Raw genomic sequence first — 141030 nt, 5'->3', positions numbered from 1 at the left:
TATGAATAAATATATTTCCTTACCCATGGATAGGAATTTTAAAACATGTTCTGACTTAGAATGAATTTTTTTCCCTTCTAAATTTATCTGAAATAATAATTTGAAAAAAAAAATCAACAGTCAAAAGGCTGCACTGTAAGTAAAGTGCCCTCTCTTTTTCTGTAGTATCATTTTGGTTCTTTAGGTTTCATTTGTCTGTGCTCTTTAAGTGTAACGTGCTATACTACATATGATAAATACTACATCGTTTAAGGAAAATGCTTTTTAAGTATTTTTTGTTTCCAGCCGTGCACCACAGACCAGCTGTAGGGCTCAGCAGAGCAGAGGCACAAGTAAGAAGACCTCCACTCTGATTTTAACAAAGAATGGGATGTCCTGATCAGCACAGCAGGTAAAGACCCAGGAGTGTATGAAAGAAAGCTAATTAGCTGAACAAACCTGCTGGCAATTAGAGAAAGAGCAGGACTTCCCCATCCTGGGGCAGTAAATCCTATATAAGCCCGGGTACTGCGGTAGCTGCTGTAATACTGGTGATGTCTGGGTGATAGCAAGGTGTGCTTTCCACAAGGTATGTGGAGTTTTTTTATCTGGGAAGAAGGGTATGTAGGGTAGGAAGGTATTGTTTGCTTGTTTGTGTTATTTTGAGGGCAGAAATACTCTGCTCTGGGTGCTGCTGGTGTTCAGGGACCTGTGTTTGGAGGGGACGTCCTGCTGCGCAGATGCGATGCCCTGGGATGAGGCTGCAGGCAGATGCAGGTGTGTGGAGCCCTGGGTGACCAAGGGACAGCCGTTCCCTGTCCCCTAGAGAAGATGATTCCATTGAGTGCCTTCATCAGACAGAGGCTGGTTTATGCTTCTCAAAGGGAAGCTCTCCTGTTGCAGCTGGGATGGTTTTGGAGCTAACACTGTAAGCCAAGTGGAGAATCTCTAAAAATCACAAGAGCCTCTAGCCTGGGGCTTGGCTGTCTTCAGAAGTAAAAGTAGGAAGGAGAAATGGATGTGTTGAGTTCTGGTCTGGGGTTTTTATTTCCTCTTTCTCCTAAAATGAGATAGCTTTCAGGTGGCCTTGCTGTAGAAGTGAGAGGTGAGGCAACTTCTCTGCAGGAGTGGTAGTTAATAAGAAGAGGTGAGGGCTCAAATGAGTCTGGTGTGGGTCATGCTCTGTGGCTGGGGACAGGGGGTGGTGGACACCAGGGTACAGGTTTATAGCTTCCTTCCTGACCTCCAGGGGGATATTGGTTTAGGGGAAAGCTCTCAAATGCTTCTGAAGAAGCCCTTGGTGAGCAGAGCACTTGGCATGATGAACAGGAGTGGAAGATACTGCCTGCTCTATAAAAATAAGTCCTTCGTTGCAAATTTCTTGCAGAGTGACTTGAAATATGTGAAACTTTAATTCTGTAAAGTTTTTGTTCTGTGCTTCAACTCTGCTTTTAGCCAAGGGTTTGTCACCTCCGATCTTGTCTGCCCAGGCTCCATCATGTGCGGCACAGCCCTGCACATGGGGCGCAGATGGAGGGCAAAGGCTTGGGAGATGCTGGGGACCAGCTGAGTAGGCTGGAGCTCACCTCCCAGCACAGGGTGACTTGCTTGTAGCAGCAATATGAGGAGGAGACTGTTGATCAAACATTTCTGGAAGACCAGATTTGTGTGCACTTTGCTGAGTGACTCGCAGAAATAGCCCAGGCTGCCATCCCTCCCGGGGAGCGGCTGCGGCCGGCGATCGCGCCGTCGCCTTATCTTTCCCCCAAACATCAGAGAACCAATCTTGCTCCTGAGGCCAGGACCTGACAGCCTTGTACATTAGCACTTTTTTAAAGTGATGTCCACTTTTGAAATAGTACCTGTCCCAAGAGTGGTCACTTCATTTGACAAACGCCAGTGATGACAGCTGGACGCCACTTTACAAACTCCAGCCTTCTGCTCGCCCTCACTCCAGCCCTGCTAGCAGTTCACCCGCCCCAGGAGAGGCAAGGGAGGAGAGCTGTGTTCCCCTTTGCCTTGTCGAGATATTTGTACCTAGTGCCCTCTCAGAGCCCACAGCTGTGGGCCGAGGTCTGTTTCGACCTTAGATGTGGGCTGTTCTCCCTGGACACGTGCCCAGAGCCCACCAGCAGCATGGTGCATGGAGCATCACCAAACAGGGCAGCTGAAGGCAATGAGCAGGTAGATTGGGATTTTCCCAAAAGGACGGTGGGGTTTTGTCACCCTCTAATGTCTGCCTAGTGCAAGGAGTGAAGCGAGGTTGAGAAACTAGTTGTCTCCTCACTATGCGGGAAGTTTTTGGCTGAAAACTTCTGGCTAAGGCTCCTGGATTCTTTAACTGTGCCAGTGCTTGGCTCAAAATCTGTTCCTAGATGTGTTTTTTTGCCCCGGAGAGACCTTGTTCAAAGGGACTTGACTTCATGGGGTTGCTCTAGGCAGTGCGCTGAATAACTGAGACAGCCTGGGCAAGAGGAGATGGGGCTGGAGCTCCTGGTGGCCATGCAGCTGAGCAGAGGAGGTAGAAAAAAATTCACTCCCTGCTCTGCTAAGCCTGAGCAAGAGCCCTCGGGCTGTTGCTGGAGCATTACTGGGCTGTACAAGTCACCCCTAAAACCTGCACTGCAACAACATTATTGAAGTAACAAAAGAAGAAAGCTGGGAAACACCAGAATTTGGGTTGCTTGATAATTTTTCTGCTCTTTATTTAAATAGGAGGCTAAATGCACCATTTCCTTGGATTGAGGTTCCCTGCTGAGGATTTATCTGACAAATACCCGATGGTGCCTGAGGGAGGTTTTTATTGCATTTACTGTGCATGGGTTACCTGCAGCACCTATGTGAGGGGTTGCGGGGAGCAGCCGAGATACGCTGTCAGCCTGCCTGTGCTTTCGGATGCCCATCCGCTGCTGAAATGGCAGTGGGCTGGAAAACTTAAATCACAGCCCTGTAATTCAATGGGAATAATCTGTGGGTAGGAGCGGAGGGAGCACCTGGGTAGGCTGGGCACCAGCTGTGCTTATCGGGGTCTTCACTCTACTGTGGTTCAGGGAAGCTTTTCCTTTTTTTTTTTTTTTTTTTTTTTTTTTTGCTCAGCAGGATTTCCTAGAGAGCAGCGTGCACATGTGGGCAGCACAGTGAATACGTGTTGAATGCTGCGCTCTGGGAAATACCAGCTTTGCTGCCCACGCCCATTGTGCTTCGGTCTAATGCATCTTGCATGCATCAGTGCATTTGGATCACTGCTGCCAGCAATGCTGCGATTCATGGGCAGTGCCCAGGTGGACATTTGAGACCTCAGAGCAGCCAGTGAGACATCCAGAAATCCCTGAGCCTGCTAAACTGTTCACGCAGAGGCAGAGAAAATGTATTTAGGAAACTTGGGCATAGCTGAACTCTTATCCTGCTGGAAAATGCTCCAAGTGCTCTTCAGGTATCTTCTTGGTCACTATCTCTGCTCTCTAGGTTAATGTGTGTTAGCTTTGTTCCTTAACTCTGTGGGTCTTCATCATATGGTCTCACCTCCCTCTGTGCTTCCACATGCCACCTCCTCTGCCAGCACTCTCTCCCTACCCTTAATGTAGATCCTGTCAGACAGGGAAGGCCTGGGTAGACCAGCTTCGTGGAGAGCTGGTACATTGCAGAAGGATGGTTGTCTCTGCTTGTAAATGGCATGGGGAAATGCTCCAGGTTCATTCATGCCTCTAGTAAATGGGGAGTCTCAGCAACTTGTTACCAGCTCATCAGGTTTTTGGCAATTGTGGGGTGTGGGGTGGAGATCAGAATAATTCTTTTCCTCCCTTGACTGGCTCTTAGATGTTTTCCTCAATCACCAACTTGTCTTCTCCTGGCCATCCCTCCAAGACATCTCTTGATGTCCACCCCTCAATGGGGGTGACCCTCCCATGCAGCTGCAATCTGTCCCCTCATATGTCTACCTCCACCTCTACAACTCCACCGAGACCCAAGTTATGATGTGAAACTTGGACACGTATGGACAACTGGCACAGCCCAAGCTGAGCCTGCAATTTCCTGGCTCATAAAAACATGAGCTTCCTTCAGGCCCAGGTCTCCGCCAGGTCATACTGATCTGAGTCCCACACCTCCTCCCCAAGGCCCCCCCAACCCCAAAATATTTCGTGACACCAGCTATGAGCTAGGTTTTTTTTTATTGCTCCATATGTTGGAGACACATGGAAAAATGAATAGGAGAAATCCCCTTAGCAAGGGAGTGAAAAGCCACCGAGTTTACAGGGTGTTGCAAATAATCTGAGGCAAAACAAATGTTTAAGGCTGACTTGACTGCCAATTTTGAGTACATTGTTTTAAATCCGGAAAAACAGGCCAAGGGGCAGTTGTTAATGGGCCAGTAATTTTCTTCCTTTCTGGACACCCCAGAGCAACAAATATCAAATATTCCTTGGGAAAGAAATCGAGTGTGGGGGCCTTTTTATTTAACATATCAAAAGGCATCATTGATTTGCCCTCATAGAGCACTGGCTCCTTCCAGCAAGGGACTTTTACAAGCAATAACCTGTTTGCAAAGAAAAGCAACGAAGCTACACAGCCAAGCTTGCGGCTTATTGTTGGTGCTGACTTTTATAAGACACTGTGGGGGCTTACAACAGCCGTGCTTTTTGTAAACCAGTCCATTAAACAACGCAACCCGAGCTAAAGAGCAGTGAGGGACGGAGCCTCCAGGGACCTTGCTGAGCCGACCCTCTGCTTCTGTAATAAACTCAGCAGCATCCCACTTATGGCTCAGGCAGCGAAGAGCCTATACAGACAGGCTAATGTATTGCTGCAGAGAAGGTTGAGTATGAAAAGACCCAGGATGGGATTTTTCCAGAGTGTTTGGTTGTTGCTACAAGGTCAGTTGGCCCAAATGCTGCTGGTCTGTGTGGTTTTATTGATGGTGGTGCTTCAAGGCTTCTGGGATCCCTGTTTCCCTTTCCAAGAGCTGGTGTGATCTTGTAGGTATTGCATTGGTCTGCAGCCCAGGAGAAGTGGCTGTGTGCTGGGCAACAGTCCCCACCGTACCAGGGCACCATGGATTGCTTGTTGTAGCTTTGTGTTCCCATCCCTTGGTGGGCACGGGGTGGCTCTGGGCACTCCACACAACTCTGCATTAGGATTCTCCAGCTGCCATACAGGCACAGAAGAATTTCCTGGAAAGTAACTCAGAGCCAGCATGAATTTTGATGATAAATTATTTCTCTCCTGGGCTGCAAGAGAAGGAAGGACCTGTTGCTTTTCATTATTAAATGCAGGACTTGCGCTCCTCTGTGCTGTTTGCATGCAGTGAGTCTGGTGGCACAGGGGCTCAGGCAGCAATGGTCGGGATCTCTGATGGCACAGGGGAGGTTTCTGGATGCCCACTTGAGCAGCATAGGTGAGAGCAGGGGCTAGCACAATTATGCCATATGGCTTGGATTAAAAGTTCAGTTCTGGGAATACAGTCTGAAATTCCCAAGCCAAAAGTCTCCATAGTCTTGTTAGGACTGAGGAGACTGAGAGACACTGAAACTTGCTGCTGTGTCAGTGTGTCTTGTAGGAGTCAGCAGCTCCTGAGCAGAAGGGGAAGGAGACAGGAAGGGTGTTTCATGTATCGTTTGTAATTGGCACTACTGAGCATGTTGTTGAGCTCAGCCTCCTCTCCCCCTCACTGTCCACAAGCCCCTGATGCAGTGGGCAGTGATGGTCCTGAGTGCAGCCCTGCCAGGGATCGTGTGGGTCCTGTTCCCTGGCTTGAACTCCTCTGAAATCCCATCGTTCTCAAGCACTCCTGTTGGTCCTGGTACAGTCTCCACCTGGGCTCCTCGTTCTGCCTGAGTGGGCTTTGGTTGCAAGGCAAAGCCTCCAACTCTTTAGAAGAGCAGCAGCTTCTGTGGGAAAGGTGCAGCTCTGTGGGGCACTGATGGGAGGTGTGTTCATGGGCGGGAAAGGGGAACCACCTTCCTTGGGGGGGGGCTGTCACAGAAAGGGGGTGTGCTTGTTATCTGGCCAGGAATCACAGTCAGCAGCCTGAGGCTCCTCTGTGGCCAGTCTCTGCAGACCCTGATGGCACATGCTTGGGGACATCACCTGACAGATGTCCCAAGTAGAAGAGGACAGCCAGCCCTTCTTTGAAATTTGCAAATCTTTCTGAGCTCTCAGTACCTGTGGGTTGTGGCAGAGTGTTCTCCAACTGGATTACAGGTCTAATGGGAAAAAAAAATCTCCATTTCCTGTTTAAAATCTGCCACCCGACCAGCACCTTGATGTCCTTTTCTTGCACTGTGAGAAAGGGTGAGTGGGTGCCCTGTCTACCCTGGCTGCCCACACCATCACTGGACATGGGGCTGCTAGGGGTGAATGAAGAGCAGGAGCAGCTCAGGGTGAACATACGACACCCTGAAACCTGGAGACCCAAGGAGAGTTTTGCTTCCCCATTTGAATGCTGAGCTGCAAAACCGAGCTTGGTGGTTGTGAGGTGGGAAATAACCATCCAGCATCTCTGCCCCTTCTGCTTTCCCTTGCTCATCCATCTTTGATATAGACAAAGGGGAGAAGAAGAGATTAACCACTTGCTTTTCACAGCAGCCAGGAGAAGCTGTTGATGGGCAAAGCCCCAACAAGCACAGCCCCCAGCTGTCCTGGCTGTGCGTGAAGGGCACAGTTGCTTGCTGCCTTATTCCCTTTCTGAATCTGTTGGTGTTTTCTCAAGAAAAAAACATTCAGAGCACTTAAATTCTTCCCTCAGCTCCAGCCCTTCCCCTGCTGCATGCAGGGCTCAGAGATCACCCAACTGTGGCAAAACTCATGGTGGAATTGAAGTGGGGAGTGGAAAAAAGAAACAAACAAATAATTTTTACATTAGATTTAATCTGACTGAACTCCACTGATGTCCTTTCTCTGCAACAGCTGCTCTTGGTCCTCAGCTGCTATCACTTGCTCTGGTCTGAGCAGAACTGAGCAGCATTGTGCTGGCTGAGGAGGCTGTAGGCAGCAAGGAAAGACCTGTGCCTGCTTGTCCTTCACCGAGTGCTTTTAGTATTTCACTTTGAGCTTGAGGCTTTTACTTGTTGGCAGGTCTTCTACTGCCTGCCAGGGTTGGGGGAGGAAAAGGGGTCACTAGAAAATGCTTGAGGCTTGCTGTAGGTCTGTGGGTTGACACGGAGGTTGGCACTGGTTGCAGTTTTCACCAATATTTTCAGTGGGGAAGAAATACAGACCTGGCAATCTGGGAATACTGTGGCAGTACCAGGCTCTCTGGCATATTGTTTTAGCAAACTGAATTTTACCTTGAATCAGAACTGCACACCTCTTTTGTATTTGCAGAATAGCCTGTCATTTGTCTGGTTTGGAGCAATCTTTCCTTTTAATTTTTTTTTAATCTTTGATTTTAAGGTTCTTGTTCAAATCAAATTAATTACTTTGCAGTAAAATACCTTGATGAGTCCATGCTTTAAAGAAATTTCCGATTTATTTACTTGCAAAACCAAGGTGTTCTGTTCTGAATTGGCATAATACTACTCAAACCCCCTCTGTACTAATTCAGTTGAACATTTTCTTGTGCAGATACCTACTGTTGCACTCTGTAGCCAGAAAGACTATACTTATGAGTTTTAAAGCAATTTTTTCTACTAATTTTTGATTTTAAAAGTTTGGGTTGCAGATCTCTGGGTAGACGAAAACTTTAAGGACATGATTCCAGTTCACGAAGGGGCTCAGGACTGGGACTGCGAGGGCTGATCCTGTTGTACTGTGCTGAGCATCGCAGCAGCCCGTGGTCCAGCGCCCGTCACTGGGGGCGGGGGGAAATGCTTCAGCCAGGGGGTTTCCATGGAAATGGGAAGATGCTGGTTCTGAGATATGGTCCCAGGGATGAGGCGGCAAGGCTGGAGCACCCCAGAGGGGCCGGGGGGACCCCTCGGGCAGGCTGCCCGCTCAGGAAGGCCGCCAGCCCTGCGGGGGGACTGTCGGGGGCTCCGGGCGCAGGGTGCGGGTGACATCTTGTGGCGACGGCTCCGCGCCGGGGCTGTGCAGTGACGGGGCCACAATAGCGGAGGCTGCGCGGCCATTCCAGCTCAAATCCCGGAGCCTGGGATGTGGCAGAGCTCCTCGGGTCCCTCGGGCTGCAGTCTTGCCCTCAGGCTTTGCCGTTGGCTCCTTCCCAAAGCGCCTGCACACACACAAACAGCTCAGGCTTGGCCAGGGCGGGAGGATGAAGCTGATGCCAAGGCAGCCCTGGTGTCTCTCAGGAAGCTAAAATCCTCTTTTCCCTTTTGCCAGCTAGCATCTGTGCCAGTGAGTGAAAATTTCAGCCATCCTAATAAGCACATACGTGGCCAGGCTTTCCTAGGTTTGTGCCTCGATGGGGTGCTTGGTTTAGTCTCACTGCAAAGTATCACAGAATCATCTAGATTGGAGAAGACCTTGATGATCATCCAGTCCAACCATGAACCTCACACTGACCATTCCCAACTCCACCAGATCCCTCAGTGCTGGGTCAGCCCGACTCTTCAACCCCCCCAGGGATGGGGACTCCCCCCCTGCCCTGGGCAGCCCATTCCAACGCCCCACAGCCCCTTCTGCACAGAAATCCTTCCTCAGAGCCAGCCTGACCCTGCCCTGGGCAGCTTGAGGCCATTCCCTCGTGGCCTGGGGCTGGTTCCTTGGCTCAAGAGAATCATCACCCCCTCTCTGCACCCTCCTGGCAGGGAGTTGCAGAGGGCCAGGAGGTCTCCCCTCAGCCTCCTCTTCTCCAGACTAAACCCCCCAGTTCCCTCAGCCGCTCCCCAGCAGACCTGTGCTCCAGACCCTGCCCCAGCTCCGTTGCCCTTCTCTGGACACGCTCGAGTCATTCAATGGCCTTTTTGGAGTGAGGGGCCCAAAACTGAACACAGTTAATCAAGGTGAGGCCTCACCAGTGCCGAGTACAGGGGTAAAATCCCTTCCCTGTCCCTGCTGGCCACGCTAGTGCTGACACAAGCCAGGATATACCTGGCTAGACAATACCAGTGCCCTTCAGGGTGGACCTTGTCCCACCTAAGGGACTAAAACTCAGTGGAGGTCTGTAATCAAATGTGAATTCACTGCTGTGAGGTGCCATAGCAGGCAGAAATATCAGTAAATGGACTGGAAACCTTCAGGAAGAAGGGGGCTGTCTATGAGGGGATGTTAAACACTGCGGTTTGGAGATAACTTCAGAAATCCAAGATCACTGACCACCAGCAGCTGAGGCAGGAGTAACTCCACGCATATGTTGCTTCCTTGTCTGAGTGCCCGATGCTTGCTGGTGTGAGGAGGAGGATGCTGAGCCAGCTGGGTATTTGGACTGGCCCCTTGTTGCTGGTTTTTATGGCCTTTGTGTCCTTTGGGAAACTGTTTCAGTCCAGATGTTGAGCTATAACATTGGGGCAGAGCTCCAAAAATTAATCACACTCCAAACTGCTGTCAGTGCCTGTCCTTGTGCTCTGGCATGCAGAGGAGGGACTAGCACCCTAATTTCTTGGGAGATGGGGAAGGTTTAAAAGTACCCAGGCTCTTTAGGGCTTTGTTCTCAGTGCTTATTCCGTGGAGGTAAAGGTTAATCCCCAGGCAGGGGTGATGGCTGGGACTGTGCTACTGCTGAGCAGCTCAGAGATTTTCTTATTCCCCTTGAGCATGGTTTGTTCCCTGGCTACCAGCACCTTCCTGCCACCAACCCAGTCCCCATGAGTGACAGGGAGCTGGCGTGGGAGCAGCCTTGACCTTTGCCGCCTTCAATGCCCAGAGTGTCCCAGGTGTGTCTGTGCCTCCAGGCACCCATGGCTGCAGAGCAGCTCCAGCAGCGAGCAAGGAATAAAGTGACCCTGGGGGTTTTGGTACCTGTAGGTCACTGGGCACCTGCTCTTTGCCTCAGACATCCATTCCCTGACTGTTAGCAGCATGAAGCAGGGGCTATTTCCTGCTCTCTGTGTATTTTTGGTGGTACAAAGTCCCTGGTTTGAGTCCCCATGGCTTTATGGGGTAGGACCTTCTTGGGTCATACAGCTCCAAGTGGAAGCAGGACTCAGTGCAGCTGGGATTTTCTATATGATGGGGGAGCTGTAGGTACTTCAATGGTGTAATTAATCAAGTGGATTTTGTAGTGCTATAGGGAAGGAGACATGGGGTGAGCCCCTATTTTGGGAGTCATGGCTCTCCTCTCCCCTCATGGACCCATGTGGAGGGCAGGCACTTCCCACAGTGACTTTTGAGAGCACCTCTTTGGGTGGTTGAGTTGAAGGCGGATTAATGAGTCAAGAAGGTCTCCCGCTTCCTCCTGAATGGAAAGGTTTAACTCTACCCTGCCTCAGCCACCATTTTTCTGGTCGGGTGGGCAGGAAGCTTAAAATGCCACTTTGGTTGGCAGAAAGATGGGGGCCAGGGGAAGGGTGAAGAAAAAAGCTTTTACTTCCAAAAATAACTCTGGAACAAAATGAACAGGTTAGAGGGCAAGCAGGGAAATGGAGAAGTACCTTCCCCAGGGGCCAGCACTGAAGTTTGCATCCTCTGAGTACCTGAGGAAGGAAAGCTCAGCTGTATTAAAGACCGTCCACTGCTGCCAGGGCTAAAACAAGCTGTGGCACAGTGAGCACAGGCACGTGTGAGAGCAGCTGGCTGAGCATGGCACAGAGCGTCTTCCTCCCTGTCAGCTGCTTGTAGTCAAGCCCATCTCTAACCATTTTTTTGCCTCTCTGAAGTCAGAGCTGGGATACAGTGGGGCATGGCACGGCCAGACAGGGCATCAGTGACATCAGTGTTGGCTGTTTCTGCTGGTGGGATCTCTCAATGCCTGAGCCCCTGTTTTTTGCAGGGTGATGCTGCTGCTGCTTCCCAATCCCAGGACTGCCATGACTGTGACACAGGATAGGAGGGAGGTCTGAGGGGCTCAAGCAATGAGAGATTCTCTCTCTGAGAGAAACAGAGCCCTTACTCATGCATGTGCTGGTCTGTGCCCAGGCATAGAGCTGTCTCTCTTGGAGATGAATGTGGGACAGGATGGGATTGCCCAGAGGGTGGAAATGTTTGTGGTGTTTCACCAGGCCCTGTCTGCACTGGAGGGGAGATGAGCAGAGAGGGAGAAAGGGATCAACTGTGCATGAATCCAAGCAGAGACATGAGGACATCTGACATCCCCTTAGCTGGGGACTGACCTCCAGCTCCCCTTTACAGAGCAGGACTTGGTTCAAACAGAGCACGGTGCTGGGGCCACGTCTCTGCTGGTCATGGGGGAGCTCTGGCTGGAAGTGTTACAGGTGGTGGAAGGATGAGCTTGCTGTTCTGCTGGCTTTTTTTGTTTGTTGGTTTTTCCTCACTTGATCTAAACACCATTTCCCACCCTCACACCAAGCTCAGGATTTCTTTAAGAAGCCCTTCCCTCCAGCCTGGCACTGTGCTGGTCAGAAGGAGCAGCTGTGCCAGCAGCAATCCCCAAGTCATGAGACCCAGAAGCTGGCAAAGCCCTCAAGCACCAGGACATAGGGAAATCCTGTACCAAGGTGAAAAAAAAATCAGAATAACACCCCAAAGGGTGTCTCCTGGACAAGAGCAGGCCAGTATCCCCGCAGGGTACTGTGGCATCACCGCCCAGCACCCATCCCTGCCCCATGTGAAGGGCTCGTCTGTGTTTCCCAGTGCCTGATGCTGCAAAAGCCACCTCCTATGCACAGGGCCTTTCCCCAAAAAAAAAGGGATTTACAAAAGAAGAAGGTGCAGAGGGTATTTCCTAGAGCAAGTGTTGGGTGGGCATTTTATCGCTGGTGGTGGCCAGCGTGCCAGGAACTACTGTTATTTCTTCCCTTCTCGAAGCTGGGAGATGATAAACACTGGGGTCTGCCTCCATTCAGCTGCGATCCATCAAAGCAGGGGGGGCACTCACACCAGAGAGCGGGTGAAGGGAGGTCAGTGATTGTGTAAACAGGCACTTTAGAGTTCACCCCGAGCTGGTATTACTGTAATTCATTAGAGGTGTCAGCTCTCTTTGTAGTTCCTCGCTCAGAGAGTCCCTGGCCTGGCAACTTCTAACATCCAGCTTTGCCAGCAGAAAAATAAACTGCACAAGATGTCCTTGCAGGAGGTAAAGCTGCAGTTGCAGCATCACCTTGCAAAAAAAAGTGAGATTTAGCATCTCTGCATGTTTTCAGGCCAGGCTTTGTCGTGGTAACAAAGGCTCCTCCTCCACTGGGGCACCTGGTGTTGAAGAAGTCCTGTTTGCTCCTGCCAAACTGATGTTAAGTGAGATGCAATGTGGTGCCAGACCACAGTGGTCGGGCAGAGCCCACCCACTGCTGAAATTACAGCATCTGTGTAGGAAAAAGAGTGTGAGGGCACTGAATGCACTGCCATTTTCTGCAGCCAGGATGCAGATTTGCTTTGGGGAACCCCTAAGCCCCACTAGCATGAGGCTGGGGAGCACGGGAGGCTGGTGCCTCTCCCCGCACACCGGGACCCGTGGGCTGATACACCTGTGTGGAACATCCTTTCCAGCTCGAATCAAACTGCTTGTACCAAACCCCCACCAAATAGATCTCTGTTCTGCCCAGAGTGGTGTGGGGTTCGGGGAGCCTGCGCTGTCCTCCTCAGCCCACCTGGCTGCTGTGGTCTGTGTGAAGCTCAGTACCGCTTGTCAGCATCTGGGGATGGAGCAGGGAGCCTGCCAAGACCGTGTGCCAGAGGAGGAGGAGGGCTGCAGCACTCTCCCCCATTGGAACAGCTTGTTCCCATCTCCTCACCAGCTTGCTCTGCTGTAACACTTCACCAGACTTAAAAGGGCACTAAAATTCCCCCTCCCAGTGGCGGGGAAGTCAGGCACGGTATATAAACTGCCAGAGGTGTCCAGTGAGCAGTTCATGCGGTGGTAAACACCCGGGAGGCTGAAGCACTGTGGAGGGCAGCCCTGGGGCTGCAGCAGCTTGGATGGGCACCCTGACATGGTTGTGGTGATGCTGAAGACAAAGCTGCAGGGGAAGGAGGGAGTGAAGGGTGTTTTATTCTGCCCAGGGGGCATTAACACCTCCCAGGCAGGATGAAACTGTTCCTTCCAACCAAAATACTGTGCTCAGTAAAGCAGAGGAAAGGACTCTGCAGATGGAAGTGTTGGATGGCTCCTGCAATGGCTTCTGTGTGTTGCCAGACCTGGGAGATGCAGCGTGCTCTCCTAAGAAGAGTTATGGCCTCAGCTGTGTGATGGCAGGAGATGAACTGAAGATTGTGAGTCCTCTGCAGGCAGGGCTGTGCCGTGCTGCGCTCTCCAGTTTGGTGGTGGTGCTCAGAGTGACCCTGGCACAGGGGTGGGTGGGAGCATCCTGGTCAAATCGAAGGTTGCCTCCCAGTGCCAGGGGCAATGATGTGAAAACAACAGGCAAATAAATGCAGATAATTAAAATCTGCTTCCAGATCTGGGGGCCTGGTGAATCCCTCTGAGGAAACAAACCTGCTCATCATCAGCCTGTAGGTGACATGAAAGCTGGGTTTTCTGGTGTTCTCAGCATAAAAGGCTTGGGACAAACTTTCCTGTTTGTAAGGAACGGTTGAGATGCTCATCATGTGAGCAGTTGTGGCTGTACAAAAAGCATACATGGGGTGAAATCCTTGGCAAAAACCATGAGATTTTGCATCTCTGCAAAGACCAACAGGTCAGAAGCTGCAGCATAGAAGCTGGTGCGGGGAGACAAACTAACAATAATCCTCTCGTAAAATTCCCATGTTTCTCTTTTATTTAATGCTTCAGATTTGCATATTTTCAGGCCAGGCTGTGTTTCACTAACAAAGGCTCCTCCTCCACTGGGGCACCTGCTGTTGAAGTCCTATTTGCTCCCACCAAACCCATGCTAAGCGAGCAGCAGGGTGGTGCCTGACCATGCTGGTCTGGCCCAAGAAGACAGAGCGCACCCACTGCAGAAATTACAGAATTTGCTTGGAAAAAAGCATGAGGGCACTGAATGAGCTTTGGGTTTTGTGAGAATGTTTGACACAAGCCTCCTGAGATGCGAGTGTTTGGTGCATCTTGCCCAGGCTGCTAGAGCAAGGCTGACTGCCTAGGGAAGGGACATGTGCTTCAGATGGGGTGGGAGGAAGAAATGACCCTGGGATGCAGCGGAGCTGACAGCACTTATGGTCTTCTCATCAAGCTCTGATGCTCTGCTTGGTAAGGAGGGTGAGCAGCGGGGCCAGGACAGCCTGCAGCACAGCACCTTGTTTGGCCTTTAATACTACAAACAAATGACTATTAACCCAGGTGACAATTTCCATTTCTCCCTGATCTGCCACCTCAATGCCACAACCTAATCTAATCCCATCTCTCCGCTTACTGAACTCATTACTGTGGTATCAGAGAGCCGCGTTCCCAAATAAATCCAACCTTTCCTGCCCCATTGAGGGGGGGTGTATGTGCTCGTGGGGGAAACACGTCTGTGATAGGCCCACTTCTGATGCCTTCATGCTGGAACAAGAAAACAAGTGTCGGCTCCCAGCTCTGTAGTCACTAATAAACCATCTGGCATTGCTTATTTTAATTGCATTGTGCTCTGATGGAGGGTCGGCAAGGAGAGAGGGTGCCCTACATTCTTGCATGCAGCATTTGGTCAGGGATAATTGTGCTGTGCAAGCGGCAGGATCCCAGCACCGAGGCCTTTGATTCCCAGCCAAGGGAGGCAGGTGCTTTCAATATTCGCCCTGCTAAGCCTCTCTGATAGGGAAAAGTGTTTGCAAGATGCATATGGTGGAGGAGAGGCCATGGAGGGAGTTCAGCCTGGGTAGGTAGCAAGCCCTTGGTCTGAGATGCCTCACAGCCCCATGCTGCAGCAGTCCCTCATCATGTCTTGCCCTTCCTGTGCTGCCTGTCGATGTGTTTGCTGTGTGCAGCTCTCCTGAGGGGTCAGCAGTGGCCTGTCACCCTGTGCTGCCTTGGAGCAACTTGAGCGGTGCCCAATGCTTTTCCCTCCCTTCCCACAGCTCCTTGTCCCTTGCTGCTGCCTCTCCACTCTCCTAAATCCTCCCTCCATCCGTGCCCAGGCACTGGCTCCGGTTTGCCTCTTTGGGATGGGATGGGGCAGCTGCATCCCTGCACTGGGGGCTGTTTCTGCAGCTTAGGAAGTCTCCGGCCACCTCCATAACCCACATAAAAATGAGCATCTTGGCATGGTCCTTGGGTTGCTCCCAGTGCTGGAATAAAAATAGGCCTGGGATGGAAAGGGGAGGCTGTGACTGCATCCCTGGCTGTGTCACCAGGCTTTTCCCTTTCTGCTCTTCAGTCTTCATTCTGAGACCCAGGATGCTGTGCAGGCAAGGCTGTAGACAGAGGCTGTGGGTCTTCGGTTTGTTACCAGGTGGGAAAAAACCACTTTGTGGTCTGTGGGATATTTTGTCAGGTAAATCCTTCAGGCTGGGACTTGTATGATGTGACTCTGTCCCTGGACATGTGTCAGTGCTGATCAGGCCATCCCTCCTGCCTTACTGGGATCTTACTTATCTTGCAAATCTTACCCAGGGGTCTTCAGCTTCACTCACTCTTTGGGGAGACTTGGCACCCCCCAGCCCCACATTGTGCTGACGCCAGCAGAGAGAATAATGTGGGTCTGGCATGGGGAATTGCATGAGGCACGGCACTGACTTGTCGCGTCAGTGCAGGACTGGGGCTGGGCTCTTACTCCCTGCCTACCACCCGTCCTGGTCTGGAGTGGGACATCTCAGTCATCCCTGCTTGACGAGGCAGCCCCTTCACATGCCTTCAGCTGGCTGTGGAGACAGTCAGCAGCATCACAGCACAAAGCGTCACTACTTTGGAGTAAGCTGGGAGCCTAACCCTTGAGCTGCTGGTCTGTTCCCATTGCTCTTTGCCTCCCAGTCCCTGTCCCCCACCCCTTCCTCTGTGCCAGACCCATCAGTTCTTACGACCAAAATCCTCTATCCACACAAAAAAGGCTCATCCCTGGTGGATGCCCAGCCTGGTGCACAAGCAGACATTTTCATGTCTTTATTTTCCCAGGGTTTGCTGATAAATCCTGTCTCCATAACCCCGGTCTTGATTGACTCATTATCAGGCAACGTGCAGCGAGGAAGCGACCTGTGACCCTGCCTGGGGAGATGGGTGACCCTGCTGGAATAACCCTTATCGGTCCTTTTTAAAAGCTTCCCTTTTTAACATAACAGAGGAGCCTCGGCCAAGCCATGCAATACCTAAATAGCAATGGGGTGGAGGAAGACGTGTGGGGGAGTGAAGACAAGGGGCTGCAGGAAGCATGAGGAACATGGGGTGGGATTATTTCTGCTAGCAGAGTGTGAGGGTGTTTGCTGAGGCTGAGAAGAGCCTTTGCTTGGGTGAAAACATCAACCTGGTTCCCATCAGAAGAGGTGAGCATTGTGGTGGAGCGGGACTGGCCGTGGCTTGGGGGAGCTGAGCTTGCCCCCACCCCACACCTTGCCTGAGTCCACCTGCTCCATGCAGATGGGCTTCCCAGCTTCCCACTGGGGTTATCAGGAGAAAGACTGCCAGGAGATAAGAGTGTCCATGGGGGAAGGTGACATCAGGCAGGCTTAGTTTTGGGGCCAAGCCCACAAATCAAGCTGTCCCGTGTGCCTGGGATGGAGGGGATGCTGTGAGCTGTGTCCTTGTTGTCCCCAAACTCTGGGTATCTATCAGGAGAGGGGTAATTTGTCTTCCTTTTTCCTCCCACCTGTTTTTATAGCAAGTGACCTTTCAACCCTCACCTCATCTTTATGGAGGTGATAAAAGTGTTAGGGTGTCGCTGACCTGCTTTCCCTTTGGCATCCCCTCCTGGGGGGGTGCAGGGGCCATGGGATTTGGCACGTGCCAGGCAGGCAGGACAGCAATGAGCTGGCAGGATCACTCACCATGTGGGAGCAGGGATGGGACTGTGAAGGGCGAAGGAGGAGGTGGAAATCCCATTGCTTGCCTTGTTGAAGAGAGGATAACGCCTTGCTTGGGACAGAGTCCTCCAGGGGAGATGGGACGACCCTCCTGCCCCTCACCCTGTGTCAGGGCATGGATCGCTCCCTTCAGTGGGCTGAGGGCCGGCCTGCCTGTGTGGGTCGTTGATCCGACCCCCCCAGCTCCCTGGCAGGGATTAGTGGGGATGGGTTTTTGCCAAGTCCTGGCTGTCACTGTGTTCCCACCTTTGATCAGGAGTCGGCATTCCTGAAGTGCTCCATCTCCCACATGTTGCACTGATCAAAGGCAGCTGTTGCCTGGACCCTCCCCTGAGTCCATTTACACACATACAAAAATACAGAAATACAAAGAAAACTGAAGGAGGTGGAAGGGGTGATGGATGGAGGAGAGACCAGGCAAGGGGCAGCAGCAGGCAAAATCCCTCTCCCTGGTTTCCTCACAGAGGGTCCCGTCCACAACCATTGGAAAGGCTGGTGGGGAGTCTAGGGGATGAAAGAGAGATGCCGAAGGTTGGCTCGGCGCACCCTGGGAAGGAGTGGCTGTGCCTGACAAGATCATGAAGTGGATCCTCCTGGAAAATATGCTGGGGCACATGGAAAATAAGGAGGTAACTCGTGACAGGCAGCATGTCTTCATTAAGGGCAAATCATGCCTAATAAGTTTAGTGGTCATCTACAACAGGGTTACAGTGCGGGTGGATAAGGCAAGTGCAACCAGTGTCATCTGCCTGGACTTGCACAAAGCATTTGACACTGTCCCGCATGATATCCTTGTCTCTAAATTGGAGAGACGTGGATGTGACGGATGGAGCACTCGGTGGATCAGGAATTGGCTGGATGGTCACACCCAAAGAATTGCGGTCAACAGCTCGATGTCCAAGTGGAGAGCAGTGACGAGTGGTGTCCTCAGGGGTCAGTATTGGGACTGGCACTGTTTAACATCTGTGTTGGTGACACGGACAGAGGGACTAAGTGCACCATCAGCAAGTTTGCTGACAACACCGAGCTGTGTGGTGCAGTTGACACGCTGGAGGGAAGGGATTTGTCATCCAGAGGGACCTGGACAGGCTGGAGAGGTGGGCCCATGCAAACATCATGAAGTTCAACAAGGCCAAGTGCAGGGTCCTGCCCATGGGTCGGGGCAATCCCAAGCACAAATCCAGGCTGGGCGAGGAGTGGAGTGAGAGCAGCCCTGCGGAGAAGGGCTTGGGGGTATTGGTGGATAGAAAACTGCCTGTGAGCCAGCAACGTGCACTCACAGCCCAGAAAGCCAACCGTGTCCTGGGCTGCATCAAGAGGAGTGTGGGCAGCAGATTGAGGGAGGGGATTCTCCCCCTCTACTCTGCTCTCATGAGACCCCCCTTGCAGTGCTGTGTCCAGCTCTGGGGCTCCTTATGTAAGGAGGACATGGGCCTGCTTGAGCAGGTCCAGAGGAGGCCATGAAAATGATCGCAGGGCTGGAGCCCCTCTCCTTTGAGGACAGGCTGAGAGACTGGGGGTGTTGAGCCTGGAAAAGAGCAGGCTCCGGGGAGACCTTATAGCGGCCTTCCAGTACTTAAAGGGGCTACGGAAAAGCTGGGGAGGGACTCTTGATCAGGGGTGCAGGGATAGGACAAGGGATAACAGTTTTAAACTGAAAGAGGGGAGATTTAAATTAGATATAAGGAAGAAATTCCTTACTGTGAGAGTGGTGAGGCCCTGGCACAGGCTGCCCAGAGCAGCTGTGGCTGCCCCCTCCCTGGCAGTGTTCCAGGCCAGGTTGGACGGGGCTGTGAGCAACCTGGGCAAGTGGAAGGAGTCCCTGCCCAGGGCAGGGGGTTGGGACTAGGTGATCTTTAAGGTCCCCTACAACCCAAACCATTCTATGATTCTGTGAGCTGGACCTTATCCATCACCTAGAGGAAACAATGTCATTGGTGGGTGACAGCAATTGCCTGGACCAGATGCAGTTGTGGCAGAGCAGATCCAATATCTCCCATGGGTTTGGTGAGGTCAGGAAGGAAACTGGATGAACCTTTCTTTTAAGGCCACTCTGATCTCAGCAGTTTGTGTGTGCTCATGCCAAGGTCCACAGAGTTTCCTCTGGGGGACTGCGGATGGCTCTGCTAGGGAGAGATGTTGCTAGAGATGTGTGGGCTAGTGATGATGTTCCTCACCAGCCCACGGGCAGAGCAATGCCATGAGGGGTTTGACCTCATGGATCATCTCCTCTGGCTCTGTCAGCCACAAGCATCAGCTGCTTCAAAGGGAAAGGAAGGAGGTCTGAGACCTGTGCTGGTGGTGGCTTCTCTCCAGGGCAAGTGTGGTCCCATTAATTGTGTTTTGGCAGATGATTTATTGTCTGTGCACAAGATTTCCCTCCGCTCCCCAGCTCCTGTAATGCAAAGGACTTGGGCTATCTACGTTTCCAAGCCCTTTCTAAATCCTGCATGACAAGCCTAGCTGGCATCAGCAGCTCATTTGTGCTTGCAGATGGGAAAAATTTCTCCTGCCCTTCCTCATCCTCACAACCATCTGCTTGTTACTCAGCATTACAGTTTCACTTTAAGGCTTTGAAAAGACACAATCTCCACCCAAAAACTGCAGACACAAAGAGGGAGAAGAGCAGGACCATGGGACACCATAGCTGAGGTGGCAGGTTCAGGTAAGGGTTTTTCTGGTTGAAAGAGAAATCCTGCTGCTCACAGTGACACTGCAGCAATCACATCCCCCAGGCAAGGATGAAAGCTTCCTCTCCCTCTAGCAGAGGGTCCAGCAGACTCGGCTGGACAGAGTCCCAGCTGCCAAAGGACGAAGTCTGTCAGGAGAGCAGTTTGTTCTCCTGCTCCTCCCTTGGCCCCACCTTGTGTGGCACATGGGGCAACAGGTGTATCAGGCACTGCATTTCCAAGCACCAGTTACATCATTAAAGGCAGCCTTTTATTTCCTTTCTCCAGGACTGGGCAGGACAATTTGCTCATACAAGGAGGGTCCATCCATCTCTGCTCCCGAAAGCTAATGTCTCCAGCAGCAAAAACGAGGAGATTCAGGTAGTGTTTTCAGTGGTGGTGTTAATATAACATTACCCACGTAAAGTAGAGTGCCTTGTGCAGTGAGTGTTCCTGGGTCACATTCATCCCTGTCCTCAGTGGTATCTGTGGGTTAATTAATCAGGTGAAGAAGGTCCTCAGCTGGGTTACAGCTCTCTGCAGTAATTCCCCAGAGTTGAATTTTGCTCATTATCCACATCTAGAAGAAAAGGGAGGGTTTCAAGTTCTCAGTATCAAGGAAACTAAGCACCTCTTGTGCTTTCTGCCATGGAGGGGTGTGGGTATGCTAAGAACACCCCTAACAATACCCAAACGTGCTCAGCAGCATCCCACAAGCACAAGAACACCTGCCTGGCAAGGCTGCACGGGGGGATGCTGTCCCAGCAAGGGTGACCCTGGCTCCAATGGATCTTACCTTTCCTGTTCACCTTCACAAGCGTCCAGTGGTGGCCGAGTTGCTCCTGATCAGACAGGCATGAAAGGCTCCTTGGGGCTGTGCTCATCCTTCTTGGGCAGGGCTGGCAGTGTCTGCATCTAGCCCAGGGCAGTCAGGGGCAGGCTGGCTCGTCACCACAGCAGCTGTCCCAGCTCAGGGTCACAGCTCTGCCTGCCTGAGATGGCAGGAGTGACGGGCTGTGCTGTGGCACCTGGGGAAATTGGAGACAAATCTCTGGTGCCCCTTTGGACACCATGGGGGCTATAGACCAAGAGAAGCATCTCTCCAAATACTGCAGCACCTTTGCATCTGACCTCTCTCTTATCATACCTAGGAATAGAAAGGATCTGCAGCAGCTTCTTTCTTTCTCTCCTTCTCAACAGCACTTTACCCCTAGTGTAGTCACCTCCTGGAGCACAATATCAGGGACCCTTTGCCCCTCCACCCACACCTGCCTATTCCCACTGAGAGATGCCCCTGACACCGCAGTCCCTTGCCCTAACCCTGTTTTCCAAAGTTCAGCTGCTTGGCTGCAGGCAGCCCATAATACCATTTTACAGCAAGGTGACCCCTGCTCTTTGGCGCTGTGCAACCCCCTGTCCGGCTGGCCGATGAGCCAGCCACCTAACGCGTTGTGACAGGTCGACTGGATGGAGCTCGCGGAGGGCCCACGTTTTCCTCTGCCTCTCAGTGGTGGGGGTGACAGAGCTGGGTCCAGGCGGGGGGGGATTTGGAGGAGTGAGGTGAAGGGACGGTCATCGCCCAGACCCTGTCAACCAGCCCATCTGACACCCCAACATGGATTTAACTGGAGGAACAGGAGGGCAGAAATGGTGTTCTCTCTGGACAGCACCCTGGCTGTGGGTTGATGTTGTGTCACCTTTGCCAGGCACGTCACCTCCCAGTTACCCTTTGCCTCTCGTTGCTCTAAGTTTAAGAAACAAAACCTGGGCACAGTTGCTTTTCCTTTCACTTCCCCACCCAGCTCCCAGCGTGGCTGTCTGCATTCATTCCATCCACTGCTGGGGACACCTGACCAGGAGCCGGTCCAGCACCGCTGAGGGGACAGTTGGTGGCACATGGACAGGAGTATCTCACACTGGCATCATCAAGGACAATAGTTTCCACAGGGAAAAGAAAAACAATAAGCAATTTATTCAGTCTCTTCCCCAGTCTCTGCTTTGGAGCACAGGCTGTTTGACCCGCACCCAGTGAACCATCCAAGCTGGCTGTACAGTACCCAGTCTATCCCCTACCCATGCTGTGTGCCAGCAGCAGAAGGGTTAAGAATGATCTTCACGATAGATATTCAAGCACTGGGCGCTGCTTTCCAAAACCTCCTTTGAGCCTTCTCATAACAGGGCCTCAGTTTCCCTCTTGTCTGTCCAGGGCTGGGATCTCTGATCAGAGACAACCCTGTCTTGGGGAAGGACTTTCCACAGTGCAGCACTCTTATCTCACTGATGCCCCCAAAATCTCCGTTTTTTCAGAAAAAGGATGTTGTTCCTGCCTCATATTTGTAAACTTATAATCTTGACTCACCCTGGGGAGCAGAAACCACAAAGGAAATAAAATCTAAAGTCAGTATTTGTAAAGCTTGTGCTTCTGTATTAAATCTTTGCATCTGGAGAGGGCTAAAATATGTTTTCAAAGAAGTGAGATTAACAAAGCTGACCATCTCTGTGGACTTTGCAAAAGCCATATCCCCACATGAACCCTGAGGCTTCTTTACTGGAATCAAGAATCAGATTATGTACGTGGCCCAGAGCCTGGCTCAGTTAAGCATCTCTTTCCCAAGCTTCAGTGGAGAGCTGGCTCTTTCTGATCCCAGAATCCCTCAGAGGACACAGCCTCAGCAGCTGAGTGCTGGGGCCAAACTCTCACCTAGGGAAAATCAACCCCAGTTGCAGGAGAGGCTAGTAGGATGGAAATTGCTGTCCCAGGTGAATTTGTGGCTGGAGGTGAGGACCCACCAGGACGGCTGGGGTACACCTCTGTCTTAGCAGTGCCTGGTTAGGAGGCAGGGCCAGGCAAGGACAGTGCTGCCTGGCCAGTGTGGGCAGGAGCTGGGCACTGCTGCCGGTTGCGAGCAGCAGGTGAGGAGGAGATGGGAAGGGAGAGGAGGGGGGCGACAAGGGCAAGGTCTGGATGTGTTAGTGATGGTGTGAGTCTAGCCCTGTCAGTGCCAGCCTTCATCCCAAGTGACAGGCCTGACAGCCTGGCCAAGGACAAGGCAGGAGCAGAGGGCAAGGGGGGGAGGGAGCTGGGTCCCTGGTACTGTGACACCTCACAGAGACCCCTTTGAAGGGCCAGGTGAACGGGAGCAGGAGCATCTCCTCCTGGGTACCCCCAGTCAGGGCTGTGGGGTGAGAGGGGTTTGTGCTGTGCATTTTGCCTCGGAGCAGGGCACCAGACAGCAATCCCGGCAGCATCCCACCTTCTCTTGTTTCCTGTGCACTGAGTCTGCCCTCAGTTCTCTTTCCCTGGAAAATGCAAGTGTTTCCCTTGCTGCTTACTTGGACGGGAGAGTGTAGGCTGGGCTCTCCAGTTAATAAGCCTACATCCCAGTCCCACAAGGACATGGGGATATAGCAGCGGTGCAACTGGATTGAGGACTGACTCCCCCAAATAGCCTGTTGCCACCCGTCCCTGCTGCTTTAAGCCTTTGGGAGGGGCACGGCCAGCTGGATCAACTACAGAGGGGTGTCAGGAGATGGGGCCCCTGGCCATGCTGTTTGGGGGGTGGAAGATGTCTGTGCCAGGGTGGCTTGGGCTGGGCAGAGGCAGCCTCCACCCCTGGAGTAAATCAGGTGTGGGGCCAAACTGGGGTGAAAAACTAGCGAGGACTGTGCTGAAGCCGCAAGCTGTCCTGAGCATCTTCCTCTGGGAATAAAGGTGTAATCTGGCCAGATTTCAGGGACAGCTCACTGTCCCTTGTGCAAGACAGGCAGAGCTGGTCTGAAGGGCTGTGAGCAAGAGGGGATGCTTGAAGAATAGTCCTGCTTACCCAAAATATGCTCACCCCTCCAGCAATGGATACTCAGGTAGGAGAGGACCCTCAGTGTTTAATGACCCTCAAGGGGTTTTTCTTCCATGATTTTTGGCCTCTCTTACCCGTGGGAGTTTCTGCAACACAACATGCCCTGGCTGTGCCGGTATTTGTCTGTCCCTCGGGAAGAGGACGGGCTTGCTCTGTCCCGTTACCCTTTCCTCCTTGCTCCTGCCGCGTGGGTTTCAGGAGGGAGAGCGGGGCGGCGGGGCTCGCTGCGGCTTCCCCCCGCGATACCCCCGACACTCCCCGCGGGAGTTCTGCTCCCGTGGCCGCCGCCGTGCCCGGCTCGGGGCTGCTCAGCTCGGAGCCGCCGCCGGGAGCGGGCAGCGGCGGGCGCGGAGCTCCCTCCTCCGGCCCCGCGGAGCAGCGCGGCCGGGCCGGGGGCTGCAGCCGCGGAGCAACCCGGGGTGGGCGGCGGGGAGGGGACGGCAGCACCGAGGGGTTCTGACAGCGGCCGGGAAGGGGCTGCCGGGGCCACGGGGCGACCCCCGGGGAGGCGCTGCCGGCTCTCCCCGCACGGGGCCGGCTCCCGCGTCCCCCCCCGCGGCTAAGGCCCCGCCTCCGGGCCCCGCCTCCCGCGCCTGCGCGCTGCAGCCCCTCGCCCACGTGACTGGGCGGGAAGATGGCGGCGCCCGCGGGCCGGCGTGTGCGGTGCTGAGCGCCGCGGGGTCTTGTGCTGTGGCGCCCGGTTTTGGTCGCTGTCCGGTTTCTGTCGCCGCCATGTCGCGGCTTATCGTGAAGAACCTCCCCAATGGGGTGAGCCCGCCGCGCGTCTGCGGTGTCTGCGGGGCGGAGGCGGCCTTCCGGGCCTGGGGACGGGTCTGAGGGGACACCCCGCGGGGACGCGGGCTCCTGGGCAGGGAGAGGCCTCGGGGCGGTGAGGACGGGGGCGAGCGGGGAGATTCCATGGGAGAGAGGGGCCTCTGTTCGGGGTGGGGGGAGGAGGGTGTCTTGTGCGAGAGCAGGGGTTCCAAAGGGGGAAGTGGGCCTTGGGGGTATGATGGTGGGGGCCCTCGGGCAGGGAGTGCCGCAGGAGAGGTCAGGGAGATGCCCTGGGTGGGAGGAGGCGGACTGTGGGGCATGGGCTGGGGCGGCCCCCCAGGGAAGGGCAGCTGGTAGCCCTTCAGGGTCGGGGAGCAGAGCTGTTCGTGGCCGCTGTCCTCCCCTCACTGTCGGGGAGCTGGGTGCAGGTGCGCACCGTGCTGCTCTGCTGCCATCCAGGTCCCCCGTGGAGTCCCACCGTGCCTGTGGTTGAACTGGGGGCTTGATTGTGGCAAGTCAGTGCTGCGGGGCCTCTGCTCCCTGAGAGCTGGGTGCGCCCTTTACCTGCAGGGGTCTTGCACACAGAGACCTGTACATGTACTGGATTTGTGGGGGACGTTAAGGGGTTTGGTGGCTGATGTGTGGGGGTTTTATAGTGTTGCCAACAATACAGTGTGGTTCCTACAGCACTTTGGAAACCCTTTGATAGAAAAAATTCTGTTTTGGTCTTGTCTGTGAAGTGTCTCTCTAATTGTATTACATTGCTGATTTGCCTTCCTGTTGCCCTTCCTCGTTTCCCAGATGAAGGAAGATCGCTTTCGGAAGCTGTTTGCCGCCTTTGGCACACTGACCGACTGTTGCTTGAAGTTCACCAAGGATGGCAAGTTCCGGAAATTTGGCTTCATTGGCTACAAGTCTGAAGATGAAGCTCAAACAGCACTGAACCATTTCAACAGAAGTTTCATAGACACTTCCAGAGTCACAGTGAGTTGATCTTTAAAAATATCTTCTTCTGAGTCTCAAGCAAGATTGTCATTGGAGGTTTTGGTGGTCTTAGGGGTGAACAGCTAGGGGCCAAGAAAGCCTAAATATTAATTCTTCTGCAGCAAACCAGCAAAGATTATACAGATGGGCTGTCTCCAGGCCCTAGCAGTGATTTCAGTGCTGGTTGGAACAACAGTGTCAGGTTTTGAGCTGTTTCATATGAAGTCATTCATCTTGCTGTTCCAGACAAGGATGACTCATGATAAACAGGACAGCTTATTTGTCTGTACTTAAATAAGCACAACAAACTGTTCCCCATGTTGAATGAACATGTAGCAGCTCTGCTTCTAAAATGAACATCTGTATGGAGTTGTGTGTTCTTCTGCACACACATCTTCCATCCCATCAGGGTTATAGAAACATTCTTGAGTGTGGTTTATCCAGCAGTTACAGAACCAGACTGCTGAATATATGTTTAATTAAAGATCTGATTGATTCTTTTCAGGTTGAATTATGCAAGTCTTTTGGTGACCCTTCAAAACCCAAAGCATGGAGTAAACACTCCCAGACTGCCCCTGCCTCAGAAAAACAGACCAAGAAACCTGTGGCAAGTGCAGCTCCTACGGGCACAAAGAAAGTGAGTCTTGTTTGTTTCCTTGAGCCTCTGATGTATTTCAGTGACTTGGCAGAGAGAAGGGTAGTCTGGTGTGTGGAGAGGGGGACAGAGTAGCTGTGACAACGCATGTTGGAGTCCTGGTTCTGGTATTTTCCGCCTTAGGATCTGTCTTCCCTGTACCATAGGGTTACCTGAGAAATTATTTTGGCTGTGCTTCTAACAAGCCTTTCTAAAAATGTGCTGGTTTTTGTTTGTTTGTTTGGTTTTTCTGTAGGGTAAAAAGAAGAAAGATCCAACAGAAAACTTAAAGGAGGTGAGTTGAGGCTGAATTGCAATCCCTATGTTCTTGCTAGCTTGTATTAAGAGCAAGGCTGAATAGCTCTTTTCCATACTGCTTTCCATGTTAATTCAGGCAAGGTGTATGATTTAACTAACTCCATGGCAGTATGATTGTACTGTAACAAACCATTGGGCCCATGTGAACCTCATGAAGTTCAGCAAGGCCAAGTGCAGGGTCCTGCCCATGGGTCGGGGCAATCCCAAGCACAAATCCAGGCTGGGCGAGGAGTGGAGTGAGAGCAGCCCTGCGGAGAAGGGCTTGGGGGTATTGGTGGATAGAAAACTGCCTGTGAGCCAGCAACGTGCGCTCGCAGCCCAGAAAGCCAACCGTGTCCTGGGCTGCATCAAGAGGAGTGTGGGCAGCAGATTGAGGGAGGGGATTCTCCCCCTCTACTCTGCTCTCATGAGACCCCCCTTGCAGTGCTGTGTCCAGCTCTGGGGCTCCTTATGTAAGGAGGACATGGGCCTGCTTGAGCAGGTCCAGAGGAGGCCATGAAAATGATCGCAGGGCTGGAGCCCCTCTCCTTTGAGGACAGGCTGAGAGACTGGGGGTGTTGAGCCTGGAAAAGAGCAGGCTCCGGGGAGACCTTATAGTGGCCTTCCAGTACTTAAAGGGGCTACGGAAAAGCTGGGGAGGGACTCTTGATCAGGGGTGCAGGGATAGGACAAGGGATAACGGTTTTAAACTGAAAGAGGGGAGATTTAAATTAGATATAAGGAAGAAATTCCTTACTGTGAGAGTGATGAGACACTGGCACAGGGTGCCCAGAGCAGCTGTGGCTGCCCCCTCCCTGGCAGTGTTCCAGGCCAGGTTGCTTTGGACAACCTGGTCTAGTGGAAGGTGTCCCTGCCCAGGGCAGGGAGGTGGAACTAGGTGGTCTTTAAGGTGCCTTTCAGCCCAAACCATTTGATGATTCTGTAATGGTTTTAACAACCCTAACATTTGTCAGCTACTCCTATGTGACCACGCACTGCATTCTGTTTCAACAGTTCTGTTTTTAACCACATGCAAGTTTTGTCACGTTTAACTTCTCTGGTTTTTTCCTTTTTTAATGATTTTTTTTTTTTCTGCAAATTGCTTTCTAAATATCAAATACAAAACAGAAAGAGCAGGGCTGAGAGGTTTTGAAAAGACTTTAGTCAATTTAAGTGCTCACCTTGTCAGTGCAAAATGGACTCCCTTTTAATGGATTTTTTTTACATTGCTGGAAGTGAGATGATATCTTTGAATTCAAACTTGCTACTAGCTCTCCTGTGTGTGTCTTCACAGCTTGTCTGCTTGGTTTCTTTTTCAACAGCTGGAAGAAGATAAAACATTCCAGGAGTTCTTGATGGTTCACCAGAAGCGGTCTCAGGTGGCCACCTGGGCTAATGACACTTTGGCAGAGGAACCAAAGAAGGGAAAATCAAAGACAGCAGATGATTATCTCAACTTTGATTCAGATGAGTCTGGGGCGCTGAGTGAGGAGGAGGAGGAGGACAGGAATGAACCCTCTGAAGATGAGAAGGAAACTAAAGGTACCGTTACCCTTTGCTTGTCTTTGTCTCGGTGAACATGAGAGCAGCTCTGCTGATGGAGTCCTGCCTCCAAATGGAGTCAGTGTGATTGGGAAGGTGATTTCTCACGCATGAGGCTCATTCTGTGTGCTGTGGATGTATAGTTGTTTTCCCAGGTTTGGGGAAATGTGGGAAATGCAATTTCTGACATGAAGGGGATGGCATTTGTGCTTTCCCCTGGGTCCTTAAGTCAATGTCTAGGGAAGAGTAACAGGGCAAACATCTGCATCTTTCCCTTAAATGCTTTCCTAGCCTGCAGCTGCTTTCATCTCCAGGATTTCCAAGCTGGTTGTCATTCCTGCTTATTTAGTAACCCGCAGCTGATGTCTGTGAACTTGTGTGGTCTGCCTTTGATGCATACTTGTGGAAACGTTGGTGTGTCCTTGGGCCCTATCAGAGTTGATGGGAAGGGGCAGAGTTCAGTATCTAGGCTCCTGAAAGGAAGTGGAGTAGTGTGTTAACTTAGAAGACTGAGAAATCTGGCTTCAATCTGTATGTCTTCTTAGAATCCAGTGTCCCTGTGCCAGTGATTAATGTGGTTTTGGAGCTTTTCTCCTCCCTCATGGTGTTTTCTTATGCTGTTTTGTTGGAATGAATGTCAGTTTCCCTGCTGCTCCTCATCTCTCTTTGGGTAACTAAAATGGGAGGGGTGTTTTGGAGAAACAGCTTCCTCTGTCCTTTAGCCTGCAAAACTAAACAGGATGATTGTGAAAACCTTTCCTGGAGTCTGCTTATTTAGTTAAAATTGCAACAAAATACTTTGCCATGGAGTTCCTCAAGCTCCTTTCTTATTTGTTTTACGTGTAAACTGTTGCTCTGAAAAACAGTGGTCCAGACTGTCAGTCTGGAAGTGCTGAGATAAGATTGCTCAGGTATTCTCAAGCCTTTCCTTCCCATGGAAAGGGTAGAGGAGAGGAAGGTGATTCTCATGATTGTGTCAGTTGTCAGTTTTTACCTGGCTTGGGGGAGAGCAGCAGCATCTGTATGCAAAACTTCTCTGATCTCTCTGACAGCAAAGAAAGGAGGGAAGAAGGCAGCTACCAGCAAAGACCTCTCGGATATGGATTATCTGAAATCTAAAGTGGTGAAGGATTCTTCTTCCTCATCCAGTACAGAGGAAGAAACGGATAGTGAGGAGGTGGAAGAGGAAAGTGAGAATGAGGAAGATTCAGGCACTGCAAAAACCATCAGCACCCACACAGATAAAGGGGGGAAGCCAAAAGCCCAGCAAACACAGCAAGAGACACCAGCGGAGAAGAAGAAAAAAGGATCCACACTGGAGGTATAGCTAAATTAGACTTTTATCTTATCTAAAGCAGGAGCTTCATGGGATAATATGTGTCTTGTCAGTCACTCCAGGAATGAGCTGAAAACTTCATGTCTGTGGGACCCCCAGGGTACCAGCTTTCTTGGCTCACTGGGCAGGAGCCATTAAAAAAGTTTGCTGGATCTCCTCAGTGCCAATTGAATTCCTGAAGATGGGGCTTCCAAACAAGTGCTGCTAGTGCCCTTTTCAGCTTTTCTGTTTTTCCTGTGTCAGTCTCTGCAGGAAACACTGTTCTGCAGAACTCAGTTTTTAGTGACTGGGTTTGACTACCCCAGCCAAACCTTTCACCCTCATCTGGCACCTCCTGCCTGGGCTGATGCAGTTGTGAGAATCACTTGATATTCTTTCCCACTCTTCAGCCTCCCAGCTTGTTGGACAAGACCTGCTTGTTATGCTCTGACTTTCACTGTTTTTCACTCAGCCTCTTTTCTTTTTTTTCCCCCAATCCTTCTGTCCAGAACAAAGGCAGCATGGCAGAAGCCAGCAAACCGTACACAGTGGAACTTCGTGGTGTCCCCTTGAATGTCACTGAGGTAAGCTTTGTTACAGAGCCTGGGAATGGAGGCTCAAGGGTGTTTTCAATCTGTAACTTGGTGTGATCTTTGCAGAGGCTTCTATCTTCACTTATGTAGATGTTTTGAGGGTTGTATGGCAGTCAGGGAAACTTTTGAACTGGCTTTGTGCACAGATGTTGTGTGTTGCATGTGGTGTTTTTTATAGTGTATATAAAAAACCTAAATGTGAAACCTGCTGCTTCCTGTATATGAGAACTTATTAAAAAAATTATCATTCTTCCTGCAGCAAAAGATTCGTGAATTCTTCTTGCCTCTGAAGCCAGTGGCAATCCGGATAAGAAAAAATGCCCAGGGGAAAAGTACAGGTAATGTCAATATGTGGAAGGGGGGGTTGGATCTGTGAGTTAGAGGACCTCTCAATCACACCTCTGCTCTTTTCACCTGCAATCCCAAATTGCTGGCCTGTGTCCCGATTCTTACAGACCTTTCTGTGACTTTGCAGCTCACCTGCCCTAGTTGCTGTCCATAGGATGATGCCATGGGCAGAGTAATGTTGGCTGGGCTCCTTTAGGAGTAGCAACAGGAGCCTTTTCTTTGATCTGCCTCCAGAACTTTCCTAAACATCCCAAACCATGCCAAGGAAAGGCCTCTTCCTCTGGGATAGCTGCAGTGGCACCCAGGGACTCTGCTGACCTGTGTGTATCAGCTGCAGAGCGGTCTTTAGCTAAGGTAGGTCTGACAGGCTGTGGCTGCTGGAGGTCCCCATCAAAGAGTGTGGAGCAGGTCCGCAGAGCTGGCAAGGAACTTTGCTATATGCTGGTTTTCTTTCATAGCCTAACAGCAGATAAACCTTTTATTTGCTTTTGGAGACACCTGTGAAAGCCTACTTCAGCTGTTAAGTTTGGCTTCTTGGGTTTGTATGTAGAGAATAAGCTTTTAAAAGGCAGCCTTCCAGTGTGACATGGCCATTTTCAGGCTGGGTTGTAACTTTAATGGGAACTGAATGCTTTATCTATAGGAATCTATATTAAAGAAAGCCCAATTCACCCTTAATTAGCCAATTAGTGGTTGCATGTTCCCCACATGATGCTCAGTTGAACCTTTCCTTCCTCCAAGGTTATATCTTTGTTGACTTGAAGAGTGAAGCAGAAGTGCAAAGGGCCTTGAAGCGAAAAAAAGAATACATAGGTAAGGGCTGTTTGTTCCTTCTTGTTGTGGCTGATGTTGATGGCAGGGTGCTCAGCTGCTGAAGTGTCCACTGCGGAACTGTCTCCTGTTATTTTAGTTTTTCCCAGGCAGATGGTGGGGGTGGTTTCTTCTGCTCAGCTGACGCGGGATAAGCCAGGTGCTGTGTCAGGAGCAGGATAGAATTGGCAAGTGACAGAGCTGTGCATGTTGCTTTTTGGCCCTCATTTTTTTGTCATGTGCTTGAAGTGTATCTTTTTTTTGTCATGCTTTCGGTGTAAAAATGACATTGTTAAAATCTGATTGGGATAATGCAGGGATGCGTACAAATGATTCTGTAAGCTTGTGTTTGAAACCTGTTCTCAGCTTGGCCCTTAGTGTAACTACTAAAATTATATCTGCAAAATTTCTATGCAGAATGGGAATTACCTACTTGGAAGCCTGTGGACTAGGTTGGCACAGGCAGAAAGGCTGGAGCTCTCTGAAAGAGAGAGAGAGACTGTAAGTTGTCTAGCAAATGTTATCCTCGTTTCTATGAAGACTGATCTCTTGCAGGCCCCATCCACCCTTTTTGGGTTTTGTAATAAATTGGGCAGAGTTCTGCTCAAAGCTTGTGGAATTGTAATTGCTTGTGTTACTGTTGTAAGTCCAGGCTCTTTGCATGTTGATATTGATTGCCCATGGCCTTGGGAAGCATCTAATGTGCCTCTGTGTGTGTTTGTGGATTAGGTGGACGATGCATTGAGGTATTCCGATGCACGAATACCTCCAAAGAAACTGTTACAGCAAAACCTGATAACCAGACATGGCAAAGAAGGAAGAGGGATGATGAAGAAGAGGAGGACTTGTCTGAATCTGGGAGACTCTTTGTCAGGAATCTTCCCTTCACTAGCACTGAGGAGGACTTGGAGAAGATCTTTTCCAAGTACGGTATGTATTTGCTGTTGGACTGGGACTTGCAGAGCTACATCTTTCCTTTGTGCACACAGAGGTTTTCATGCTGGGTGTGGATGGACAAAGCTCTGTGTCCCACACCTCTTGAATACGGACTGACTCCTGTCATCTTTTTTGTCTGGTGTGGTAGCATGTGGCTGCTCGGCTTGGCAACTGGTGCTGGCTCTGTGCTGCTTTGCTCGCAGCACATACTGCTGTGTGCGTTTGCCCTCAGCCCTCTCGTCTCATCTCTGGTGCAACGGTAAAAGCTCTTGCCAGTCAGTCTAGCCTCTGAGTCCTAGTGGGATGGGGAGAAGGAGAATATAACCAAAAGCACCTGCTGCATGAAATACCAATCACCCAGGAGATTTCTAGATACTGTAGGTTAAGAGGTGAATCTCTGAGATACGCCCCAAATTCACGTTCATGTTTGAAATGTCAGCTGGAAGCTTGAAGATTTCCTTTTCTGGCTCAAAATTAAACAAATTTAAGGTTGTCTTGGCATTAGAGTGTCCTTAGGGGGGAGAGAGTTAGGTTGTGGAAGTTTTTGTTCCCGATGGAAGGTAAATGCAGCTGTTCAGAGCTTGCCTGGTTTGTGTCACGTGTCAAAGTCCTGTGAGCTGCCACATGGTGCACAACTGGACTTGGGGTGCTTTTGCTGGGCCCTCCTTGTCGGTCTTCAGCCAGCAGGTCCTCACCCAGGCTGGTGCCTCACCACACACCCTCTGTGATACCCAGAGCCGCTCTGCCCTCCCTGGCTCCCCTCCTCCTGGCTTTGGCCAGGAGGTGCCAGTTCAGAGTGTGTGATGGCTGTGCAAGGACATCTGTCACGGTAAAACCTTGCCTTTTGCAGGACCCCTCTCGGACATCCATTTCCCTATAGACAGACTGACCAAGAAACCCAAAGGATTTGCTTTTGTCACCTATATGATTCCTGAGCACGCAGTGAAGGCCTATGCAGAAATGGATGGGCAAGTGTTCCAGGTACAGTGACTGATGGTTTTCTTGTGCTGTTGGACTGCAGCTGGTGGGAATGTTTGTTAGTAACATGGCCAAGTGTTTGCACCTGTGATTTGCTGAAAAGGTTGAGTCCCTCCACCCTTCCTGTATGGCAACACAGTTGCTTTTGGAAGAGTAGCCTGGTTTGAACAGCCTTGCAGGTACCAAAATCTGAGCTAGAGGTGGAGAAGGAGATCTGAGTCTCAGTCTCTCACATTGTGTGGCAACACTGACTTGCAGTAATGTCTTCTAGGCTGATTGACTAGGAAAGGTGCCAGAAAATTTCCTCCACTCTGCTTAGTTCATGAACTTTTCTGGGTTACTGCAGAGCTGCTGGACCACTTCTTCCTTTCTTCTAGGGTAGAATGATGCATCTTTTACCATCCACAATCAAAAAGGAAAAAATTGAAGATGTAGATGCAGAAGAATCTTCCTCCTACAAAAAGCAGAAAGAGGCCAAGGACAAAGCCAACAGTGCCAGGTACAGAGGTGTCTTGTAGTGGGGCAAGACACCACAACTTGCCAAATTCCTAAGTGGCAGGAATGCATGTGGGGTCTTTGCAGGGACTGTATAGATTACCACAGTCAATAAAGCATTTGCTGTGCAATTCCATTTCCTTTATCTCTTACCTACTTGATTTTTCTGTCCAAGTAGCTCTAGTAGTTTGGTGAGCAGCAGAAATTGAGAGAAATGAGGTTTTTAATGGCTTTGTGTTTGAGTTTATTTCTCTGGTGTCTAATAAAAGTTAGTCTGATGCTGTAATTCTTTAGGGTAGTAGTTTCAGATAAGTTGAGTCTTTCTCCTCTACTTGTACACATGGATTTATAAAACTTGTAGGAACTTTATCTTTCCATGTGACAAGTTAATTTGCAAGAAGTGGCTGCTACTTTCTAACTTGAAGGGAAAGGAATGCAACCTTGCTTGCATGGGCTTTGTGCTTTTAGGAAACCAGCTGAAAAAACATCTGTTCCTCTGAGCCAACATCTGAACTTCGAGCTGTAACCACAGAACCGTGACCAGTGACCTCTAGGGAAGTAGAGCTGAGCTGCCTGCACTGCTGTCTTTCTGTTCACTCTCCAGTCATGTTTCCTTCGTCCTGTCCCTTCTCTAGGGATGTTCCACCCTTCTTTCCTTCTAACTTTACGCTGGCTGCTAATGGTGACATTCAAAGCTGGTTTTTTTCAGAACCATTGAATAGTGAGACACCAGTGGGTGAAGGGACCGTGTGCCTCTGAACTTGGCTCTTCTTTCTGTTTCCAGCTCTCACAACTGGAATACATTGTTTGTGGGGACAAACGCTGTGGCTGATGCCATTGCTCAGAAGTACAACGCTTCCAAAAGCCAAGTGCTGGATCATGTGAGTTAGGTTATTGATCAGCTGAGGTGGGAGATCACTTTCCTATCTGTTGTCTCATGCCCAGGGTCTTCCTGGTCCTTTTGTGCAGCAAAAGCCTCTGTGCATCAACAAGCACCATGCAGGCTGAGAGATCTGTGGGATCTGAGCCTAACAATCCCTTTGTCATTGGAAGACAAAGTGAAACTCCCAGCCCTCCTTCTCACTCTGCTTTTCTGTGGCTGAATTTTGCATTTCTGCATAACTAGAAGTTGATGGGAATTTACATCCTAAAGCTCAGATCCTTTCTGGAAACTTCATTTTGTCTTGGGCAGCATTCTGACTCCCAGCAGCAAAGCTTCCAGCAGCTTCACAGGAGCTGGAGCATTTTACCTTCAATCTCTCTGCCAGATTCCCCTTGCATCTGCTTCTTAGAGTAGCAGGAACAACCAGTGACTGACATTCTTGCCTGCAGGAGAGTAAAGACAGTGTGGCAGTGAGAGTCGCTCTGGGAGAAACAGAGCTGGTCCAGGAAATTCGCCAGTTCCTCATCGAAAATGGAGTCAGCCTGGATTCCTTCAGTCAGGTGAGATGCCCAGCTGGAGGCAGCAGTGTGGGCCTACCTCTTCTGTATGATGGCTTAGTCCTAGTGCCCTCAGATCTCTTTGACATTAATAATTACATCCTTAGCATCTTGCAGGATTGAACCCTTATATGAATTAGGAAATGTTCTCTCTGTTTGAAAATGCAGCCGTTCTCAGGATGGTTGATCACAGTATGACGGCTTATAGTGTGACAGTCAGCTTGGTGGAAGCAGAGGAGGAGTCCTGTGTCCCCACCAGGGTGGATCTGGAGCTGAAACCTCCATACACGAGCATTTTTGGAACAGGGAGGTTGTACCGGGGCATGGATCTTACAGGAAGTGTTTTCTAAATGTCTGTTGGCCCTCTTGGATCCTGGGGAGTGGTGATGTGGAGTGAGAGCATAGTGTGTTGGATCTGACATCTTCAGTTAGTAAGATACTGGGTTTTGCTTTTTTTTAAGTTCCATGTCCCTTTTCTTCCCCCACCAAATGTGGCAGGCTGCTGGTGAGCGGAGTAAAACAGTGATACTGGTGAAGAACCTCCCAGCCAGCACGAGCGTAGTGGAGCTGGAGGATGTCTTCGGCAAACACGGCAGCCTGGGCCGGGTGCTGCTGCCAAAAGGAGGCATCACGGCCATTGTGGAGTTCCTGGAGCCAACTGAGGCCAAGCAAGCATTCACCAAGCTGGCGTACTCCAGGGTGAGCGTGGCGAGGGGTAGGCAGCTGCCTGGAGAGTGTGGATCTTGGCTAGTTGTGAAGCTGCAGAAAGGAGTACTTGCTACAAATGTGAGGGGTGGAGGACTTGGGGGAAGTGAGTTATCCCAGAGCCACTGTTGTTACTCTCTGTCCCTTGGATTTAGGGAGATTCCTGGTGCATCCTTGTGTGGCAGTGGCTGTCAACCTGCAGAGTAAGACTGGAGGAGGGGGCTGTGACATATCTAGAAAAGCCTCGGTGGCCTGGAGGGGGTTTCTTTTACGTTTTTCAGTACAGGAGAACAGCACATGGTAGACTGTGTCCTGTGTGAGGCTGGACTCTCCTTCAGTGAAAGAATGTTTAGCCAGCTGAAAAAGTTGCTCAGCTTTTCCACTACTGTTTTCCATTACAGAGTGAGAGGAAAATAAATCTGAGAGCAGAGCGTTTTCTTCAGGCCTTGACCTCCACTCTTTGTTTGTCTCCTGTGTTCTCTTTACAGTTCCATTCTGTGCCATTGTATCTGGAATGGGCTCCAATGGGTGTCTTCTTCGGCCCAGCCGCTCAGAAAAAAAGCCCTGAGGCTCCAGAAGAGGAGGGCAAAGAGAGGCTTGTGCCTGGTAAGAACTTTGACTTTGGGACAGAGGTATCTCTGGTTGTTTCGCCACTCCTTTCTGTGTAAAGAAGCAGTGCTGATATTTCTGACCCTTTGGGGATGGAACCAGCCTCACGAAGTCGTCTGCATGGCCCTTATTGTCACCCACTCTGTGCTGGTTTAGTTGATCATGTCACACAAGTGCTGTGCTCCTCCCTGCCCTGCTCGCCTCCACGATGAGATGTGGGCAGAGAGGTGCTGCTCGTAGTGCTCAGGTCCAGTTTGAGCTGGGCTAACATGAGCTCTGGGAAGAGATTTTTGGTCCAGTCTGGTTTTGGCAGCAGCTGTCAGGAGAGCAAGAGCTGTTCTCTCTCATCTGGACCTCATCCTCTGAGCGTCTGTGCACGGACACAGTCCCTGGCCCTGAGCAGCCAAGCAAGCTGCAACAACAGGACCTCTGGGCAGCAGTGGATGGAGACGCTGACTTGCCACTGACAGGCTGTGTGTCCCTGTACATATTTCTCTGCTCTTGTGCCAAGTCCCACTGTCTGCTTTGGGTGATTTCCCACTGTAAGGACGTATCTTCCCTCCCTGAGTATACCCTCTTTCTCCCCATCCGAGGGGGTATAAAAATAAAATCTTGCTTGTATATTTAAAACATTTCAAGATACTTTTAAAAAAGAAAAAGAAGAGGCTGGAGGAGCATGGCCTTATGAAGGGTTTTTTTGCTAGAAGCTATTTCAGGACTCTCAGATTTTGGGAGGGAGAAGAAAAACTGACGAAAGCCTCTTCCTGGGCTGCCATGCTGCGCCTGGGTCACAGGGGAAGGCTGGAGCCAGGGGAAGGTGGGGGACCACTTGCATCTCCCTGTAACTGAGACCCTTACTTGGAGATAAAGGGCTTTAAGTGCAGGAGCTCCTGGAAGGCTGCTTGGGGCTGATAATGGTCCTTGCTGCCAGCCTCTGGATCTGGGAGAGGGAAGGGAGGGGATGCCCAGTGAACGCCTCACTCACAAAGGGCACTTGTGGCCGTGTCGTGTTGTGCCATCCACAGATGGAGGCATCTCTTCATCCTGCCCCTGTATTGCTGAATCTTTTCCCTTATCTTTCCCCAGAAAACCTCCTTCAAAGGCGATGGGTTTTTTCGGTGCCTTGTTGACAAATACCCTGCTGGCTGGAGTGAGGAGGGACCTGACCTAAAAGGCTTGGTCTCCATCATGCTGGGGCCAGGGAGGGCAGCCAGGTGGAGCTGTGTGGGGAAAGATAGCTCTTGGGATGGAGAACCTGGCCCAATGCAGGTGCTCCTCCTGTGGAGTGAGAGAAATAAGCCTAGAAGAATTACTGTGGGGGATGTTAATGCAAAGGGAGAGGAGTAGTTTGCCCCTTCTGGGTGCAGCCTTAGCTGTGCTGTAGGGGATTAAGCTGCTCAAAAAGACAAGTGGTCTAGTAAGGAAAGGAGTTGATGAGTAAATGGATATGAGAGAAAGAGAGAGTGCATGCTTGTGTGTGTTCACTGATGTCTAATAAGGGCCTAGTTCCACTGCAGCCCCCACTTCAGTGCAGGATCCAACAGATCTCTCCCCACCTTCCTGCACATGTGAAAGTTCAGTAGCTTTGAGGCTTCTTGGTCACATTAAGTACAGTAAAAATTATTAAGCCATTTTAGAAGTTGGGAAGAGAGGGAAATGAGTGGATCGATATATGGATGGAGAATGTGAAAATGCTGTTGCCAAAGCCTCCCTCCTTGAAAAGACCCAACTGCAAATACCAGCAGATTTGCCCATTGATCAACTCTACAGTACCCAGGCTTCTGTTAACTTCCCAGCTGTGGGCAGGCCCTCGCAGCTCCACCATGGGGCTTGCATGCCCCAGAGGAAGCTGTTGCACCAGCTGCTGAATTGCAGCTTGATTATTTGGTTTTCTTTTTACAGGTTTGTCTATAGAATCCCAAAGCAGGATTTGTGCCATATAGCACGTGTTGTGGTTGACCCGAGTGAGGTTCATGAGTCATGGAGTATAAACTCTGGAAGTGTTAATGCTATAGTGAAGCCCTTTAAGACCACAGCCTCTGCTGGGTGCAGTTCTTTGTTGCCTTTCAGTATGTGTTTGGGTTTAAGAGACCATATTACTTCATATGCTGGTGGGGAAGTTTTCATTTCACATCCTGTGGATACATATTGGCAAGAGATGAGGTTTCAGAGCAACGTAGAAGGATGCTTAAGTTTGGGGCCGCTTGCCTACTTCAGCAGGTGTCTGGCTGGGTTTGGTGTGAGGGTGTCTGAGTGCTGGGGAAGCAGGTTTTTGGAGTTTCTATACCCAAGTTTTCATGGGGACATGTTCATATACTGTGTGGTGAGCTTGCTTCACTGTCTCTGTCTACCCACAAAGAGCCAATAGAGAAGTGGCCTGTTCCTGCTGGAGTAGTAACCATTAACTGGGGTAGTGGGAAGCTCCCCGCAAGTTTGGCTTTGTTAATCTTACAAACTTGGGTTTATTCTTTTTGTTTCAGGTGAAGCTGTAAAGGGCTCGGAGGAAACAGCAACACAGGAAGAAGAGGAGGAAGAAGAGGAGGAGGAGGAGGAGGAAGAAGAAAGCATTCCTGGGTGTACCTTGTTCATCAAAAACCTGAACTTTGCTACCACAGAAGACACACTGAAGGAGGTGAGACATAAGCGAGGAGAGGGGACTGGGTTTTGCTTAGCATGGTCTGCTCAGATGGATCAGGAGAGTGTGTGGTTGAGGACCAGACTGAGATGCCTGAGGGAGTAAAGCCCCCACGCCCAGCATGGGCTAGAAGAAAGGGCTCTACGCTGCTGCAGAAGGCAAGGGGCAAGCTGCTCTCCACCTGTTGTGCTGAGGATAAGGTGGTTAGAGGAGTTACACTGCAGCCAGTATGACCTAATTGGAGATGAGGGAGCACTGGATTGGACTGGGAATCTCCCCTTTGGGGGTTCTGGCGTCAATTAAGACAAATGTATCTGAAACTGTTTTGTTGGGGTTTAATTCCACCTTGGGACAGGTGGAGGCAGTAGGAAATCTTTTAAGAGTCTTCATTTCCCATGCTTCCTGTAATGCTTCTCCTTGGGACAAGCACTTTTGCAGCTGTGATGCTGCTTTGTGTGTTAAGGCAATAAATAAATAAATGATGGTTTCGCCAAAATGTGCTTTTCATCTAATCTTCTACCAAGGTTGAGCTGTCTGTGCTGCTTTACTTCAGCAAAGCACTTGGGAGACATTGTAGCATTTCTAAAGCTGTATGGGATGTCGATAGCAAAATAGAGAAAAGCAACTGGGAGTTCTCGTCTCTCCCACTTTTTGTAGCCATGTGAAATGCCACATCTCATGGCCCAAGCATACTGGTGTGATGTCAGTCCGTCCTGGTAGCTCCTCTACCTTGGGACTGTACAATGTAGAGACCCTGCTCCAGCTGGGTCTGCAGACAAATGTCAATGCTCAGAGGAGGACTGGGACTTGTCCTGTCGTCTTTTCCTGCCTTCTGACTGCAGATTTACAAGGGAGTTGAATAGACGGTTTGCAGCTCCTGTTACCCTTCAGCCCCGCCTGCATGTCTCTGGAAAGTGCTGTGTGCTAGGGGCATCACAGGAGTCACCCACCCCTAAGTCCCTGCCTGGCTGAGGGCATCTTGTAACCCACAGTGTTCCTCCAGAGCCATCCCAGATCTCTGCACTGTTTCTATAGTGGTGGAGGATTTGGGGGAATGTGTGTATTGATTTCTTTAAAAGTCTGTGTGTGTGTGTATTTGTACAGAAATAATTTTGTAAGAAAAGACACAGCTGCTCTGACTGCTTGTCAGGTGGGTGCTAGGGGGAGGTGGGCCTGTGAGCTCCTGGATCTGCAAGAGGGTCACATTGTCACTCAAGTTGAGTTGCAAGCCTGTGACAAAGGGAACTGAATCACGTGTCCAAATTCCTTGCAGACATTCTCCAAAGTGGGAGCTGTGAAGAGCTGCACAATATCCAAGAAGAAAGACAAAGCAGGTACTCTAGATGTTGCTGTTCAATTCCTTCCCTCGGCTGGTTGCTGAGGGCTCAGGTGTGGCATTGCTTTAGCATTCATCTGGCTGAGCATTTGTGTTCTTGTTGGCGAATTCCTTAATATTTCGAGAAGTGTGCCTGTTTGAAATGGCTGAAAGCAGCAACCAAAAATACCCCGGGGGTTCAGTCTAGAAGGTTAAGCTCAATTGTGGGATTTGTGGAGATGCGGCCTTCTCTTGAGATCTTGAGATAGAGAAGGCAACTCCTTCAGGATCACAGAAGAGAGTGGGATGCAAGTTGAAAGGAACCAGTGCCCCGTGATGATTAAACCTGCACACGACATGTTTTATCTGCAATAACGGCCAGGATCTTCAAGGATGCCTGGCTGAGTACTGTGCTGAGTGGGCTTCGTTTGCCTTCTGCCTGCCAGCTTTGAACCCAGCGGGCTGTGGTGACGAGTGGTTATGCCTGTTGCATTGTCTGTGCTCGCTTTCTGGGTGGCTGGTCAGGGAAGAGTTTGCTTAAGACAAGCACTGGCTAGATGGGCTGTGTCTTTGTTCTGGATTTTAAGGTAGGGAGTTGCACAGCTTTATGGGATTTTGCCTTAACAGGGCTCCTCTTGCATGGGATACTTGAAAACTTGGATCCACTAAAAGAAAAGTTAAGCAAATTCTTCAGTACTGCTTGCATGTCTGGCTGTAGTTGTGCACATGACCGGACAGTAACCCTTGAGTGTGGACTGATCTCATACCACCTACCAAAGCGATCCCCGCCTGTCACTGTGGGGTCATCTCTACAGTCTGCTAACACTGAGGTTATGAAGTTGGAAACTGAGGGTTATGTTTTGGCTTGTGGATTTTTCCTTGCCTCACTCAGCCTCGATTATGGCTCTTGTACCGGTCAGTGTGTTCCTCTGAAGCATGGTGTGACCGTAGGTGCTGCAAACCTTTGCTGTCTGGGAAGCGGAATAGATGTCTCCTCCTTTAGCGTGGAACCAGCAGCTGCCTGCCCAGGTTTATAGAAGTGCTTGCTCCTTTTGTGCCTTGCAGACCTCAAAGGCATTTTGTCTCTTAAATGAAACACAGGGCTTGAACTTTGTGATGATGGGAAATACAGCACGTGGCAGTCCAAACTGAAACCGATCTCAAATGCTCGGCTCCCAGCAGCGGTCTGTAACTGACTGCTTGTCAAGTGTTGGCCAAAATGAATTTCTGAAGGGGTCGCAGGTTAGCAGTGTCTCCTCTGGGGACCAAACTTCAACCTGCATATCGTTATCCTGCAACAAAAGTCACACCCATCTCTGGGTAGCTGACAATTTTTCCAAATGAAGGTCTCATTTCAGTCATGAGGAAAAGGTCCTGCCTATAAACAAATGTTTGTGTATCTGTAATGGGATCGCTTACCCTGACTATGACTGGCAGTTTTTTGTAGGGCTTAGTGTTTTATTTAAGGAGGTTGCACTGAAATGATGCAAAGCAAAAAATCTGTTTTACATGCAACATCAGTTACCTCGTCTGACATCAGCACCAAAACAAGCTGTTCTAGAGAAGTGTCTTGCTCAAAACAAGTCAGGAAGGGGTGCTCGTGAGAAGCATCAGTGCTGGGGCATGGGCAGGCTGGCCCTTTGCCTGGGGTATTAGTTTCTGTCCCCCCAGTTTTAGCAATCGACACTTGCTCCCAATTTGTTTTTAATCTTCTACTTAATATCACCACTGTTTCCTACTAATTTAATGAGTTACCCTTTCTCTTCTGACAGGCACTTTGCTTTCAATGGGCTTTGGATTTGTGGAGTACAAGAAGCCAGAGAGTGCCCAGAAAGCCCTGCGCCGGCTCCAGGTAAGCTTAAGCATTGTTGGTCTGGATTTCTGTCCAGTGATGGTGGGCAAAGGCTTGGATGAACTGTGAAGTTCAAAATGTAGTGGAGAATGTCAGTGCTATGAGTTACACTCTGCAAATGGAGAAACCTCTAAAACGGGCCACGTTTGTAAGGGAAGGGTATGTAAGAGGAGACCACCTCATGCAAAAGAGTTTTTCCTAGTGCTGATGATATGGAGGTGGCAGAAAATGTGCAATGATGGAAATTTAATGAGTTTATTCTGCAGGGTGCTCTTTGCAGAGGTGACAGAGACCCAGACCCCAACTCACAATGAGAACAAATTATTGCTTAGTATTTAGTGCTTCAGAGAGTTCAGCTCTGCCCTCTGTGACTCTGCCATTGCTTCACGGTCTTCAAGCCTCCTGCCTTCTCCATGACGTATGCCACAGGGTGTGACTGAACTCTGAAGGAATAAATAATTCTCTGCTCCTAGAAAAACATACAGGTGTTTGGTCCACACTGCCTGGGTGGTGTGGGCCAGACTGCTGGAGCGATCCCTTTCTAGGCAGATGTGAAGGAATTGCTCTGTGTAATCTGGGCATGTTCAGTGACCACAATCCATGAGTCCCACCTTCAACAAGTGGTCGTTTCACATTCCACAGCCTAGGTAGTCTTGGGGTAGATGTGTGTTCTTTATCCTTTTGAAAGGCAGAATCCTGGGGAAGAGACAAAGCAGGAAAATGGATATTTTGTGGAGGGAGTGGGCAGCAGAGCTCCAGGTTCTTGACGTAGAGCTTTTGCATGTTGTATGTCCTGTCAGGAATGATTAGGCAAGAGGCTGCTTGTTTTCGGTGCTGAACTGTAGGAGGTTCTTGGAGGCGCAGTAAGCAAGAGACTGATTCCTGCTGATGGCCAGTAAGACATCCTTGGCTCATTCCAGAAAAAATAAGACAGTCCTTGCCTTGAAGAGTTTGCAATCTAGAGGTAGAGGAAACCATAGCCCAAAGTAGTGAAATTACTTGTCTTTACCAGTTCAGTTGCAGAGCCAAGGCTGATGGACAGCTAGATCAGGGATGTTGGCTGCTGTTTCAGTCAGTCAAGCTGTCTCCAACCTCATATCAGAAACTTTGCCTCACATGAATGGTGTTCAACAGAGAAAAACATTGGCAGGGAGAAGGGAAAGAGCAAGATGTGAAATGCTGTGCTTGTATCATGGAAGCTTGGAAGCTGTTGTGACTTTGATTTTGTTATTTAACTTTTTTTTCTGTTGTTGTTTCTTTGTTTTAACTTCTAGGGCTGCTCTGTAGATGGCCATAAGCTGGAAGTGAAAATTTCAGAGAGAGCTGTCAGGTAAAGCTTATGTCTGACCTCTGTAACATGGTTACATTTAAGCTGCAGTAATGCTTGGTAGGTTCTTCACTTCTTACCTGGCATCTCTGCATCATAAGGGCTGTGATCAGTCGTGCTCTGACTGTTGAACACATCAGTCTTTGTTGTGCTTTACTCAGAGTCACTTTAGTCAGTCTTACTTGAAGAAAGAAATGATATTTCATGCAAAGATATTCACTCACTAAATGACATATCTCCAGTTAAAATCCCTAAGCAGCATGCAGTAGTGGGACCCCAAAGTGAGAACCAGGCACTTGAGTTTTCTTCCACATTCAAGGAAAAGGCTCCTCTAAAACCTCTGCTTTGGTGACCGTTTGGTCAGCATTGCAAAACCAACTGATAGCCCACATTTCATGTTCTTGAAGACAGATATTTGCTGGGTAATGAAATCTTTTACCCTAGTTCATCAGGGAGAACAGGAGCTTAACAATAATTTTCTGCTGCTGATTCTGATCAAATCAAGACAAATACAGGTTTCTTTCTTGCTTGAAAAAAAATTGGGATTTCACTTCTTTTGGGCAGTCAGGTGCAGAGGGGATGGTTACTTGTGGGTGGAATTTACTAGGAGTCTGAGTCCTGCTTTTTAGGGTTTCCCTTCTAGTTTTTATTCAGTACAGAGTCTTCTAAGTACAGAGTTGAAAATTAATCCAGATGTTTGAAGGTGAATGTTGGCACCTAAAAACTGTCCTTTAGACACTTTGGAAACCCTACTGGAGGATGTATCTCTTAAATGTCAAAAGTTGTTTGAAAATTTGATCCCTGGGGACCAGAAGCAATCTGAAACTCCCTGTCTGCACTTTGTATTTCAGTTCTTTAATAAACCACTTTCATCCATTTTGAATCTTAAAGTCCCTTCAGTAGGTATCCAACCTACAATGCGGAGTGCTTTGCTTTATGAAATAAGCTGCTGTGTTTTGTAGTAGGCAAATTCTTATCTTGCCCAAATGCAATATAATTCTGAAGTTAAATAATAATCTATTAAAAAAATCTATTTGCTGTTTTCTGAGCCACCAAGGAAAAGAATCAAAATTAGCTGACATTAAGCTATCAAATAGTATGTTCTCCTGACGGTTGAATGGAGAAGAATTGATGTCAAAACAAAAGTTAGTGGCAAATGTGAGTCCGGGTCTGCTGCCTGCAACTGAGGTTGCAATTAGCAAGCTGGAAACTTTGATTTTCAGATTTAGGGTTTAAATAAATTCATTCCTTCTCAGTGTACTGTATGACATTTCCATTGTCACCAGTAAGATGCCAACGAAGATGTTGATGTGAGTGAGCTGGCTATGTTTTCTGCATTCCTGATTTTGAAGGAGCCAGAATGCAATGGGGTGTTTTGCTGCACAGTGGTCCTTAACCTGCCCTTTCTGTTGACTTCACAGGCCCGCTGTGAAATCATCACGAAAGAAACAAACTGTAAAGAAGCAGAAGACTTCCAAGATCTTGGTCCGAAACATCCCGTTCCAGGCCACAGTCAGGGAAATCAGGGAACTCTTCAGGTAGGGAAGCGCTTTCTGTCAGGTCTGTGGAGTGCTCCAGGCTGGAGCTGATAGGATTTTCATACGGGATCTTGCTATCCTACAATTTTTGTTTTCTTTGTGGAAGTAAACAAGCCTTTTACCGAATGTAAATACAAATGGCTTGTCAGGTTATACCACTATTCTGCTGGTGAGACAGAGATCACATAAGCAGCGTTTTGGCTGGAGCCACTGTGAGCTGTCAGACCTGGTGGCCCATCACCCTGTAGCAGACATCCGTGGAGCCTGGACATCTCCTGCCTGTTGCATAAATGACATAGTGTTGGATATTTTTTTTCCTCTTGCCTGAAAGGCATGCAGTAGCTTTCCTGATGCTTGGCACACCTGGCTGGGGAGGAGCACTGAGAGCAGCTGCAGACAGCTGGTGTGAAAGGTTTTAGCTGGGGCTGGCTCCCTCCTCCATTTGTCTTGCCCACATGACGGTGTAGCTCCTTCACATCATGGAGGGAGAGCTTGCATCTTGCTTTCCCTTCCACGAGTCTTTTGCTGTGTGCACCTCACTTAGTCAGTGGTGTGTTGCCCTGTAATGTCTGTAAGGATGTATGCCTGTGCTGCCTGTAATACCCTCTCTGGCAAGAAATACCTCATCAGCCGTGAGACCTGCCTGGGATAGTGCTGAGCGTTGAACAGGGATTTTAGGATGCCAGCCCACATTCTCCTGTGTGCTGGCTGGTCTCTGTTTTCTCTGTATCCTCTGCCTTTTGTGCGGTGACTTGTTAAGCCTTGTGATGCATCCCAGAAAAGAGGTGAAACTTTGTAAAATACAACATCTTTTCTGCTCCCAGGATGAGAACCTTTTGTTTATTGACCCAGATCATGGTCCCTGCTCTGCTGCTGGCTTGCAGAAGGTATTTGGGGCAATAGGTGTCCAGCTCTGCCCATCTGCAAAGTAAGGGTGATAACTCACATCTGCAGAGCACCGTGAAGTAACGTGTTAGGAGGTGGCTCTTCTGTGCAGGTCTGTCGAAGCAGAAGGCAGGCGCTTTCATCTGGTCAGGGCTGTGGCGTTTCTTTCCAAAGGGACTGAGTTGAGGAATCGCTTAACCCTTGGAAACCTCTCAGACCTTGCAGTGAAAACTGCCTTGTGAGGAGCTGCAGGGCAGTGATTTGTTTGTTGTGGAGGAAACCACACATTTCCCTCTGTACAGTGAATTCTAGGTACTTTATTAGTGTGTGATGTTCTCCTGGCTTGACCACAGGTAAGGACAGTAATTCCCGCATGGCTGGTGGGCTCTTCCCTTGCCAGGTGTAAGGTGGCGAGGAAAGCTGTATGTTGCAACACTGTTTTGGGGTGGGCTGTGGGGTTTTAACTGAAGGTAGGCTGTGACTTGGCTTTTGGACACATGTTGCTGGAAGGGTGAAGGTAGGCACAATGTAAGAATCCCTCTAAGAAGAGCAAAAGGTTTTTCTTGCCCGTGCTGCGCAGCTTGGATGCTTTCACCTCAGTGCTGCCCTGAGAGGCCCTACTGAAACAGGGCAAAAAATCTTGGACTTCCAAGTCACTGTGCCGAGTGTTCTTAGCACGTGGGGCACTGCTACTTCAAAACCTGACGCTGTGTGGCTACAGACATGACCTTTGTAAAGCTGGAGCAAACAAACCCAGGGAGATCTATTTGCCTTCTAGGGTCCTGGGTTAAGCTCAGGGAGCTGGGAGGCTTACGTATATCACAAGGACAGACAAGTGCAGCAGAGACTGGGGGGGTTTTTGGTATGTTTTTTCCTCCTGTCTTGTCTAGCACCTCAGTGCTGTGGAGAGGAAGGCTAGAGCAGCAGTCTGATTAATATTGCAAGGAACATGCAGCTTCTAACTGCGTGCGCTGTTGACAGCACTCTGGGAGCGATGCGTGAACATCCGTTTCATTTACCTATGATATTCAGTGATGTGATTTTTTTTTTTTTTTAAATTTTTTTTTTATCCTCAAAACAAAAGCCAAAGGCTTGGTGGGGGACGCACAATCCTCCCTCCACCCCTGCCATCCCTCCTTCCCTTCAGAGTGGCTAAAACCAGGCGCGACAGAGCGCTACTAAACACTTCATCCTCCTAGATTGCTTTTTTTGTGGTTTTAAATCAGATGCCTTTGCTCTGGAGCTTTTAGCTCTTTCTGCATTTAGGAACCTGTCTTATTTGTATTTCGTTATTTATTTATTTGAAATCGGGAACAATCGCTGGGCAGCAGAGGCGGCACGGACAGCAGGGCTGCAGGGGGCACTCTTAGCCTGCCCAGGAAAGGATGGCTGGGGACCACCGCGCCGGGGACAGCCAGCCTGGGGACCACCGGGCCACGCCGCCGGGCACTGCCGTGCAGAGCAGCCGCCCCGGGCCCAAGGAGGTGGGAGGCTTTGCAGGGCGAGCGGCTCCTCTATTGTTTCACATGCTCAAAAGCCACTTTCTAGCCCTGCAGCTGATGATGTCTCCCAACATGCTTCCTTCTGTGCTTGGCTTTTTTTTTCTTTTCTCAATTGCCTGGGCAGGAGAAAAATTAATAAATAAATATACACACACACACTCTGTGTGTGTGTGTATATATATATATATGTGTATATATATATATATATTAGTGTGTGTATATATTACCCCAGACAAATACATACATTATCCAAATACATATTTCCAGATATTTATATATTACCCCAAACAAATATTTCCATGTTTTGAGCTTTGTCGAGGAGCTCTCTCTTGCTTTTTAAAATGGATATGCAGTAGGTGTTAATGACACTGGAACAGCAAAACAAGGGAGTTGGGTGTTTTGAATAGTGAATTTCGAAAGCTGTTGTGCCCATCCTGCTCAGCACTGGCAGTTCAGAAAATCCTGCCCTGGTTGTCTTTATGCTTTTTAATATCATTCTTTATGGATCCGTCTCTTCAGTGCTTAGACTTGCCCTGCACCATCGTTCCTGTTCTCCCACAGCCGAAGGCAGACTGTGGCTGTCTTGTGTGTTCCCTCCCTTGCTCTTGCCCTTCCCCAGCTGCTTCAAGCGATCTGTGCAAACCACGGGGAAGGGCTCTGTGCCATCCTGCGGGCTGGACCTCGCTGTGGTTTGGAAGTGGTTGGTGACATGCGTGCTTCCCCTCGTGTGACAGCACGTGTCCTCTGCAGCACGAGCACCAGCAGGTTTGGGGAGCCACCTTCCCCAGGAGTTTTTTCCTGCCCATCCCCAGTGGCAAGGTGGATCCCTGGGAGGAAGGAGGCCTGGCAGTCCCTTGGGAAAGGTCTGTGAGTGAGTGTAAAATTCAAATAGATTTTTTTTCCCCAAGCTCATAGTTTTCAGGAGATTCAAAGCAAATTTGTGCAATTTTGGAGTTGAGGGACGTTGAGTTCTAATTCTCAGGCTGGAGAAAGGTGGTGCTTAATTTTCCCTGTACAGGAGTCATGAATGCTCTGGTTAACAGCTGACGTCTCCCACCTGCAAAATAAATGTCTTGTTGCAGGGCTTCAGGAGCCTTAGGTGCTGCACGCCTTCCACAGCAGACCCGATGGCTTCGCTGGGGTGTGCAGCACTGGTTCAGAGCATGTCCTGCCATCTTCTGCTGGAGGTGTTGGCCTCCCTTGCACTGTCAAGGGATTATTTTTTTTTTTTGAGACCCAATAGGTGTTATTTTCTTCAGAGGGAGAAATGCTTTTCAATTATAGGGGCTGCTTTTGGGCTAGGTGTGAAGATTTAGCTTTTGTAGGTGTGGGGTTTTTTTCCCCCATTTTTCTTTTTTATTAGATTCTACTCTTATCTTTCCTACCTGGAAAAATGACAAAAGACAAATGGTCCTTAGTTCTTTCTAAAGAGCCATAGTTAGGGGAGGAGAGACAAAGGGATTGATATCCCATGAAGGCTGCTAATTTTTGCTACCAAATTGGGGAGCTTTTATGGCAAGACTTTTTTTCAAAAGGAACTCTAGATGTGGTAAACTGAATTGGAGATCTGTGAAAGGCCACATTTTCACAGATTGGAGCTCTGGCAATTTCTGAAAATTAGGCTCCTTTAAAATCTATCACATTAGATCCATGCAGCCTTCATTGGAAGTGCCAATTAACTATTTGTTTCACAGCATTCTCTTCCATCCTCCTTCCACAACTTTCATGAATATTAAAAATAAGGCTCTTCTGCAGTTGGCGTATAATGTTTAAAGGAGGTGTTTTATTTTCCCCAAAGGGGGAATGGTTAGAAAAATACTTCTTAAAAGATTTCTACTTAATCAAATGCAACCTGAGGAATAGATACTGTTGAGAGTCTGCCTAGAGTTTGACATAACTGATGCTTGTACCACTGAAGGATGCAGTTATCAGCGTTGCATCTCAAGTAGCATGTTTTGGGGCTTGCATTGTTTCCTCTGCTTTGCAAAAAATATCTGAGAACTTATCCTTGGGTCTGTATCTATAAATTCTCCTAAAATTGCAATGACTGTCACTTCTAGCCCTCCCTCACCAATTAGTTGGGGTAGATGCCAACCCTCAAAATTCAGAGTGAGACCAGGTGCCAGCACTGGGAGTGTGGAAGGTGTTTTATTGTCTGGCTATCCCTTGCCTTTCACCTGTAGGAACTGCAGTCAAACACATTGCGTAAAGCTGTTAAATCACAAAATTATTATCAGTTGAGAGACTGGACTTTAGTTTCACTAAAGAAGCAGCTAGCAGAAAAGGCGATTGAAAGGTATGCGAGAGCACAGAACAGGTTATCGAGTGCATTTATCTCCGTATTCTGGCTTTCCTATGAAGAAAGTAATGCTGCTTCTTGTGAAGACCTTGGGGGGTGGGTGTCTCTTTCAATTTTAACTCCTTTGCTGACTATTTTCTCTGTCTTGACAAAGACATGGCATTTATTGCATCTGGCAAAACAAGTGCCTGGGACTGATTAGGAGAAAACAGATCTATTCCCTGTGATAGAGGGTAAAAGTGAAGAAAGCCAGTGGGACAAGACTTTGGAGTCATGTCTCTTCTAGAAAAAGAAAAATCTCTGAAGAAAGGTACGGTGGCTAAACTGGCAGAGATTTTTTTTTTTTTTTTTTAAAGGCAGTCTTTATGAAGTTAATTTTATAAGATGATGCCTTTCACTTCTTCTGACCTATTATAATAAAGTGTAGTTACCAGAATGGGCTTTTCATTTCCCATTATAAAGGACACGGTGGTATAATGAATCCGTCTGCCAGACATGCTTGCTGTTCACACCTTTCTCCCAGTAATGGAGTCTACATGACTGAAGACAATTTCTCCTTCCTGGAGTAACATTGCCCTGTTGAAGCTGTGGAAGTCTTTGCTACTGAAAGGCAGATGAGGAAAAAAATTATTCCCTTCATAAACATGTGAGTTTGTTAAGCAAGTGCTGGGTAGCATTAATTAAAATATTCAGCGCAAACAGCCCTAGGATGCACAGTGCTACAGGCATCGCTTGTTGAACAGTCTAATGTCAGATTACTCTCCAAGTGATGCTTTTGCTTTTAAAACCCTAGATGTTGTGCTAGAAATGTTTCAAAATCCATAGCGGCTTCCTCTTAGCTGCTTAAAGCTTTTCTGTCTGTACTGTCTCCCTGCAGTTAGGTGTCCCATGAATGTGGAGGGAGCTGCAGAAGCCACAGTGAGCACCTCCTTGTGCTGTAAGGGTCTGATGGAGGTAGGGCAGGAGCTGCACAGCGGCAGCAGGGGGAGATGAAGCTGGTGGGTGGGATGTTTGGGAGAAGCCCCAGGAGCTGCTGAGCTGGAGGTCTGGTCTGGTGTGGAGACAGTGGGATGGGCTCAGTGATTCCCTGGTCTGTCTGTTCCTTCTGCCATTCTACCACATCAGCACATCTGTCCTAGGTCAGATGTCTCCTTCTGGCTGAATCACTTCCTTAGTTGGCAGCGATGGTCTCCAGTGTGTCTTGCACCCATCCTTGAAAAGCCAAAGTGCAGATTTTTTTCCACTGGTCAACAACTGGAAGCATCCCCCAGCACCCTACAGAGTCTAGGTAAGGGCATGTGCATGGCAAACACAACTGTGATTCACAGGACTATAAAACTTTAAAACTTCCTATTTATTATGCTCTTAGCCCTTTACTACCAAAACAAAATTAAATTGACATACATAAAATATTAATAACATTATTTGAGGGGCAGGGGGAGACAGGGCAGAGTTGCTGGATGCACAGGCATTGGGCACACTGGGCTATCGTGCTGATGCAAGGATGTGGAGCAGATCATCACCCCTTCCTCGTGGTAGAAACCACTGCTGGGTTCATGCCCGGTTCAGCTGGGTTATATCCACAAATGAAGCTGCATTTTTGAGTTATTTTATCATGATGGTCCAACTCTCAATCTGCAGCTAGATCCAGTCTGAAGGACGCAGAGAAGGGGGTAGCTGTTGAGGCGATGAGCAGAGCCTTTCAGCTAAGCACCCCTTGTCCTACCTGTGTGTAGTTACTGGTTTAAAGCTAATAGTTTCAGCTCCCTTCTTGGTGAATACAGAGATGTTCCCCAGAGCAGCATATCACCCCTTCTCCCCAGGAAGCTACTTGTGCTGAGGGAAGAGCCTCTTGATCTTCCACAGTCTGGTGTCTGTGGCCTAGCAAAGTCCCTTGTTGCTTGGTGTGGAGTCAGATGAACAAAATCCTGTACTGGAGCAGTCTGCAGATGGGAGGAGAAAGGCTGGCCCAGTCTGGGTACTTTGCTCAATTCTTTGCTCGTGTTACTCAGGCTGGTATTGATCGCTCACTTAACGACCTTTGTGGATTGGGGCTTAGGTGCCACAGAGAACAGACAACTCCTGAGAAGGACAAGTGTATTAAAACAAATCCTCAGATTCTTTGGTAGCGGGGCTATGCCTTGCCAGAAGGTATATTTGCAGAACTGAGCTGCCAGCTCCTCTGCAACACTCACACCTTTGCTTGTCTCAGGGTACCGTGCTTGCAAGCCTGTGCACAAAGAGATGCTCAAAAATGAGTTTTGTACAAGAAGAAAGAACCCAGGGAAGCAGCTAGCATTGGTGGGTGCACCCAGCTGTCAGGCCAGTGTTGGATCCCAACTTTCTGGCTTCCTCGTGAATTGGGATGTTGGTGCCAGTACGTGGAAGGACCATGGAATGTGTATCTTGCGGAGAGGCACGTGTTCAGGTGGAAACCTGTCAAAAACAGTTTTAGAAGCAAGAACTGGAACACGTCTCACTACACATTTGAGCACTGACAGTAATAATGATGCCTCCGAGTTTGGTTTGGTATTGAGTGGGATCACCGTATCGTAACAAGTGATAGGACAAGAGGTGATGGCCTCAAGTTGTGCCAGGAAAGGTTTAGTCTGGGTATTTGGAAGTATTTCTTTCCAGAAGGGGTTGTTGAGCATTGGAATGGGCTGCCCAGGGCAGCGGGGGAGTCCCTATCCCTGGCGGGGTTGAAGAGTTGGGTTGACCCAGCGCTGAGGGATCTGGGGGAGTTGGGAACAGTCAGTGTGAGGTTCATGGTTGGGCTGGAGGAGCTTCAAGGTCTTTTCCAACTGAAATGATTCTGTGTTCTTCAGGAAATAAATGAGCGATTTAAAAAGCGACCCATCCTTCTTAGAGATCTCCAAAGCCACCCCCAGGCTCCTGCTCCAGACCATTGAGTGCCCTGAGGTTACAGGCACTCCATGGTGTGAATGTGCTCTGGTGTCTTCAGCGTAGGGGTGGCTTCCCATGCCAATGGTACTTTTGCCCTATTTTGGGCTATCCCTGGGGATAATAATGCCTGGTTCCCATTTTTAAAGGTGGCTTCCCAAAACCATGGTGCAAACCCACGCCTGTAGCACTGCAGGGCTGCATGCAGGTAAGCTGGTTCGAGGCCACCTCCTCAGGAGATGTAAATGCAAGCTGCTTCCAGTGATGCCGGCAGATGATGTGGCGCTTCGCGTTAATGCTGGATTTCAGCTCTAATTAGAATGCAAAGTCTGTGCATTGGGCTGCTGCGCGTCTGAGGAGGAGCGTGTCTGGCATGGGGGGCTGCAGGATGCTGCTCTGGATTGAAGCTTTCCACACTGGTGCAGCTCTGCCCCTTTCACCCACCGGCTGAATAGGCCCTGTCTGCCCACATAATTTGAAGGCACTTGCAAAAATGCATCTTTCAGATGTGTTTTTTCTTTGATGTGCTTGGTTGATTGCTCCCTTCTTCCTGGCTGAGGAGCTCTGCCCCACTGGTGGCTTTTAGTGGGTTTTTTGATTTGCAAGGGGAAGATGGAGTTTCTTCAGTTACACTTTCCCCTGCCCTCCAGTATCCCTGGCAGTATCTCTTCCCTGCAGCCTTCCAGCAGACTTGGGGCTGGTGTTTGCAACAGGTCCTGGCTGCAGAGCTGTTGTGTTGGCTCCTGTGATCCCACCACATAACCTGGCTCTCCTCCCATCCCTGGTCCCTGTTATTGCCCCATTTTCCCCCTTTGCTGGGGGCTGTTGGCAGATTAAAGTCTTGCCCCTTAGGCTGGACCACCCCATGCCATCCGCTCTTCTCACGCCTTTGGATTGCGTGGGGCCTTGTTCTCCTGCACAATCTGGCCCAGCCTGGTTTAGCACAGGGGATTTACTAATCTCTGTGTGCTCCTGTGCCCAAACTGTGGGTGCCTGGGAGTGGCGTGCAGGGTGTGGGTGCTTTTCTGGACAGAAACTTGCTGGTATGTCCACCAGCCTCATGAGCTTTGGTTGAGAACACGGGGATCTGCTGGGCTGGTTTATTTCTCTATCTCAAAAAGCATAAGTTAAACTTTTTTTTTTTTTTGGTCCTTCTTCAAGCATTTTCCTTATGTGCTGGAAACCCAAACACAGCAACATTGGGTTGATATTCAGAGACCAGAAATGTAACTGGCCATTTTAATTTGACTGTCCAAAATGAGCCATGGGGTGGGGGAGAGTGAAATAGGTTTTCAGAGCTGTTTTTCAGTTTGAATCATAAAGGTGTTTAACATAGATAAGGAAATGTTTAACTCTGTGTTATCTTGGCAGGGTTGCTTTAAAAGGTGGCTCTTCCCAAGAGCACAAGGAAGATTTTTTTCAGCACATCTCTTTCCCTGTCTTGAATATTCATTGCAATACTTGATTTTTATATTTTTTTCCCCTCTTCTGCATTCCACGTACTCCATACCCACAGGTCCCCTTTTCTGCTTGCCCAGAAGCTCTGCTGAGGAGTTTTTGGCCGCCTGTTTTTGCGCAGTCCAGTTGTCCAATGCAAATGAAGGGAGTTTCTAGGCTCCTGCTGAAGCATCTCTCACCAGGGCACCAAGTCGAACATCCCAATGGAACTTAATTAGTTTTATGCACAGACTCTGTTGCTCATCAGTGGAGAGGGGCTCGGGGAGATGGAGAGAGATGAGGAAGGGGTTGCTTTTGAAATGTCTTATTCAAATGTAACTCTGGGATTTTGCTTTGGGGCTTTTGCCATTTTTCTGTGCTGAGTGGGACCTGCACACATGCATGTATACATGTGGGCTTTCTCTCAGTAGGAAGCAAAAACCAGTAGGAGCTGCTGTCTCCTGTACAAAACCCACTCAGTACTATTAGTATTATATGGTCTCCTTTTGTCTGAATTGTTAAGCGTATGCATGTGTCTATATATAAAGGAAGGAAAAAGGTATTAATTTTTTGCCTTATGTTGTAGCCAGTTCTTGTTCATTTTCAAAATTGTCCCTTGGCCGCTGGCGCTACTTTGGGGGCTGGCAACTGGGGTATTGCAGAATCTACAATGCTGAAATGACACTGGACTAAGACTTGTGTCTTAGCCTTTAAGTCAAGGAGCAATCAAGATGATTATTTTCTTGATCTTACAAATTCTTCTCTCTGTTGCATTCCTTAACTAGAGTTCTTGCACAGTGACATTGACCCATCCACCTTCCTGTCTTTTGCTAGCATAGACGTGTGGGTATTTTTCAGTCTCACTTTATAAGAAGGTCCTGAACAAGCCTCTAATGAATCACAGTTTTCTCCTCAGGATGACATTGTGTCCTTTATTTCCATCTCTGTTTGCATTATTATTTTTTTAACCTCAAGCCTGCTACAGCATTTCTACCTCTTCCAATCCAGTGGATTTTAAGCCTTGGGATATGGTTACAATTAAGGACCTTTCACTGCACAGCCTCTTACCTCCCCGGGGCAGAACCCCTGCCAAAGGCATTTGAACCGTGTTGGCTTCTGCAGCTGGTGGCACCGTGAGCGTTTCTGTCTGTGCTGCTGAAGAAACGAAACTAAGATGGATTGGGCTGACCATCTGTCTTCTCACCTCTCTTTCCTCATCCCCCGGCAGTATCCTGACCACTTCCAGGCATCTGGCAGAGGAGAGGAGATCTTTACTTAATTGCACCAAGTTCTCAAATTTTTGGAGGAAGCTCCCAAGGCTTCTTTTCCCAGGAAGGTGGTGTTACGGGATTGACTCTTATTAGAGAGCTGCCCTTGAAGATGGGACATTTTTTTCTGATGAAGTTCTCAGAACCAGGGAAACTGACCCTGGGAAAGTCATCTCCCTTGTTCTGCTTCTCACAGACCCACTTGTTAGTGGGGGGACTTCCCATCAGTGGTCTGTGCACATCAAGCTGTCCCCCTCATGGGTGGCCGCCTGGGACTCACCTGAGGGTGTTTCAAGGACAGGCTTAGTCCCCCTTCATCACCCCCCCCCCCCTTTTTTTTTTTTTTTTTTTGTTTGGCATCTCCTTGTGGAGCCTTGCTTGGAAAGGCAGCAATGATAGTTTTCCAAGCCCAGGAGCGCTGATCTCAGCACCTCAGCAGGCTGGACCTGAACGCCAGCAGCACTGTTGGGATTTGTGCCAAAACCTGCCCTGCAAATCCAGTTGCCAGGTGGGCGGCGTGACCCCTCTTTGGTTCTTTTTAAGCCACGTCTTCCCACCCTTTGGTCCCACTGCTGTGCTAGCAGCCGAAGGGTTAAAAGAGTTCGGGGCGCGAGGGGGTGGATACGAGGTATTTCAGATGCTCATTACTCACTGCCAACTTCCCCCAAAATCATATTAATTTCACGCTGTCACGCAGGACTGCGCTGTCTCTCTCGTCAGCATCCAGGAGGGTGACGGGGATGGGGGGAGTGCGGGTCCCTCCTCCACACCACGGCTTCGATTTGGAAAGCTCATTGGTGGCCTCTTGCCTTGCCGCGGTACCGACCCGGCGGGACTGGGCTGGGGCTGCCCACCTTGCAGGGGGATCTGGGGAGCGGGGGGTGCTTCGCCATGCGCTGGCTCCTGATGATCATTTTCCACCCCGCTGCTTGTGCAAAAACCCCATGAAATTAGGTCTGCTGCAGCGGGGAAGTCTCCAGGAGGGAAGGAGGGAGGGAGGGGAGCTGCCACCCTGCCCTGCCCTACCTGTGGGCAGCCAGGATGCTGCTTAAAAGTTGGTCTTTAACCAGTTGCCTCCCTTTCCTTTTTTAAATGCAAGTGAGTGCAGCCTGGCTCTGACTGCAGCGATCACTTCCCCAGCTGCCATTGCCTCCCCTCTCGTTTCTCCCCCTTTTTGGCTGTTTGCTCACTGCGTCTGCCAGAGCTGTCACCTCTGTAGGGACTTCTCACTGTCACACAAGGTAGGGCTGGGACTCTGACAGCTCCCACGCAGGCTCAGCGCTCCCGAGCCTGTCCCGCCTGGCAGCTCGCTCCTCCTGGAAGGCTCTCTGGCAGCAGGGTTTCTGCTCTGTCCCCAGCAATTTTTGTTATTCTTATCCCTAGAAGGTGTCTCAGCCTTTTACCACGTGTGCTTTTGTTGGGGTTTTTTTTGTGGGTTGGGGCTGAAAGAATCATCTTTTCCCCTTTTCTCTCATTTTATACCCTATGGCCCTACTTGGCAAAATGCAGCTGCAGCACCTCTGGTCTCCCTGTGTTCGCAGAGCCAAGAAGAAAACAGCATGTTCTGAGGCACACACAGCTCTCTCCCCACAGCAGAGAGCTGATGGCCCGTGCTATGTGAGACTAAAAAGCTTTGCAGTAAACCTTGGAAGGGGAGTTACCTGTCTGTGTGGAAAGCAGGGACCTGTGGCCCCCAAGGGACCCGTGGCTCTCATGCCTGCAGAGCCCTGGACCCTTGGGAGGGGAGGATGAGAGCGGCAAATCCTGTGCCAGCAGCAGCACCAGCCTCTGGTGCCCCCAGCTGAGTGCTGGGCATTATCAGGGCTTTCTAATGCTTATGAAACATTAGAGAATCTATGAATCCAGGCATTATTCCATTTCTTAAATCAACTCTGCTTGTGCTTTTTTGACTCTGAGGTCCCTTCTTCCTCAAAAAGACCATCCTCTGATGTGTAAACCAAAAGCAGGCTCATCCTATGTAGACACATCCCTTGGGGACATTGGCGTCTCCACAGTGCAGTTCCCCCACCTTTGTATTGACCTTACGAGCAGCGAGTGCTGACAGGAAAGCTCTTAGAACCTCCTTTTGCACCACACCTAGCAGCGGGCTGTCATCTGGCACATTGCATGTGGCCAGCCCGTGGTGATGCTTCTTAGCATCAGCTTTTACTCTTTCCCGTGTAGGGGATCTTCCACTTGAAGCAAAGATGTTGCTTCTGGGAGGTACGTGGGAAGTTGTGGCTGTTCAGAGGCAGACAGGTGCTCGTGGGAGGTGGTTTCCTGAGCCCTGTTACTTGATATCAGTGCAAGAATCAGAGGAAAGCTTGTAACTTGGCAAGTGCCTCTATTCAAGCAAAGCATCTCTTTGGGAGTCGTTACCTGCTCCCATCTCATTTAATCCTTCAACTCCAATATGGGCATGGCAGCTTGTGTACCAGCTCGGAGAGCTGTACCTATCTCTTTTGCCTCTATAGATTAGGATCTTCTGTTGAAAGCCCCTGGCTGGAAGCCTCACAGCATGGAGAAAGAGGTCCCTGCTCTGTCTCCAGCTCTCTGTAAGCCAGGTGTCCCTGCCCAGGCAGCCAGCAGTCAAAAGCTATTGGAAATACACTCTCTGCAGAGGGCAAACTCCAGCCATTTTGGCATCCAGTCAGCCTTGGCAGGTTATTTTAAGGTGTGTCATTGCCTCTCTCTCTTTTTCCCCCTCCCGGCATCCTTGCGTGCATTACAGCTCATTTGGGTCAGCTGGTGCAAGCATTGCTGGTGGATGAAGAACATGATTTCTCTTCCTTTTTTTGTAGCCCCTCATTTCTACCTCGCATTCACCTTCTCAGCAAGCCTGTGGCTGCCACGCTGCATTGACAGCATCTGTCAACAAGGTACAAGCGTCTGCTCTTGCCTGCATTTGATTGTGAACACCCAGGGCGTTGTGATGAGTCTTCCTGAAGGTTTGAGGGGGACAGCAGGAGGGGGAGAGCTTGCACCTCACTGCACAGATGCCCCACTCGGCATTCAGTGCTGCCTCTGAACTGCCCTGCCTAGCTCTGCCTTCTTTAGCATCATCAAAGTCCATTTGTTAAATTAGCATGGTTGCATTGGCCGTTTCACAACTGCTGGCGTTTGCATACTGATACAGGGAGACACTGGACGGGGATAGTGTGGGTAGGCATGTCCCCACCTCTGGGACATCTCCCTCCTGCGAGGAGGGGGTGAGTGCCCAGTGGTGGCTCACTCTGTGCCTTGCAAAGGTCCGTCCCCATGGGGAGCATCTCCCTCTGCCGCAGTGGTGGAGAGTGTGGACTTAAGCTTCCCTACGCGTGGCCACGCACACTCCTGGTTGTTCAACTCAATCGCACTGTTACTGCACTACAGCCCTGCTGCACGTATAATGCCCTTCTATGCTAAGACATAAATAAGGAAATAACACCCCAAACCCAACCAGCAGTTACTTCCACTGCAGTTTTCTTTGCCCAGGAAGTCCCACAGTTGTGGATTAGCTGGGCTTGGCGACTTCCACCCTTGGCTCTACCGTTTTTTGTGGTGTGGCAAATCTCTCCTCTTCCCCTAGACGTTGCAAGGGTGGAGTACGACAAACTTTCTACAGAAACAAACATCATTGTTGAATCCCATGATAGCTCAGATAATGCTTGCACCATGCAATCGCTCCCTGTCTTGTCATCTTCCAAAGGTTTTCCAGGTGACCTGTAAAGATGTGTCTCACTGCATAAAGTAGCCTTGGAGCTTTAGAAGGCGTTTTAGTTGTTGCAGGTTGGGAAAGGGTGACCAAAGGACAGGGCACACCAGGAGCAAGAAGAGAGCAGACATCGTAGCTTGGGTAGCAGCTGCACCACCGATTTTGGGGACAGGACAGACAAGTCGGACTATTATTGGAGTAAATACAGTAGGTCTAGAAATACTGTTTTTACAGTAAAATGAGAGAATCTAATGTTTTGCTGTTAGTTGTGTCTCTGGAGAGGATGGTGCTGGTCAGGGGAGCATGGTAGCGTGGTAGCTCCCAGCCTGCCTTGCCAGCAAGCTGATTGTGTGCCTGTTTTTAATGCTTTGTCTTGTTCTGATCCCTGGCAGACTTCAGATGTGGTCGGGCTGGGCTCTTCAGGGACTAGCCTGCACTCAGGAGATCTCACCATCCTTATTGTATTAGAGTCACCACAACAGCAGCACTTCACTCAAGCTCCAACATTCTTAATGCATTTGCATGCATTTGATCTTCCCTGCGTGTTTCTCTGTTCTTCTGATGAAAATAATTAATCTGGTTATTTTTCTAAGTCATCCTGCAGCTTTACGGGGACAAGACTTAAATAAGGATTCTCTTTAAAGCAGAGCTATGTTAAAATAGCTGTCTGCCTATAAATATCTCATTGCTTCTATATTTATTCTCTTCCAGCTCAGTGCAGGAGGTTCTACAGTTAAATCTGAGATGGACTTTTTTTTTTTTTGACTGTTGATGTAGCTGGTATCTTAACAGTAATGCTGCTTTCTCCAAAGGATGCCCTAGGTACACCTTTGGGAGCCCATGAGGCATGGCTAAATCTCCCTTCTGTGTTTACTGCTTTGCTAGTTGTACAAATTTCCTCTTGTCTTTGAAACGAGCTGACTCATAAAAATCCTAGAGGAGCAGAGATTTGTACCAGGCCCTCCTGTGAGCACTATTTTTAGCATAACTTATTTTTGACCAGAGCTGCACTCTGATCAGGATTTTCAAAAGAGCCCAGGAGAGATAAATCCCCAAATCTCAGCGCTGTTGGAGCTGCGGGTTCCTTTGAAATCCCGATTACTGCAGTGACTTGGTGGCTCCTAAGCCCTGGTCCTGCAAGGTGCTGCATGCGGGGAGAATTGTGGCTTACGAGCGCAAGCTCTGCGAAAGGCTTTGCAAGCGTTGGAGGCTCTCATTGAAGTCCGTGCAGGGATTGAGATTTCATGAGGTTTGGGATATAAGGGTCACGACTGGTCGTTTGCACATCTCAGTGAGAGCCACTGTGGGAAGGGGTATCAGAAGCTGTAGTTTGGTCCTGGCATGGTCCTTGGAGATGGGTGTGATGTGAGGCTGGGGAGTGCACAAGAGAAGTCCTCTTTCAGTTGTCCTGATAGAGCTGGTCCTTTCTCCACTATACTTGAATGTCTTTTGTCTCCCCCATTTAAAAAAAAAAAAAATAATTACAGTGGCATCGAGAAGAAAGCTGTTGGTTAGGTGAAATCACATAATTTAAGAGTGAACAGAATCTTGGCAGAGCTGACACATGGTAGCAGAGGGGAGAAGAGCCCTGTAGTGACCAGGGCTGGGAGCAGAGCTCACCTCTCTGTAAGATGGCAAAAGAGGAGAGAGCAGCAGCAAAACCTAAATTATATTAGAGTGGAATTTGCAGCCTAGGTTTTGAATGACCTCTTCAGTCACACGTGTCCAACAGCAGTTATCTTTAAGTCTTCTGCATCACCAGTTCACACTCTTTGGGACCAGCAGACAACTTTGAAACCCCCAGCTCTCTTTCAGAGTTTGGTGCAAGTCCAACATCACTGTTTAAACCTGGGACATCCTAAAGCTTATGGTGTTCCCCGTGCCAGCTCGGCATCTTCCCCTGTGCCTTGGGAACTGGCTTGGAAGTTTTGAGCATTGAGATGTAAGGTTTCAGAAGGAAGTCTGTTCATGCTTTAGCTAAATGGTGAATCATCTTCGTCTTTAAAGAATGAAAATAAATTTGGATAATATGCAGGTATCTCCTCCGGGAGCTGTCAGCAGGCTCAGCAAGTCCTGAGTACTTTTCCTTGATCTCCTCAACTCTAAAATAGAAGTATAACAATAGGTAGGTTGAAAAAAATTCCACACCCTATGTTAGACCCGATGGCACACGCTCCTCCATCAGCAAGGGCCAGGAAAGAAAGGCAGGATAGACATGACTCTGCTTGTGCAGTACCCTGCGGGCAGGCACAGGTTAGAAGGGACCTGCTGAGGAGCTGAGATCTCACTTTACATTCGGACCAGGAGAAAGATGGGAGCAAATCAGGAGATGACTGAGTCTGTCCCTCTGGCCGAAAGGCGTGCAGAGGCTGCTGGGTGATTTTCTGCACGTTAGCATCTCCTGCCGATGGCTGGTGCTCATCCCCCTGGTGCTCCCCACCTTTCCTTTTGCCATACTGCCCCGTTAAATTCAGGCGTGGGAGCCAGCTCTGTAGGGCTAAATTACTGTGACGGTCGTACCATAGCAACTGTACCTGTCTGCCTCTGCCAGCTGCAAGCTGGGAAGCTGTTGAAAAATAATCATCGTTTGGGAGGAGCAGGGGGCCAAGAAGCTGTGAAGGGAGGCTGCAAGACAATGCGTTGCCGCTTCCACTGGCACGGCAAATCTCTGCCGACCAGGGAAGGGAAAGGCCCCTTTTAACATTAGCCTTTAAAGCAAATCTCTTTAAGGAACTGAATCTCTCGCACGACGTTAAACCTCGCAAAGTAGGATTAAATGCAGCAAAATTAAGAAACCAAACCTGGTTGCAGCACCTGTTTAAAAATGACTTAAGTGGAAGGATATTAAAATTTTAAGACCTGCCGCTGTGCTGGTGATGGAGGATTTAAAAAATAATAATTACTGTTGTTTTTTTTTCTTTTTGCTAGGTTTTCAGAATTGGTTTCTTTCTGTTTAGCATGCAGCCTAATTGCGTAATTACACGATAGACTGGAGTAGAATTTAGTGCATGTAATACCAGTTATAAAGAAGAGCCCTAATTATGTATATCTTCTCAGGTAAATAATACATCAGGGGCATGGAGTGGCCTAATTACTGTTCTGAAAACCTGCCTAATGACTAATTTACTTGGAATTTTAGAAAGCTTTTGATAAGGTCCCTCATAAGCAACTGTTAAGGAAAATAAATCGAGAAGGGGTAAAATGTTTTGCTACATTTTTAAACAAGCCATTTAAGCAACAGGAAACAGCCACTGCCTTCTGGTCTTGCATCTTGAGGAGAAGGAAGGTCCTGTGGCTGCCTGTTGGTCTGGGGCCAAAGCTGTTGTGTTTCTGATTCTGCTTCACCAGGAGCTCCAAGGGAGGCTGCTGCTGACTGAGCCATCCACAAAAAATGGGACTTAATATTAGCAGGAGCCTTGTGGGTAAATTCACGGGTCATTGGAAGAAGCGCATCTATGTCTATATAGTCTCTGACACAGTATTTGTGATACTGAGCATCTGAATATCTTTTGAAGATCTGGTCCAAAATTTGGTAAATCTAAAAAGAGAGAGACTTTGCTTAGTTTTCCACACAAAATTGGGATCAAGGGCAATCCAAAAGCTAGACTGGCTTCTCCAGAACTGGTTTCTAGGTGGATCTTGTGAGCTTCATCCGTGTGCTGGAGCTGGGACCAGTGCTGTCTTTAATCTGGGGAGCGTTGGGGGCACATCAGCGAGACACCACAGTGAAACTTAAATCAACAGCATGGATAAATGAGTGAACGGGTGGTCCCCGGTGAGAGGTGGGCACCGAGCTGACAAGGAGGGGTAGAAGATGCGAAGACTTGCAGGTAAGAGAGAGGAGAGTCCCAGCAAAACCTTTAGCTGGGACAGAGGAACCTTGAAACAGTGGGATGATGGAGGAGAGGTTGGTGAGGACTGCCCCGTGCTCTGCCCTGCTGCCTCTCGACATCTCCTGGCACAGGCAGATTTGGCAGCTTGGGCGGGCTCGCCACCACTGCCCCCTCCCTTCACAGCCCCTCTGCTTTGGTTTTGGATCTTTTCTGCGGGAAAGCACAGCCATGTATTTCCAACTGGAGGAGCCGAAGAGATGTGGGGGGAGCAGCAAGAAGGAATTAGCACTAAAGGGTCCTCTGCCAAGCAGCCACAGCGGAGATAAAGCGAGAGGATCTTTGTGCCTAGCCGGCGACATGCTAATTGGCTTTCCTTCCTAGCAAACTTTGCAAATGATGCTCTTTAAGTCGTCGGCAAGATAAACAGTTGCTGTGGCAGGTGTGCCGAAAGCACCGTCTGGATGTAATTAGACGTGTTCGCAAGAGAGCATCCCGGAGACATCAAATGGTGCTGTTCACGCCGGGTGCATCCCGGGGGGTTCGTCCTGCTCCCCCCTCCCCTGCCACGGGCTGGGCTGCTTTTGGAAATCGTTGGTTGCTTCCAGCCAAATTCGGGATGGGGAGGGTGGGGGGGTGGTGAGGTGGGAATCTGGCTGGTGTTGATTTCCTACAAGTCTAGTGGAAATCAAGCCCGACAAAAAGGGAAAGGTGTTATTTGTGCTGCTGTGGCAGAAAGATGGAAAATTCCTCCCTATGACACATTAGAGAGTCTCCACATGGGACAGGGAGGGGACAGCCACCCAGGCTGGATACCCTGTGTCCCACCACTGTGACCCACAGAGCATCGTGCTGCTTGTGTGCCTTTCTCTGGCTCCCATTCTTCCATCAAAGAGAAGTCCCTCAGTGACTTCTCTTTCATGCAAGGCCAGGTCACACTTTTGCAGGATTTCCAGCTTTTCTGCTGCTTTTGCCATGGAGCTCTTGCTTTCTTTCTTGTACCAAAGATGCTCACGTTCATGTTGCACAGGGATTTTTTTTAAATCACGAGTCCCTCTGTTGCCTTCATGGATTGATGATCAAAGCCTTGTATGTCTGCATGAGGTTGGTAGATAGCAGCTGTGGCTTTGCAGGCAGTGAGCTGAAAAAATGGGAGAGATTTAGCTTCGCAGGGTCACCTGTATGGGGAAACTGAGGCTGAAAAGGAGCCCGAGGTCCCTGCTTTGCTCCCCAACATCGCTGCCAGCTGCTCAGCTCCTTAGCAGTAGCTTGAGGGCTGCAGCATCTCTTGGTGCTCACTCCTGCCTCATCAGGACCTGATGGTCATCACTGATCCCAGAGAGCCTCCTGGGTTGAAAATGTTGTTCCCGATTTTTGTGGATGGAGGATGCTCCCGATAGGAAGCCTTGTTTCAGGGAGACCCGTTTCCTGGGGAAACTTGGGGTTTCTTTAAGACCTGGGAGTCTCTCTGCTTCACTGTGTTGTTTCACTGCCCCATCAAGGAGTTTGTTAAAGCTTCCAGGGGATGAGTTGCAGATGTTTTGGGGGGAGTATGAAGCTGCGTACTGTCGGGGATGAGGTTGCAGCACCCTGGGAAGGCAGCTGTCTGAGGGGCCTGTGTGACCCTGTCCTGCCGTTACCCAACAGTGCAGGAGAGAGACAAGTGAGAAGCACCTGTATCCAGCTGAAAATGGCAGTTGATCACTCTTGATCCCATAGGAGCTGAGGATTCCTAAATATTCTTAAATAGCTCAGAAACCTTGTTGTGGTGAGACTTCCCACAACCCCAGCCCCAAGCAGGCAGGGGTCTGTTTTGTTCAGGTGGTGTGGAGGAGGTACCCCACTGCATCCATGAGGGCAGCATGGCCAGCACCTCCTGCCTGGAAATGCAGTGCCAAGAAGAACAATTTGTGGTGAAAGGCTGTGGCTGAGCTCGGACACGTGCCATCGGTGCTCGACTTCCCTCGGTACAGGTGGCCAAGAGGGGAACCTGGCTTCAGACCTGCTGTGGGAGGCTTCCCCAGAAAACTGGCCTCAGGAAGGGGCCCGTCGCGTGGAAACAGCTGAGCTCAGAGAAGACAGCAGTGCTTCTCCCAGCAGCACGAGGCTGGCACAGAAGACCAGGAACTGCCTAATGCGAAATTCAGTTCTGCTGCAGCAAACAGATCCAAGAGGCCTCCAAACTCAGATGATGCTCCTGGGCAAAGAGGAGAGGAAGCTGGAAAAACCGATGATCCATGTAGTAAAGAACAAGAGGCAGCTGTGGCTGTCCACCTCCTGTGTACTTTTCACAGGGGTTTTGAAGGTGATTTGATTATCCAGCAGGACTCTCCGGTGCAGGTGAGGAGCTGCTGTGGGAAGGAAGGAGCTTGCAGTGGGGCCAGGGCAGGCAGGGACCCGCTTTTCTGCATCGCTGCAGCCGTGGGCTGGGGGTGTGCTGGGACACCTGGGCTGCTCCAAAGTCTCTGTCTCTGCCGGAGATGGAGGCAGCGGCAGTTTGTACTTGATTCAGCGTGTCAGGAGGCTTTGCTCCTGCCTTGCCCTCCTGCACATTCATTTGCTAATTTTCAGAGGTTACCGAGGAGACGTTATTGATGATGATGATGATGATAATGGTAATAGGGGAGATAGGTGGCAGATTAATTCCTGAACTCTCTAACAGGATTTAAGGTAACAAGAGAGGAGGGCTTTCTTCCTCCTTCTCTCCTTTCCCTTCCTCCTTTCAGATATTTCCTGTGCTGGGGATAACAACACCAAGGAGTGTTAAATTGGCTCTGAATGTCCACCCCTGGCTGTCCACATTCTTGTAACGATTTCATTAGCTTGAATTATCCACGTTATTTTCTTGTAATGGGATTAGCTGTACTGGAGTCGGCTGAAGTCCTGGAGTGGGAGGCGGGAGGGACCTTCCGCTGCGTATTTCATTAACTCTCTCATGCAGGGGGTGGAACTGGCCACGGCTCAGCCCAGGGGCAAAACCATTTGCCAGGGTCCTGCGTTCCTAAAGGAGGAAGAAAGAAAAAGGACCATTATTATTTTTTTTTTTCCCCCCTATAATCAGCAAATCGGCGCAGAAGCAGAGACTGACAGGGAGGTAATTTGTTGGGGGAGGGAAGGTCCTATTTGGGGGCGAGGGGGGAAAAAAATAATAAAATGAAGACCATTGCAAAGCGATTGAGTGAATTCTGCTGGGCTGACGTGTGGCTGCAGCCTGCTGCTGGGGAAGAGGCTGTGTAATAAGGAAGGGAAGGAGTTCTGTCTCTTTTGGACTTGGTGTCCCCTGCCCAGAGCCATTTCTGATGAGCGGTTATGCTGCCTGGCTCATTTGCTTGAGCTCTGTCCCAGGGCTGCTGGCAGTCGCAAGGCAGGATTTAGGCAATGTCAGGGCTTGGGGATGAGAAGGCAGTGAGAGAAGAGGACAGAGGAGGAGGTGGTGGCAGTAGTTGGCAACCCTCAAGAAGGTTGCTAGAGATTTTCATGTCCAACTTTCCAACATGGGTATTGCTAGTTTATTTGTCTTGAAGGGATATAAACCAAAGAGAGGGATTTAGGACTGCCCCATGCAGTGGGATACCTGTACATGTTTGGAGAGACCTAAGGGTAATTTTTTTTGTTTTCCAAGAAGATCTGCACTTCTGGTAATGGACAGCAGTTGGTCTTTCCAACCATGTGCCTGGATTCATGATACCAGTTCTGCTTTCCCCTACAGAACTTGGTAACCAAAGAGTCTTTGATCAGCTCGTAGCTGAGGGCGCACCGAGATCAAGCATAGTAAACACATCTTTGTGTTTGGGACTTGAAAATAACAATTAAGGCTGGACAGGTCTTGGCCTTTGCCAAGTTGCTTGCAGTTTAAATGCAGTTTGAGATGGAGGGGATATTTCCCAGCTGGAGCACTGTTCAACCTCATTTTGGGGTACCTGTCCCATGAACAAGTGTGTACATGCGACCATCATGGCTGCCTGGGGCAGCAGTGGAGCCAAACTTAGACACTGGGGTCCAAACAGTGGTGGGGAGAGACTTGGAAGCAGTGGGCAGAAATTCAAACAAAACCCAATGGGAAAAGAGCTGTGAAAAGAGGTGGTGGAGTCAGTGGCAGAAGATGGTGCTGGCACTCACGTGCCTGGTGATACAGGGGTAGAAGCGCAGAGGATTTGGGGCTGTGCCTGTAGCAGGAGAGTGGTGGTGGGAGGGAGCTGCAGGGTGGGAACTTGTGTGTTGTGCTGACAGAGGAGGAAAGAGGGTTTCTGGAGACCACCTGTATCCCCATTCTCCTCTGTCCTCCAGCTGCTCGGCTGTGTTAATGAAGGAAGTGCAAGCACCTTCTAGTAAACAGGCAAAGCCAAGTGAGCAGTATGTTGTCTACCGAGCTAGAGTGTGCTCTGTTTAATAGCAATATAATGTCCTATAATTAGCAGGCAAAGGACTTGCCTCCCAGCTGGCCTGTGCCAGAAGGATATAATTACAATCCCAAGGAGTGATGTTCCTCTGACCTGCAGACAGCTTGTAGCCTACATCTTACAGCATGGAGGAGAAATCTACTTCTCTTCCCTCTCTTCAGCCAGGGAGGCGAAGGGATGGCTGCGGCACCACTGGAAGACCTGCTAAAGCCTTGGGAGAGCAGCTCATACCCGGCAATACCATGTAGAAGTACTGGATCCCTTGGGGGTGGGAGGGAGGGGATGTCCCTTCTGACATCTCTGGAAACATTGTGTGTTTCTGCTGAGCTTGAGCTGGGTGACTTGTCGAGGGAAAGGTTGTGGCTGTCTTTATTCTTCAGCTGCGTGGATCATTGCTCAGCCAGGACGAGTGCAGGCTTTTACTAGTTTCCCAGTAAATCTGGATCAGCTTGAAACAAAGGTTCTCATTTAGGAAATACCTTAGTTGCAGCATTTGTTCAGGGCTGTCACCCTTTCCAGCCCATGGTGGGAAAAGGTGCCAAGCCTGGGCAAGTGAGCACAGGCATGAGGATGGGTTTTGCCAGCCTGGTGGGCAGGCTGCCTGCGGGGAGCACAGGCAGAGGGAACCTGGGAGAGCCACGTCCTCCAGACCCATCCTGCACCTCTGTGTGTGCTCTACCCTCCCCTCTGAGCCCTGATCCCCACTCGGGTTTTCAGACAGTGGCTGTTAGGACACCATTTTTCGTGACTATATGGGGAAGGGAGCTGGGAAGCAACAGAGCAGCTGTGTGTGTGGCAAGTTGCTGGGGGCTTTGCAAACCTGCCACCTTCATGGCAAAGTTCTTGCTCTTTGCTTTTGCCCTCCCCAGAACTGCCTCTGGTAATTGTGAGCAGCTTTAGAGGGACATTGTTTATACGAGATGTTTGGTTTTGCTGCACATCTTGGCTGCACTTGTTATAGATGAAGTCTCAGCCTGGTGTGGTGCCACCAAGAACTGTGGGGGTGTCCTGCCAGAAATCCAGTCCCAGGCCAAACACGTGGGTCTGGTAGAGACAGGACTTGCCAGAAAGGAGGTTACAATCTTCTGCAACGTTAAGCTGGGCTGCCTGTGAACAAGTCAATATCTCAAGAAGGAAAGGGCTTTGCTCCCACAACTGCCAGGTCCTTCAGTGCTTGTGCCATGGCTCAGTCCTGGCACTGGTGCAGGGCCTTGGGAGCACTGGGAGAAGACATGGATGCTGGTGGGTAGAAATCCAGAAACGGCTTGGGTTTCACCTCACGATAACTCCAGGGACTTCCCTGTAAACCGTTGTGCTCGGGGCGAGGAGCCTGACAGGGTGCTGTGCCCTGTGCCAGCAGTGGGGTTTGGTGCCAGCGCTTTCTGATCTCTGTCCAGTTTGCCACAGAGAGAGGACAGAGACCTCAGCTCCAAGAGGAACCCCCATCCTGGGACACATGCTGCATTTTCACGCCGTTTGCACCCTCAGAGCAGTGTGCTGGAAGGGGAAGGAGGTGGCAGCGTCACCAGTTGCTGTGAGCCCCCCTGCCTCCGCAGCCATCCCCACCCCTGGGGAATCACGTGTTTTAAAGCAGCTCAGTGGGATCTTACGGACGAGCTGCAGTTTAGCAGCCTGTATAAAAGCTGTTTTCTTCCCTCCCTTGTCACTTTGCTTGGGTTTTGCCTGGGCGATGAGCTGCATCCCTTTTTCTTCCGTCGGTTCCTGCTCCTGTGGCGCTCCTGTGGCAGCCGTGGTATGATCCCTGCACGGCCGTCCCGCAGCTGGAAGGCTGCAGCCGTTGGGGGAGCAGACACAGTGGCCCCTGGCTTCCCCGGGTACTGGGAGCCTGGCACTGCGGGGGGTAATTGGGTTGCCTCCGCCTCTGCCTCTCTCCCCCCAAATCCGGAGGAAATAATTGGAAAAGAGAGGTGTGAGTCTGTGCCTGGCGCTGGAGAGGAGAACATTAAAGGCCCGAGCTCTCCACTTCATTCGCAGCTCCCGGGATGGTAATTGCTGTGTTGTGGTTTCTAATTAGCGCCACAGTGGGGGGTAGGGTGTTTTACTCTGCAGCCCCAGTGGGGTCAGCCCTGTCTCTGCTGTGCCCCTCGGCTTTCCTCACCCTCCCGCTTCGCCTGCTCTCTGCTGGGATCCGCGCTGCAGCATCCTCCAACAGACCCATCTCTCTGGCAGCCACTGGTGGGTACCACTGTCCTTCCTGCACCCATCTGCCAGGGGAGGTGCTTGTGGCCACCCCTGCTCTGGATTGGGTCTCCACCACCTCCCCACATCTCCCAGCAGAGCTCTGAGCTGGGGAGGAAGGAAGAGCCAGTTTCTCCCATCTCTGCCCAGGCTGCAGTGGGTCACCACAGCTTCCCCGGGGTCTGTAGCCCCCCTGCTCCTGCTGGGCACCTCCTGCAAGTTGGGTGTCGGTGTCAAAGGGAGACACGTGGTGTTTTAGTGCACAGAGTTGTCTGAAACCTCCTCTCTTTTGGCAAATATTCTGCTCATACTCCTTTGGCAAATATCCTGCTCCCCCCAGGCAATGCCCATGATGTTTTTTCCACGGAGTGATAATTGAAGCAAGTGCTTCCCTGCCCATGCCTGCCACTGGCTGTCTTTCCTAGCTGGATGGTCATCTCCTTGGGCCAGAAACTCTCTCCTTACCTCTCCCTTAACCCAGCTGTAGCATCTGAGATCCTACAGAGATTCTGCAAGTGAGAGGGGCCTCCTGGGGCCCCACCACCTGCACCCCCTTGCAGGAGGACCCTCCTGCCACTGGAAACCACGTGGCGCTCCTGCTGCTCCCGGAGTTGAGCATCCCCGCCAGCCAAGGCGGCTCCCTCGCCTCCGCTTGGGTTTGTTTGTTTGTTTGCATAGCACCAGCTTGAAGGGGGCAGGAGGGAGAGAGGGAGGGAAAGTGCCGAGGAGGAGACGTGCGGATTCATTTTGAGGCTTCATAATGGTACATTTACACACCACGTTGCCTAAGGAAATTGGGTAGATGAATGCCTGGTCATGCTGCCAGTGCACCAGGTTAACTCCCAGGATTTAGCTTATATCATTTCACGAGAGCGTTTATGGCCTTTACTGTGTTTATTCCCAGGTGCTCTTTGGCACTGCTGCATCCCAGGCTCCTTTTGTGTATGCACGCGTGTGTGTAGATTTTCAAATAAAATAACACATCTATTCAGACCTGGTCCACATTAAATATTTATTGCCTGCAGTTTGTGCATATGTGTTTGATAAATGGACATAAGGGGAGGGGAGTAGAAGGGGAAGCAGGAGCTCCGATGCAGAGAAAGCGTTGTCTTTGTCCTGGAATTTCTCCAGGGGATGGCAGTGGAGAGGGGTGTCTAGCAAGCACTGCCTTTGGGTCTGTTTTCAGGCTTTTTGGACAAGGTGCAGGCTGGTGGGATGGCTGTGTGCTTTGGTGCTCAAGCAACAGGTTTCTTCTCCAGGGACAGGCATGTCCCATCGAGGTTTCCGCTGGGCTGTGGCTGGGCACAGATGGTGCCAACCCTATCCCGTGCTCTTAGGCTAAGCAAGAACCTCCTTATTTCCCCATCCCTGACTTTCCATCCCATTGGCACACAAAAACTTGCCTGAAAAGCTGCTGGATCTAGGGGTTGTTGTGCAGCACTTGGGTCTGCTGAATTCACCTGTTTACCCTTGTACATTCAGCCAGCTTAAATAAAACCAGTTTATTCTAGCTCATCAAAGAGGTGGAGTAGCTGGCTGCAGAATGGGAAATGCAGGCACCCAAGTGAAGTGTTAGAGCGAGGAACTCCAGTCTTTAAAATGATGCCCAGCATCCATGGAGCAGAGGGATGATGCCTTTGTGAAGGCCCATGCCTGCAACAGGCTCTGGGGATGGAGGAGCTATTTCTGTGCACTCTAGCCCCTCTTCAGAGGTGCAAATAAATCTGTTTTGATGGTGGTTTGGAGCAGCCCTGCCTCCTGCTAACCTGGAGATGCTCTTTGCCCACTCTGAGCAGGGCATGGTACAAAGGCTGGGTCCTTGTCTTCTGCAGGTCTCCTGAAGGGAGGAGAAGCATAGCACTTATATTAAAGAAGTTTTTTGCTTTGTTAAGGTTTGTGACCGGAAAGGATGAGCTTTGAAATCCAAGCTGAGTTTTCAGCTGTTACTAGGTGCTTTAGACATGGGGCTTACAGGGAAGCAAAGTGGCCTCTGGACACTGCTCGCCCTAGTCCTCAGTGCTGGCAAGCCTGCACTGTGGGTCTGCAACTGATAGTGCTGAGGTTTGTGAGAAAATGATGGTTCTTCCCTTGATCTCACGGTGTCTTTGCTTTTTCCTCTCTAATTCACAGCACCTTTGGAGAGCTGAAGACTGTCCGGCTGCCCAAGAAAATGGCAGGAACAGGATCCCACCGGGGCTTTGGGTTTGTGGATTTCCTCACCAAGCAGGATGCCAAGGTGAGAGGTAGTTCTCCCCCTCTGGCACCCTCCCAGCCTGCTCTCAGAGCAGAAGGTGGGGAAGGGAGCCTGGAGGTTCTGTCCCACTGAGGCTTAGCCCAGATTTGGGACAGGCTGTTACCATTCACCAGCAAAGCTGCACTGAGGTTAAAACCCCCATGTGGGCAACCACTGGAGGTTACATGACTGAAACCAGAAGCTAAGCAGTAATGGGCATAAGTTTGGTGCAACTGATAAAATGGCTAATAGTTCTTTTAAGGTAGAAGGATGGGGCTTATTTTTCAGGTTTGTGAGAAGCAAGGTGAGAAGGGATAGTTTTGATCCAACATTAACACATCAGGAAAGCTTGACTACATACCCCACCTCCACCACTGCCTTGGTTTTAGGGGAATTTTGGATGTTGTAACTCTTTACTGACTTAAAACTGTGCAAGGCCCATGTTCATCCGTATTCCGTGTGTTTTGAGACCCCCTGTGAGCAGCCTTACCCTGGCATTTTTCAGGTAGTGAGTGTAACAGAAGAGTAGTAGTTGTGAATTGGTCAAAAGGATGGGCAAGCAGAGAGAAAGGTCTGTGTGTGCTTTGCCTTGCTGAACACAAGAACAAAGATCAAGTTCTGTAAGACAGTTGTTGTCTTGGGCAGGGCTGGCCGAGGTTGCTTTCTCAGAGTGGTCTGTGCTGGCTATCTGACAGCAGTATGGAAAATACCAGCAGCAGGCAGCTGTGCCCAGGAAACACCTTTCTCAGCACCAAGAACTGGGCTCCTAAAGGCTGCAGGTTGAAAGCACATTCTGCTTTAATCAAAAAATGCAAGCCCCATCATTCCAATATCTTGACAGTTTTGCTGTCTGTATGCACTTTATGCTGCAAAATATTCTGCAGCATTTTAAGCTGGGATAGATTGCTGTTCAAAATGCTCTAGTGTATTTTTTTTGAAAGCTTTCCTATATATTTATGTCCCATATTTGCAGAAGAAACAAGAGGGTTGTAGCCTGTCTGATAGTATTCTGCTCTTACCCTTTGCCGGAGGTTCAGGAGCAGGATGGACCAGGCATGGTCTCTTATCCACTGGGCAGAAGAGGGTCCTTGGCCCCACTGCAAGCTCCTGCACAGGCACTCCCACCACCAGGGTTTCATCCCTGCTGCTGGCTCCTGGCGAGTTGCACAGTATCTGGAAGAGGAGTGGTTGTGGCCAAGGGATGTTACTGCTGAGGGGAAAGGACCACATGGCTCCACAGACTCCCTGAGACTCCGAATTTTCAAGACCATGAGCAGAGGTGAAGGAAGGAGGAGGGGGGGAGCAAGTGTAGCCTGTGTTTATGTTTTTAGACAGGATTCATTGATCCAGGGTCACAAGGGACTATTAGATCATCTGTTCCAGTCTGACCTCCAGTATAACACAGTACATAGAGTTTCTTTGTTAGTCCTGTATTGATCCTAATTCAAACTCTTTCTGCTCAGCATTCCTCCTCCCCTTGGGGGCCAGCTTGCTGGGCAGCGTGGGGTGCAGCGAGCCCCCCAGGAGCGTGGTTCCTCTCCCTGCATGGTGACCCTCTGGCTCTGCTCAAACCCTGGCTCTGGGCAGCTTTGCTTTAACCTCTGCTTCACAACTGAGTCATTCAGGCTTTGTTCCCATTTTTTGAATTAATGTTTTCCAAAGGAAACTTTAAGCACTTGATGGAAAGGTGCATACAGGGACCTGGCTGGTTCTTTACTGCTGTTCAGCCACCAGTTTGGGGGTGAGTGAGACAGCACCTGCTTTTCTGCTTGATTTCTGGAAAAAACAGGGCACAGGCTCAGGGTCTGCCTTCCATCCCTCTTCAGCCCCTTGGGGACCTGGTGGCTGATTCCAGCTGCACTGAACAAACAGAGTTTGCAGCAGGAGGAAACCCATCTATCACTGGTGGGCAGCCAGCTGGAGGGGAGAGAGCTGGGCAGGGTGCTAGCTTGGGGCACTGCTCCCAAAGCTCGCAGAGGCTGCAGGAGGTGAGCGTGTGGGGAGCGAGATGCTCTGCGGAAGATTGCTCAGAGGGGGTTTCTTCTTTTCCAGCAAACCAGCTCTTCTTCCTTCTTTTTTTTTTTTTTTTTTTTCTGCCCTCATCTCTTTGAGGGATTTAATTGTCTCACAAGTGCCACATCAAGTACACTCTATTGGCCGTCTGGAAAAGGATGCGCTGTGTATTGATGAATAGGATCCTGAATATTGTAAACATGGACATAATTGGCTTAGAGTTTATTGCTAAGTGAAATGAGAGAGGAGGGGAGTGGGCCTGGAGACCTCTGAGCTGAATAGCTGTGACTATCAATGACGTTTTTTGCTCAAAGTGGTAATCTGGAAATTGCTTATAAGCGTCTTATAAAACATGATGTTTTTGTAATAGAATGGTTAGGGTGGCTTTGTTGGGCATTTAAAGCCTGTGACCTCCCATGTTTGTCTTTTTCTCTGAGCAATCGCAGCCACTGTGGGAGTGCATGCAGAGATTTTCCAAAGCCAGGACAGAGATGTGAGGCTCCCCCTCCAAACTCCCCAGTGCTGTGCCTGCAGACCCATCCTGCTGGGCTGGGCTGTGTCCCCTTGGCTTCCCCTGAGGCTCTGTCACCCGCTCAAGGAGACCCAGCCCTGACCAAAGGTGCTGTCATGGGAGGGGTGAGCACCTTGGTGGTGCTGTCATGGGGGTCGCCTTGCCTGCAGGGGAGTGATGTTCAGGCAGGGCACGGGATGCTGCTGGTGGTAGCATCTTCTCTCCATCATCTGCTCGTCCTCCAGAGCCCCAGTCTCACGCCTGGCTTTCCCACGGTGACGTCTGCAGCTGGGGCTGTCTCTTGGGTCGTTTGACGGCTCCCAGGGTGATGGATGGACCTTGACTGGGAGTGTTACACCATCATCAGATGAAATTAGCAGCCCTCTCTCTTCTATGTTGCGAGAATTTAACAGATCACAGCACGCACACGTGTGAAGCCAGGAAATGGGGAGGAACCCATGTCAAAGCAACGGGAGAGACAAAGTAATATTCTCAAAGAGGGTTTGTATGCCTGCTGATCAAACCTTTGGTTTTAGATTTCCAGCGCCAGCTGACTACTAGCTGGAAGTGCATGGAAGTTAGGGGATGAGAAGGGGAACTTTGATCCGCTGGCAATAACAAATTAACTCCTGTTAAGGAAGCAGTAACCATTTGACGTGGTTCCTGACATTCCCTGTGCAGAATTGTTGTGGGATTGTTTTTATTTTTGAACTATTAACTGGAAGCCAAGTTTCCACTTTTCTCCCCTGTTGATATAAAAATACATCTGGTCTCCAAATAGAAATTGCCCATTCGGGAAAGACAGTCAACCCTTTAAAAATGCACACACACGGAAGGAAAAATCCTTGTGTGCAGCTGGCATCACAGAGAACATCCTCAGTTGGGACCGTTTCTTGCGAGGAAGGGAAATTTATCAATCTCCTAATGTTGTTGACCCTTTGTCCCTCTAATGACTCCAGCCCGGAGGCTCTTCAGCTTGAGTATTTAATAGGGCAAGGGGGAATCTATAGGCAGGGCAGCACTGTCCTCCAAATTAATACGGCATTTAGGGATGGAGCCGTAGCACTCAGGGATGACAGACACAGTGGTCCAGTCTCTTGATCTCTGCCTTTCCAATGCCCCAGCGCAGCAGGCTCTGCTCCAAAGCAGTGTCTGTCTTCTCCTGGCAGCCTGGGCTTCATGTGAGTTTATCAGCCACCCCTTAATTTTTAAATTCCCTTTCTGAATCCCACAAACATTTTTAAGCTGCTGTTCCAGCTTCTCCCCTTCCTTTCTCTGCTTTTCCCTGCTCTGTTTGCTTCTCCGTCCCACCGCCTGGGCTCTAGCCCTGCCCAAGCTGTACTCAGCTAGCGATGAAATCCTGCCTCACTGAGCCGTGACGTTAAGCTCAAACCAAACTCTACAAAATCATACTCAGGAGGGTTCAGAAATGACATTTTAAGCATACTTGCATTTTCTAGGGGGAGAAGGCCATAGGGTTTTCATGCAACCCCTAAAGAATTTGGAAAGCAGAAGAGACCTGCGAGGAGGTTTGCCAGGGCTTTTCAGCTTTCGGTGTTGCCTGACAGCGGATGTATTACCAAATGCAGCAGCTTTAATGAAATCCTTTTTTGGCATTTAAGGATACCGAGCCTTGTGTGGTGGAGGCTCCTCTTTTCTTAAAGGTGCAGGATGACGTGAAGCCATGGTAATTAGAGGTCTTTTCCAGTGACTTTCTCTTGGGTGAGCAGACACCACACCTCTCTTTATCCTTAGTTTGGATATGACTAAACAAACCTCTGGTCATTCAATGCTTTGGTCTTCGAAGGAGGTGTCCTAGGAAAGCAGACACTCGGGTGGAGGAGCTGCACCCTGAGAACAGCTCCTGCCTCCAGCCCTATGTTCTTTGAAAGCCAGTCTGTTTGTCTTCGTTTCATATTTCTCATGTAATGAAAATATATATTTTTCTTACCTATCTTTTCATTTGGAAGAACAGCAGTGGCAAATTTCCTCCTCTCGCTGGAAGATTTCCAGCAATGCGGATATATGGGGATGCAATTTCTCCCCTTCATCCCTTTGTCTTTTAAATCATCGGTGGTCTCTCTTTTTTTCCCCTGGAAAAGTCTTAATTCCCCTCAGAGCAACGAAGAGCTAAGTTTTGTTTTTTAGCCCATTTCCAAAGGAAATGACAATCACGTGTATTTCACCTGAAATGCACGGCTTCTCTTCTGCAGCCCCTGCTCCAGGAGCCCATCTGGAAGACGGGGCCGTGGCAAGCAGAGATCCCAGCACACCCTTTCCTGTATGGGCTGGAGCAGTGGTGGATCCCTGTGATCTCACCTAGGGATCCTGAGCTTTTCTTCATCCTGGGTGAAAAACAGCTCATTTTAGGAGTGTGTTTGGCTGGAAAGGTCCAATGGCACCAGGCTGCTGGCAGATGCGTCTCTCCCAGTGGGTTTCTCTCATGCAACACAACTTGATGGCAGCATCTGCCTTCCCTCTTGCTCCATGACCTTTCCCAGTGCTGCCTGCAGAACTAGAGGATGCCTCATCCTGGATTGGGCTGGAAGTGATCCTGCAATGAGGACATGGCAAAGCAGGTGGCTTGGAGGATGAGCGCCCACCAAGCACCACACGTCGCACCATGATGGTGGACACGTTCGGCGTGGTCTGCCCTCCCCCATGACCTGCCGAGGAGTACAGCGAGGTTGCTGGGGCTGTATACAGTCTTCCAACCTTCCTCTTCCTTGTGCTGCGGGAAGTGAGAAATTAAAAAGTATAAATTGACAAATGAGACCCAGCGATTAGAGCTGCAGTTGTTTGCCAGGCTTTGGAAATGGCTCTTTGTGCCAACGTAAACAGCCATCACAACTCCCTACTGCCACCTCCCCCCGAGTGTTTATTTAAGCCAACACATTGCTCTGCTAATTGGATACCATTCCAAGTGAAAATAGGCCTTTAAAACAACAGCAGCAGCAAATAAAAACAGCTGTAGCTGCAAAAACACCAGCCAGACTTGCAGCCCTTCGGAGGGGAGTGTGCCCCCCAAAAAGGAGGCACACTGCCCTGCTGGGGTCAGCCCCAGGAGCTGGTAAAGCTGGGAAGGTGGGGAGTCTCAGCGATGCTACAGAACAGGTGGAGCTGGTGCTCCTTGTTTCTTTTTTTTTATAACGAATGAGAATTATATGAGTGAAAGAGAGTCAGAAGGAGGGGAAAATGCAGGTTACTGAGTGCTGGTCACTGGAAATGCCGGGTTTTTTGACTTTTGTAACATGGTGGCTCAGGCACCAGCTCTCCTGGCTGCTGAGGTGCGGTTGTGCAGCCAAAGCCTCTTGAAGGAAGAGCCCCTCTGCTTAGAGATGTGATATTTGGGGACAGACACAGTGGTTCAAAATTGCTGTTTAGCAAATGTCTTGGAGGAGAGGTCTGGGCTTCTCCAGGACAACTTCAGTGCTGTTTTGGGAACCTCCAGATGGGAGGACATGTCCCTGTTGGACAGTGAGATATGTTCCTGTGGTCCTGTAGCTGCCATATTTGTTCCAGGGATGCAAGTTTGCAGAGTTTATAACCTGACTTAATTTCAGCCTTAGCTGGAGTTTTTGAAGAGCATTTTGGCTCCTTTTCTCTATGCCTGTGCCCAGCCGTGTACCACATTGCTGTGGAACATTTTGAGGGCCCCGGGGATGAAAATATTTCACCAGTGTGTGTATTTGCATTATGGGCCCAGTCCTGCTCAGTCCTGAATTTTCTTGAAAGTCTGGCGTTAATAAAGACAAAGTCTGTCTTCCCTGGATCGAGCCTCTGTTGCTTGCCTACCGGCATAGAAAGCTGTCTGAGCTACTGTGCTGCAGGCATGCTTGTACTCAACATCAGCCAGAGATTATAGCTGTATGGATGTTACTAAGCAGGATCTAACAACAAGGAAACCTCTGGATTTCTATAGCACAGCCAAGCACCATGGGCCAAAACAGAAGAGGACTTCTGCATTGGCTTCTGGCTCTGCCACATTTGCTGCCACCATGGCCAACATCACCAAATGGTTGGCGAGAGGAAGGCAGCTTTCCCTGTTGAGCTTGTGCTTCCTCAAACTTGTTGCCCCTGAGCAGAAAGCAACCTCTCACATTTGAGCTGTACTTTACTAGTGCCAGCAGAGAGCAGGGTGGATGGAGAGTCACGAGGTTGCTCTGCCCATGCTAACCCAGCACTGCTGTGCTGCCCACAAGGGCCCTGGTTTGCAGTTGACCCCCCTGGTGCTGCCCCAAGTCTTGACAGCCTTTCCAGGCTGCAGCTTTCCCGGCTCAGGTGTGCTCCCAGGGTGATGCAAGGCTGCAGCCAGCCTTGAGCTGCTCGCTGTGCTGGATTTCAGTCTGCTCCCTAGTGAGCATCAGCAGCCTGCAGGAATGACGATGGGTATTTGCTCTGCTGCAAGTATGTAGAAGATAAATGATCAAGTCAAAGCCACTGATGGAGATGAATCCTGCCCCATCAGAGCAAAGTGCTTCAAGTAGGATGTTCTCTGGTGGCCTTTTAGGTGCAGGGCAGAGGGAGGGACATCTTTGCTTTTACTCACATGAGCCTGGTTTTATTTTCTCCCCCCTTTTATATTTTTCCCCCTCTTAATTCTACAGAAAGCATTCAACGCCCTGTGCCACAGCACACATTTGTACGGCCGGAGGCTGGTCTTGGAGTGGGCAGACACAGAAGAGACAGTGGAGGCCCTGAGACGGAAAACAGCAGACCATTTCCACGGTAACGTAGCAGCATCCTTCTGGCCTGTCAATACAGCCTCGGCTGGCATCATCCCATCTGGCACACACTGCCGGTCCACACCAGCCCTTTCCCCGCCGCTGCTGGCTTGCCGGAGCTGGCAGGTACATGCTGGAGCCTGACGATGCAAGCGCAGGGGGAAGCAGAAGGCATCCAGGCCACGGCTTTGTCTGACAGCTCTGTGTGCGAGTGAGCCAGTTAACTCTCTACGTGCTGGCACCACCGAGTCCCCTCGATGCCACCTACCAGCTGTGGTGCTTTTGCTCCGTCCACCTGCACCCCAGGGCGCTCCGTAGTTGGGGTCAGGCTCTGTGCACGCAGCACACAGATTAAAAAGGACAAATAATTTGGCTATCAGTTGAGATGCAGAGAGGGCTGTTCGGATCAGGTTCCCAAGAATGACAGGTCCACAGATAACAGCACTGCAGGCTCCTATTGACAGTCATCGACAGGCACAAATGCATTGCTTGGCAAATATTTATGTAGGAAGGGCTCCCCTGGGCTGGAGGACTAAGCTGGAGATCAATGCTCTTCCTCCTGCATCCCCTCCCAGCCTCCTCTCTCCATCACGCACATGCCCATCGCCCGGGGGTTGGCATAAGCAGTTCTGGCGCTGCACATCACAGTCCCCGGCGATGGAAGAGCAGCAAGCCTCACTTATTTAGCAAGCCTGACTCCAGTGGGACCTGGCCTTGTGTTTGTGAAATAGTGTGTATAGCACTGATTATTACAGGCTGGAGAAGCTGCAGTTTGGTAGTGGAAGGGCCGAGAGTGAATATGACCGGAGAGGTGTGGAGCGAAGGCATCTGTGCTGGCAGCCACAGGCTGATCCCCAACATAATGCCAAAAAGGAGTCCAAAAGGAGCGCAGCAGTGTCTAGGGGTGGGTGATAGCCTGGGTGTAGAGCTGTGCCGCTGGGGGCAGGTGTGAGGCAGCAGGGAGGACAGGCTCTGCTGGGGATGGATGTGCCCACCCAGAACCCAGCACTGGAGGGGGAGGAAACATCAAGTTTGATCACAGTAATATGAGTCTCCACCCAGGTGGAGAAGACAGCAGGTGTGATGTTTCATGCACTCTATTATATATTCGGGATCTCTTTTCACCCTTTCTACTCTCCTCAGTCTAGGGGGAAAAAAGCAGTTCTGGCTTTACAGTAGCTGCAGACTTGCAGCAGATGCTGGCTGCTGCCTGCGAGCTCTGTCACTTCCCTGTTTCCCCCTGGCTCAGCTTGCTTCCCAATTTCTGTCTGCATTTGCTCCAGCCCTCTTGTCCAGGGCCTTCCTCACCAAGGTGGGGACTCTGGGCGAGTGGCACAAGAGTGTTTTCATGTCCCAGGAGGGATGCAGCCTTGGAGCTGCAGTGGCTCCAGGGGCTTGGCTGAAAAACAGGAGCAAGGTTATCACTCTCCTTCTTTAGGGACTGAAAATGTGATTGAAGGCAGCAGTCATCACTGCGCTCCAGCCCATCTCGAGGGGAGAGGAATAACATCCAATGACTTCAGCCCTGTCTGGTGCACACGCGCGTCCTCCGCTGCAAAACTGCTGGCAGCTAATCCTGCGGCAGAGGGGGATATGCCAGAAGCAGAGCTCCATAACAAAGCCTGTCTGGGGCACACTGGTGGGCTCCGGGAGCTGGCTGGTGTCTGGGACCAGCTCTCAGCCCTCACCACCCCACACTGCCAGGCTGGAGTTTCACAGGTGGGATTTTATTTCTTTGGGAAGTGCCCTCTCCTGATTTTGAGGCGGGCTTGCCGTGGGGTTTCTGGCAGTGATGCCCAGCAGCCCTGAGGAGGGGAAGGAGCCATTCCCTGACCCTTTTGCTCTGGGTGTGCAGAAGACGATAGCTGTAGCGATAAAGAGGGAAAAACTGCAGCTACTACTCTGCCTTCAGCCCCCGTGGGGATGCTCCACGTTTCCTCCCTGGCATAGCTGGAGGCCAATTTCCCACATGGAGCTGGGGTGGAGAGGATACAGAGCACACACACCACTGTCACTCTGCCTTGAATCCACCCCACCCCTTCAGCCTACTGAACAGCTGGGCTGAGACCGTGCATCTCATTTCACTGGTGATGGAGACTGGATTCTCTCAACCAGAAACCAAGCTCTCTTTTCCTACCACTACCCATTTCCCACCACTTTTTTCCTCTCTCCACAAAGCACAGGAGCAGCTCAGACATCCCTGCACTGTTCACGGATGTCCCTGTGAGTTTTCCTCTCCCACCTCACTATGTGACTTGTGAGAGTCCTCCCACAGCTTTGCAGGCTGCTGTGGTCAGGCCCCTCTGTTCACTTGTCTCCCGGTAGGAAGGGACTGAGCTGGGAATGGAAGAGAAAAAAGTCATTTTGAGTCTTCAAGGCTTGGAAAACAAGAGTCAAACTGAGGTCCCTGGTTTCTTCAATTTCTTTTTGCCACCGAAAGCTGCTGCTGCTGTGGTGTTGCTCCCCCAAGCCAAGCCCAGCAAGCAGGGTTGGAGAAGCAGGACGTGGAGGCATATGGCTTCAAAAGACAGAGTGCGGTGGATGGGATGGGACTTACCCCATCCAACTTGGCTTATTCCTTGTCTCCTGCCCTAAATTTCTTTGTAGGGTTGAGCATCGCTATCCCACAGGAGTCTTTTTCTTTTTTTTTCTTTCTCTGACAGCATTCTGTGATCCTTTTGGACCTGGAGACCTCCAACACCACAAGCCACTTGTGCTGTTTGGAGAGGCTGGTCTTGCTGTAGTGGTGTCACATGTTTGTATCAAGCCATGTTGGCAGTGCTATGCCATCGGTCTAGGGTGACATGTGGCCTCTGCAGCTGCTGGCCCTTTTCCTGGTTACTCTGCAGACATAAAAGCAACCAGGGAGTGTGCTGAGGACTTTGCACATACCAGAGGAAGTGAAAGTGTTAAAGCAGATCAAAGGACTGAGACTGCCCATCTCAGGGGGCTTTCAGACAAGTTGCTTTCAAGTTTTATGCAATTGGAATTTAAGTATTTTGAAAAGCTGCTTCTTTTTCTTCTTCCATTTCCTCTTTTTCTATGCAGTTTTTGGTTTGCTGTGGGCACAACAGTGATGCGCAGATGTCTCCACAGTTAGCACATGGTAGATCTGTGTGTAGGAGAGTGGTAACAGAGGGTGGGATGGTTGCTGTAAAGCCTAGAGGTTTGTTATTATCCAGATCTGGTGGGACAACACAGTGACCTGCACTCCCCTGGGTTTAACATCAAGTTTGACTTGAGCAACAAGCTCATCCTGCTCCATCTTGCTGCCATCACAGCAGATTTCTGCATCTCCAGCTTTGAAAGAGCTACCTTGATCTTTCAGGCTGTCTTGAGTAGCAGCGGACAAAAGCCCTCACCCAGCAGCTCCAGTTTCACCCCCATCGTTTTTGTCTTAGCAAGGAAATACTTTGTAAAGTCTAGACCTGGGCTGCGAGAGACACGTCCTACCACTGACTTCTCTCTGCTACAATTAGGCACCTTATTTCTAGACACCATTTATAGAGATTTGACTTCCAGTTCCCAAGTCTCACTGCTGTTGTTAGGTTAAAGAGAGGTCTGGTCTCCTAAATCTTTTCTCTGTGCAGGTGTTTGTCATGGCAATCAAGCCACTTCTGAGCCATCTTTTCAATTGGTCTAATAGATGCAATAAAATGGAATAGGCTTCCTTCCCATTTTGTGTAGTTTTCAGGTCATTCTTTATGGCTGGTTCTAAGTCTTTGTAATGTTCCACAAGAAAGTAGGACCCCAGAAGTAGTCACTGGCTGCCAGAGATGGCTTCAGTAATTCTGTCGGGAGTGAAGCCACAGCCCAGCCCTGACAGCTGGGACTGCAGCACTGCACCCCACACTTGCTCTCCTGCCTCCCAGCGCAGACTGGAAGAGGTTTGAGTCTATTTGCTCATTTCTGAGTGTACCTTCATCCTGAGACAGGAGGATCTTAGAGAAAACAACCCACTTCCTTTGAGTTTTAATTGCACCCCACCATGCATTGTTAATTCATGGGACCCACTGCTGCAAGGTGGCTGGAGAGCCTGAGAGCTTGGGCAGCTACAGGCGAGGATTTGATGCTGCTGTGGATAAAGAGACTTATCTACTGTAATGTGGTAAAGAGAAGCCACGGAAAGGTTGGCGAACAGTTGGCCTTGGGGCCTCTAATTCAGCCCATAACGTGGAGCAGGGTCATGGCAAAGGCCACATCAGGGCAGCAAGGAATGCACGAACCCTGGCACCAGCAGCATCTTGGCCCTCATTTGGGGAGGGGAATCCTCCCTGTGGGAAACAGGGATCGCTGGCAACTGAAACCAGCAGGGAGAATATTTTGGCTCCACCAAAACAGTGACAAAGGGATCCCAGTGCCCTGCAGCAGAATTTGCCAGCCCTGGGGCAGAGGCAGAGCTGGGTCTGTGCCCTGTGCAGGAGGGAGCTGTCTGGGGTCATGCCCAGAGCCACGGTGCAGACCTGCACATCTCCCGCATCCCTGCGATCGCATAACTGCAGCCCACAAAAGGTCTGTGAACAGTCGATCCCCCTTTTCTTCCCTCATTTGCTCAGCACAGAGCGACGGTTGCCATGTGTCTCCATCCCAGCAAGCCTTGCTGGGGGAAGATTTGCGAGCGGGGCGGCGATACCCTCGGCGTGCGCGCGCTCCCCCTCTCCCGGGAGCTCGCAGTCCGTGCAGGGAAGGTACTTGCTCCCAATCCAGCTAAATTACTATTGACTTGTGTTCTCTGCGCTTCACAAACATTGCGCTCAGCCGTCACCAGCGGGGCTGGCGGTATCCTGCCAGGGCTAACTTGGGAAGCCAGCTGTGCTGGGCCGTTTTTTCCTGCTCTTTCCCATCGATCAAAGAATTAAATTGACAGATGGGGAATTTTGCGCAAGACGCGGGAAGGGGGAGGAATCTCTTCGGGGGGGGGTGGTTTTTATAGGAAGGATGTGGTGGATAGCAGGGCTGCAGAAGCTGCAGGGCAGGTGAATGAGAGAGATGTGTGAGGAGCAGGTCTGGCTTGTATTTCAGTTGTGAGAATGTTTCCAGTGAGGGCCCCAGTCTCAGCAGAGGGTTGGGGGTGGGTGTAAGGCAGCGGAGCCCCACTGCAGCTCACCCCTGGGTATTTACAGTCGTTTGCTGGAAGCAGAAGGTTTGCAGGGGAAGGCATGCTCCACTCTGCACCCAGTCCTCGTGCCCCCCCTGGCAGGATGGGAAGAGTCATCCCCATCCCCATCACCTTTCCCAGGTTGCTCCTCCTTTGCCCACAGACCCCCAAGCTGCTCCTTTTACCCCTCGGTTGTATTACAGACCCACTGCACTCACCCTCACCTCCCAGCCTTTTGGGCTTCCTTTTTTCTCCTTTCTTCTTTTTTTTTTTAATTTTTTTTTTTTTTTAGAGAGCATCTGTAACTAATGCAAACACATGCTGTAGCCGGAGAGTAAAACCCTGCAGGATTAGCGTGGCATCCGCAACCCTGCCACGTTCTAATCCCGTGGTAATCCCCCTCTCGGCCCACCCCCGCCGGCTTTGGCTATTGTTTAAAGGAAGCAAATGGGATCGTTAGCGGGCAAACCTTAACCAGCTTGGAGCAGCAGAACGGAAGTCGAACCAATTCACTTCCCCACCCTCCTGAGTTGGGTTTTTTTTTCCCTTTTTCCTTCTTGTTAGAGGGGTGGGGGGATGCTCCCCGTGCTCCCCAGCAGTGCCACGGCCAAGCTGGTGAATGCGGAGCACGCAGTGGGGGCCGTTTGCCCTGCCAGCCCCCTGCCCACACCACAGCAGGTCCCCTGAGTGCACTGTGCTGCTTAGGGGTGCTCCCTTAGCACCCAGCACCCCCTGTCCAGCATCCCACCAGCATCCCCTCCACCGTGCAACCCCCACCATTGCCTCTGTGCCGGCTCTCTGCATGGGGTACATCAGGGTCTGGTGGGGAAGGGATTACAGGTGGGGGACAGACTCTTCCCTGCAGTGGATTTGAGAGCTGAGACCATGTTTGATGCCGTTTCCAAGCCCCAAGCGTGAGGCTGTCTGGGGAAGTGAGAGCCGGGAGGGCAGAGTAAAGGGGAGGGAGAACCGCTGAGCTGGCACCTTCCTCCACGGTGGGTTGTCCCTTCTGCCTTTGGATGATTGAACTGCGAAGAGCTGCTGAAGGGTCTCGGGGTGGCACCGAGCAGCCCCCCTTGGCTCCCCTGAGCTCGGCAGGGTAGGTTCCGGGAGGGGAGTGGGGACTGCCGGCACCCCCATCCCCCTGCCCGTGCCCGCAGCCCCCGGCAGGGAGGGAGGCGGGTTCTGGCGCTCTGTCAAGGAATTAATTGAAAAATAAAATCATTAGATGGGAACTCCAGAAATGCAAAATTGTTGGGAGTTGGGGGGGAGGCGGAGGGGGGGATGTGAGCTTTTGTCAGGTTAATTTCTTCTGTATTGATGTTTTGTGACATTTACTTGTTGTTTATCTCCCGCAGCAGCTGTAATACTAAAAGAAAATGCACAGCTTGTTCCATTTATTTATTTTACACCTTTTCTTTAGTCCTATGGTATGTTTGTTTGTTTGAGAAACCCAGCGAGGCTTTTGATGTCTGAAAGCAGGATTTAAACAGCTGTTCTCCATGTGCTGCTCGCAAGCGAGAGCCGCTGGCTGGGGAGTGAGCGGGGGGGAGAGGGGGCTGTGCCGTGGCTCCTGCCGAGAGGGCACTTCTTGCCCAGCCTAGGAGGCAGCGCCCATGTCAGTCTTAGCACAAGGACCAAATGGCTTTGTCACCCCCAGTACCAGGTGCTGATGTGGGGTTGGGATGCTCGCTCAGGTTCTGGCAGCCCTTGGGGGTTTCTCACCCTCCCACAGGCTGTAGCATCTGTGGGGATGGATGTGTGCATGGTGCTGCACCCCAGGACAGTTTCAGGAGTGTGACAATACCAAAGGGTGTCACAGGACAGTGCTGTCGGTGTGGGGCAGGAGAAGCAAAACAGGAACATCCCTGCCCAGCTGTCAGAGGAGAGCCAGCCTCTTGCCTTCACCCACTGCAGCCAAGGCGGGAGATGCAGGCAGGGCTGCAGGGCCAGGCAGTGATTTTATGTCTAAGCAAGGATGTTGGTGGGTCTGCATCCTGCCAAGAGCCTTCCTGAACCAAAGCTGGTCACTGGGTTGGTCTTGTGACCACTCTTTGATAGGGGGTAGGTGAATTGGGGTCAATGGGAAGGGTTGGCATCACCAATGAGCCTGTTCGGACACTGGGGCCTGTGAACCAAAGCATGCGTGGTAGGGGTAGAGTCACACCTCCAGCCATGGTGTCCTGCCAGGGCCTGGCTGGTGAGGAGACGTAAATGATAGTTGAGGGTCTTTACCCGGGAGTGGGATGAGGGAGGCTGGAGGTAGCTGGAGATGAACTGGAAGTGGTTGTGCATGATCCCAGGTTTTAATTTTTGATTCTTCTTCTCCCACATCCCCTTTGCTACCACCCGGGCCTGGACAGACTCCCCAAAGAAGAGAAAACGCTCAGAGGTTTTGAATGAAATCCTGGAGCATCTGGAAGAGGAAGAGAGCAACAGAGATGAGGCCATCTAGCAGCTGCCTGGCATCTGGTGAGGTGGGTACCGGGGCAGTGGGGCCGTGGCAGGCACAGCTGGCCCTAAAGGTCAAAAGCCTCGGGCTGCCGCAGGGTTGGCAGTGCCAGGAGGAGGAGAAGGTGGCATTGCAAAGGCTCAGCAGCCTCCGAGCCAGGGTCCCACCCGCTGCCTCTCCTCCCTGTCACCCTGCAAGCTCATAGCCATGGTCTCAGGGAGTACAGCCCAGGTTGGGGCTTGGTTTAGGCTCTGCATTGAAGTGAGTGCATGCACTGCTCATGTTTCCGTGTGCTCCCCAGTGTGTTTGCTTTCCTACAAGGGAAGACAGCAGAAGTGCTGTTGCAGCAGAAACCGCTTGAGTTGCGAATTGGCCCTCGCTGTGGTTGGGGGAGAACAGATGGGCTGCCAAAAAAAAAAATGCCTGTTTGGAGACCAAACTGCAGCTGCTGCCATGAAACAGATAGTTTGGAAATGCCTTTTCCCAGCCAGCACCCGTGGCCTCCACAGCTTCGCTGCCTCCCAGGCCACCATGCACCCCAAGGTCTGGTTTGTGCCATCTTGAGTGCTGGCTGGCATCGCTCCTCCTTGGCATGTGTCTTCTTGGAGTAGCATTTCTTGAGTCTGGAGAGCATTGGATGGCAGAGGTTGGCAGGAGGCAGCCAGGAATAAATAGCTCCCTGCGATCAAACACCATGCAGTTCAGCCAGCCCCCCACCTCCTTTTGAGACTGCCTAGCAAACCCTGTGTGGGTTCAAGAGAGGTGAGACAGGCTCCTTCCCATGTGTTTGTGGCCATGGTAGAAACGCTGGATTGTTGGTAGGAAACCTGTTCACCAGCCACAGCATCTGGAGAAGTGCAATAAAATCACCAGGGAGGCTCCTAAGTCCCTCTGAGGTGCACTTTGCCCTGCTTTTTCTATCCATGGAGGGACTTGGTGCCCACCTCCATGGTGATGAAACCCCATCCTGTGCTCAGAAACTCATGCAGGGCCAAGAGACAGGTGCCTGTGGGGAGGTGGCTCGGGGCGCTGGGTTGACAAATCCTTCATGCTGGGGAGAAATCCCCGCAGTGCTTTCTCCAGCAACGCTGTGTTCGCTCAACACCGCCAAGGGAATGATTTTGACGCGTTCTGGCTCCTGTTTTTACAGCCACAGAAATAACACCCGTTCCTAAATCCCAACCAGGTGGCCCAGGGGCCCCCTGGTTTTTGGGGTGCTGCTAGGGCTGCCGTGCTGCATGTATCTGAAGCGGCGCTGAGCCCACCGTGCTGGGGGGAGGCCGGGCTGCCCTCTGTGTATCCGTGCTGGCCAGCCTCCCCGCGCTCGCTGGCGTGTGTTTGTGTGTGCGATGCACATTACTGCCGGAGAGGCTGTTTTCCTCTTGGCAATATCTGCCTATTGCTGCGAGGCGGTACCCAATACACCTAGCAGTGGGATGCTCATAACCTTACTTATTACCAGACTTTTGTTCAACCCACAACACCGCTGGCCGCCTGAATAGCGAGCGCATCTGGGCCTGGAGCCGACCAATAACCCCGTTAATACATCTGCCTTCCCGGACTGCCGCAAGCGCCGGGCACGAGCACAGCGCCGGGGCCCTCCTGATGAAAGGGAAGGTGCTTACGTGACCGCAGGAATAATCCGAGTTGGGTTAAATAACTGCCTGCTTCATGCAGTGTGTCTGCAGTAAGTGCCAGGGCCTCGAGATAACATTTGTTCCCTTGGAGCAGCTCTGATTTAAGGATGCCTCCAGGAGTACGTGCTGTTAACACCTTCTCCAACAGCTAGCCCGAGGATGGAGCTGGGGAGGGATGGAGCTGGGGAGGGATGGAGCAGTGCAGGAGGGACAGGACAGACAGCACTGCTCGGAGGCCAGGCAAACCCAGAGCTTTCAGATGCATCCTGGCCCAGCTCCTCTGCAAAGCTCTCCAAAACCAGACCCCCCATGGGGCCCTGGGCTTGGCACCAGCGGGCTCGAGGCTCCCCAACTCTTTGTGGACCCCCAGGAAGAGCCTGAGTGCTGCGCCCCTGTGCCGGTCCCCCAAACCGTGCCGCAGCTCAGGAGCCCTTCTGCTGCCTCTGAGCAGCTCCCCAGCCCCCAACACTGGCTTTCCTGCTGTGGGGCTCAGGTGCCAGACCCCCAGAATTCAGGGGTGACCCTTGGAACGTCTGTAGTGCTGTGATGTAAAATGTTCACCCCTTAGCACAGCTCCAGCACATCTGCCCTGCCCCACAGCTGGCAGGTGTTTGTGCTCAGTGGATGCTGGGTAAACTGAGGCACGGCTGTCGGAGCAGTGCTGCCAAAGGGGGTCAGATGAAATGGTAACAAGCCCACCAGGGAGGGAGAAAAATCTCTTTTTTTTTCCTTTTTTGCCCAACATTGATCTGTGGCGTTCCCATTCCCGCTCCCTCCACTGCTCACTGTTGCCTTCACCATCTGCACTAGCACAGGGGGAGGCAGCAGTGGGACCCATCGCTGGTCCCAGGGCAGCTCTGCACTGGGGGTGTCACCATGGGGAAATGGGGCTTTAGCATCCCGGGGGTGAAGGACCAACCAGCAGCACTCGGCACGGCCGACAGCTGGCACAGAGGACGGAGGAGCCCGGCAGGATCCCTTCCAGGCACAAGTAGCACCCAGCACACGATTTAAGCGAAGCTTTGCGGGGTTGCAGGTTGGGGTTGGATTTTCCTGGGTTTTTTTTTCTTTTCCTGGGTTGTTTTTTTTTCCCCCTCTCCCCTCATTGTCTTTTGTGGCAGGGCCGGTTTCTTGCTGAGCGTCTCTGAGGTCTGCAGCAGCGACGAAAAGGATTAGCGCAAGCAGAGCATGTAGGCTTTAGAGAACAGAGCAGAGTTTGGTTTCAACATCTAATTCAATTTGTTCTGCCGAGATTGAAATATGAAATGGTTGCCAGTCAAACGTTCAAAGGGGGAGGAGGGAGGAAAGAAGAGAGGGAGCCTTCTCAAATTTAAATTTTAATGAAAATTAATTTAACCCTTTGATATGTTTTAAAACGTATTATTTCCCGGTCTGGAAACAGGCTAGAAAACATTCATGAGGGGTTTTTTTTTCCCCTGTACCTTCAAACATAATGAAGATTTTTCTTTTTCCCTTAATGATACTTATCTTGTTGAGCAGTTTGACATTGGTTAATTTTTCAGGCAATTTGGTATCAAGGAAATCTGTTTGATGTGTACAGGAGGGGCTGTGTATGTGTATACAGATATATGTGCCTGTACATTAATTATGAAAGTGCTGATCGCAGCTCTGGAGAATAGTTTGAGTTAATTCCTACTCCGCAAGCAAAGACTTGACTTCTTTGTACGTATTGAGAATCCCACACATTGCACCCCTAAAATTACGGTGGGTTTTAACGGGAATTTTCTGAAAATGAGCATATACCTGCTAATTACCCTGAATTAAAATGAATGCCTAAGTAGGTCTGCAGGAAATTCATCACTCCCCACTGCCTTTTTTTTCCCCCAATCTGAAACAATCCTAATGATAAAATAATGCAAACTCTCTTAACTGTCCATGTAGTTAAACCTGGGATATAGCCTCCCACCGGTCCTTAACCTTGGCGGTGCTTCTCCAGCTGAACACCATCGCAATACGCTTATTTTATTTGGGAGTGATAATAGTTTCTTTTAGTGGTAACTATTATTCAGAAATCTATAACAAACGATTGCACACTAATTGTTGTAATTGGGCCGTGATGAGCTGTCGCCCTGGTCCCCTCATTTTGCTGGCTCTTGACACTGCAGGGCCGGTGTCACCGGGTGTGCTGGTCACCCCTCGGCTGCCCTGTGCTCCCTGGGGAGATCTGGGCACTTATAGGGGGTGAGGCTCATCTGCTCTGGGTGTCTTTTTTGGGGTGAGCGTGCTGCATCCAGGCTGTGCTGATGGCAGAGGGGATGAACAGCCATCTCCAAGCCTCTGCCCTGGACCGAGGACACATCTCTGCAGGCGAGAGCTGGAGATACGGCCATCCCCGGGGCTGCACGGGTTATTCCGAGCAATGTGGGGGGTGCAAGACACATGTTCACACCATCAGAGAACTGAAACTGGTGGATTTTGATCAGTCCTGTCTCCTGCAAGCCCTGGGGTACAGTGCAGGGTCCCTGTGGGGTCTGCAGAGGGGTTTTGCCAGGTTGTGATGGCTTTGTCTCGGGCGAGACCCTGGTGAGCTGGACGGCAGCGGGAGCTGTGACGGCTGCAGCTGTTCCCCAGGCACCAGCCATATCCCCCTCCCCGGGGCCGGCTCGGGAATTGGATTAGGATATTATTCAAATGCAGCCTTTTTACTGAATTAGAGGGTTAACGGGTTTTAATGTAAAACTAGCTTTACTTTATTGCTGCCTGTTGCCAGAGGCCTGTGTGGGCTGTTATCTACTTAAGGGGACAGCAGCAAGTCAAGACGGAGAGGATATCCAACGGGCCCTGGTTTTGCTGGGTGCTGCGACTCCCTCTGTGTCCAGTACTGAGTGTCTCTGCCAAGTGATGCTTCCCGCTGCTCCCAGAGCCAGGCTGTGCACTGCTGCCCTCTTTGATTGCTCAAAGTGACTTATCATCACCTTTGGAAAACTCTTGACCACAATCTGTGTTATTTTTCTCACTGTCCCACGGGAGGAGGCAGGGGACTCCATGCAGGCATGGGCAGGCAGGTAGCATCCCGCTCCAGGAGCTGTTGTTTTCCTGAGCTGCAGGCTTGAACTGCTGCTGCTTACAACGTGCCCCCATCCCTCTGCCCAGCCGTGGGTGGTTTCTTTTCATGCCCATCGCACTGATGCTGCCTACAGCATTAGATCATGAATTTCAGCTCTTCTCATTTCTTTAGTCCTGTCTTGCCTTTGCAAAGTCTTCCTCCCAGGTGTGCCTCATGGAGGGGGGCTCTGGGAAGTGCTGAAGGGCCAAGCAAGCCTCTCTCTTCGCAGCAGGCACTGTAGATGCCGTTCACCAGCCCTTTGCCAGGGCTGCAAGAAGAGCTCGCATCCCCTCTGCGTCGTGCTTGCTGCTTTCCAGCCCAGCTGCCGGCTCCAGGCAGGAGCTCTGGGATCTCAAGCCTTTCTGTCTGCCTGTTCGTGTTGGCAGCCATCCCCTTCTCCCCAGCATCTCTACCAGCTTTGCTTGTCTGCTCGCAGAGGCAGTAAGTGTGGTGTCTGTGCATGCTTGAAGTTGTCTTCCTGAGCTAGATGTGACAGGAAACACACAGGAGGGGTTCGGGCTTGAAAAAAAACAGTGCTTTGGTTGCTGCTCCCTTGAGATGGAAGAAGCAGTGTGAAGGCAGGTGTGCTGCTGGTGGAGCGATGCTCCCCCACGGAGACCTTCCCTCCCTGCCTCGGTTTCCCCATTTGCAAAGCACGGTGCAGACCTACAGGTGGGAGCAGCTGTGCGCCGTGCCCGTTCCCGCATCCCTGCCGGGAGCAGCCCGGCTCCCTGCCGGGTGTGCAGGTGTGCTGCTAACTCCTGTTTTAGCTGGCAGTCGGGGCTTGCTTTTCTTCAGCTCCTAATTGTCTCCCTTCCTCCTTCCACCAGCCCTTTGCAATTGCAAACCCTGTTTGCTTCTCCCCTGCCGGAGGATTAGCCAAGGGATGCTGCTGCCCTGTCGTTTCCCCACCTCGCATGGAGAGCTCCTTTACCTTCCCTGCAGCCTGTGTTAAAATATTCTGACTGTGTCTAAGGGATCACACGAGTCACCCCTGAGTAACTGATTGCCACCGAACAGCTGGGCTCAGCCACAGCCGAGGTGACTCCCAAGCAGCTGGACCCTGTCAAGGAAGGGGACAGCAGCAAACTGGCATCACCCCAGCTGTAGCCACCCATGGGAACAGTTGGCTGGGATGCTGCCTGGAGATTTGGGGAGCATGAACTTCTCCTTAATATTACGGCATGTCTGGACCTTACCTGGACCTGACCAGCATTTGGCACCACCACCTTCCAGCTTCCACCACTACCTTCCTCACCAGGAAATAAAACAGGAGAGCGAGAAGGCAGCGTGCAGCTTTCCTTTCTCCAGTGCGTGGCTGCGTGTGACTGAGACACGCTGCCTCCTGTTTTCCCTAAATATATGCATTGGAGAGGGAGAGAAATCGCATGGCAGGAGCTTGAGATTTCAGACTTAGCCATTCATGAATAATAATCAGGCTCAGTAATTCACAGTAAATAGGTATCCAAATTGGCTAATAAGGAAGGCTTTCACCCCAAACTGGAGCTAGGAAGAGAGGCAGAGAGAATATGAACAGACATTGGCTGAGGCGGGTGTGTGCACAGTGTGACCTGAATCGGTGAAAAACGGAAAGTGATGCCAGAGCGAGAGTGAGGAGAGCAGAGAGCAGCGATGGGGGAGGACCCCAGAGAAGGGACGGTGGTGGCCAACCTCCCCTGCTGTGGGACACCGACGGCCACGCGCAGACCCGCAGGGGCACAGAACCCTACGTTCCGCAGTCTGTAATTAGTGCCATGGCATTAGGCTCAGCTCTCTCTTCCAGCCCCAGGACCGTGCTGTGCTGAGGGGCATGAGCGCGCCCGGCCCGTGCATCCTGCCAGCGCTTCTGCCCCACAGGCCACCTGGAGCGGAGGGAACGGAGCCGGTGACAACACGTCCCCACGTGTGACATCCCCAGCTCAGGGCTTAGCAAGGCTGCTGGGACAGCCATCGCACACGGCGCTACCTGTCAAGGGGAGTAAGAGTAGGAAAGTAAGAGAGAGGTCCGCAGCATGTGTCAGGGGAGGTGATCTGGGGGGAAAAATGCTTTTCTTTGTGTTCACTCAGCTAAAATTCAGATTTTGCTTTGTCTGCTGGTTAATTTTCTCCTGCAAGAGCGAGTGAGGCAGTGGCAGGAGCTGTGTTCAGGTGCCGTGAGGTGGCTCTTGGTCTTCATCTGCCGGCAGCAGGCTCTGACAGGGAGGAGTTGCTGCCCCACAGGCACCCCTTGCGCGTGGGAAATGGCTCCCAAGTGCCAGATGCTGGATGGAGCAGCAGCGATGGGTGCTCAGGAGGTCACAGTTCCTTCCCTAGAACAGATCTGCCCTAGAGCTGCTTCCCAACAAATAGTCCTCTAGCAGCATCTTAAGATGATGCTAGATAAAGTTAAGATAAAGAAAAAAATGGAAAAACACCTCTGTGGATCTCGGTCTGTGATTCGGGCTATTTAAATACGCAGAATAGAAGCTCAAAATGCAGCTGATGAGTAGCTGGAGGAAGGATGCCCCTCCGAGGGCTGGCTGTTGCCAGGCTGTGTTTTGCAGCTGCTAAATGACTTTTTAAATTGAGGAGAAACCTACAGCCACTTTTACAGTCCCCTTAGCTCCCTTATATAGGGCAGTGCGATGGCTGGAGAGCACCATGCTGCCGCTTGGCTGAGTTACCAGATATTACAGTCCCGCTGTCCTACAGCAAGGAATCGCAATGGATTCGAAATAAACCGCAGCAACTCTGGCCAAAGGCGATTTTCCTCCTGCCCTTCCACACCCCTCCCCTCCCCGTGCTGCTGAATTGAGGACGCTCGCAAAATTTAGCACTCTGGGTGGCACATAGCAAACAAACCTTTCTTTTTTTTTTTTTTTTTTTTTTTTTTCCCCCATGTGTCTTGGATTATTTAAGTGTGTTGGAAGGTGGTTTTGGAGTGTTTTTCCTTGGGGTGTGACAGATGCACTCAGTGCCCCAGCAGCTGCAGCACTGCAGAGCTGGTGGCCAGAGCCCCCCCGCATCCCTCTGTCCCTTTCCTACAGCTTAAACCATCCCTCACGGCCCAAAACCAGAGGTGGGATTTAGCAGGTGTAATGAGGACAGCTTTATAAGCCACGAGAGATGGAGGGGAAATCAAGCTCCTGCCTCTTCCCGCATTTGGTGACCTAAAATCTTTTCAGAATTAAGTGTAGCCCATGTTAGCAGCCATCCCACTGATGCTGAGGGGCTGGAGAAGTGCTTTGGTGCTGCCCTCTGATCAGTCCAAAGGTTTTCTACTTCATCAGCTTAGAAATCAGACCACAAAATGCAAAATAAAGCTTCACCAAAAGCACCACGAGAGATCTCTGTCCCGGCCATACACTAAGTCTCCAGGCAGCCATCCTCATGGGGCCCTGCCTTTGTGGGGTCCACCCTGCCCTGAGAAACCCAGCCGCAAAGCCCAGGCTTAACCTCAGCCTCATCCCTCCTACCAAGCCTAGGCAAAGCTGAGCCCTGCCTGAGCCCCATGTTGGAGACTTAAGAGTATTTTAATTTGTTTTCTCCTCCGGGTGGGTGTGCCCAAAGCGGGACACCCCCCTCTAGCCACTCTGCTGGCACGGCCACCCCCTGGGCTGCCACCCCCCGGGGCTGGGAGTGTCCCACTGGTGTCTGAACCAACCCAGGTTATTTTGACAGAGCTGAGGCAGGCAGAGACAACCTGTGTGGTGGTGCTGGTGGCTCCAGAGGCTCCATAACACCTGATGGGGAGGCAGAAACAGGCAGATTGCAGGCAGGAGCTGTTTTAATTTCGTTTTCAGTTGAACCCAGCCCAGTGCGTCAGCCTGGGCTAAGCAAGCCCCAGAAAACAGGAGGGTGGACTGTCCCAGCAGCAATTTTAAGCACATGTCAGGAGAAGCGGTGAAAACCACCCGCCTGTGGCCCGCTGCAGGGCTGTGGAGGGCTCGCCCCAGGGGTCACAGCTCGCCATCCTACCCCCCACCCCTGGCAGGGTAAACGGGACAGGCTCATCGCCCGCGGGCAGCTGCGAACTAGAGCAGGCACTCCTCCCACCTGAAATTGGGGCTGACAAATGAAATCTGGAAGTTGGGGGCTTTTAAATTAAAAAAAAATCCCACCCCACTCTGTGTTTCAGCTGCTGTGCCTGGAGCCCCGGGCCTGGCAGCGAGTGCGGCTGCGTGAGGCGGGAGGGGGGTGGCGGGGGCAGAGCAGGCAGGGCGATGGCAGGCAGGAGCCTTGGACTTCGTTAGGATTCAGCCGTTAGATCTCTCCTTTCTCTCTGATGGCTGAGTGTGATTGACACTTACAAATTACCCAGCCAAAAGTGTCGAGTCTTTGACCCCTGAGTAACATCTTTGGCAAGCCTGAGATTTGCCAGCATTTTGTCATCTAATTACTACAAATCCCTTGAAAATTCACTGGCTGGTGAATTTTTAATGCGGGACAATTTCAATGTGATGCATCGCCCAGATGGGCACGCGCGCGTGCTCCTTCCCTCTCCCCCCGCCGCCTCTTCTCCTTCCCTTTCTTCTCCTTCTCTCCTTTCTTTTCCCCGGTTCCTCCCCCCATCCCATTTCTTACCTCCCTCCTGCCTGTGTTCATCCGAATTCATAGGAAGCGCCCGGCATCTCATCCCCTCCCCAGGCTCTCATCCCGCGGGAGTAGCCGGCCGTGCCTGGGATGGAGCCGGGCACTCTGTCCCCCAGCCCGGCAGCAGAGTGCTTGAGTCCCCCTCACCGTCTCACCAGCTGTGGCAGGGAGCTGCTGCGTGGCATTAATTTTTTTTTTTTCTACCTTCTCAGGTCTGTCGCTAATGGATGGAGAGGGAGAAGCCTCTGCCAGGGACTCAGCAGCCAGCACACTTGTTGCCAGAGGAGTCCACTTGTCCTGTGCACCCAAGGGCTGATTTATGCCATGCATCCAGGTCTCTATTCCCAGCCTCTTAAACAGACCTTGCATTCGGAGTGGGAAGAAGAGCCCTTGTTGACGGTGGCTTCTGCCTGAGGATCGCTTCTTAAACCCGGGCAGCGATGTGATTCCCCTCATCTCAGCAACCGCCCAGCCTGGTGGCACAGAAACTTGGAAATATGGGCACTTCCCCTGCTGACCCCAGGGACTCCAGCAGAACCTGCTCTTAATGTCTGAATTAAATGATAATTTCTGTACATTAAAAACCACACATGTATTTTAAGAGTTTTCCAAACTGAGTCACATCTCAGGTTTGTTTGGATTTGTTTGTTTAATACATATTCAGCACAGCTAGGTAGTTATTTTGGTCTGATAGGGAGATAAGCATATTTTAGGAGGAAGGCCTGGGGTTTGTTGCATTCGGCTTTGTGCCTGTGTCATTTCTGTCCCTGCTCTCAGGCAATCGCCTCCCGTCTCTCCCTTCCCGGCTTTCAAAGGGAAAGAGGCTTTGCTTTTCAACCAGGGTACCGCTTTACATATGTACGCAGCTGATAAAGTATTTTCACTTCGCCCCTTTCCCCTCTGGGAATCGCTGTCTTACGGCAAAACTGTTTTGTCTGACAAGGGCTGCAACAGATTACACGTGTTGGCTGCAAACACAGGGCCTTTTTTTTGCCTTTTCTTTTTGAGAACCGCATACCTTTAAAAAAAAAAATCTCTATCTCTGCACTGCCGTGGTGAGCTCTGCCTTTTGCCTCGTGTCCCCAGGAGCAGCCCCTTGTTCCGATTTGCTTGTGGCATCAGACCTCCCAGGGTGATGCATCTCTCTGGGTTGTGTGTCCAGATTGGTTTTCTCATGTGAGCTTAATTTGAGGCTGAATCCACAAAAATGCTGCTGATTCTGTCAGGGCTGAGCACTTCAGTTGTTCTGGCCTGGGATCTCGGCTGTGGGGTGAGATTTCTAGGGACCCCTTGGCATCAGCATCTGCAACATCCACAGAGGTCAGTGGGACTCGGAGGAGCGATGCCCTCGTACTGCTGAGGAGCAAGTGCTGATTTTCACGCTGGCAGCTGCAGCAGGGAACCACGTGTGATAGACTTGGTGACTTGGGGTCATGCAGGACACCCCTTTCTGACCCAAATGTGGGCCATAGATATCTCCCATCTTCTCTAACTGGGAGCCAGCTGGGAAAGGTGTGGGATCTGCTTTTCAAAGAGGTTGTTCAGGCGTTATAAGAAAAATCCTTCGCTTAGTCTAGCAGGAGAGGAGCAGAGGAAACACCTGCCCAGGAAGGGGGTCTGGCCCCCAGATCCATCTTCTGAGCTTCCCCTTCCAGATGCCCCTTCCAGAAATGTCCCTTGTCTTCCCAGCAAGGAAGCCTTTCCCAGAGGGGAAGGGCTCGGAGAAGGTGATTTTAGGCACCAAGGAACAAGGGAACACCAGGGTTCACTGATGTTTCACTGTTCAAAAGCTGCGCACTAGGGCCGAGACGTGCCCAGATTTCAGAAGGAGAAAAATAAGGACTCTCTGCCGTATCAGAGAGGGCACCCAGAGCTGGAGGTGCCTGAGGATGCCTTGGAGGAGAGGAGCTGTTCTGTGCAGCGTGTGTGCTCAGCACTAACTGATCTAGGCAGTGCCTTGCATGCTTTAAAGAGAAAATGCAAGATGTTTAGTGATGTGAATGAAGAATTAGGGTGCGTCACTCTCGATGGAAGGCAGCTCAGGAGAAAGCTGTCCTCCGGGAGGGATATTGGCTGGGGGATGACATCTGAGACGGGGAACCCATACGAGATGCCATGGAGAAGCATGACCTGCTGAAAGCGTGAGGTTAAGACGCAGAGTTCAATTTGTCTCCAAGCAAACTGAAACCAGAAGCCCGTCCTTTTGCACTGAGTTTTGTGTTGCAGAGGACCCGTAGTCACAGCAGGGTGCCTGGCAGGGATCCGGGGAGGGGGGGGGACTGCCTGCTCCCAAAGAACTCTGGTGACCCCAGCACTCAGCAGACTAGACTTGGGCACCCCAAAGGCTGCTTAGACCCAAGGAGAAGTTGTTGCCTCAAGTGTTGGTTATCTCACCAGCTAACCCAGGAGCTCTCACTGTGGTTTCTGGGGGAGAAGGTCCCACCAGCTGGACAGTCTGACTCCAGACTGAGGACACTGTCCTGGGCACCTTGTGGATGGGCATTTTCATGCCCGAGATCACCCGCAAGTTGTGTGGAGCCTGACCTGCTCTTCTCCAAGTTAGTGCTCTCACTTTTTTTTCCCCATCTCCACATCTTCACCTGTGAAATCCCAACAAAGCAACAGGTCCAGGACCAGGGAATACTTTGCTTCCCCTGAGTGGTCTGTGGAGATAATTAGCAGTGTGCTCTCTTGGCTGAAACCCACCATGGCTGCTTTGAGCAAAGGGAGCCTGAGGCCCACAGCATCAATGGGAATGGATGGGGGAGAATCATGAGTGGAAAATACACGGAACAAACTGAGAGCCACCTTTGCTGTGGCGTTAGCGCAGGTTGGGGCCAGCCACCAGCCTGGGCTGCCTCTTCTCCCGGTCTGTAATTGTCCCTCACCCCGAGGCCATTCAGTTGTGGGGACATCCTTTTTTGCTCTCAGTGCCTCTTCAGCTTCTCTGTGCCCCAGTTGAACTGGGGACGGATGCTGTATCCTCTCCTGCAGGGCGCAGCTCTCGTTTATACTGTGACGTAGCGATGATTCTGCTCGGCTCTTTTCCCAGTTTTACCCATTTTTTCCCAACAAATTCTGACCTTCAGCCTCCTGTTGTTTCACCCCACTCCTGTTTCTTACAGAGCCAAGTCTGATGGCCTGGAGCTGCTCCCAGCGGTCATGGGGCACACAGTAGGTCACTGCCAGTGGTTCAGCCCAGGGCAGCTGCCTGCTGTGTGGGGTGATGCTGCTGCTCTGGGCAGAGCCACCCACACCCCAATGCCTCCGCAGGGTCTTCCCAGGGCTGGAAACATCCTGGTGCCCACGGGCAGCCCATGGCACTCCATAAACCGCCTGCTCCGGTCGCACTGTGACGCCTGGATAACTAAGAAGTAATTAGTGCCGCTTGCTACAGCGAGTAAAACCCAAATGTCAAAGAACAGCAAAGCTATTAAGACCTGTTTTTACTGCCTGCTTGCAAGCCAAACTGTGTGTGTGTGTGTGTGTGTGCTGAAATCTGGGGAGATGGATCTGGCCCCAAAGCACTGGGCAAAGTCCCTTTCCCTGGCTCTGCTGCTGACCTCACAGGTCATTCCCTGTTCCCTGCCTCAGTTTCCCCTCCATCCCCTCTGTAAGGGACTCGCCAGGCCCTTACATGGGGAAAACCACGTAGTTGTGTGGATGGGAGAGCCCAGATCCTGCCCCGGGGGCACAAGGCAGGGTATCACCAGCCAGGGTGGGTAAGGACAGCTCAGCAGCTGGGGGAAACCTTCTGCTCCAGTTTAGATCTTAAAAATCACATGAGCTGTAATGAGCTGAAGGGCTGTCCCTGCCTGGGTACCCACCTGGGTGCTCCCAAAACCTGTATCTTGATGTCACATCCAGGTTTTTGGGGAGCAGGCAGCTTGGCTGGGTGCAGGCAGGGCGGTGGGTCCCGCAGCAGGACCACGATGCACCAGCCTGCTTCCCAACCCTGCACCAAGCAAGAGAGGGAGAGAGCGAGAGAAAGCGGGAGGGAAAGGACATGTCAAATCAATCATATTTAAACAAAAGCCTCTTCGGCCCAAGGGCCCTTTTAAAAGCTGCTTATTTAATTAAAAGTCCCATTTTCCATATTTATGGCCTTTATTCAGTTAAATATTAACCGCCTGGGCCAGGGCTGGTTTATTCTTTGGGAAGAGGCAGTGTTGGGAGGTTCATTAGGGGTTTATCAGGCAGCCGAGGCGCCCAGCAGATGGGTGGATGGAGGGATGCCGGACAGCACACGTGGGCTTGTGCCGGCACCCAGGAACTGCAGGGATGACACCGCCACCAGCCCGGCTCTTTGGGGCCATCCTCCATCATCTTCTGACAGGATGCAGGGAAATGGGGTTAAAAATAGGGGAATTGGGATTGTTGGGATGTTGTGAGAGATTGGCAAACACGTGATGTCGTATCGGCTCCTGTAGGAAGCAGCCTGAAATCCAACCACCAGGCACAGCGTATCCCCCCAGCACCTCTAAATTGCTGCAGAATAATTATAAAAACACCCCAATTTTGCTGTGAGATCATGGGACCATCACTGGCTGCTGGCCCAACCCTTCCCAGGATGTGGAAACTGTTCTCCCCAAGGACATTATTTCCAGCAGCTCAGCAGGAAATCCTTTCCAGTGTGTGACAACCATGGCTGTGCTGGACCCAGCCTGGCTGCGTTTTGTCATCTCCGAGCTGTGCAGGACCTCACTGAAGGTTCATCAGCCAGCCACAGTGTTGATGCACCAGCCTGGCATTTGGAAGCTGGAGGCAAGGATTTCCATGGGGGTGGAGGTGGACGTTACTGGTAGACACAGCTTGGAGGAGGGCCAAAGCAGCACAGCTGTCTGCAATGGGTTGGCAACACCTTCAGAAGGTGTGGGAGTGAGGGGAACCTGAAGCTTATATATGCTCATCTTGAGGAGAGGGGATGAAACGTGGCTCTTGGGTTGAGTTTTTGGTGTTTCAAGGAGAAGCAGCATGGCCTGGCCACAAGGGCAGCAACAAGAGTGAGTGGAGTGACCACCATGTCAAGGAGAAGGTGCTGAGATGGGGCTGAAGACGTTGTGTGTAGGTGGTGGCCATGATCCAGCTCATGCTGTGTGGGGTACCTGTGCTCTTTGCTGGTGAGTGTTCTCCCTGTGGTTATTTTACCTGGCTGTGTCAGACAGGTGCTTGACTCGTTGTGACCTTAGTGAAAACTGCCTGATGATTTGATGATGTCTAACTGCTTCAACCTACTTCCCCTTGTTTTTGTGCAAGTAGTTGCCCTGCCTGGTTGGGTAGTTTGCAGATCATTACCAAGTAGCTCTTGTATGTAGTTTCACAAGGCAGTAGTGAAGCAAGAGAGTTGACCTGGGCTCCATAATTTTGCTGGAAGAAGGACTGGTTGGGAGAACTTGGCCATGTAGCTGTGGGTCTGGAGCTGGCTCAGGAGAACCACTCATAGACCAGCCTAAATGAGGAGGCAGTAAGTTGGAAGGTATCTTAGGCCAGAAGTTTTTCTGCACAAAGGTGGTCTTCCTCCATGTGCTGCTATCTTTCTCCGATAGACCCACAGGCAGCTTTTGCAGCACAGGGCGAGGGCTTTGAGCTGCCACCATCAAGGTGAGCCTCTCCAAGGGGAACACCACAGAGCGGGGGAGCAGACATGTTCCAGAAGGTGTCTCTGACCCCTTCCCTGGGCAGGCCCCAGCAGTACAAGCTGCAGTGTCCTCTTGCGATGCGGGATCCTGCAGGACAACCTGATTTAGATGTGCTGGGAGATGCCCTGGGGAGGGAAGCTCTCCTGTGAAAGCCACAGGAGAGTGGAGCTCACCCAGACAGACACAAAAGCTTGTTCTGAACTCTGTCCACCCTTGCGTCTTTTTTATTTTTGGAAGACAGCAAGTAGCCCTGAGCAGCCCCATGGCACGTACCACCATGCCAAGGCAGGGGAAGCGGTGGGACTGGGATGATGGGACCATCTCTCCCTGCACCTCAGCATGTTCAACACAAACCAAAACCCTCCTTTTCCTCCTCTCCATCAAAAATAACACAACACCGACCAAGCAGCAGAGCCCAAAGGGGATCCTGCGCTGGGAGGGTAGTGCTGGCAGGGCAAGGAATGAAACAGAGCTGGCGATTTCCTCCAGGGAGGGGGGGACGGCTTGTTGGGGGGGGGGGGGGGGGGGGGGGGGGGGGGCAGGAGAGGGAAAGACACCGGGTTATCAGAGAAGTGTGAAGACAATAATGCAATCTGACATTTCTGAAATGAGACCCCCCGGTTGCCCTGGCAACGGCTCACGTGGGACCAGCTCCCGGGAGACGGCTCTGAGATGTGCTATAAATGATGTTTGATTAGAATTTAAATCATTTAGGCGGAGAGAAGATAGGCCTTTTGTCAGCGCGGGGACCCGCGGGGGTCAGCCACCCAGCAGCTGGCTGGGCGCGCGTCGGCCCCGGGCAGCGCAGGGACCAGGGCAAGGGGTCGCCCGGGGGGGTGTTTGCTCCTGCCCTCCCCTCTACCGGGGGGGTGCTGACCTTTCCAGCCGGGAGAAGAGGGAGCTTGAGGCCAAACCAAACACGGCAGGGGAGGAAGATGCTGCATCTGAGCCCTGAGAATGTAGCTGGCATCTCAACAGCATCACTTGAGTTTTGTGGTTTTTCCCAGCTGGTGCAATGCCACTGAGATCCTTCCATGGCTTCCACCAGCTGAGAACCCAGCCCTTGGCTTTTTCAGTGCTCTAATTAAGATAATAACACTTCAGAATCAATTCTGCCTCCCTAAAACTCTCCTTAAGGAGCAAAGAATGAAGCATGTTACTACCTCCAAGTGGAGTGCCCTTCCCAGGAGAGATGGGCCTGGGTTGCCTTCAGGGATGGGTCCAGGTTCTCCCTACCACCTGCAGACCATGGCCCAGGTAAGCTCTCCAGCATCCAGCCCTGTGTAGAGGAGCTGTTTGGGGCAGGAATCTCGCTGGACACTGTACACTGGGAATTTCTTGCTCTTTCCAGCTCCTTATGCATACAATGAAGTCCTCTTTGATGTACAAAGTCTTCCTTGTGATGAAATATTTTTTCTGGCGCTGGGGACTTGGAGAACTTCACGCATGGAGCAACGGAGATTGAGACGGTGTTGGCAGCCATGGTTTATGTTCCTGTCATGCCAAAACTGCAGTTACTGGGTTTATTGAATGAGGTCTTCAGATGGTGGTAATGAAATGCAGGAAAGTGTCAACTCGGGTGCAAGGTCTTTGCTTTGCTGCAGCCTCTGGGTGCAAAGGGGTTGTGGTTCACTCTGGTTCTCAGCCACTGAGCACACCACTTGGATTAGCCCAGTCTTGTTTATCTAGTTCAGTTAGAAGGTGACTTAAAAGCATCTGGACCTTCTTCTGAGGTCTCATGAGTGGTGTGCAGAGACAGCCACCGACAAAGTCAGGAGGCAACCTCATTTCAGGAAGGCTGGCTCCTTTGGAGAAGGCTCCTGCACTGCCTTGCTCTCATTATCTACCCACAGGAGATGGCTTGGTTGCATTGGCTGGGTGGGGACTTCTTGAATGACCGTTGGGAAAGGCTCCATCAGCCGAGCATGTGAGCTCCATCACCCTGAGCTTGGCCAAGGTGCTTCACCAGCCTTCCTCAGGGAAGCATCCAGTATTGACTCCTTCCACCAAGCATCCTGCCATCAAATCAGCTGGAGAAGCTGTTTATTTGCTTTAATATTAACAAGTCTGAGTCCTGGCCTGAGATTGGGTGAAGAAAAGTGGCTGATTTCCCAGCTGGTGGGAGAACGGTGTTAAAAGCAAACCACCAACTGGGCACACACTTTCTTCTCGGAAAATTTTTAAATTGCTTGCTCTTTAATGCCATGGTTTAGGTTCAATGAATCTTTAGAGCTTGCTTTTCAACTTCCCGAAAATGCCATCTGATCATGAAATTAGAGCTAAACTAATAAGTCTCAACAAATATTAATCTAATGAATTTAGCTTCTTTCTGTTTGTGGACCAGCAAAGAGGGAATTGCAATGTTCTCATATGTATTAATTATTTGAATGTATTCAACAAACCTTTCCTGACTGCTTTAAGCGTTCATCTTGGTCATGAATATTCTAACTACAAGGTTTGTTTCTCAGTTGTGATCACCCTATAAATTTAACTACAGTTGCCCAGCCGTTTGGGCGAATGATTCAACCGAGGGCAATGTGGGTCTCACATGCAAGCTGTGAGCTTTGAGGTAGGCTTTCTGTCTTCTGATGGTCTTTCATCTCAGATGGACTCTGAACTTCTGCAGGATGAATGAGGTAGGATGGAGAATGTTGCAGAATGAATCAGATTTTGGATCTGCAGGTTTCTTGGTGTTCACTGGGATGAGGGATGTGCAGGGCTTGGCCTGGTGGCTGGAAGATGCTCCTTGATGGGTGGCTTTTGTGGGCCTCACCATGATTATAAAATCACTGATGAGCATCTGTGGTGTCTCCAGCAAAGTCTGTGGCATTGCACTGAGTTGTTGGGGTTCGCTGGTTTATTTGGTAAATATTGCAGTCAGAGTGGTGTTGAGGCATTCCTTAAATGAGCAGCACGGCTCTCATCCGGGCAGTGTGGTGTTTGGGCTGCTCCCCAAACTACATGAGCAAGCTGGGAGCTTTGCCAGCAGCAAAGTCACGGGTCCTGTGCTTGTGTACAGCTGCAGAGCCAGCGTGGCTGGGTGGGCTTGGGTGGGTTGGACCAGGAGCACAGAAACATGGTCATCTGGAGTCCTTCCCCTTTCATAGCTCTGCCTCTGCGGCTGAAATGGGGTTTGGAAGTTAGAGACTCCCTGGGTAAGATCCCTGCTTGCTTCCTAGAGCACCCAAGGGGCAGAGCGGTGCTGTCCCTCACTGCATTGGAGCATTATTTTAATTCATAGGTGCTTTGCTCAGCTTTGGAGTGTATCTTCTGGGAGGAAGCCTGGGTGGATGGCAGCAGAGCTGCCCAGGGGCCTGCCAAGGCTCGGGCAGGGGTCCGGAGGGCTGGCACTGAGGAGCTCTTAGGGCTGGATTTTCTCCTTCCAGCGCCTCCTCTGGAATCTGTGCACCCCCTGCTCAGGGAGAGGGGCTGGTTTGGCTTTGAGCGGGTGACGTGTGGTGCTGGGAGGCATGTGGGCAGGAGATGCTGTGTAGGGCCAGCTCTGGGCCCCAGCTGTGGCGCTGGCAGTGAGACCCCTTTAATTGGCACATGCTGAAAGCGCAAACCCATCACAGGAACGGGCTTGTCGCCGGCAGATCTGCGCCTGCCGTGCCGCATGGGAAGGTGTCCTGCAACTCTGCACGTCTCTGTCACCCTCTTCACACTGGGTTAGAGCTGCTGCAGGTCTCCAAACCCTACAGTGGAGGGGGTCAGCAGAAAAGACAATGTTGTATGCAGGAGCTCAGAACCCGCCCTTTGCTTGCTGAAGCTTTGCTGGCTTGGGCAGGCTGAGGATGGAGGTTGCGCAAACGTGTTGCTTTTTACCTTAACACCGGATTGATTGGGTTTGTGATAGGGTAGTGCTCACTGGCAGTAGGCAAACAGCGGGCTGGCTGTCCTCTTGCATCACCCAGGAGATGTGCAGGGCTCTGGAATGGACTTTGCTGATGTCCAGCCCTGGGAGGTTTGTAGGGCCTGGGAATGCACAGAGAGTGTGTTTTAATAGCAACTGGCTGCAAAATGGGATCCTGCAGCTCCCTTCGCAGTCCATGCCTCCATCCAGAGAAGGAGCGCTGGGACAGGCAGGTGACCTGCCTCTTGTCTGAGTGGCTCAGTCCAAGGGTTTGGGCCACGATGGTGTAGGGGAAGGATGCTCAGGCCCTGCCTCTCCTGCTAGGAACTCTCAGGGTGCTCTGTAGGCTCAGAAATGCCTCAGACACCCCTGTTCCCTGCCACAGCCAGCTGTGTGCGGCCCAGTGCTTGTTCAGCAACCTGGTGCTCCCTCCTCAGGAGCAGGACCAGGCACGAGGGACCCAGGAGAGGAGATGACCCATCTCAGCGGACTTGCAGCTTGTTGAAGGGTGCAGAGATAATTCAAAGCACAGCAGGTTTCCCTTCTTAGTGCTCTCCTATGGCTGCTGATATTGCTTACCCTGCTGCCTCTCTCACCTATGTCCCGAGCTGTTAGTGCTCAGCTGGCATGGTGGCGTTGGCAGCCCTAAACGCTCTGTACCCTAAAGTCCTCTGGCACCGTGTCCTGGGCAGGTCTGCCCCTCTTGTGCTGAGCTGGCTAGGGCTGTGCTGTATAGAGCTGTTCCCTCCTCCATGGTGGGGCAAGAGTTGCTCATCAGTCCTTTCAGGGAAACAGCCTGACACTTAAATTTTGAGGTTCCCCTTAATGGTGTTTGGGAAGCATCCCCCTCTCCCCTCCCTCCAAATCAAACCACTTGGCTGGGCACTGAGTGAGGGTTAATCACGGACAGTTTGCCCTGCAGCTGGATGGGACTCAGTTAATCATGGTATTTCAATCATGCCACAGGAGATCCTCATTATAGTAATTTTTCCTGACCCTTTTGTTAGTGCTGGTGCAGTTTCCTTTGACTCCTGCTAGCTCCCCCCAAATAGCACAGGGGACATTTTGCTTTCTGCCTTTTGCCTGGGGTCAGGCTGGGTGGGGAGGACAAGTCCCAGCCTAGCGCTGGGGGACAGGCAGGCTCCTGCTGTAGTGCCAGAGATCCTGCAGTGGATGTGGTGGCCAGCATGGGCCAGGGATGCTCTTCTGCACTCTCCATCTCCTGCAAGTCCTCCTGCCTCGTATGACTGAACTGAACTGGCTTGCTGGACAGGCCTGTGACCCCAGCCAAGGGACACAAACCATGGTGTCTCCCTGATTTCATGCACATCTCCTGCTCTCCATCCTATGCAGAGGGCTCTGCAACCTGCCAGGTGGGGGAGACAGAAGAGAGTCATTGACATGCACACAGGCTGCTTTAGACAGTTTCTCCTGCAGCATTCAGCCTCCTTCCTGAAAATACTTGAAATGAAAAATTTCTAGCCTAAGTCCTGCTCCATTTCCCTTGGAGGCCTCACCTCAGGCTGTGGAAGCACATCACAACTGGCTCGTCCAGGGCTTCCCCCATCCCTCAGCCTGCCTGATAGTGTGGGCATGATGGCTGGGAGCTTGTGCAGGTTGGTGGGCCTGGGCCTCCCTGGAGAAACCCTTCTCATTCTCCTCACAGGATGCGAGAACTCTCAGTGGGGGAAGGTGTTTCTCTCTTCACCAATACTCCCATGTGCTGGTGGAGCCCAGGACCCCCCTCCTGAATTTGCAGCCCCACTGCTGTAGGGCATCCTGGAGTGGAGCAGGTCCACCTGCTGATGAGGAGGACTTCAACCTGAGCCCCTGAGGGATGGCATGACAAGTGTGTCCGAAGTGGCTTTGGTAGCTAGATAAAGCTCTGTTGTGTTTTCCCCAAGTGAACTATTGCCCAAAATGCAGCAACCTACCTATGGGAAATCCTGAGGAAATCCTCCAGGGAAGGCATGCTTTCTGGTCCCCACCACTGGTGGCAAGCCACCAGCTCTCCCTGGGAACTCCCCTTGCAGAAATGGTTCCTTTTAGATGAGGATGGGAGGAAAAAGTAGCTGGTTTTGGTTCAGACCAAAAGTGAATATAACATCTTCTCTAATGGATCCACTACCGAGCTTTGAGTTGCTTGACAAAACCGCAAAACTTCTTATTTTTTGTTGTTCTCTTGCAGCACCTTTCTTTCAGGGCTCACCCCATCCCTGCAGCATGGGGTCCCTGGGGACGCTTCCCTGGGGTACTACCTGCACCAGCCCCTGCATCCTCCCAGGGTGCTGGTCCCTGGCAGAGCATCGAGGAGCAGGTTCCTGAGCTGAAGTGGCCCAAGGTAATAAAGATAGATACAGAACGGACATAAAACTAAATATATTGCTGCGTCTGATTAAAGACAAATTATTTTTGGCAAACGTTACTGTTCCGGCAAGAGCATCACAGGAGTCACTTCAGCACTCCTGGGAATATTTTTAAATTTCCTTTTAGGTCTTCAGTTTGATATTTAAAACATTCACCCCGGTCTGGTGCACCCCTCCATAGGAAAGGTCACCTGGGGCTGGGGGACGGAGGCAGCCCTTCTCACCTCCCTCTGCCCTGTGGCACCAGCAGTTCCACTCTTTCCTCACCTGTACCATGGGCATGGGGAGGGGGAAAACCTGTGTTTGCAGCTCAGCTAATGTTTGAAGCATCCGCTAAGGCTGGGCTGGCTGTGGAGAAGGCTTTTCGAAGGGGAAAATAACCATGCAGGGAACTGGAGAGGTCAGCAGCTTGGATTTTAACACAGATGTCTTGTCTTTGGGAGGGGGAGTTGCTGGGTGTGGTGGTCTGGCCTTGGGAAAACCTGAACCTTGGCAACTGTCACAGATGGCTTCACTGCTTTTTTGAAGTTTGTATCTTGGGGAACCCCCTCTCCTTAGACACAGTGGGGGCAAATCCAGCACGAGTACCGGGGAGAGGACCTGGAGGGTTAGCAAAGGGGCAGCCCCTGGCTTGGCTTGCAGCGGGGAGCTGGCTTTGGTGGAGGCAGCAGTGTTGGAGACCAAGGGGGATGTTGCTGGGAGGGGTTTGTTCAGTTATAGCTCATGGTCCTGCCGCAGCTGGGGGAAGAAGCTTTGTGCTCCCCAAATCTGCAGACTACCTTTGCAGAGATGAGAGGTCCCAGCTCTGCTTTGATCAAACGCAGAGAGCGTGAGCCAGTGCTGCTGCTGGAGTCAGTGGCTGGCAGCATCTGCGTCTCCCTGGACCATCTCCACTTGGGCTTCCAAAATGCCAAAGCTGGTGACCTCCTGCGAAGACTTTGCTCCTTCTCACCCATGATGTCTCCGGGAGGAGGAACAGCCATCTTCCCCCTTTGTCTGGCTCCTCGCAGCCGTGGCTCCGGCGAGCGGCGGTGCAGAAATGACTGATGGCAGGGAGGGAGGTGATGCTGGACACCAGGATGCCCGGGATGGTCAGGGACCAAGTGGAGGGGTTTTACAGCATTGCTTCTCTCACTGGCTGCTTGATTGAAGCTCTTCTGCTCCAGGTGTCTTGCTTTAATCGGATGCCCATTTCCCAAAGCAAACCTGTGGTTAACCCTTTCTGCACCCCCAGCAGCAAAGGTACAGTGGCTGTTGAATCAATCTCCTGAAGCCTCCTGACTTTTTTTTTTTTTTTTTTTTTTTTTTAATCTCCAGACATTTGCTGCTTTCCCCTGTATTAATGGAGGCATCTTCCATCACCAAAAACCCTCCAGGGCAGAGGCAAATGGCATCAATAGCTCTGCAGCCTGTCAGGAGCACATGCCTGCCAGAGAGCACCGGGAGGAGGGACAGCGTGACACGGGGAGCAGATGGGGCCAGTCCTCTTCCATCACCCCTTGCCAGCAGCAGCTTCGGCTGGTTGGTGCCTCCCGGTTCAGACAGGCCTTTCCCCACCCTTGCCTGGTGCTGCTTGCTCTGACCCTCCGGCACTGTGTCATTTCTGCAATTCCTCTCCATTTTCCCCTTTTCTCCTGTAACATCTTCTCTTCTCGCACAGCTGCAGCCCCGGCTGGGCTGTTTGCTGGCCCAGCTGTGTGCCTTTTGCTTCATCTCCCCTTGCTCATGAATATTTACTGTGAGAGCCCAGGTTTGGGCTAGTTGGTGCTTGAAGAGCATCATGCAATATCAGAGTGTAATGGTGACTGATGTGGGGCTGCAGTGGGCTGGGGTGAGAGGTGATACAGGGTGGACAGGAGGAAGAAAGTGGATGTCTTGCAAAGAAAACCTCTTTATGCGATTGTGTTGTAGCTCAAGAGAAGAAATAGCTTCATTTCTCTGTGGGAAGCCAGAAGATGGCTTTGTGTTGCTGTTGGCTCCTGCTGAGACAGCTGTGTGCACGAGGTGTAAGATTGGGGTGCTTTGGGGACTTGGGATGCGTGAGGCCCTGCACCTGGTAGTAGCATAAGGAGGTGGGACCAAACACTGATTTCTTAAGCAGTGTCTGCAGGAAGATAATGTGGAGCCCAGCTATCTGCTAGGCTGTGATCCTCTGCTGTAGGTGATGGGGACCTGGAGGGGTGGCACAGGGGGTTCTGGCTGTTTGGTTATGCCAGGGAAACAGGAGACCTCAAAAAAAAACCCATCTGTGGCAAGGTGTGTTTGGATAGCCACACTTTGCTACTGCTCTAGGCTTCTCAGCACTCCTCCAGGTGGGGAAGGCCCCTTAGCATCTTCCCTCCCCAATTTTCCCCGTGCACAGGGGGGCTTGAGGTCATGCAGTGGCCAGCGTGCCCCGTGCAGGGCTGCAGCCACTGGTGTGGTTTGCAGAGGCTCCAGGAAGGTATAATAAACAACTGAGGGTTAGTGAAGCTGTTTTGCCAAATTTATACCCCTTCCCAGTGAAGGGAGGGGGTGGCAGGAGCCTTGCTGGAGCTACGGTCGCTCCTCCTTGATAGCCGCATCTATCACGGTGTATAAATGGCTGCGCTCTAGGAGGTATCGAGCGGCGTTCGCAGAGATGGTGCCGGCTCTGTCAGCCTCCCCTCGTCCATCACGCAGCCAGGGAGGGCAGCGGCAGCAAGTGGGAAGAGCTTAGGGGTGCTTTGGTAGCAGCAGGATCTGGCCCTGAGATCTCCCTCCCTCCCTCCCTCCCTGGCACAGAAGGTGACAAGGGGGACATGTCCACACGGGGCACGTGTGGATGGAGGTTGGGCAGAGGCAGCATGGCGAGGAGCTTCATCACACGCAGCCTTTTAAAGGGAGTTTTACGGCAGCTGCCACCAACTTTTCAGAGCCCCGTGGGAGTGGGGGGCTTGGGGCTGGCAGGCAGCTGAGGCAGCAGCAGCATCGCTCCAGCCCTTCGCTTTCCTTCAAAGCCATAGTGCCTCCTTCTGTCTTCCAGCACTTGTTTTGTCTCTCTTCCTGTCTCCTCTTTGCACGTACCATTCGAGTGGCTCTTGTCTATTTATTTTCTCTAATGGCATCAGGCTACAAGTGGCTGAACAGTTAAAATGAACACCATCAAGCTTTTTTCTTTTTTTTTTTTTTTTTTCCCCTCCTTACATTCATTCTGGAAATGGGGATCTTTGCTCTTCTCTAGCTGGGTTCCAAACAGACAGGGCCTGTCCCCTTCCCTCTGTCCCCTTCTGAACCGATTGACCCAACCTCAGTCAAATTTGGTGAATATGGAGAGACCTTAATGTGGTGCTCCTGTACCTTTGGGGATGGCAAGCAGGTGTGTGGAGGGAGATGATCCCTTGATGTCTTCGCCAAATAAAACTGTAGGATAAGCTAAGTGATCCCTTCTACTGGGGGAGCCATGCTGGGGGTGGGTGGACATCACTCCTGCGGATGGAGGACCTGGCTCTTCTGCTCATGCAGAAGGGGGAACCAAACTGAATTTTGTGCCACCAGGACAGGGTTTGTGTGGATCCCACCTATTGCATTGTGCTCCTAGTGCTTTCCTTGCTTTGGCTTTAAATCCCCTCCATCCCAGCCTGGTGGAATGGAGGTGGCTGAGTTTGATCTTGCCTTCTGGGGGAGGCTGTGGTCTCCTGATCATGTCTGTGGTGGGAACTGGGACAAGATCTGCACCGGTCCTGGGAGTGCAGAGTGGCCCTGAAATGCAGCTCCTGGCTGGGCTGTAGGGGTGAGCATGTTCAGGGGGACAGGGTTTGCAGCTTGAAACCATCCCTGGGGTGTGATGGGTGCTGACACACACACTGCTGTGGCCCTGAGCTTTCCCTGCACCATATAAATCCGTACTCCCGCATTACAGCTGGTTTAGGAATAGCGATTAGTACAGCCTGGCTCCTCCAAGTTTATTCCTCAGAAGTTAAATTGACCAATTTCAGGAAAAACAAAACAAAACAACAAATGGTTATTTCCCCTCTCTGAACTATTTTTCTGTGGTGCTGGTAACCTGAGCATCCCAACAGGAGGAGCCAACCCACCCTGAACCACACAAGGAGGGTGACGGTTCTTCCTCCTCTGGCCAGGCTGAACACAGAGCAAATGAGGGCAAAACAAATGAGATAACAATCAATCCTCTTGTAATTTGTGGGCTTAATAGAAACATCACAGCTGGATTTTATAGAAATATATAGCATTGCCAAGCCAAAGCTTTATGAATTAAGTCCTCTGTGTGCTGTTTCTTCCTTCTCCCCCCTTGCCCTAAAACAAAAACCATGATAGACTTCACAGCCATGAGACTTTAATACACTCAAAATTAAGTGATTCCTGAATATGGAATGTGTTTAGGTCATGTTTGACAAAGGAGAGAGTGGTAGGCAGGAGCCAGCTGCTGAAGTAAGCTCCAGCCCATCAATTAGAGCGATGCCTTGCTGCAGCTCGGGGCGTGGGGCAGAAGCTGTGCCTGTCCCCAGTGCCAGCGGGCTGGGGGACTGTGCCCGGGGCGGCAGCTGCCCACTGGGCACCCAGGCAGCTTCAGGGCCTTCGTGTGATGGATCCCAGAGCAAGCATGAGCCCCTCACCATGGCCTCAGTGTCGGTTTGGGAATCGCTGTAGGGCGGTTCCCCAGCCCTGCTGCTCAGCAGACACAAGTCCCACTCCCCAAGTCCCAGAAATGGCTGGGGTTAACGGGGTTCTGGGACTGGGGGCATCCCCAAAGGTGCCCTGTCATCACAGAGCCACAGCACACAGTCCTCGCCATTCTCTCAGCTTGTGCTTCCCAAATCCTCACAGTCTCTGTCCCGTCCTCCCCAGCCCAGACCCCACACCCCAAGTCCTGCAGCCATCCCCAAATCCTGGGGCTCCCCTGCTGCAGAGAGGCTTCCAGACAGGTACATACACTGGGGCGAAGGATGCTGCAAGCTGCTCCCCACCTCGTGCCACCTCCCCTGCCCGTACCAGCAGTGGCTGAGCATGCTCCATCCCCGTCCTCCCCCACGGCTTCCTTTCCTCCTTCCCTCACAGCTGCTTTCTCCTTCTGCTCCTGCTCCCCTCTCGCTCCCTCCACTCTGCCTCAGAGACATACATAACTCTCCCGTGAAATATATACAGTGTAAATATATAAAAAGCCAGCGTTTGCCTGCTGCTTATGTATTCATGAAATAGTAAATAAATTTTATGGGATAATGCGAAGGCTGCCAGGGAGCAGGAGGATGAAAACTAACCCCTAATGAGCCTCCGTGTCAGTTTGGCACACTCGGGATCGATCTGCCGCTTCCATTTAGCGCCCGAGCGCGGGGGTGGAGGAGGCGCTTCCTCAGCACAGCCCTGAGCATGGCTGGTGCGACAAGTCGGTGACGGTCGCAGGGTCACGGGCTCAGCCAAGCGGGACGGGGACGGTGGGGTGGGGTAGCAGGGAATGGGCCATGAGTGTGCTGGTCTGGAGCAGCCTGAGACTTGGGAGAACGTGAAATGGTGGGGTGTGTGGGTGCCTGGGGAGAGGATGTTTAGCTTACATGGGGAGGGATGTGGGGAAGGATGCAGGGTGGGATGTAGAGTGGGATGCAGGCTTGCACCAGCAGCTGGGTCGCAGCAAGGATGCTGCCCTTGGTAGGCAGGTGAGGAGGGCTGGGGGTGACAAGGCTGGTAAGGGGGCTGCAGAGGTGAGGGACAGCCAGGTGAGAGCCAAGCATCATTTTTCCTGTCAAGGCTCCATCCCTACTGCTGATTTTGGCTGTGCAGGCAGCCCAGCTCGGGAGGATTTGGGGTCTATCCTTCCACTGAGATGCCCCCTTGACAAAAGGCAGCTCCTGGGGCTTGCCCACGAGGCCGTCCGGAGGAAGGGCTGAACAGAGCTGGGTTTCCTCTCCACAGCTCCTCCGCAGCCACGGAGGCCTTGCAGTCCTCCCTGGGCAGTGCCAGCTCTCACAGGGCAGGAGGTGAATGAAGGCTTCCCTGGCCACCAGCATGCCGTGGGGCCTTCCCTCACTCCCACTATCCTGTCCTGGGGGGATTAACGAGGACACAGGGTGTTGAGAGCACTGCAGAGAAGAAAGTCTGGGTTTCACCATCGCAATGGCTCAAGCTTTGGGAATACCCACAAAACCCAGTGAGATCCTGGGCACCCCACAGCCCCACGGGGATCAGCCTTCCCATGGGGTCTGACCCACGGTGCCAAGGGGGAGAGATTTACAGGGAGGGGCTGCAGGTGGAGCGCAGCAGGGTCTGCTCTGGTGCTAGGTCTCCCACTCCCATCTGCAGCAGCAGATGAGGTTTTGGGGTTATTTGGGGTATGAAAGGGACTTTTCTTTGATTCATTATATGAGAAGCAGGGTAGTATGTAATAGGGAAAAAACAAAAAAAGTAGTACGTGCTCCCTGGAGACATGGTGATTGCTGGACACCTTGGCACACCTGCCAAGCTTAGAAATAATAATATGGGGAATCCACCCACGCCCAGGGAGGAATTTTATGGGTTATATAGCTAAGAACCAGCCTGGGTTGGAAAGAAACCAGAAATGTTGGTTTGGTTAACGCGTTCAGCAGGTTGCAGCTCAACAAACGTGGCAGCTACGACGGTAGCACTGCACTACAGCCTTAGCATTCCAGGTATTGAAGAAAAATGTAAGACTTCATCGAGAAAACACCAAAACCTGCTGTTTTGACAATACCAGGGAAGCTAAGAAATATTTACACATGTAAAGACGTCGAGGCTTTATCCTCTTTGGTGTATCCACTTTTGAGTTCACCTTTGGGTGCAGCATGTGAGAGTCTGGCAGGTGCCAATGGGCTGCAGGATGCCGAAGCTGATGGAAATTTGGCACCAGCTGAATTTTCCATCAAGAACCATTGATTTGAGGGGAAAAAAAACATTTCCCAGCAGAGGTTTTGCCAGCTCATTAAAGTGTTGTGTTGGGTAATGCGGCGGCCTTTCCCTTCCATCGTCGCCCCCCGTCTGCCGTCATCTTCGCAAGGCTGAACTAACCCACGTGGGACTCAGCAGCTTTGCTAAAGCCACAATATTTGGAGTCCTGATGGCCACCTTCACCTGGAGAGGCGCTGGATCGATGTTTTTCACGCCTCCTCGGTGATGCCTCCTGCAAAGCACTCATCAGCACCGGGGCTCAGCCCCACACTGCATCACCCACACCCACACCCCAGCCCCTCCAGCTCCCACCCATGGGTGCTGCCATGGGCGGGACCAGCTCCAGGCACTGTCAGCTCCCCTTGCCAGCGCAGCTTCCCAGCCCCAGCCCTTCCCTCCTGCGCCGCCTCTTCCCTCCCTCCCCCCTCGTATTTTTTTTATGGAGGGAATGAGATGGAGAAGTAAAAATTATTAACCCTGAGGTCAGCACTGGCTGCCTCATTCCTCTCTAGCTTCAAGCACTTTCTCCCTCATCTGTTTCACAGACAGCGATGTTCGGCTCAACACATTTGCATATACTTATTGCATTTTTTTTTTTAGTCTTTATCTATTTATTTATTTTTAAAGAGACAGAGCTGATCTTGCCTCTTTTTTTCCCTCCTGTGAGCTTTCACCAGCCGCTATTTGGGATTTTATTCTCTCATTGGCACAGCTCACTGACAGAGGCAGGGGAGTGCAGGACCTGTGTGGTGTTGGGAGGAATGCTGGACTTCACTCTCTTCCTCCCACCTCGATTTCACCGCCACTTTCTCCATGTTTTCCCTATAAGATGGCTGAGTTGGTCCCCTTGGCTGCTGGGGGAACAAGAGCCTGCTGAAGGATGGCCATCAGGGATGCATCCATCTTGCACTTCATGGTGATGTTTCCCCCTCAAAACACTGGTGGCGAAGGGCAGCAGGAAGTTCCCAGTAGTCCCACGCTTGTCCAAAGCAGGGTGAAGATGGAAAACCCTCACCATTCCCGAGCATTCCCGAGGCCTTTCCCAGGCTTTCTGCAGCTGTCGTGGCCGAGCACAGCTGTGTGCAAAGGGAGGGACTGGCTGGCTCCTCCGAAGCCGTCAGCACATGGCAAAACCTGCACCCTCATTTAGGCATTTAGCAGCACCCCCAGGCTCAGCATCCACCTTGTCTTCAGCACAGCAAAGCCTTACTCCTCCCATTCACCCCAAGAAACACTAGGCAAGGGGGGGAAAATATAAAAAACTGAGCATGTTATATCTTAAGCTCAGCATCTCCAAAAAATCACTCGCAGATATTCATAATGGTCCGGCAGCTATTAGAGGCGCAAGAAGGAGGGAAAGGAAGGAAATGAACGCCGGGTGAGAAGAGAAAATTCATAGCCCCGCTGATACGCCATGATAAATAATTATGAGTTATTAATTTTAAATTACATCTTTAATGCGTTGCATGATTTTAATTCCCACCACAGTATTAATATAGGGACTCTGGGTTTGATTAATTTAAAGCAGAACAGAAAGGTGTCGATTCCTGGGACTGCCAGGGACCTCGTGGGGCTGTGCGGGGAGGGGGTTCACCCCAGGATACCACGGTACAGAGGAGAACAGCCAAGGATGGGGTGTGATTAGTGGGGTGGACAACAGTGGGGTGCTGCAGAGCCCACAGCTGCACGATTTTGGGGATAGGGTGGGGGGAAGCAGCAAGGTGCTGTGTTGAGGGGGGGAGAGCATCACAGCCTGATTCAGAGAGCTGGGAGCACCCATCCTGCACCCCACCCAAACATCCCACCAACAGCTCCCCACTAAGGTGGATGAAGACCACCAGATAGCACCCCTTAACCACTTCATCCCAAGTCCTTATTAACGAAACTAAAACAAGGACCGTCGTCACCAAAAGCTGCTCAGCACGTCCACGCGCACCCTCACACCGCAGGGACCCCCCCGCCACTGCTCCACCAGGGCCGGGAAGCTGCTCTAAGTTTGCTTTCCGAGTAAACTTCCCCTAAGTGTGACAATCGCTTTAGCTTCCCAGCGAGGATTTACCGGGCTTCTGTTATCTCTTTGAAAGTCGGAGTTCTCCAAATGGGCATGAGAGAGCAGCCGGAGAGGTCAGAGCCAGTTAGGCTGCACAGCCGTTCAAAGCCCCCTTCCAAGCGGCATTAAAGACGGGATTAAGTCTAAGAGGGTTATGGAGGGAGGAGTAAAACAGCCTTGTCCTGCACACAGCGCCGAGATAAGGCTCTGTTCTCTAGGTGTGAACTCCCGCGTGTGCAAGCCCAGGCACTCCGGGGTTTGCAGCAGAAATTGGAAGGATAATACCAGAGGCGGGGGGATCAAGCTGGAGCCGAAATGGCCCCCTCGCAGGCGGTGGGGTGGGGTGGTGCCGCTCACAGCCGCCCCGCTATTTATAGGATTTTTTAATCCAGGGAGTGATGGCAGAAGCAGCCTGATTTTTCACTTGTTCGGCCCCAGTGCGGGCCGTGGGAAGGCATGGGGTTGGGGGTCCCTGGGTGCTGGGCTGGGGGGCACTGGCAGCTCCCCACTCCCATTCTGCCTCCAGGGTGAGTCAAAAGGAAAGGCTGGGGATGGGTCCAGGGCAAGAGTGGCTCAGACATTGTCCTGAAGCATCACGTTGTCCTGCTGCATCCCCAGGTGCCAATGTGCCAGTACTGTGTTAGCATAACGCAAGGTGCTACCCCCACCCCAGGGTGCCAGTGTGAGAATTTTCTCTCCCTTTTCTCTCTCCCAGGGCTGGAACCAGGTTTTGAAAGGCTTCCCCCATCTTCCTGCATCTTTCCAAAACTTGGAGCTCAATGCAGCTCTTTGTGCCCTGCGTCACCCACTGCCAACAAGGAGAAAAAAAATCCCCAAATCCTCGTGCAAGAGGGGGTTGCTCATTGAGGAGCTGCTGTGCTGTCCCTTCTGGCCCCTCCAGGTTCATCCTCCTCCGTTTTTTTTTTTAATTCATTCTCCTACTTAATGGTACAGCAGCTTCTGGGCAATGCTGAGACCCGCCCAGCTCGTGACAGGTCTGCCATCCACAACGCCAAAAGCCGGTGAGTGAAGAGGGTACAAGGAGAGCAGCATCCCTCTGTTTGACCCCCCCCGCCACACACACACAAACCCCCCAGCCAAGAAATCAGATGTGGAGCATCCTCTGAGGTGGCTGCCATGTGTCCTTGGGGATAGCCCCTGTGTGGCATTTTGGGGACATTTCAGTGCTCACACTAAACCTGGAGATTTTTCTTGTCAGCCAAATTCCTCCTCTTTCGTTTTTTAATCAATAGGGAACGTTGGCAGGAATTTTCTAGACTTTGGGGATTTTTCAGGGAAATAAGAATATTGGAAAAGGCCCTTTTTCCCATGGAGTGATGGGGGGGGCTGTTAAATGCCGATGGTTTAATTTTGTTACCTTGACACAGGGGTCCAAGAGCCACTTACAAGGTGGGGTTTTTTGTGGTGGTATTTTTTTTTTCATATTAACCCCCGAAGGGGCAGTGATATGCGGAGCAGTGCCTGTGACCTCCAGTCTGGCCCATCCCCATACTGAGGGCTCAGGGCTGGAAACCCAGAGGGACTGGATGAAAGGACATGGCTAAGGCCATGAAGGCAGGCAGTGGCAGAGCAGAGACTAAGGCTCCTCTTTCTGGACTCTTCAGCTCCTCTTCCTCAGCACATCGCACCCTCTGCTTGGTGGGTTTACTTCCCTCCACTAATGATGCAGTGAGCCCATGTGTCTGTAATTAGCCACCGCTAATGACCGCTGTGCCCACTCCTTGGGCAGTCCCTTGCCAGCAGCACTGCCCCTAGAGAAAAGGCCACTCATATTCCAGGGGGAGATCACAGTGACAGGCTTTTCCTTGGTGTTCATCCCTACAGCACCTGAATATTAGTAGTTTTATCCATCTCACAGCATGGCTGAGAAACAATGCTATTGTGCCATGACAATGGGGAAACTGAGGCACAGAGACACCCATGCAAAGCTGCTGATGGTGATGCTCAGAATGGACCCTCCTCTGGCATTCTGTGATCTTTAAGGGTCCCTTCCAACTTGAGATATTCTATGATTTCAGTAGGGATGCAGGCACAGGAGGAGGATGGGGATGGAACATACTGCGCTGGCTGCCTTTACCCTTCCAGCTTCTGAAAACAGCCAGCGAAAGGCCCAGCCGAGGGGAATGCTCCTCACCAAGCACCTGCCAAGGGCAGTGGGCTCGCTCTGGCTCGCTCATGGCATGCTTTGTCTTGCTTCGTCACCCCCAGTGGGGTTTTGGAGCCCCGGGAGTCGCTGCCGGCAGAGGGAGTGGGAATGATCAGGATTTGAGCCTCTCCCAAGTACAGTATTTGCGCTTTTCCTTTATTGGCTGGGTCCCGAGGCTGCTCTTGGAAGAGCCAAGTGACAGTGTTATGTCTGCACGCTCAGAGGCTGTTAAATTAAACAGTTCAGGGAATTAACTGCATGCCGCGAGCTGCAGCAAACCTGCTCGCAGCCAGAGACGGCTGGATTTGCTCCTCGCCAAAAAAACCTAGGAAAACAACGCTAATAAAGGAGGATAACAGAGTCCCTGCCCACTGCATGGAGGCTTTTATTTCTTCTTTTGCCTTTCTTCCTTATTTTTTCAGGTTTGAGGGCTCTGTGGCCAGGATGCTTCTCCCTCAGAGCAGGTTGGTGGCTGGGATGGGGCTGCCCAGTCCACGGGCTGGTGCCTCCCTGATCCTCAGAGCCTGGGAGGAGATTTGCGGGCCGGCTGGCAAGCAGGAGCGCTCTGGGCTCAGCCAGGAGCTCAGCCCAAGGTCAAAGCCTGGCTGGGTCTGCTCAAAGGCAAACAGAGCTCAGCTCACTGTGGCTCAGGGGGGTATTTCTTCCTACGTGTGCCCCGTTGCTTCAGTTCATCTCCCTGATACCTTCAGGGAACGTCTGCTCGTCCCCTCCTGCTCAGGGACCCCCTCCCTCATTGCTCCTGATTTTGTTGACCTCGGTCTCGCCGTGCCAGGCAGGAGAGCCCAGCAGAGACCCCGGCATTTCCAGCCTCTGCTTCCCACCATGGTTTGCTGGGTGGTGCGGCTTTGCTGGTTTTGGGGTGCGCTCCCCAAGACACAGGTGGTCCTGTCCCCTCCCTGGGGACCAGGCTTGCCCAGTACCAGCTGGCCTCTCACTTTATAAAAGCCAGGAGCTGCTCTGAGCGTATTTGCATCTTCTCTAGCAGCTGCTCAGCCAACTTCTGGTGTGGCATTGCAACAGGAGTGTTGTGCAGAGGCCTGGGTGGTGGTGGGGGGAAAGGTGTCCCCATTTCTCCTATTCACCCCTGCCTCAAGGTTTTTGGGTGCAGAGAGCATCCCTGTCCTGCCTACCCACAGGGCAGGGAAGAGAACCAGCTGATTTTTTTTGCAAGGGAAATCGGAAGCACCTTTCTACTTATATTTTTTGCCTTTACTTCAAAGACAAAAAATACGTAAGTGAAGAGGAGGAGAGTTTCACACCCACGAAGCTCACTGGGGGGGTTTTCCAGGGCAAGGCTGAGGGGTGCCTGGGGGCTGGTGCTGTCGTGGGATGGAGGGACAGAGCCCAGGTGGCCTTGCCAACACACCCATGTCTTGATGCCCTTTTTCTGCATCCAGAGGATTTTTACAATCCCTCTCCCATGCACGGCTAAGGATTTCCAAATATTTTGGGTGATGGGATTGGTTGAGCTCCCTGCTTGCTTGCTGGGCACCGAGCCCCAGGCTTGGGATCTCTCCCAGCCCGGCCGGCGCGGGCTCCCTCCCCGCACTGCTGTCAGGAGGAAGATGTAGAGCAATCACAGCTCTGTGCTGCAAATATTAATTATCCACTAACTGCTCTCCAGGCAGCCATTAGATCTCAGCTCTCCGACAGCTGTTCCCAGCCGCCTGCCCGAGGGATGCTCTGGAGGGGGAGCAGCCGGGAGGTAGCAGGGGGCTGGGAGGGAAGGGGTCCCCATGCCACCACCCTCCTGAAGGGTGGATGAGCCAGTGAGGGGAGGGAGAATTTTGGTACTGGCACTTTTCCTCTAAAATATTTCCATGCAAGCACTTTGAGGATCCATCCTTCCTGCTAGCCCTCCATCCTTGCCACAGAAGGATGAAGAGGTTTTGCTGTCCCAAGGATTTTCACCTTTTCTCATTACTTTACCTCCTGGCTGGCTGAACGGGGTCGCAACATCTTGCTGCGGTCACCTGCAAACCCCTCATGCTTTGGCTCATTTTCCAGAGAGGCAAAATTTTTCTGGTTTGGTCCCACCTCCCTCCTTCCAGCAAGTGGTCCCACTCCCACCCTGATGCATTACAAACCTTTCCCATTTTTCTACCTCTTGGACAAATCTGACTTTTTTTTTTTTTTCAACTGGTTCCCCTCACCAAGGGTGGGAAGCTGTTGCCTGCAGACAAAGGAGTGCAGCCCATCTCACCAGCGAGGCCACATCTAAGGGCAGCTGCCTACAGACCCTCTCTGTGCCAGGACCCACCCAGACCCAGACCTCCCCATCACCAAACAAATATTTCAGGCTCTGGTTGCTTCAATGAGCTGCAGGCTCACCAGGAGGTTCAGCAGCCCCTTTCCTCAGTTTTCAGGGCTCAGCAAGATGCACCCACAGGGATGTATCCCACCCAAAAGGAAGCCCCCAACGCACCACACATCTTGCACGAGCATCCCTCCTTATGCCCATCTTCCCACAGGCAGAGCAGGCAGATACACCAATAAGGAGCTAGTTAACGAAATAAATGAGTGAGGTAGGCCCGCACACATATAAATCTCTCTGAGAGAACATTTAGATGTTCCATATTTGAGCTGGCTATCATTTAAATTACCGCTCTGCCTCCCCTCAACGTAGCCCCTTATTACTGTGTTTTTAATGCTCAGGGCTTAATTGCAATTGCTTGCGGGCTTTCCCTCCAAGCTCTCAGTGGAAATTAGCTGCCTCTCCTGCCCACTCATTATCCACCCAAGCTGGGAGGCTCCAGTGTGGTCCAGGGAGACGGTCTGGGTGGTTCCCAGGGGTTTTCCCACCCTTCAGGAAAAAGCCCCTTATGATGGGAGCTGCCTGAAGCATTGAAAATAATGATTTTTGATTTTTTTTTTTTAATACATTCCTCCAGCTGCCTGGGGAGTGGCTGGGTTTCAGGGGCTGGAGAACATCTGGAGAAGTTGTTGCAAGGAGAGGTCTTCCTCCAGAAGTTGAGCTACAGCGATGGCTTCCACCCTCCATTCCCCACCATTTACTTTCCTGTTCATCCCCCACTCTCTGCCTTGTGGGTGTTCACTGTCACCTCCCTCCATTATCTACAAGAGAGAGAAATAGTCACCCAAGCATCTCCATCTTTTCCCCTCAAAAAGAGGTAGGAGAATGGGAAGAATTTGGGAACCACCAGGATGGGAGTGGGAGTGCGACCACTTGCTGGAATGAGAGAGATGGGGCCAAACTGGAACAATTTTGCCTCTGGAAAATGAGCCGGAGGATGAGGGGTTTGCAAGTGATTGCAGCAGGATGTTGTGGCCCTGGGAGGGTGTAACTGTTCAGCGAGCCTGGAGGTAAAGTAATGAGAAAAGGTGAAGAATTATTCAGAGAATAATACATACGTTAAAAAATGCTATCTATGCTCATCTCTCGAGAGGGAGGATCCAGAAAGAGCTCAAAATTCAGGTCAGCTTTGCCAAAGGGTCCAGTGCAGAGGGAAAAATATATTTTTCCCTAGAAAAGTGAAAATGTTTGGGACTGACCATTTTCCAAGGGAAATACTTGACCACTTCATTGCAAAACAAGAGGTTTCCTTTACCAGACTGGCCTCTTACCTAACCCCAACCCAGCCCCAGCTGGCCCCAAACCCTGTTGGAGATGCCACCAGGTCCTGCAGAAGCCCTGGGGAAGCAGAGCCATGTGCTGAGTGACAAGACCAAGGCCGGGCAGCAGGCGAGTGGCAGAGGGCAGCAGGACCTCTGCAAGGGGGGGACTCTGGAGCAGGGAGAGGGTGTCCAGGGGGGTCCCAGGGATGCTGAGCCCAGCACGCCAGTGCCTGGTGCGGGGGGAAGGCGTCAATAATTGGCAACCTGGGCTCTGCTGCCCTTTCTGCAGCATCTTGTTTAATTGCACTGGCTAACGGTTCAGGGGAAGAGCTGCTCGGGGGCCTTATCTCTGCTTTCACCATTTTTCTTTCTGGGAAATGAAGTTAAAAATCCCTTCACAGCAGCTCCAGCGGAAAAAAAAATTAGTCCCATATCACTATTTAACATGCACTGCTAAAAACTAGATAAACACAGGCCGTCACTTGGAGATTAGCTCCTCACATGACTAAATGATTTATTTAGAAGATTCCTTCTTTTCTCTCCCGCTCTCTTTCTCTCTCTCGCTCTCCCTTTTCCTTGGCTAAGAACATATTAATCAGAAATTAGAGGCAGACTGAGGGATGGAGAACAGACTGACAAAGAGCAAACAGAGAGGGAAAAGGGGGAAAGTGGAGCAAGGGCTGGAGGGAGAAGGGCTGTAAACAGGGTAGGAAAGAAGACGGGATGGGGGAAGGAGAGAGGAAAGGGCAGAGAGGAACAAAAAAATTGAGAAAGATGGAAATCTGAGAAGGGGAGAAAGGGGGCTTGGAAAGAAATGGGGATGAGGATTGGGATGGGGGGGATGCACTGGAAGCCAAGCAGGGGAGAGAGGGCTAATGCAAAGGTGAAAGGGTGGAGGGCAGGAATGAAAGCGAGGGAAAAATGTAAAGAGGGAAGGAGAAAGAGCCCTAATTGTGTGCGGCAGGAATGTGCAGGGCTTAGCCTGCGCCCCGGGGGACTCCTGGCCCTGAATGATTAAGGTACTTATCAGGCGGGGAGCTCCGGAGGGGCACGGGAGCAGCCCCCAGCCCCTCTAAGCCTCCCTCCCGGCCGGGGCCAGGGGGGATTTGTGCCCCCCAGCCCCGCTTTCCCACTCCAGGTGTTGGTGATAAGAACATCCCGGCGCTGCTCAGCCCTCTTGCATCCTTTCTGCCTCCCTGCTCAGGCGTGAAGGGAGGGGAGCGGGGTGTGGGGGGGCCGGGGGGGGGTCTCGCTGGGGATTTGCAATAGGGGGATAAAGGGAGAAACAACCCTGGCAGGATTAAAGGGGAGGGGTCTCTGCTGGGATAGGTGCTGTGCAGTGTCCCTTTTCTTTTATCCATATAGATAACCAGGCCCCGAGGCTGAGGCCTACAACGATAAGGAGATTAGGCGGATTGCCTCATTTGTAGTGAGATCCTCCAGCAGGGATATTCGGCTCTCTATAGACCCACCAGAAGGTTATCTAAATAGGCTAGACTTGAACTAACCCGGAGCCGGGCCCTGGGGGAGGCTCCCGGGACAAAGCAGGGACAAGGCGGGAGGGAGGGAGACTGGCGAGAGCGATGCTGCCATTAGGAGGGACTTTCACATCACCCAGCCCGTGCCCAGCGTGGGCATCCCCAGCAGCAGCGGCCTGGCTATTCCCTCCAGCTAACATGGGAATGACCAGGCTCCATCCGAAATGGCAGCTCAGGATGCTCCGGGGATGATGTCTAAGGCATGGAGGGAGCCTTCATCACCAGGCTGGGATGCTGAGAAAGCCAGGGACGTGAGGAAATCCAGCATCCATTGGCAATGGGACGGCTCAATACGGTTTCCTGTCCATGCACACCCCTGCATCACCCTGCCGGGTTCACCCCACCCGTGGCGTTGCTCCCCTGGGGTCCCACCAGCACCGCGATGGCTGCGCATGGCTCTGGCCACCCCACACGCTCAGTGCCAGGTGACTGGGGGAGCCCCAGGATTTCCTCCCCAAACATGGATAGCAGAAGGGATGACATGGGTGATTATTATTTTTTCCATCATATTGAGCGCTAGTTAGATGGAAACTGGAATTCAATTAAACATATGTGAAAATAGGACTTTACAATTTTTTTTAATATGTTAATAAAAACATAAACAAGCTGAACATGTAAGAAAAATGGTTTTGCATTTTCCTAAACATTAGTTTTCCCTTTTAAATCGACACTTGGAAGACTGGAGGTGCTGTCTGCACTGAGGCACCTGAACCGATTGCCCCCCAGCAAACTTCACCTCTCATGTGAGTTCATCCTGCAGAAGTGGGAAGACAAAACCACGTTTTCCTGCCTTCAACCTTCTAAATAATCTCCTAACTTGAAGAAACTAGTATTTGACTCATAACACTTGAGAAAATCAAAAGGAAATAAAAAGTATCTTTGCATATAGGATGTTAGTAGCAAGAACCACTCCAGCAATTCAGAGTTTAAGTACTTGGTGGCTGACTTTTGGTAGTTCAATAATGTATCTTTCTTTAAACTTCAACAGCAAATATGTACAGCTATCTTTTTATATATGTGTTTAAAATTGTATATATGTATTTAATTTAAATGTGAATAGATTATACTAAATTTAAGCTTTGACATAGGTTTACCATAATGTTAACTTTAATTCTAATTGGATTAGGTTTTTAAGGAAAAATGTAATTCATTTAAATTAAAAAATCCAGCTTCAGCGAAAAATCTGATTTTAATTATAACACCCACCTTTTAATTTCTTTTTTATAATTGATTTTGATCCACCCTTTGCTCAGAATGATAAGCAACAGTCCTTGAGCATCGCAGGTGTGACTGTGGTCACTGGGGTCAGCTGGTGGCAGAGCCAGGTCAGCCTCAAGCCACGGTCCATCACCTCCACTGGCCGCTGCCTTTCCCTTAGTCCCACACCCATGGGCCAGATTTAAGAGGGAGAGCAGCAGTTGCCAGCTCCTGGGATTGCCGAGGGCCATTGCGATGGCTTAAGGAGTTCAAGGATCTCAGCACAGTTGGATTGGCAGCAGCCTGTGTGCAAACTCTGCCTGGATGCAAACTCCTGCAGGTAAACCTTTACATGCAAATCAGTGCATGCAAATTCCTGCATACAAACTCATGCATGCAAATCCTTGTGGGCATGCAAATTCCTGCACACAGCCCTTTGCATGCAATTCCTGCATGCGAACTCCTGCACACAAACCTTGCATGCACACCCCTGTGTGAAGACTCTGAGGAGCCAGGAAAGGAGCCACACGAATCCTGAGCCCCATCTCTCTTTTCCCCCGGGTGGAGTGGTATAAAGCAGTCCCTAGGAATCCTCCCCTCCCTTTGCCCCATGTCAGTGCTAGGTGACCCTCCTGCATCCCATCCCGCAGGAGGATGCTTGGTGGGATGGTGACCCCCCGAGCTGGGCAAAGTCCCTGCTCTCCGTACCCACAAGGAGCCAGGTGCTGCTGGGGCTGCCCCACTGCCCTGCGGGTGCACAGACTGGAAAGCAAAGGCAGCGCTGGCATGCCCCATGCCATGGCCTTTGCTGCCCGGGCATCACCTCTCTCCTCGTGAAGACGCACGCACACACACCCCCACACACACACCAAGATACAGACAGAGATACACAGCTGGAGACATTATCCCTCAGCCCTGCCGCCTGATAGCCTCTGTGTCTGTGCTTATCTGCACTTCTGACACCAGAAGTCTGAAAATGATTTTTTTTTTTCATGTACACCAGCCTTTCTATTTCTCCCGTGGTGTTTTTCCGTCCCCCCTCCCTGTAACCACACCAGATCAGAGCACAGTGATGCTCCCGCAGCCTGACAGCTCGCACACAGCATCCTTCCTCCTCCTTCCCTGGCCCCTGACGCTTTCTCCTCTTCCCTTCTTTCCCCCTTTTTATATGTATTTTTTTTCCCTTGCACTCCTTTCTCCTTCCTCTTTATTTTATCTCGATTTGCCACAAATCTGTTCCTCTACAAAGCAGCTGCCATCTTTGTTCTTTGCCATTATCAGCTGCGGCACACGGGCCGGGCCAGGCTGCCTGGCAGACAATTGCTGACTAATAGACTGTCTGAGAGCTATTGTAGAGTGTGGCCGAGGCAGATCTATCACTGTGTCCTATCACCCGTGCCGCATTGACACCAGGGGAGAGCAGCATGGAAGGGGGAATGGGGAAAGGGAGGGGAAAAAAAAAAAAAAAAAAAAAAAAAAAGAAAAGAAGAAAAGAAGGAAAAAAAAAGGAAGAAAAGAAAGAAAAAAAGAAGAAAGGAAGAAGAAAAAAGGAAGGAAAAAAGGGGGGGGAAACGAAGGGGAAAAGAAGGAGATACGAAGAAAAAAAGGAAAAACAAAAAGGAAAAAAGAAGTAAAAAGGAGAAAAGGGGGGAAAGAAGGGGAAAGGGAAAAGACAAGGGAAAAAAGAAGGAAAAATAAGAAAAAATAAAAATAAAAAAGGGGATAAAAGAAGGAAAAAAGGGAAAAGAAGAATAAACAAGGGGGGGGGGAAGAAGGGGGGAAGAAAAAACAAGCAAGAAGGACAATAAGCTTCAGCCCAGCTGGGCAGGCGATGTCCAGGCTTCCAGCGGCCCCCGGCCCCTCCACCCCCTCCGTCCAGCCGCCAGAGCAGGCCCGGCCGGCAGCGGGAGGGCGCGGGCCGGTGGGCCGGTGCTGGAACGGTTCCTCTCAGCGCCAACGCCAGCGGCTGCGGCTGTGCCCTGGTGCTGGCGGGGGCTTTTCGCCCTGCGAAGGCGGCTGCAGTACGTGCGAGCCAGGCCAGACTGATGGTGGGGAGCTCCCAGCTTCTGGGGAACCGGGCTGCTGCTGACATATGTGGATTCTCTGGTGGCTAGTAGAGTGTTATGCCACACTTCTGCGGGCTCTCTGCCTGGCTCCCAATGTCCACCAGCCCTGCAAGGGCATCTTGCCTTTGAGCCCATCACCTTCTTGGCAAATGGAGCTGGAAGGGGTGATGCACCCACCATCAGCTTCACTCCTTCCAAAACCAGGCTCAGCAATCAGCCTGGAAGGTGTTTGGTTTCTAATTTAGGACAGAACTTGGTGTCTCAGACAACAGCTGAAAATCCAGGGAGGGGAGCGTGATTTCAAGGCTGGCAAGAGGGAAGCGGAGTGGTCCTGGGGATGGCTCCATGCTGCCCGGGGTGGCTGGGCACCTTGCAGCAGGGGTCTCCACCTGCCCCCGGAGCACACGCAATTATCCTGCAGCTGTTAATGAGACCTTATTGCCGGATATAAAATTTAGTGGCAGAGAAATGTCACAGCTTTTCACCCGGCAAGCAAATGCCCTTCCTGGTGTCCTTAGGGGCTGGAACCCCAACCCCTTCTGCAGCTGAGGGGCTCAGGGGCTTCATGCCAGGGACTGGGTTTTATGTCCTGAGCCAGGCTGGGGTCTGCCCTGGAGACAGGGGTGCAGAGAGGGCACAGCCTCTCCAAAGAGCCCCATTTGTGTCCCAGCATCCCCACAGCCGGGTAGGGGCTGATGGCTGCCCCGGCTGGTCCCCACTGCCTGAGCTCACCTCCCTTCTGCAAAGAGGACAAGGGGGAGAGGGAGGTGGTATTTTGGGTTGACTTCTTTGGAGTTTGGCACTTTTGATTGCCCTCCTCACATGGCGGGCCCAAGAAAGGAGCAGCTCTGTGTGTGCCAATGCTGCCAGCTCTCTGAGAGGGATGCTGGCTGCAGGGAGGGAGCACTGGCGCTCTGCGGCACACCCTCAGGCCCTGAGAAAAAGTGAGAACAGAGAGAAGACAGCAGGGATGGAGGAGACACAGTGAGGACAGAGGGAACACAGTGCCCAGAGGCACCCAGGGCTGCTGGAGAGGTGCAGTGCAGGATGCGGGCATGTGCTCCCGGCGGGATGCATCCTGCTGGGGTGAGGTGGGAGCGGCAAACGGCAGAGGGGGCTGCAGGTCAGGAGGATGGGGACATGGCAGGGACATCGCAGGGGGACGCCGGAGGGGACAGGCGTGGAGCAACTCAGGACTGCCAGACCGTGGAGGGGGGGCACAGGGCCCTGGGTCTGCCCTGGGCTGGGATGCAGCCAAGGGGCACAGGGCACCAGCACCCGGGGATGCGGTGGCAGTGATGCCACCCTTCGCCGGGAAAAACTGACCTGGCACTGACATGCGGCCCCCACCAGGGCCCAGGTGGCTTCCCCAGAGTTGAGTTCAACCCAAAAAAGCACCGAGAGAGCCAGGGTGGTCAGAGCCAGCCTGGGGAGGCAGCTTTATTTTAACCGCGCTCCTGCATTGCCTGATCCATGCGTGTGCACACAAGGTGAGAGGAGCTGAATAGTTGATTTCCCCAGTGGGTTTTGCTCCCGCTTGCTGTAAAGTTGTGAACAAAATGACCGGCCATGCATTGAACGGGCTTACATCGCTCTCCATATGGAAATGAAGATAATCCAAGTCTCAGCTTTGTGTTCTCCAGGAGAGAGCGGGGAGGGAGTGGGGGGCCGGGGGGATGGGGGAGGCTCAGAGACAGGGGACGTATCCTGCCCCAACACCTCCCTCCTTGGCACAGCTTCATCCTGAGCCGGCACAGCCCCATCCCTCCTCACCCCATTGGGGTGAGGACTTTTTGGGAACACGTTGACACTGAGGTCAAACAGCTCCCAGTGCCCAGAGAGCCCTGGTTAAAGCTAAGCCTGACTTCATGCACATGTTTAAATCAGAGCTTGTGCCCTGGCAGCCCCCTTGAAATATGTAGTTGCATAATTCAGCTGGTGGCTTGGTCTCTCCCTCTCGCACACACTTACACACACCGCCTGAGTCTGCTTGTTCCAAATAATAACAAAACAGGATTATTCTTCCCAAACAAAGTATTACTAATTAGAGATGTTTTTATTTGGCACTCGCAGTAAAACCCTTGAAGTGCTGTTAACAATGTCTAATTTAGGAAAGAAAAAAAAAAAAACCCAAACCAACAAACAAATAATTACATGAATTGAAATTATCTCCAAAATTAAATCATTCTTCGCTAGGCACTTTTTAAGGCTGCGGCTTGTGTGTTTGCCTCTGGTTGTCAGTTGGTTTGATTTTTGGGAGGACAGCATCCTGTAGTGTTGCTTGTAAAGATTTTGTCATTCGCACAGCTTGTTCTTAGTTCAGTTCGTCTCCTTTGGGTCTCTTTTTGCTGCACAAAACGCTCAGATGCCTGGTACCGACATCAAGGATACCTGCTGGGTCAGGCTGGAGGAGGAGGGGGTCCAGCAGGTCAGGGTCCTGCCCCACATTTGGGTTACATTTCCTCCTGCCACCCCACAGGTGACTTTGGGAGCCCTTGCTGTCACCAGCAATCCCACTGCCGTGCTGAATGCCCCCACGCAGCAGGAGCTGTGAGAGACGGGGCCGGGGCGGGACAGGCGAGCGCCGGGCTGGGTTACCTGCTCCAGCAAGGGTAAAGAGATGGAGACATCTGCCGCGATGGAGCCATCCCCCAGGGCCCGGAGATGCTGCACTCCCAGCTTCACCTGAAAAAAAAATGGTGTGGATTTGGCAGTTTTGCCCCAGCTGTCCCCAAAACCGTCAGCATGTCCCGGTGGGAGCACATCATCACCATATGCCTTGCCTACCTTCATCCGTGGATAAAATGCTCATCTCGGCTTAGCTCGATGTCTTGGCTCCCCCTGTAGCCAGTGGAGAGAGAGGCACCCCCAGCCCCCCCGAGCAGAGGGGTGCCCGGCTGCCAGCCAGGTGAGCCAGGCCTTCCCAGTGCTGTGCCAGCCCAGGTACCACCCCCCAGCTTCTGAGATGTCACCCAGTTCAAATTGCTCCCCAAAAGCCTCATTTAGGGGCATCCCCCACCCACCCCAGCACAGAGTATCCTCCCTGGGGTGAGCACCTGGTAGAGCTGTGCCCAGCTGGGCACAGGGTGCAAGTGGGGGGGACCACAACCGCACCAACACATGGGCTGAGGATACTTGTGCTCCTCAGATAGGACTAAATCGATCTGCTTTAACACCAAGCTGGGCTAGAAATGCTCCTGCGTCATGGGCAAGGGGCAATCCTGCGGCTGCAGGTGCCAGCACGATGCTCAGGGAGCCTTGGCATGGCGGGGACGCGCGCAGCTGGCCAGGAAATGGGGACAGCCTCTTGATCACACCACCACGAGCTGGCAAATTGCCGTGACTTAACAAATTCCCGCTGCCGAGCTGAGCTGTGGAAATCGCTCCAGTGCACGTTCCCAGCCCCCTGCACATGTGCAGGCAGCACTTTTGCTTAAGCCACATTTTTCCTCCGCCACTTGCAATGCACCCAAAGGGTCACTTGGCTGCAGGGGCTGGCCATCAGTAATCCCCTGGCCAATGCCACCTCCCTTGGGAGCTGCGGCCTGGCAGTGGGGACATGGCCCTGCACTTCTGCGTATCCCCCCAGCCTTGGGGTGAGCTTCAGCTGCATCCCACGGGGCCCCACTGCCAGCACAGAGGGAGCTGGGTCCAGCCTGTCCCTTGTGGGGCCATCCTCATCCGACCCTGGGCGTTTGGGATTTTCTAGGTTCTGTTTATGCTTTGTGTGACTTAATATATATCAAGGCTTTGTGGAGCACAGTGATTTTGGAGCAGAACCTACCCCCATCCTGACATTCATGTGCTTTAGGTTTGTGGGGGTACTCTGGGGGGAAAGGTGTTGCTGCCACGTTGTCCACTGAGGCAAGGTCTGCCCACCTGGGATGGCTGTTCCTGGTAAGAAGGATGATGCCCCCAGAAGAAAATGGGGCAAAATCAGACAGCTCTAACTGAGGATGAGACTTTACCCAGAGCTGTGCCAGCTTTTGTCTCCTGAGACAAGAACTTGAGGTATCCACATGGAAAACCCCCATCCCTCCTGGGACCCCATCAGGAGAGCTCATGCTGCTCCATGCCCCTGTGCCCCCACGAGCTGGGAGGGGAGCACCAGGCTGGCAAATTGCCTGGGACAGACGGCATCAGAGAGATTTGAAATAGCCATTTGTACATGTTCCTCCTAGGGCTGCTGAGCACGTGGGCATGGCGGGGATCACACTTGGCTCAGCCAGAAGCCATTCCTGTTGGAAGGGAAGGAGGAAGGAGCTTGCCAGGGAGGTCCAGTGAAGCCCAGGACTAATGGGATCAGTTTCTAGGAACTAAGTAAAACCAACAGTCTGCTCCTCCAAGGGATCTCCTCCTCCTCCTTGGGACTGTCCCAAGTGCGTGTGCTACCAGGGCTCAACCCCTCCTGACACCCTGGTTTTGGGGACACGAGTGGCAGGGCCAGGCTGGCATCCTCAGGCACAAGCAGGCAGGCTTTGCAGAGAAGAAGGAGAGCTGATGTCTCCCAGGTCCGGGCAACACTGTCAGCGTGACAGTGTGGGGGTGTGTTCAGCTCTGCTGAAAAAATCAAGCCTGGCTGGTTAATTAAGACTTGGGCCCTGAAATCTGCTTATTCAGTTCTGTGGTAGCAGTACTATAAAATTGTTATGCACCATTTCATGAGCAGAGGCTGAGACAGTGGCTAGAGGAGCCAGTGGCTTTGGGCAGAAGGGACTCATTCCCCTGGGATAATTTCTGATGTGCTGCTTGTCCTGGGTAATCTCAGCAACAGCTTTCACCATCTCCAGGCGGATCTCCAAGCCTTGATTTAGGTTGCCATCCATCCATCCCACCCATGCTCTGCCCTGCACCTTGTCCTGTCATTTCTGCCGCCGCACTCGGGTCCCGCAGGCTGTGGTGAGGCACGCGGGCACGTTGCTGCTCTCCGCTTCGAGACTGTCACCAGGGGAAAGCAGCACGCTGGAAAACTGGACCTGCCTGTGACCTCCTCTCTGCACGTCAGAAAAACCCTATGTACAAACACTCAAATCCCTGCATGATGTTCCTGCGGCCAAGTGATGCCCACGTAGCCAGGGCTGGGGCCTCTGACTTCTCACCCAACCTAAACCATGGCTTTTTTCACCCAAATGGTGCTCATTCTTGTAGAGGCAGGCTGTATGCGTTGCTTGGGCATCTCCACTGGCATCCTGGCCCCTTGCTCCTCAGCTCTGCACACATGACCCCGGGAGGGGCAATTTGGGGTGGAGAAGAGCAGAAGGGAGCTGTGGGGGAGGGGGGGGGGGGGCGTGCATTTGCGGGTGTATGCTTTTTATTTCAGTAATTCTTTTATCTTGTTCTCGCACCCTGAACAGTATGAGCGTTCATCAAAGTAATTGACGCGGATGAAATTAGCGCTTCCTGCTATGTCGGACAGATAAACTTTGCTGAATATTGATTTTGCACAAAGAAAATGACATGTGCTTGGTCCTCACCCTTTATCTGGACGGAGCAGGGAGATGCTGGGGGAGGCGAGGGGGGAAGGAGGCAAGCGTTCGCTGGAGAAGCATCCATAAGAATTACTTTTATCTCTTCTTCCACAAGAAGACAACAGAAGATAAGGCTGGGAGACAGTGGGGGGGGAGGTGAGGGGTGGGGGAATAAGGAAGAGGAGCCCAGCAGAGACCTCCACCGTGGGTTCAATGCGGCGCTGAAAGGGGTTGGGGGCTCTTTGTGCGTTGCTGCCCTGACAGGCGCAGGATTTAGGGAAGATAACCAGCTTTTCAGGGACGTGCATCACTAAGAAAGAGTGAAGAGAAATGTGGGTTTCTCTTTTTTCTCCTTGAACCCCACCACTACGGCTGGAGAGAGCTGGTACCATCACAGAGGGCAGGGGCTGTCCTCACTGGAGAAGGGGCAGCTCTCCAGACTGATGGACACCCTGGGGGGGCATCAGCAAGGGACTTGCCAGACTCCCCGTGCCCCTCGGCCAACCCTGCAACACTCGGGAGTGCTGGGAGTGGTGTGAACAACGCCAGCCCCGTGGGAGCAACGTTTCCACAGGAAGGAAAAAGGTGGGCTTGGAGAAACCCACGTGCAGCCAGAGAGCACTGCCGTGTTAAGATTTGACTTTAGAGATTCTTTTTCCCTGATTTAACCACTTAAAAGCAAGATGTCTCTGCTTATCACATCATGCTGCGTCCCTCCAGCATCACCAAAGACAGAGCCGGTCAGAGCCGGCGGTCACCCAGCAGAGCATCCCACCAGGCTGGCTCATTCACAGCTCCTCTGCTCCTTGAGGGACCGGTACTCCCGCTTCAACATTTGCACAACAGAGTTGCATCAAGCCCTGAGGTTCTATGTCAACACCACACTCAGCAGAAAAGTGCTGTGGAGAACAAAGCTTTTGCATGTGCTGTTTTTCCCAAAGCAAGGGTCAAAGATGGCCTTGGAGATGCACGCCCAGCACATGGAATATCTCATGGGGTAAACAAAAAGCCAGCCTTAGAATATTCAAAGGCTACAGGAAAATTCATTAATACACCTTCTTCTGTCCTGGCACAGCCTGCTTCAATGCTGAGTCCTTTTCAGATGAGCAAAGCAGGGTCACCCGCTGACTCAGGCTTGCCGGCCCCATCATAGCCCTGCCAGGTCCTTCATGTTTTGCCCGCAGAAGTGGGCACCACCTACACAGGGCTATTTTTGGAAAGCCTGACACTCTTGTCAACATCAGCTTGCACAGTAAATGCTTGGGGAACATGGGAAGCTGTTGAAAATTGCCCTGTGTGAACCCCAGAGAGACATGAGGCTAGACTTGAGGGAGGAAGACCTGGGCAAGAAGAAGCTCATGTTCACCAGCACAGCGGCAGTGGTGAGAGCAACCAAGTTTATATATAAAGACTTAAAAGGGAGGATGTAGAAGGTAATAAGCCTGAATTTCCATGCCATGCTGAGCAGGGCTGCACATCAAGCAGAAGGCAAGGGGGGAGAGGCCAGGAGATGGGTTTTAGGGAGAAATCACCCCTTTTCTGATCATGTCCCCATGCAGGGCTGCACATTTTTGTTCACTTCTGGGCCAGGTTCTAAGGCTTCAGAATATTCATGGATGCTCAGTTCCAACTAGAGGGAAAAATAAGGGTTCAAATGAGCTTCTCTCAGTGATGGTCATGGTGGGGGGAGTTGTTTACTTTGATTTTACTGAGACACACTGATGTGAAGCTTCAGCAAATGCCTCTCAGCAAGCTTTGCAGAAGACAGGTCTTCCTGAACAAGGTTTTCTTGGCCTTTTATTATTTTCTATGGGCTAAACTACAGGTTGGCAGGTGGTGGAATTTTGTCTGTACATTTCTCCAAGAACCTGGGCACTGAGCTGAAAAATCATGCCATACATGGAATAATCTGCATCCTTGTTTAACGGCTAGAAATTCAGAGTGCAGGATGTCACTGGTAGCGTGGGGCTTCCCTGGGTGGAGCTGAATTCCCCAAAGACCCCAAGAACTTCCTTCCACTTGGATGTGTTGGTGAAATGCTCTGATAGATCAACACCAACGCCCCAGTTCTGTTTTCCCCAAATCCTGGTGGGTGGCAGTCCAAATATTGCCAATGCAAAGCCAATAAAAGTCCATGGTCCCCCAGAACAGTAAAAATTACTCCAGAGAACACTGTGGGGGATGAACAAGTCCAACCTAGCACTTGTTTAACTTCACACCATCCCAACAAGCAGCCTACAAGTCATGAGCAGAGCATCCAGCTCCTTCAGTTTTCCTGGGCAAAAATGCATCTGATCTAATGCTACAAATCATCTTCCATCTGTGAAGTGAGCCGTTTCTGTGACCACTTCCCTTGGCTGATGCTCACTTAGGAAGGCTTCGTTTAAACCAGCACCTCTTTCTCCTTCCTTTGTCTTCATGCACCAGCAGAGAGTTAGCGCATTTGGTAGACTTGTTCTGCTTCCCACTTCCCATTGGGGTTTCCTATTTCCCTTGGTAAAGGGAAGTCAGGTTTCATCTCAGCTGTATTGTTACAATTTCTGACTTCTCTTTCTTAATTTTTTTTTCCCCTTAGATATACCAGGCCTTGGGGAAAAAAAAAAAAAAAATCTCAGCCTTTCGTTTGCTGCCTGTATTTTCTAGACACAGTGCCCTGACATTGAGAGCAAACAGTTATTAAATAAATGCATTGTTAGGCATGCTTTTAGTCCTGACATCTCTGGTAAATCTGCATTTATTATTTAGTGAATTAAGTGGTTTTAAATCAAGTTATAATCGGTGGGTGCCCTTGTACTCGATGTTTTATATCCTCCTGTGCATGCTTTGTTTGCAATTTCTGTACAATTTCTTCAGGTGCATTATATATTTTCCTTGAAATAATATCACACTCTGCTTGGGTATCCAGCTTCCCAGAAAGGCTTCTGCCATTAACAGTTTGATGCCCAGCCCAGGTCCCCTGCCCTGTCCCTGCCCTATACCTCCCCTCCCACCCAGGTCTCTACAGAGGAAAGAGACCTTTGCAAAATCACCTTTATTGCTGCATTTCTTTGACAGCTGGTCCAATGCCACCTGCTTTGTGGGCACGCAGCTTGGAGCCCATGGGAACTTTTGCCTGCAGGAAACAGATGATGCTCAGCCCTTGGGACGCTTGTGGATGCAAGAGGTGGGTGAGCCCACAGCTTGCCATTAAAAGCCTTGCGTGGGTAGGTGCCACCTGGCATGAGTAAGGGTCAAACAAGCTGACCCTGATTTCCACAGCCCTTTAGGTCTCTCAGTCTTTTTTTCTTCTGAAAAAGTGCCAGCAAGTGGGTACCAGGTCACTTTGTGCTCAGATCGGTGTTTTGGTCATCTCAGCAGCTCTACAGATGTCCGTGGCTGGGGCTAAGGTTAAATCAGCCTCCCAGCTCCTCTCTGTCACCCTGCTCATGCGTGCAAGGTCCCTTCTGTCACACATGGGGCTGCAATTGCTCGGGATGGAAGTTGCTCCTTCTCCCACACACCCAGAAGTGATGGGACTTACGGAGGAAGGGGACCCATTTGCTGCAGGATCTCTGTCACCTCCAAGGTCCTGCACACACAGCTCCCACCTGCAGCAGCCCCCAGTATACCATTCCATGTCTCTGGGGATAGTGCCCAGCTAGATCTCATCACCAGATTGGGATTCCCATGCCCCAGGTCTACCACAATTCTTCATGGAGCAGCACTTGCACCATCAGCTCCCACTCTGTGCTCCCTGTGACCTTGACCAAGCACTGGAGCTCACCGCTGCTCACACCCTTCTGCCATGACCTGCCTTCCAGCCACAGCCAGCGTGAGGTCACAGGGTACCCACCTCTCCACAATGTGGTTATGTCCACCTCTAGATGATATGGTCATCTCTATCTCCCCCTGATGTCATCTGGCCTTGAAGCCAGAGCCCTGACACATCACTCATCACAGCACTGCCTTCTGTGACAAGGACCAGGGGTAAGAATCATCTCACCTAAATTTCTGGTGTCTTAAGTAACACATGAACTAGCTGAGAACTGCTTTATAAGACCATCAGTGAGGCTGCTGCCTTGACTGCTACGGTCATGAACGTGCAGAAGATAGGGGTTGACTAAAACTCTGAGACTTTCCAGGGTGCTTTTCCACCAGCCTTGCAGGAAATCCTGCCCACCTTCCGTTCACAGGCTCTAACACCACAGCATGAGAAACGGCCTTGCCATTGCCCAGGTGCTGTTCTTCCTCTTGTGGCTGTTGTCCAGCTGCCCCTCCATCACACACCGTGGTGCCCTGTTCAACCCCACCCTAGTCACGGCCCCGATGCTCATGCCCACTTGCTGCCCCTCTTCATCCTACCCTGGGGTCGATGCATCCCATTCTCCCCCCGCCTGCCTCCCCTCCCTGTTCCCCTCTGCGCCTGTTTTCCCATTTATCTCCTTTGCCTGGTGAATATACATAAATATGAGCAACTGTGTCTGTGTGTGACCTTACCTGCCCTGACTAAATTCATGTAGTGTCTGTGAAGATAATTCTAAAGCCATAAGAAGATAATAAAAAAGGAAAGATAAAAAAAAAAAAAAAAAAAAGGGCAAGCATTGTGGTTTGTATTCTCTTATCTAACCTTCTGCAGGCCCCGGGTGGGAGTGCAGTCCCTTGCTATTTAAAGGGATGCTGCAGTCAGGAACTGCACGAGGCAGCCACGGAGAGGGAGAGGGACCATGCAGCCCTGGGTACCACTGGGGACAGGGCTGGCCAGGTCCTTGTGCTCTCTGCAATGCACATGGTTACCTTCTGGTTGGGGAAGGGAAATCCCACTACTAGCAAAATCCCCCCAAAATATCTGCCTGGCCAGATCCTTCCCCACTGTCCTACTCAAATATAAGTGGACATCCCAGCTGGGGAAGCCCACAGAGGCAACAAATAGATGCGGGACCCCACGATGAGCAGCTGACCATAGCATGCCAGAGACCTGTTGAGAAGAGTGAGCTGAGAAAGGGGAAAACAAATCTCTGGGTGTGATTTTTCCCTTTTTTCATCTGAAAATACCACTGCAGCTGAAGGCAGCCTTCGCAGGAGAGGGCACTGATTGCAGGGATGGAGGAAATTATCACAGGCTTCATCGCAGCGGTGTCATCTTTGAACAGAATGGCTTGTCAGATAGACGTGAGCGCAGGAGTCAAAATGATCAGGCGAAATAAAATACAGCATCCTCCCCAAAATGAGACCTCAAGGAGATAAACCAACATGCTGGGGAAAGAAATCCTGAGATTTCCCCTGGCTCCAAGAAATACAGAAATCTCTGAAATTGCTTTCCCATGGGCTTAAAACTCTGCCATCCAAGCCGTGCTATGGCCCCATGCTGGCGTGTAACTCAGGCCTGGCTTCACCAGCCATGCCAGCCCTCCCACAATCTCCATGAAGGCACAAGGCTCGGATAAAAAACAGTCTGAGCAAGCCCTAAGTGCTTCTGAGCTTTGCTCAAAAACACTTTGCTCTTTTTTCCCCCCCTTAGTTTTGTATTTTTGCACAGCTGGGATCTAAGTGTGATAAGCCAAATCATCATGGAGTTGGTAATAAAGAGCTATGGAAGAAACAAAAAAAGCCCAATGAACCCTTAATGTGCAAAAGGAGGATGTAGTTAATGGGGTCACCAAAGCTCTGTGTCTTGGACTAGCAGGTCTCACCCCCAGGGAGCAGAGGAGGAGCACAGGATGATGGGGCACCCTTACAGGGAGCTGGGTGCTGTATGACCACGTGGAATGGCCAGGGACATGATGTTGCTGAAGGCATCCCGCTCCTCCAGGGCTCCTTGGGTGAAGCTGCTCCCTGGGGCCGATCCTACTGCTGCAAACCCCACGTCCTAGTAGAGGAGGAGATGTGGGGGCTAGAAATGTCCCCTCGTCACCCCTCACAGCCAGGGATGCAGGCAGGACCTGATGGAGAAGGTCCTGCTTGGCGAGTGACTGACGGGAAGGGGACAGGGACAGCCGCTGCCAGCTCCGGGGAGCAAGATGAGGGACACCAACGTGCCTCAGCCCGCTGCCTCTCTACCGCCGCCCACCCCCCTGGTACACGGCGAGGGCTTTCTGCCGCCTTTGTTCGGCGGCTCCGAAGTGGTGTCACCACAAAGGCGGAGGTGAAAGGGGTTAATTCGGGGGACAGAGGTAGGATGTGAAGATGCAGAGCAGGACAATGGGCCGCCTTCCTCTTTTGTCAGCACGGCCATTGTGCCGCGTGTGAAAAATGAAATCTGTTTCATTTTCCTCCCAGATGCGATCAGGCGCCTCTATTTAGAAGCCATCAAAAAAAGCAATCAGAGTGCTGGGGGGGGGGACATGACACATGGGGGGAGCACAGGCCTGCCAGACACAGGCACACCCCACCCCAGAACTGCCTTTATTTATTTATTTGGCATTTAACATTTATTTAGATTTAACCCACTCCCTGCCTCTAGCATTCAAGTGGCTGAAACAATCATCAAAGTCAACAGTAAGAGGTTTTGGGTAGCACCAGGGGGGTCAAGGCCAGGTGCTGGCAGGGTCTGGACAGGAGCATCCCTCCAGCCCTGCACTGCAGCAGGGCAGAGAGGTTGAGATAAGCCCGGCTCCCTCCCACGAGGCTCTCTGTGCCCATCCCATGGCCCTTGCTCTGGGAGTCCCACCTTGTCCACATCCCTCTGGCCCCCTCCAGTTTTGCAGGAAGAATGGGCAGCTCTGGCACAACTGTTAATCAATATTTCCCCTTCATCCTTGCAGAAGCAGATCAAAGTAGAAGGAAACCCAGCTCGCTGCTCTCCCCCCTCCTATCTCTCCCCAAACCAATCTGTGGGTTTGCTACCAATGTGAGAAATTTTCACCTCCAGAGAAGGTGTGAAACTTGGCAGTTTTGTTCCCTCCAAGGGGAATTACAGTCTTTGCAGAATGCAAACAAACAAACAAATGCAAATTAATCTGAAAATGCATGTTTTGTTCAATACACGTTTTAACCTTTGCCTCAAATTAACAAATCCAGCTGGAAATTCTTGAGTTTTCTTTTTTTCCCATCCAAAAACACACCTGGTTGTCCCCCGAGATGCCAGTGTGGAGTGTGAGGCAACAGGGGTGTGAGGCAACAGGGACTGAATTTGGGTGGTGGGCACAACAAGTCCTGAACCCTGATCTGCTCCAAGAACCCCCAACTTGACAAAAAAAACAGAAGGAAAGTGGGCAGAACACGCTCAAAGCAGGGGATGCTTGAGTGGGAGGAATTGAGGGAACTGTTCTGCTGCTGGGAGCTCCAGCTCAGTGCAGCTACTCCTATCTGAGACCCAACAAACTCATTTCAGCTGTAACATGGGATATCCTGGGCTGGACAGTGCTGCCAGCTTTCTCCCAGGCAGCCTATATATCCCAGGCTCCCCATCCCTGTTGTGCTGGACACAGCCACATGTGGATGGGACTATGCTCATCCTCTCTTCTGCACGGCCATTGTGGCCAACCCCATCCCTGGAGCAGTTTGGGGCCTTCCCCAGCTGCCAGGCAATAAGGATCAGTCCTCAAAGGGAGACTGGGTTGGGGTCAGCACTGGTGCCAGCATGGCGAGGAGCAGGTTTCGGGACATGCAGTCACGTTTGGTGCCCAGAACACTTCCCAAGGTCTTTATAATAAGTCTCCAGGTGCTGAGCCAAAGGGACCACAATGGGTGATGGTCAGGGAAGGGAGGCACTGCGGGGTTGAAATGCACGCCCAGGGCTGCACAGAGAGCCTGTGACAGAGGAGAGGACTAATCTGCTGGTTAGGGCCACTGGGCCTCTTAGCAGCTTTCTTCATATTCAGGGGACACACACCCTGCACCCCATCCCATCCCCAACCACCCACCACAATCCCCACAAGCAGAATTTGGAGGTGGAGGGTGATGAAGCAGAGGCAGCTCATATCCAACCATGCACGACCTCCTTCCCCCCAGCAACAGAGGGCGGGATGGGGAGGGCACAGGACAGGACCATCCTCCTCCTCCCAGCTCTTTGTGCCAGAGCCAGGCAGATGGGTGGCCCTGCCACCTCGGTGGCCACAGCCCCCTCCAAGCCCAGCTTCATCTGCCAGCTAATAACCCCGTGCTCCCATCCACCTCAGCATTGTCTCCCCACACACAGGCACATGTGCCACAGCCTTCTGGCAGCCCCGGGCAGGCACTGTCCCCACAGCATCCCCAGAGAGGCGGCAAGCGGGACCCCATGGCCAGGGGAAGGCAGGATGGCAACTTGGCGGAGAGACCGTGGGTGTCAGATCACATAAATCAAGCTCCGAAGCCTTCCTATTTAACACACTCTTCCCCTTCGAGTTGTCAGTGAAACCGTTAATTAATTAGCTAATCCTGCAATGAAGTGGATTCTAAATGGATCTCCCCTCCCTTCCCCCCATTTAGGTAATTACTGCTGAGGGAGCTTTTGTGAGAGTAATTTTCCAGCAGGGACAGCGCCGGATGGCGGAGGGAGATGAATTTAAAGAGGGGGGAAAATAATAATACAAAGCAGGGGGATGAAGGAGGACTCCTTCTGCAGGGCAGCAGACTTCAGAGGCACAGTCGGGGCCAGACCTCTCTCCTGGCCTCTCCCGGACAAGAAGGTGACCAATGTAGGACATGTTCAGCACCCACGTATGGGAGCCAGTGAAAGAAAGGTCATCTCAGCTGGCTCTAGGATGGTCCTGACAGTGGGTACCATAGCAGCAGCCGAGATCCTTTCTGCTCACACACAGGCTCCATCCTCCCACTGCCTCCCCCAAGAGATGCCCAGGCTCTGGGCAGCTTCAGGGATGCATCTCCAGCACCAGCCAGCAAGAGAAAAGTGCTCCATCCCTGCAGCAACGGTGGTGAAGTCACAGGGGGTTTCCCACACCAGGTGGTACCTGCCTAGCCCACCACTCCAGCCAGCATCTCCCAGCTACAGCCTGAGCAGGTCTGGTTCTGAAAAACCTTCTACAACAAGAAATTGGTCA

The 141030-nt window shown here is 51.4% G+C and overlaps 1 protein-coding gene across 2 annotated transcripts; it reads left to right on the top strand.

Moving 5' to 3' along the window:
* The first annotated feature begins 24034 nt into the window (after positions 1 to 24034).
* Positions 24035 to 95884, top strand: RBM19 (RNA binding motif protein 19). Of its 2 annotated transcripts, XM_074920979.1 has the most exons (25): positions 24035 to 24169; positions 24977 to 25159; positions 25665 to 25796; positions 26050 to 26088; positions 27413 to 27632; positions 28685 to 28953; positions 29457 to 29531; positions 29800 to 29878; positions 30630 to 30701; positions 31428 to 31628; positions 32485 to 32615; positions 32990 to 33111; positions 33892 to 33988; positions 34440 to 34550; positions 35046 to 35246; positions 35741 to 35858; positions 38342 to 38493; positions 39770 to 39830; positions 41584 to 41663; positions 42938 to 42993; positions 44412 to 44528; positions 71077 to 71182; positions 78311 to 78431; positions 85889 to 86002; positions 95466 to 95884. In XM_074920979.1, exons 1-24 carry the CDS (start codon positions 24134 to 24136, stop codon positions 85978 to 85980), a joined length of 2871 nt encoding a protein of 956 aa, XP_074777080.1. In that variant the 5' UTR covers positions 24035 to 24133; the 3' UTR covers positions 85981 to 86002; positions 95466 to 95884. The 2 variants fall into 2 exon arrangements, with proteins under 2 accessions (XP_074777080.1, XP_074777081.1); XM_074920980.1 differs by lacking the exon at positions 26050 to 26088.
* The last annotated feature ends 45146 nt before the right edge of the window (positions 95885 to 141030 follow it).

This window comes from Athene noctua, chromosome 17 (genome assembly GCF_965140245.1).
Source record: "Athene noctua chromosome 17, bAthNoc1.hap1.1, whole genome shotgun sequence".
NCBI classification, from domain to species: Eukaryota; Metazoa; Chordata; class Aves; order Strigiformes; family Strigidae; genus Athene; species Athene noctua.
Note: the sequence above shows the minus strand (reverse complement) of the source record. Positions and strands in the feature narration are given on the sequence as shown.

Coding starts and splice junctions, on each gene's coding strand:
- RBM19 (XM_074920979.1), top strand. CDS start 24,134: ATGTCGCGGCTTATCGTGAAGAACCTCCCCAATGGG. Junction 27,633..28,684: donor AGATGAGAAGGAAACTAAAG/GTACCGTTACCC, acceptor TCTCTCTGACAG/CAAAGAAAGGAGGGAAGAAG. Junction 71,183..78,310: donor TCACCAAGCAGGATGCCAAG/GTGAGAGGTAGT, acceptor TTAATTCTACAG/AAAGCATTCAACGCCCTGTG.